Source organism: Lagenorhynchus albirostris, chromosome 19 (assembly GCF_949774975.1).
Source record: "Lagenorhynchus albirostris chromosome 19, mLagAlb1.1, whole genome shotgun sequence".
Lineage (NCBI taxonomy): Eukaryota > Metazoa > Chordata > Mammalia > Artiodactyla > Delphinidae > Lagenorhynchus > Lagenorhynchus albirostris.
In genome coordinates, this window is record NC_083113.1 from 56,268,533 (window position 1) to 56,385,879 (window position 117,347).

Genomic DNA, 117,347 nt, shown 5'->3' on the forward strand with positions numbered 1-117,347 from the left:
CTCAAAACATGTGCTGTTGGGGCACATGAAAAGATGCTCAACATCACTAATTATCAGAGAAATGCCAATCAGCACTACAACGAGGTACCACCTCACACCGGTCAGAATGGCCATCATCAAAAAGTCTACAAATAAATGCTGGAGAGGGTGTGGAGAAAAGGGAACCCTCCCGCACTGTTGGTGGGAATTTAACTTGGTGCAGTCACTATGGAGAACAGTAGGGAGGTTCCTCAAAAAACAAAGTAGAATTACTATATGATCCAGCAATCCCACTCCTGGGCATATACCCAGACAAAACTATAATTCAAAAAGAGTCATGCACCCCTATGTTCATAGCAGCACTGTTCACGATAGCCAAGACACGGAAACAACTTAAATGTCTATCCACAGGTAAATAAATAAAGATATGGTACATATATACAGTGGAATATTACTCAGCCATAAAAAAGAAAATAATGCCATTTGTGGCAACATGGATGGACCTAGAGATTATCATACTGTCAGTCAGAAAGACAAGTATCATATGATATCACTTATATGTGGAATCTAAAATGACACCAATGAACTTATCTACGAAACAGAAACAGACTCACAGACATTCAGAACAGACTTGTGGTTGCCAAGAGGGAGAAGGATCAGGGAGGGATGATTGGGAGTTTGGCGTTAGCAGATGCAAACTATTATATAGACAATGGATAAACAACAAGGTCCCACTGTATAGCACAGGGAACTGTATTCAATACCCTGTGAGAAACCATAATGGAAAAGAAGATGAAAAAGAATGTATCAATATATATATGTATAACTGAGTCACTTTGCTGTACAGCAGAAATTAACACAACATTGTAAACCAACTATACTTCAATTAAAAAAAAAAAAAAACTCACGCTGTTGGGCAGCAGCCAGGCTGTCTGTTCTGGGCGGGGCCTCTGTGAGAACACTCACCGCTGTTCCCTTTGCTTCCCCGGCCTCCTCCAGGCCTCCTCCATCCGTTCTAGTTCAAACAAAGTCACCCGTCTAGGTGAGCCCTCTGTCATTCCTCCCTGCCGTTGCTGGGTACGCTACACAAATTCTTTTGTTTTTAAAAATTCTTGAAACTTCCATAACCCAAACAGACAGGAAAACAGAAAATCATCTGACAAATTCCCACTTGCCCATGACACAGATGCTTCCATTTTATAGATTTCCTTCAGCTCTGTTACAAATAAATGAACCAAGCAGACACAGCTGGAGTCTCACTCTGACCCTCCCTTTGCCTCCTGCTCTCCCTCCCCACGACTCACCCCTCAGGGCATTTGATGTATTTTTGCTCGTGCGTGTATACGCACCACCAATAGGTCATGTTATTTTGTCTGAAAATTTAGCTCTGGTGTTACCATCCTCTACCCTCATCGTTTTGCAAGTTGCCCTTTACAACTTTTTTATACCCACCTTTATGCTTTGGGACTTATCAGAAGAACTAGTTTGTCTTGCCCATCCATGGCTCTGCATGTCCTCCTTGCTAGTGACATCAGACACAGCCCTGCTGGGGATGTGGCCAGGGCACGTTGATGTCTGCGCTACTTCTCTTGGCTTTACCAGAAATAATACCACGGGCTTTACCCGTGGCAGTCTGTTGGCCCTTAGTTCAAAGGGGCTTCTTTTCTCCCTTATTCCCCAGCTGCAGGGCAGCTCCCCCAAACCAGGGATGGTGATGGGCTCCCCGCTCCAGATCCCAGGCACAGGCAGACAGAACAGGGTGGATCCCGAGGGGACCTGCAAGTCTCCACAGGCCGAGTCCTCCCCAGAGCCCCAGACTCAATGGCGTGGCTCGTGGCCTCGGGGCCAATCTGCCCCCTCCTGCCCCACCCAGAGGAAACCAAGGTACCCCAGCCACCCCAGCCCTGGGGCACACTCCAGCCTCTGCAGCAACCTCCCTAAAGGTATCTTAAGGATCTTCCAGAGACAATGATAAGGGAGAAGCGATCAGGATAATGGCTTTGAGCTCCCAGAGGTGGAGAAGCTGGACAGGTGCATGAGACAAGTGGACAGGTAGACAGGTACGTGAGGTACGTACCGGCCCCCGGGCAGAGCCAGCTCCCGGGGGAAGGAAGCCGGGAAGCCCCTGGAGCCTCAGCCTGGTTGAGCACCGACCAAGTCTGACCCCGATCTAGGCAGGTTTGGGTTCTGTGTGGAGCTCGGAGAGGGGTGCAGAGCCCCACGTGCTCCCAGTTCAGGCCACACCTGCTCCAGGGGAGCCCCACTCATGGACTGTTTACTGAGCACCTACTACGCGTAAGGCCCTGGAGACATGGTCCCTGCCCTTGAGAGGTTCACAGTTAGTAAATAAAAGAGGGAAGTTTCCTGACTCTCCTGTAACGAAGGACCACAACTGAGGGCTTAAAACAGTAGAAATTTATCCTCTCACCGTTCTGGAGGCCGGAAGTCTGAAATCAAGGTGTTGGTAGACCCAGGCTCCCTCCAGATGTTAGAAGCTCTGCGGGGTCAGGGGGTCCCTCCTGCCTCTTCCGGCTCCTGGGGGCTCCGGGCGCCCCTGGCTTGTGGCCGCCTTGCTCCAGTCTCTGCCTCTGTCTTCAAACAGCCTCCTCCCCTATGTCTGTCTCAAGCTTCCCTCTGCTTTCTCTTATAAGGGACACCTGTCATTGGATTCAAGGCCCGCCCTAAATCCAGGATGGTCTCACCTGAAGATCCTTAACTAATTACATCTACAACGACCCTAGTTCCAAATAAGGTCCAGGCACAGGTTCCGGGGCACAGGTGTATCTTTGTGGGACCACCATCCAACCGACCACACAGGGCGTGGGGAACCTTCTTGAAGAAGCAGGTCAGAGCAGAAACCAGTCTCTCTCTAGAGGGAGGGAACGTAGCCTTCAGGAAAGTGAAGGAAGGAAGGATGCCGGATCGGGGGTCCAAGGAGGAAGTGGACGGAGTCCTGAGCAGAGAGACAAACAGGGCCCCTGCCCGGCGCCATCCCATTGGGAAGTTTAAACTTGATCACAGGGCAGTGAGGTGCTCCTGGGGGTGGGGGGCGGTTAGCCTAGGGCCGGGATGGAGCTGCAGGTGGGGAGCAAAATTCTCTGCTAATTTCAGGAAGAGCTTTTCTGACGGGCAAGAAAAGCCATTAGGAGAAGGAAACTGAGGTGCGGCCCACCTGGCCGGCCACCTCCGACCTGACTCGACCTGAGTGCAGAGCTGCCTCCTGTCTCTTAACGAGTCACCTCCTCACAGCCGACCTTTTTAGGTTCTCGTTTTCACCTCTCTTCTGTGAGTCACTAAGATGCGGGGAACAGGAAGCAGCAGGGAGATGAGGACAACCCACCCTCACCAGGACAGCAGCTGGGGCTGAGCCCCCCTTCCCAGCCTCAGATGGCCCCCCGGAGAGTAAACGTCCATGGGGAGGCGGGGCCTCCCCCGGGGGAATCAATCAGCCCTTCCACCCCAGCCCCGCCCCTGCAGTTATTGGCTGGTTTCCATGTAGATCTCCTCTGCCCCACACGGACCCCTGGGCAAGTCCCCTGAGCCTGGGTCACCCCATGCCCCAAACAGCGCCTGGTCACAGGTGTGGTACTTGATTTTATATATATATATTTCTTTATTGTTACTATTTTTGGCCGCAGGGCATGCGGGATCTTAGTTCCCTGACTAGGGATCCATCCCAGGCCCCCTGCAGTGGAAGCGCAGAATCTTAACCACTGGACCACCAGGAAAGTCCCCAGGCGTGGTGCTTTAAAAAGGTCACAGGTCTTGGCACTCCTCCTACTGAGAGGCGGGGTCAGTGTCCCCTCCCCTTGAATGTGGAGGGGCTCATGACTGCTTCCCCCAGGAGAGTCCAGGGGAAATGCTGCCATGTAACTCTGGAGAGTTGGTCAGAAAAGGCCATGCAGTCTCGTCCTGGTCTTCTGGGATGCTCATTCTGGGGGAGGCCGGCCACCGTGGAAGCCCACAGCCCTTAAAGAAGATGTGGTCCATATGTACAATGGAATACTTCTCAGCCATAAAAAGCATGAAATAATGCCATTTGCAGCAACGTGGATGGATCTAGAGATTATCATACTAAGTGAAGTAAGTCAGACAAAGAAAGACGAATACCATATGATATCACTTATATGTGGAATCTAATATATGACACAAATGAACTTATCTATGAAACAGAAACAGTCGCACACGGACAGAACAGACCGGTGGTTGTCAAGGGGGAGGGGGAGGGGGTGGGGGGTAGAGATGGAGTGGGAGTTTGGGTTTAGCAGATGCAAACTATTATATAGAGAATGGACACACAACAAGGTCCTATTGTAGAGCACAGGGAACTATATTCAATATCCTGTGATAAACCATAATGGGAAAGAATATGAAAAAGAATGTATGTATACGTATGACCGAATCACTTTGCTGTACAGTAGAAATTAACACAACATTGTAAATCTACTATACGTCAATCAAATACATTAAAAAAAAAAAAAGGCCACAGGCTGATAGCACAGTGGCAGGACAAGCTGAGCGCTCTGATTCACAGCCCAGCATCAGCGGCCGGCCACGTTCAGTCTGGGCATCCAGCCCAGGCAATCTGACCGCAGCCAAAGGAGAGACCCTGCTAGTAAGAATCGCCCAGCTGAGCCCTTCCTAAATTCTGGTCCCACAAAATCAAGGGCAAAACATGGTGGTTGTTTTACACCCTTCAGTTTGGGATAACCTGGAACGGCTGCTGAATGCCCAGTGCGTCAAGTAATTCAGAGCATCTGTGAGCAAGGAGGTTTGAGTACCCAGTACCCAGTATCAATCAGCCCCTCCACCCCAACCCCTGCCAGGCCCTGATGGAGGTCAATCCGGGGTGTCCAGGCCCTGGGCAGTGTCGGGAGCAGGTGGAGGCAGCTCCAGGCAACGTGACCAGACACCTGCTGGATGCTACTTACAGGGGATAATGAGCTAAAGGCAAAGTCTCTCTGCCCCTGAAGACCTCGAGATCCCATCAGGCACCCTCTGAAATCCCAGCTGAAGGCCTGAACTTCAGCTTTCAATTAAAACCAAGCTCCTTGACACACAAACCCAGCTCCACCCTCTTTGCTCTTCCCCTGGGCAAACATCCCCACGGAGCTTTTGCCTGCTTCCCTCCTCTCCTTTAGTCCTCGGGTGTCACCTCCTCAGGGAAGCCCTCCCTGGCCCCCAACCAGGCCCAGTCCCTTTGTGATTTACTCTCACAGAACCTGGCTTTTCTTCCCAAAGGGGTTTATCTACATGTGTAATTATCCCAAGTTCTCTGACCAGAGCTAAAAGCCCGTAGGCCAGGAAGCCAGAGACCTACTTTGACTCTCTCTGCTCTAGGTTTAGGGAAAAACTGGGGCACCCCGAGCTATCAAGACCTAGCGGCAGGCCGGATGGGATGAGGACTGAGCCCTGCTGGATACCCTCAAAATCCTCGCTGTTCCTTAAGGATTTCGCGGATGAGAGAACTGAGGCCCAGGGAGGTTAGCCAACTTGCCCAAAGCCACACAGCCGTGAGCAGAGGGGCATGGCTGGGGATGGGCCTTGGGCGACCTCCAATCTTGCCCACATCTTGCAGGATTCCTTCCTGCTCTGATTTCGGTTTCTGCCCTCTCCCCGCACCCTCCCCTCCCCACTGTCAGCTCCTCCAAAGCCGGTTGTGCATCTGAAACTCCTCTGGCCTCATTCTACACTCCCACTGGGGCTAGCATGCTGGAAATCCCGTGCTGAAGCTCTAGGACAACCTCATAAAGGAAGTCACAGCCCAGCTGAGGAGGACGCTTTCTCCCAGCTTTTCCTGAACACACAGAGAGGGGGCTTCTGACCACACAAGACACATCACAATCCTGCCATCTCCTCTCTATCTCCAATCCAGGGCCTCTCCACTCCCCTCACGAGCTACAGCACCAGGGCCACTGGGAAACCCAGGTTCGAATCCCAGCTCTGCCACCTTCCAGCTGGATGTCCTCAGGTGAATCACTGAGACTCTCTGAGCCTCAGTTTCCATAAAATGGGGATGAGTCAGCACCTATTTCTATCTTTTTTTCTTTCTTTCTTTTTTTCTTTTTTTTTTTTTTGCCACACTGTGAGGCTTGTGGGATCTTAGTTCCCCGACCAGCGATCGAACCTTGCCCCCTGCATTGGGAGCTCGGAGTCTTAACCACTGGACTGCCAGGGAAGTCCCAAACAGCACCTGTTTCTGACGGTTATTGCTAAAGCTTAAACAAGCTACGGAATGAGAATACGCCAGCCCCTGATAGCTCCGTGAATGCCGATTCCATCTGAATACGACAACCGCCTTTGTTTTTCCAGTAAAGTGAGAAGCTTTATAAGACCAATCAGACAGCCTTGTTTTTTGAAAAACAAAAAACCCATTTATTTCTGTAAACCGTTTTGAGTGCAGATGCTCTTCGCGACCCCAACACAGCACAGACTTCCCCCAACGAAATGAACAAGGAAAAGAGAAAAAGAATGCTACCAAACGTGCTCACGAAGAACCAAGCCAATCTCATCTTTCTCTGAAAAAAAGAAAACCCTTTTGCCGGTGTGGTGCTACCAAGGATTAAAACCACCTACTTTCTGGTCCCGAGAGGCCGGGGCTCCTGCTGTACATGCTCTGTCCCCCGCTGTCCTTGCCGTCGGGCAGAGGACCGACTGGACTTCAATTCCCATCCTGCACCCCGGGCCTCTCTCCCTAATGCCCTCACCACTTGGGGAGCCTGGGAAGTGAACCCTGAAGGGCTCCTCCTGTTGAATCTGGACTTAGACCTTTGTCCCCACTCCACACCATCGTGAGATTTTGATCAAGAGGGTGGGAAAGGGGCCACTTCAGACCGGTGGCAAAGCCAGGCAACTTTTAAGGCAAAATTTCTCTCTTCTCTTTCGGTCTGAGTCAGCCCTGCACATCTCTGATGGAGCCTGGAGCTTAGGCAACTTGGGATGGGGGGGTGGGGACTCTGGAGCGACTCTCGGGGCGTGTGAGCCTGGCCAGCGGGACACGTGTGTGCTTGTGGAGGCCGCCGTCGAGGGCACAGCTGCCTCCTCAGCGGGAAGCAGGCAGGCGCCGAGGAAAACCAGGATAGCAGCCATGGCCCGGGCGCCACAAGCAACACGAGGTTGGTGGGTGAGGCCGGGCAGGCTACTTGTGCCGTCAGTGAAATACCAGGAGAGGGTCACCAGGGGAGGCACCTCCGATCTGATGATGTGTGTGCCCTCGGCATCAACATGATTTTTCTTTAGAACAAGAAAGGGGGGAAAGAAAGAAAAAAAGAGAAAAGAAAGATGTTCCATGAGCTTCGTGGGCTAGGACGCGGCAGGTGCACAAGGGAAGCGGGGAGGGGAGCTGGGTTTCGGACGGGGTGCTGGGCGCTGCCTCTCATGGCGTCTCCTCTCCCTGGCGGGCTGGTGGCTGAGGCCGTGGGCCCCTCGCCCGGGGAGCAGGCAGATGACTTTGGCAAGGGGCGGGGCGCGGGGGCTACTCCGTCTGGGCATCGTAGTTGGCTCCGCCCGCCTTCTTGAGCTCGTTCCTGATGAAATCGTCCTCCAGCTCCCTCCGGTCGCTGATCACAAACTCTTTGGCGAAATTCTGCCGGAACAAAATAGAACACAGAGTTCCCGTTAAAAAGGAGGGGACGGGAAAAAAATAAATAAATAAAAATAAAAATATATAAAAAAAAGAGGGGACGGGATCTGAGCATGGCTCAGGCAACACACCAGGAAGTCTTGGCACCTAAAACGCTAAGAAGTGACCAAAATGAAAATCTGGTGGCAGAATGGTTTGGCAGGGGGAGAAACAACAAACCCAAAAATAACGTGACCAGAGATCAGGAAATGGGTAAAGTCGAGATACTGTGCAGCTCCAGGACCAAGGGGATGGGCCAAGGTCAGGTCTGGGTTCGGATTCTGGCTCTGTCGTTCTCCGGCTGTGTGGCCTTGGGCAAGTTCTTTCAACTCTCTGTGCCTCAGTTTCCTCATCTGTGAAAACCCATCTTCTCAACAGAAGAGGAGATTGGAAAGGTAGGCAGGTCAGCTGGTAAATGTTTAATACCAGGCCCTCTCAAAAGAGAGGTGGTGGCGGGGTGATTTGTAGCTTTTACGCGTTTCCAGGGTGTATATATTCACGTGATATCTGATTACAAGCTATCAACAGGGGACCAGTACGTGGGGCTGGGAAGAGATACATGACTGGATGTCCCCAGCTGGTACAAGGTAGCTTCAAGCTCCCCTGTCACAGTGATGCAGGGCCTCTGGTCCCAGGCCTGAGTGATCAGCCCGGACACTGAAGGCACTAAAGGATGTACTGGGCTCTTCGGCCACACTCAGCTACTGGAAGGCAGGGAGTCTGTCTCCATACATTCAAGAAAAACCATGCCGTGCGATGGGGCTACAATGATGAGCAAATGGAGGCAGTCACTGTGCCCTCTTAGGGTACACATTTCAACCATAAAACCCCACAGGCCTGGCACACGTGAGGCTCTTATAAAGGCCCGTGGCATGAATGAGTGACACAGGTGATCTGGCTTAGCAGGTACCCCTGAAGCATGAAGAATCTAGAGTTATTTTAATACACGCATCATAAGACTTCCATAAACAAGGAACATTTCAGGATGGTGACAGGTAAAAATACAGAGAAATTTACCAAAATATGAATAACAAGCCTGAAGGTCAGAAATCATCCCCATTCAAAGAGTCCACAAGGAAATAATGTAAACAATTACCACTATTTACAAAGCACCTGTGGGTACCGGACACTGCCACACATTAGCAAACTTAATTCTTAAAACCTTTAGTACGGGATTCCTAGATAGGTACCCAAGAGAAATGAAAGCATATGTCCATACAAACACTTGTAAACACAAACATTCATGGCACCATTATTCATAACAACCAAAAAGTAGAAGCAACCCAAATGCCCATCGAGACATGAATGGGTAAACAAAACATGGTCTATCCATACAATGGAATATTATTCAGTCATAAAAAGGAATGAGGTACTGACACAGGTTACAACAGGGATGAACCTCAAAACCATTATGCTCAGTGAGAGAAACCGGACACGAAAGACCACATATTGTATGATTCCATTTATATGAAGTGTCCAGAAAAGGCAAATCCAGAGAGACAGAAAGTAGATTCATGGTTTCTAGGAGCTAGAGATTGCGACAGAAAATAATGGAAATGCGCTGAAAGTGGATTGCGGTGATAGCTGCACAACTCTGTAAATTCACTTTAAAAAAATCACTGAATTGTAGACTTAGGATGAGTTAATTTTGTGATATGTAAATTATACCTCAATAAAGCTGTTTTTTTAAAAATCCTATAAAACGATCAATATTATTTCCATTGTGAAGATGAGAAAACAAAGGCCGGAGATTATGACCCCTGCCCAAAGTCACACAGCTAGTAGGTACAGCCGACTCTAAAGCTGGACTTCTTAAAAGTGTCACCATCCCCTTTAGGAGTGATGAAAATATTTTGGAGTTAGATAAAGGTGGTGTCTGCACAACATTTGTGAGGTACTAAATGCCACTGAGTTGTGTATTTTTAAATGGTGGTGAATTTTATGTTATGTGAATTTCACCTCAATTTTTTTTTCACCTCAATTTTTTAAAAAACAAGAGAAAGGAAAAAAAGGAGAATGACTAAACCAGGAGCACTCCCAAGATCAAGTTTTACAATATTAAGACGAAACGTTCGCCATGCCAAACCACTAAGAATACTAACAGGAAGGAGGAAATGGGAGGTTAATATTTATCAGGTACCTATTATGTACCAGGTGCGGGCTCACACATTTTCTCACTTAATCCTCCCTCAGTATATTAGCTTTTTTTTTAAAGATAAGATCCTAAGGCCGGGCTTGGAGAGATTGTGTAACTAGCCCAGATGACCAAACATCCTTTCAACCCTTTCTACTCCCAGCCTGCCATGCTGTGCTGCTAAGCATCTGTATAAGTCATCAGCACACCACTGAACACAGCAGAATGGCAGAGCCAGAAAGGGGAACCCAGAAGTAATGTGTTTCTCAAGCTGAGCCCCAGCGGCAGGGGGAGGGGCGAAGAGCAGACCAGAAGGAGGAAGCCCACAGCTCAAGACGCCTATAGAAGGAAGTCCAAAGTTCCTCTGCCCTGTGGTAGCTATATATGGCAATCTAGAGAAACAAGAACACTCGCGCTTGTGTCTGTTAGCCATTAGACAACTTAGATTAAAAGAAGTTTGATAAGATCTCAGAAATCCACAATGAAAGTGCACATAGAGCACAATTCACCTGCAACCCACAGGTATATGGGAAATCGAATCATAGCCAGCAGGCGCAAACCGGGATAGCAGAACCCAGTGAAACATAACAATAAATGTAAATGAACAAAATTACCTTAAAAAAATAGCTATGTCTCAAAGTGCAAAAAAAAGCAGCCCCAAACCCTATATACCTGAGAATCTGAGACGTTTAAAATCAAAAGATTTGCCAAAAAATGATTCTTTCAAACAAAAGTACAGAGAAGAGCAACGTCACCCATCCCCACTATAGGAACCAGCCCCTGCCCTCCAGAGGGCAGGCAGGAGGGGGCCGGCCACGTGGATGTGGTCCCAGCAGGCCTGGTGGGCCTCCTCCACCACCGGATGCTGGGGGGTCAGAGGCTTCAAAGGGGAGCCGATGCTTCCCCTCAGGGTGTGGACTCTGCAAAAAGTCCCGCAAAGGTCTGAGTCAGCCTCAACCCAACTCAAAATGACTGTACACTCCTCCACCTCTGTTCCTGCCAGGGTTCTCACAGAGCAGGCCTTCGACGTGGCAAGGGAGATGCCACCACCTCTGTGGAGTGGGCTTAAGTGTGAGTTTTCCAAAAGAGGCAGAAACAGAGCGAAAACAGCTCTGTGCACAGCCAGACTTTGATGTGGGAGCAACACCTGGGACCTGAGGGGCCTGCGTGGACTTGCCCGCGCTGAAAACCACAAAGAACACATCTGCACGAAGCAGGGCCACCTCCCCGCCACGCTCACACCTCTGCTCTCAGCCACTGTCCCTGGCATCCTCCAGGCAACACCTCCTGGGGCAGAGGCAGGCCACGCGAGGGCTGCAAGATGAGGGGGGGCAAGTCCTTTCTCCAGAAAGGAGACCGGCAGGGCCCAGAGCTATGCTAATACGTAGGGAATTTTAAATTTTCTAGTAGCCACACTGAAAAAACGTAACAGGTGACATTCATTGTAATAGTATTTGATCTAACTCTATACCCAAAATATTGCCATCGTAAGAGGTAATCAATATATGAAACCATCAGTGAAATGTCTACAGTTTGCGCTCTGTAGTAAACCTTGGAAAGCCAGTGTGTACTTTGCTCATAGGCACGGCACACAGCAGTATGACAAGCCAGACTTCACGTGCTCTGCAGCCACACGTGGCTGGTGGCAGCCCAGGTCTAGATAGAACAGGAAAGAACCTGAGAGAACAATGTGCTCAGTCAGGGAGAATCATTAACCATAAAATATTGGAGCCGATCTGAGTGGGGGAGGGGGAGCCTTTGGGGACGGCACAGGGAGAGTGTGAAATGTTCCGACTTGATCTGGGTAGTAGTTTCATGGGTACGTACAAAAATTCAAAATTTTTAAATTCAAAAATTTATCAAGCTGGGGGCTTCCCTGGTGGCGCAGTGGTTGAGAGTCCGCCTGCCGATGCAGGGGACGCGGGTTCGTGCCCTGGTCCGGGAAGATCCCGCATGCCGCGGAGCGGCTGGGCCCGTGAGCCATGGCCGCTGAGCCTGCGCGTCCCGAGCCTGGGCTCCACAACGGGAGAGGCCACAACAGTGAGAGGCCCGCGTACCGCAAAAAAAAAAAAAAAAAAAATTATCAAGCTGTACATCTAAGATTCGTGCATTTTCCCCTATGTACATTATACCTTGGTTAACAAAAACAGGTGGGGGGGGCAGGGGACATTGAGCTGAAAGAGCCTTTGAAACCCTGACATTCACCCCCTTATTTGATAGAGAAGAAGTAGGAGACCCAGAGAGGGGAAACAATTCATCCCAGGGCGCACAGCAGCCTCCCCTCGGGGCCCTGGGGGCAGGTCCTCACTCCTCCGCATGCTCCCTGCTCCAGCCTGTCTGTCCCACCCACGTAAGCATCCGTCATACCCTCAAGGCTACCAAAGCCACATGCCAGAGACTTCAAAGCATAATATGCCAGTCTGGGGGCACTGTCACCTGTGGTTCTAGAAAGATCTTCATGTCTGGGAACTCGGGGTCCCTGGCTGAGAGCCTCCAGACAGGGTCTCTCCCTTTTCTGCCAGTGCAGGACTTTTCAAAGGAAGAGGCCTCATCCAGCTAAAAAGGACCCCAAGATGGTTTGGAAACACACCAGTCAAGTTCAGGATACATTCTGTCCCTGTGACTTTTCTCAAGTGCATTTAAGTTCATGCTTCAAAGATATAAGATGGACATTGGTCTGCTTCCAAGGAGGGCAATTCTAGGCAAGGACTGGGGTTAGGAATTGGGGCTCTGTACATAGTCAACAATCTATTTGCAAGGCTGGTTTTAAAAGTGTATAGGTATTTTCCTATCCTTGGTTTTAAATCACTTCATTTTTAAATGGCTCCCAATTGCCTGGGTTTCAAGCCCAGCTTCAGTCCTGAAACGTGCTAGGAGTAGTTTGTGCCAAATACAAATAGGGACAGCTGTCCATACGCATCTCCGGCAGCCTGACCCTCCCCAGAAACTTACCTGGCCCGAGCTTCAGTCTCCTCATCTGCAAGCAGGGACAATAAGAGGACCTACATCCCAGGGCTGGCTGTGATGCTCGGATGACTGTGAAGTAGAAGTGCTCCAGAATGATTAGGTAATATTTTAAATGACCCTGAGTTACCTTTGTTCTCAAGATTGTTAGAGGAGTCTGAGCTATAAAGAAGTTTTCTGAAACACTCAGAGCACAGGGAGTGGCTAGTTCCTCTTCTCTCACCCACACTGATTTCTCCATTCCCCACTATTTACTTTTTAATGAAGGGAAGTCTGGAGAATTCCTCGGAATAAGCAAGGTAGTGACACTGGCTCTCCCGGCCCTTGCAGAGAGAAGACGGCAAACCCAGCTGCTCGTCCAAAAGCTGTGCGTGGGATCAGCCACAGGAGGACAGAGAAGAAGCCTGTTGGGGTAGGAGTGTGTCTGGTCTTCTACCTAGAACATTAGGACCATGGTGGGTTGCTACCCTATGCAGAGAATATGGGTGCTGGGAAGGTCTGGGAAGAAAAAATGAGTGGGAGTCTTTGACAGTTAAGTTTGTGATGCCAGCAATGCACATTTCTACAAGGCAGGGCCGGGGAGGAAAGGTGGCCTTCGTTGCATCCAAAGACAATGAGAGCTAATGCAATTCGTTCTTCCAATAAACACGTGTTTACTGAACACCTATTATATGCCAGACACTCCCCTAGGCCATGGGAAGTCAAAATCTGGTACTTACAGGTCCCTCTGAGAGTCTAAGAGCAGAGAAAGAGAACCAGGGGGCTCTAAAATGTCCCGAAGGAAGCCACCAATGGCTCTGGGCCCTGGTTTCCACCTCTGTGAAAGAAGAGGGCTTTCTTCTTTCATAGGTTCTAGAAGGCAGGTTCGGCCAGCCCTTTCGCCACCAGCCATCTGTGGATTTGCACCGGAGCCTCCAGAGCATGTGGGACGAAGTTCCACCTTGGACACAAGAATCAAGGAGCAACGGGGGGACACTGGGACAGAACTGCCAACTTGGGGATTAGAGCGTGGCTTTCGAAAAGGAGGCCTCGTGCTAGTAAACTCTTGCCAAAAAACGGGGGATGGAACCTCCCCTCCCACATGTGTGAAATGGGACAGGGGGTGGACGAGACGCATGCTGGCCACAATATTGTATCTTCTCCCCCAAGTAGGCAAAGATTAATTATAAACCAAAGACCTTGGTCTGCTGAAGAAAAGCAGTTGGTCCCCAGCAGCCTGCATCTTGCTAGGAGAAAAGGCACCCTCCAAGGAACACGGGCCTGATGAAAATGCACAGTATCAAACCTGCCAACCCCTCCTGGGTCCCCTACACCTTCCCTCCTACAACTATTCTACAGCGCCTCAGAGATCAAGGTTTTAAAAATCCTTCCAGCAAGGTGTAATTCACTCAAAAAGAACAGGTTCTCGTAACTGGCGTGAGTCACCACAGACAAGGGAAAAACAAATAGATCAAAATGGTATGGTCCAGTGTTTGACAGATTCGGGAACACAGGCACCTGCGTCACCACCACGGGGCAGAAACGACACGACCCTATTTCACTAAGGAGAGGACAAAGGACAAGAGAGAGAAATGTGGTGGCATTTCGAGTGGACACAAGGTAATTGCCCAACACAAGCATGATGTCTTATAGCAAGCTGGGGTAGGTTTGGGTCCAAACGGAAAAGGAGCAGACATCCATATGCCTTGAATCCTGACCCCCGCAGGGCCACCCACCTCTTTAGCATGGGTTCTGACACCCCCTGCTTTCCTGACCACGGACATTTCCAGAAGCCCTGACTCCATTCCGCCTGATTTCTGACTACGGCTCCATCTAGACCAGGGACGGTAAGAATGCGGGAAACAAACTCGGCTCTCTTCTCCAGTATCCGTGGCAGACATCACAAATCAATCCTGGCGCTTTCCCCACTGAGTCCAGACTTAACCTCAAAATCCTTAACCCAGACCTCCAAACAGCCCCTGCCATGGATCACTCGACAAACGATATTAAATCCATGTTTAGGGCTTCAATTTCTGCCTGGCTGAAATTGTGCTTAGCATTTCTTGTTCCTCAGTGACACCCACTTTGGGGACTTTTTCCCAAAGAAATAATTCAACAGAATTTTTTAAAAATTACAACACACATACTCACAGATGTTCATTGTCAGTAAATACCAGACTGCTTCCACTTTTCAACAGAAGTTGGGTAAATAAGTAGTATTTACACTGAACACTTCATACATAGCAGACACTTATAATACACAGTATTTTACTTAATTTTTACAATTCCATGAGTTTAGATATTATCACCCCCAATTTTCAGAGGATGCTGAAACTCAAGGAAGTAAAGTAGCCGGCAAAATGTCGCACACACGGTGAGTGGTGGGGCTGGGACCGAAACCCGTGTTTAACTGCACGCTGAGGTCTTTACCAGGAGAGTGAACACACACACACACACACACACACACACACACACACACGTACATGTAATCGCATATTCACTAACAGAATAGTATTCAGCCATTAAAATTATGAAAACTGAAAACATTTATGAAATGTTACATGAAAGGACACACTGTACCACGGCTATGATTAATCCCGTTTGTAATAACATGTACCACGTGGCCAGGGCTCCAGGGGAATTAGCAGAAATCGCTGAGTGCCTGATCATCATTTAGGTCCTTAATTTTGTCCGAACCATTTTTCAAAACCACACCACCCTGGGAGAAACCACCAAGGGGGAGAAAACAGAGAGCCTGGAGCTTGTTCTGGGAAGGTCTTTCAAAAGGCAGGATGTCGAGGGACAAACTATGACAAGGACGAACGTGGGGTTGGTCCATGCAAGGGAAGAGAACGAGGGAGGGAAAATCTGAAAGACAAACGTAGAGAGTGTAGGCAGCCTTCAGCCCCGAGAAGCTCCATGGGGTGTGCATGCCACACACGGAGACCTGTCTGGACTCAGCGTTTGGGCTCCTTCAGTAAAGACCTGCACACACTCTTATCTGGCATCCCCAGAGCATGGAAACTGTCTGCTGTTGACAGTGTTGGGAATCACTGTGTGGACATCAGGAGGCCAGCTGGCGGGGGGCAACCAGGCAGGCACCACGCCAAGGCCAGCTGGCCGAGGTCTGGGACCCGTCTGGGGTTCAGTGATGGGCACCCGGCCACAGCCCCCTGGCAGAGTAGGCTTGTGAAAGCGGCTTCCATTTACGTGCTGGGCTCAGGGCTTGGGCGTCTTCCTCTCCCAAGGGCTTTTAACCTCCTGGTAGCAGGAGCATAGAACCAGGTTCCCCACTACCCTTCCCACTACTAAAGCGGTCTCTGAGCCCCACCAGCTGGCTTCTGTCTTGACACTCACCTTGGCTTGAGGACTCACCCCTCCCAGCCTCAGTTTCCTCATCTGTATATTGGGTGTATAATGGCACCTGCCCCTCCACACATGATCCCTGGCTCCACCATTCACAGGCCGCTTGGGAGCTTTGTATTTGTGTTAAATAAAGGACACAAGCATGGGAAAGCCCCCTTGCCTGAGCCCAGGCCCAGGTGAAACGCATCAGCACAAGAGGCCCTTTCTGGTTCTGAGAAGAATAAAGGGCCTTTCCACAAACCAAGGGCTTGAAGAAGCATAAAACTCCCTGTAAAAACAAACAGCTGAAACCCTTTAAAGATGGATGAAGCCCAAAGCTGGTCACCCGAGGGCCAGGCAGCAACTAATGCTTTGCAAGGGGGAGCAGCAGCCCCGTAAATCTCATGACACAGAAGCGTGTGGGCTCTCCCGGCTGACCCAACCAGCTCTCACCTCTGCTTTTCACTGACACAAAGCAGAGCCTTTGGAAATTCCAATCCACCCCCAAAGCCCTCTCTGAGTGTAAATGGCTTCCACGATTTAATTCAGCCCAAAGAGCAGTTACTGAACATTTACTAGCTTCTGTCCTAGGAATACACCAAGAATAAGACACAGACTACAGCCTAGGTGAACAGATCTGTTTCTTCACTTTTTAGCACCTGTTTAGTACTTTTCTAGGTTTGAGAAACACAAATTAAGCAGCCATGGTCCCTGCCCTTGAGATTAGTTTCTAGGGTCACTTAATTATAATTCATGGAATTTGGGTCATAGTATCATACAAACAGATAAAGGAGCAATTAATTCTGATTGAGGCTGGTAGGAGAATGGGGTAAAGAAGAAGGGTTTTGAAGGATGAATAGGAGTTCATCGGTCACTAAAAGGGGAAACCTTTCACATCCTTTACTTTCCTTTAATCTTTCCAACAGCTCTATGAAATTTTACAGTCTCTTTTTCCTAAGTGAGAACAGAGTCTAGAGATAAAGTTACTTGCCCGAGGTCCTAGGATGAAAAGTTGCTAGAGCTGGAATATCAACTTGGGTCTCACTCCCCTTAAGCCCATGATCTCTACCATTTGACACAGCATTTTTTAAAAAAAGAAACACTGTGCAATGATGTTCAGTTTCCAGTTTAAAAAAAAAAAAAAAGGTTCTACCATCAAGGAGCTTGAGAACCAGATCAGTAAATTTAAAAAATAAATGTAAGAGGTTTGTTTCCTGCAGAACTTCTCAGAGCCTTCTCAGAGTGCTAGAGGACTTTGGGAAACATTCAGTGGGGTGAAGTGACAGAATCAGGGCCCCAGGGGCCAGTCTACAAGCACAGGGGACATTGGGCAACTTCCCCGGGCCCCAGTCTCCTCATCTATAAAGTGAGGATAATGACAGAACTGTCCTTGTTGGGAAGAAGAAATCATTTTAATGTGTGGAAAGTCCTTGAAAGTGCCAGGCACATGGTAGCAGCACAGTAAAACTCTTGTTATTAATATTACTACCATATTGGTACACAAATACGACCCCCCTGGAGGAGAGTTACGACATCTGGTCCTGGCTCTGGGGGTGGAGGGGCTCCGGAATGTAAGCGAGCCCTGATCCCGGGGTTTAGAGGCCATCAGGATCCACTACACTGATGATTCCATGCAGTCACTGACATGCCCATCCTTCCCGCCTCTACTTCTCCTTGGAGGACACACTCCCCGCCGTTCTTTTCCCAGTGCTGAAAGCTGAGATCTACCTCTGGTTACTTGGCTCCGTGAGCATTCGTATGATGTTAAAAAATACAAAACAGATAAAAGGACCGCGTGAACAAAGTGATTCCGCAAGGCCAGCACAATGCTTCATCGACCGAGTCTGCTCTAAAGCAAGACAGCCTGGCCCAGCGCGGGCAGGTCTCTAACGGGGGGTGACTGCATCGCCCCGGTCATCCCACAGAGGCGCCGGAACAATGGGACGGGTGTTGTGTTGATGACGGCTGTGACGACGCAGCCGCGCACCCTGTCCACTCAGCACATTCCCAGGGCTCGAGTCCAGCTGTCACCATGGCCCAGCCCAGCACCCGTCACTGCCCGTGGCCTTGCTGGTCTTGTCTTGTTTTCCACCAGCCACAGATGCAGCTCAGCATCTCAGCCCGGCTCTGAACACAGACTAAAGAGACCCAGAATCAAACCTCCTGATTTTTCACTCCTCTGGGCTCCAGCCCCAGGCCTGCTGCTTGGTAGCCGTGGGTTCGGGGCAAATCCTATCACTGCTCTGGGTTAGGGTTAGGGTTAAGGTTAGGATGAAGGTTAGGGCTCCCCTTGCTGATGCACCTATGTGCAGGCCCCAGGCTGGAACCTGAAGGAGTCTGGATTGTTTGAAGTCAGCAAGGGTGGGTGAGGGTCAGGACCTTCCTGTGTTGCTGATGGATGTGACTTTGATCCAAGCCATCTGCAAGACAGTCAGGCAGGATGGCTCAACAGTAAGATTCATGCCTTGTGTCCCGGGCTCAGCACGCGGACCTATCGGCTCCCAGGGAAACACTCCACAACCTAGAAAGCTGTGCATCGTGGTGCTGTCTAAACAGGACAGCTGGGAGTCATAAGAGCCGCACTTCCAGGCCTCTACCAGAGATAGTTCTAAGCGCTTTCCGTATAGCTGCTCATTTAATCCTCACAACAACCGCAAGAGGCAGACACTATACCAGCCCAGTTTTAGCCATCAGGGGAGTGAAGCCCAGAGGAGAGCAACTTGCCCAAGGCCATACAGTAAATGGCCGGGCTGAAATCTGAACTCACCCCATCTGGCTCAAACGGCTATACCCCAGACCACTGCACTACAAACTCTCTTTGTCCGACAAAGCGAAGTATGGTTCATTTAAATGTAATATGCTGTCGTAAACGAACTACCCCATAAAAAATGAAACAATTTCAGAATAAATCAAAACAGGATACGACACAGCAGGTCAAGTCATCCAACTCATTTTTAAATGGGGAAACTGAGGCCCAGGAAGGGAGAGAGACTTGCCCACAGGCAGGCAGGTGGCGTAAAGACCCACTCCTCTGGATTTCAATGTCTCTACATTAATTTACATGGTCTACATCTCATACAAAGCCTAAGGATGTGGGTACATTAGTTTTATTATTACAAAAACCAAGGATTATGAGTAATCTTACACTAAAACTCAATCCATTTATTCTTCACATGGAAACGGTGGTAAAAGGCATCTAGGGATGTGATCCTGTCCCCAAGACACGGAATCCAGAAAGGTCCATCTGGAGACCCTTAGAGAACATCTGTTCTGAGTCTCCATTAAGCAGAGAGGACAACTGACACACCAGATCAGCATGATTTCGGTGACTGTCAGAAAATACCATTATGCCAGTAATATCGACCCCTTTGTAACATTAATGGCTGTATTGGCAACTGTAGTATAAATGTGAGGTCTTGTAATAGCTTCGGGTAATAAACCTTTTTAAATGCAGAGGTGAAAAATGCGAAAGGTAATGGTCAAAATATCACATTGCACCTGCAGTTCAAGATACAGTCGTCATCGTCGTTGTCGTCTGTTCCCCCCCACCCCCACCGCCACCGGAGGGGACGTTTGTGCTTTTCATCTACCAGCATCCCTTTCTTTTAACAATCGGAGCTGCCAATCATGGGACCCCACCTGCCTGGTCCACGGGATGTGCCAACTGGATCATTTTAAGGGAATGATTGACACTGAGGGAGGGGGGCTCTCTCTTCCCCTGGGATCAAGACCGGGAAGAACCACCATGCCTGGACCATTTCTCCCGCTGCACAGAGGCCACCTGAGGACAAATCCAGGGGAAAGAGAAAAGAGAAACGAAAGGAAGATACTGCTTCAGCCCTGGATCCAGCCACCACTAAAGCTGGCAACCCCTGCGCTTCCCAGTTCAGAGAGCCAAGCAATTCCCCTTTTTGCTGCAATGTATTTGAGTCTGCAAACAAATGAATTATAACCAATACTCCCAATTGAGGTTACCAAAGAATCGTATTTCCCCAAATCACCCTCTTAACCCACTGAGCCAAATTGAGAAGAGTTCTAGATATATAAAGAACTCTGCAGACTGCTAATAGGTTCAGGGTTTCCTTTGGGGGGTGAGAAAAAAAAGTTCTGGAACTTTCGGACGATGGTGATGATCGCCCAACACTGCAAATGTACTTCACGCCACTGAAGCGTACACCAAAAGGGCTAACACTTCATGTTACTGTATTTCACCACAATCTTAAAAATGGAAAGAAAACAGGAGCATTGCAAGATTCAGAAGACTGACCCCACTGGACGCATGTCAGCAACCATCTTCTCCCTGTGTGCCCTGTTCCCCTGGCTGGCCAACAAGAGGGCTAAGTGTGGAGGGCGGAGTCCAGCAGGAGACCTTCGGACTTGGACATGCATTCTTTTGCATTTTCCATTCTGTTGCCATAAAGGAGACCCTTGAAAGCTGGTTAAGCATTAAAACCCCCAACTGGGCTTCCCTGGTGGCGCAGTGGTTGAGAGTCCGCCTGCCGATGCAGGGGACACGGGTCCGTGCCCCGGTCCGGGAGGATCCCACGTGCCGCGGAGTGGCTGGGCGCGTGAGCCGTGGCCACTGAGCCTGTGCGTCCGCAGCCTGTGCTCCGCAACGGGAGAGGCCACGACAGTGAGAGGCCCGCGTACCGCAAAAAAAAAAAAAACAACAAAAGTGGAAGCAACTCAAGAGGTCAACAGCAGGGGGATTTTCAGTACCTCACGGTGGAAATGGGACGCTCAGCCGCCAGAAAAACCTTCATTACAAAGACTCTGAGGCCACATAATTTATGTAATTATGTTATGTTAGGAAAAAAAAAAGAAGAAGCAGCAGCTGATTAGGGCGTGATTCACAGGCTGTGACCAAGCAATGCCAAGAGGTAGGTGAGCTTCCCCGCAGAACTCGTAGCGAAGATGGAAAAATAAACCGTAAAAATGGAATGATAGGAAAATTTTTTCCTATTATTATTTTTTAAATAAAAGTTTTATTTGGGGATAGTTGAGGATTTACAGAAAAGTGGCAAGAGACAATACCAAGAGTTCCCATGTACCCCACCGGTCATTTTGACAATTGTTAACATCTTATGTTACGGTGCCACATCTCTCACAGCTAAGAAGCCAACCCTGGTACGTGGCTACTAAACTGAACCCCAGGCTTCATTCCGATGTCACCAGTTTTTCTGTTCCGGGATCCAATCCAGGATACCACATTGCACACAGCCGATTTCTGTGTGTGTGTGTTTTGGTTTTGGTTTTTTTACAATGCAACGGCTTCCTTTTGTATATTCACAGATATGTGTAACCATCACCACAGATTTTAGAATATTTTCATCACGTCAAAAAGAAGCCCCATACCCGCGGTGGGCGGTAGCTATACCACCTCCCCTTCATGGGTTTTAGGAAATTGTTTTGCAAACTGGAGAATCCTTTGGTAAGGAGAAAACTATCTCCCCTTCACCTCTCTTCCCCAGTTTATCTTTCTGGAATTTGGATTTTATTTTTCTCAGCATGACCCAGTGTCCCAGGCCCAGATGAATCACTGAGTGTCAATTTTTGTTATGTCCAGAATGGAAAAAAAAAACTTTAAAATGGGGAGCTCTACAGGTAGAACTGTTTAGAAGCTCAGAGACAAAACCAAGGGTACACCTACCTTTTCCTCCTCCTCTCCGCCTCATAGGGACACAGGAGTAAGTCAGTCATGACCAACGCCCAGTGCCCAGACTAGGCATCTCTGCCACTGTTGATATAGCCTTTGTCATCCTATGGCCATCAAAGTCATCATAAAACCCCTGCTGGTGCCCATAAGGTTGACATTTATTCATTCACCAAGTGCTATTGAGCACCTACTGTGTGCTAGACACCATTTAGAGAGCACTCGTGAATTCTCCCATTGGGTCCTCATGGCCACGGTTGGAAGTCATCCATCACCCAATCAGGAAGCGGTGCCACTTGGTCATCCCTCCAACCCCTTCTCCATGAGCCACCTGCCCCGCCCCCCGCAGAGGCAGACACCAGCCACCCCTTCTCCGTGAGCCACCTGCCCCCCCCCCCCCCCCGCAGAGGTAGACACCAGCGACCACGTTTCTAGTATTTGATGGTCAGGATCACAAATGCGGCTACCACCCCAGAAAGCAATTTGGAGTACATCTCACCAGTGGCGCTAGTGGTCCAGAAATGTAGCACGACACGTTCAAAGTCACAGACCAAGGAGCCCAGCCCAGCCCCTCGTGTCCCTGCTGGATGGTGACCCTTTGTGAGATGTGACCAGCACCCTTCCCCGCCCAGAGACCCTATAAGAACACAAGGACAGTTACCTGCACCACCTCCTTCACCAGGGTCTTGTCTGTGCCGGTCTTGGCGCGCTGCAGCCCGCTGACATTCTCACCGATCCATGTGATGAGGGCGAACTTGGATCTCTTGCTCATCGCGTCCCCGGTGGTGAAGCGCACGAAGGCAAACAATCGGACATCATCTGCACCAACGGCAAAGGGAGGGCACGGTGCTCGGTTAAAACACCCCAAATCCACATCCCCAGCAGGGGCTCTGAGCCACAAGGGTGCCCAGAGCCACATGGCAAGAGCCAACATTCCCTCACTCAATCTCGACAACAGCGCCACAGGCTGGGATGCCCATTTCACAGATGGAAAGCGGAGGCACAGAAGGGCCATGTGACACTCCCGAGGCTGCACAGGCAGATGGAGGCCAAGCCTCTCTGGCTGCCATGCCTGCGACCCTCCCCTCCCCCATACAGTCAAGGCTCAAATTCTGAACCTGATTTAGGGAACAGAAGTTCGTCGACTCTTTTTAATCCCAAATCTTTGAGGCCCTATTTGGAATAGCAAAGCCACACAGTGGAGAGATGGGAACTGGGCTGGGGTGGGGAGGAGAGGAGGAAACAAAGTCGGTGGCCCTTGTTCTGGTCTGGGATATAGCTCTGGGCCCACTGGGCATGGCTAGCTTATGGCCAGACAATTAGGCCAATAAAGAATTCTGGGGCTTCCCTGGTGGCGCAGTGGTTAAGAATCTGCCTGCCAATGCAGGGAACACGGGTTCGATCCCTGGTTCGGGAAGATCCCACATGCTGTGGAACAACTAAGCCCGTGCGCCACAACTACTGAGCCTACGCTCTAGAGACCACAAGCCACAACTACTGAGCCCGCATGCCACAACTACTGAAGCCTGTGCGCTTAGAGCTCGTGCTCCAAAATGAAGAGTAGCCCCCGCTCGCCGCAATTAGAAAAAACCCGCGGGCAGCAATGAAGACCCAATGCAGCCAAAAATAAATTAATTTTAAAAAAAAGAATTCTGAGTATTTTTCCACTGGGTATGTGATGCTTGTTATATGGTATATGTTTGTTTTTATTAAAATGACTCTGGGGGCTATCCTGGCTGATGGATCCACATTTAAGTCTGTGTCATTGCCACACCAGTAATCTCATCACCATCACTTCAGAATCTCTTTCATAGGACATTGTGCTAAGTTCCCCCATCCTCCGCTGCTCTGCATCCCCCAGATATCAGCTGGTATTCTTGAGTTCTTAAAGTGACGTGTGTGTGTGTGTGTGTGTGTGTGTGTCCACCTAGGTACTCTAGTCATTAGGGGCTGTGTCATTCTTCGTGCTGAGCGGCATCCTGGCCTTCACACACACACACACACCCGCCACCCTGCCAACTAGGACAATCAACAACGCCTCCAGCCATTGCCCAACGTCCCCAGGGGCGCAGAACCGCCCGCAGGTGAGAACAAATTCTAGACATACTTTGTGTCCCCATTTAATCAGGACCCCTTTGTGTTTTCCACCCAAATCCTGCACGTTTTGTTGAGGGCATCACATATCCTTACTCAGATTAATGCCTAAATAGTTCACATGTCAATTAAAGTTATCGGTGAAATCTCATTCCACCCTCCCCCAACCCCGCCCCCGCCCCCCCCCCCCCCCCGTGATTTGGGGACATGCATCTTGTACCTGCCGCTTCATTCAGCTCATATTCTCAAATGGCTTTTCGTCGCTGGCTTTAGGATTTCTCAGCGACCCAATGACCCATCGAGCTGTGTTTCCCAAGCATTGTCTGAATCACTGGGATCTCGCTAAAATGCAGATTCTGATTCGGCAGGTTGGGGATAGGACCCCAGGGTCTGCATTCCTAACTAGCTCCCGGGTGATACTGATGCTGCTGGTCAAAGGTTCACACTTTGAGGTTTTGTGGCTTTTTTTTTTTAAATCAAGGAGTCTTTCTTCCTAGCATCATTCCCGGTGTCTCCCTGCTGAATCCCACACAAAGTAAAGGTTCTCACCAAGATCCAAGGCCACCAGCCCTCTCAGTGTAACTGAGACACAGTCTACACTGGCTGGTTAGTACCTCAAAGCATGAGCTCATCCTGACAACAAGCTATGCTGTCTAAGGGGGAACCATCTGACCGGGGAGCTGAGACACAGCCCTGGCAGGCCACGGACTCCTGATCAAACGCCACATGTGGGCATTTCTTAAAGGAAACAGATCATAATCGCCATTCACGCTGGCATAGCACCTTTCGGTTTACAGGTCAGTATTCACTGGGTCTTTATAAGATTCTGGGAGGTGGGCCGTGGGGTCGGGGGGCATCGTCGTCACCCTCATCAACATCCAAACAACCGTTTGGTAGATGAGGCTGGGAGGTTGTGTGATGTGCCCCAGGACAGAGCCAGCCTGAAGCCAAGGGCTAGGACATCTCGGGTGTGTCTGCCCAGCCGCCCTGCTTTAGGGGACCACCCCACCCAGCCACGGGAGCCTGGTGGGTGCCCATCCTGGGACCTGACCACGGGGGTCAGGCAGTGAGGACAGACCGGTGTAAGGGACACTTCACAGGCCAAACTGACATGGCTTGGTGACCAACTGGCCGTGGGAAATGAGAAAAGTCCAAGGGCAGGAGGCCATGTGAGCTCTGTCTCTTAGTCCCGGAGGAATCTGACTTAATCCCCAAACATCGGAGCCTCGCTGCCTCACCTGTAAAATGGGGTGATTGTTTTGGTCCTCCCTGTTTTTTTTCTTTATTGAGGTAAAAATCACACCACAAAAGTCACCATTTTGGGCTTCCCTGGTGGCGCAGTGGTTGAGAGTCCGCCTGCCGATGCAGGGGACACGGGTTTGTGCCCCGGTCTGGGAAGATCCCACATGCCGCGGAGCGGCTGGGCCCGTAAGCCATGGCCGCTGAGCCTGTGCGTCCGGAGCCTGTGCTCCGCAACGGGAAAGGCCACAACAGTGAGAGGCCCGCGTACCGCCAAAAAAAAAAAAAAAAAAATTCACCATTTTAACTATTTTAAAGCAGAGAAGTCAGCGGCATTTAGTACATGAAAACTGCTGTGCAATCATGACCACTACCTTATTCCAGAACATCTGCGTCATCCCCACAAGAACCCCCTGCCCACCAGCCATCAGTCCTCACCCCCCTTCCCCCAGCCCTAAGCAACCACTAATCTGCCTTCTGTCTCTGGATTTGCCCGTTCTGGACATTTCTCACAGATGAAACCTACACTATGCGGTCTTTTGTGTCTGGCTTCTCTCACTCAGCATGTTGGCAAGATTCATCCGCGTGGTAGCATGATCTTCACTCCTTTTATGGCTGAATAATATTCCATTGTACGGATGGACCGCATTGTGTTCTGTTCCTCCATGCATGCACTGATGGACACTCGGGATGTTTCCAGATCGGGGTCATTTTATACCTCCCTCCTTCCGTGGCCATGAGGATTCAATAGGATGCTGGCCCGACATGGTAGAACCTTCTCCCCGGAGCCTGAGCTACCAGGCAGAGCTGCGGGTGGAGAGTGAGAACAGGAAATGAGGCTGTCCGGGTTGAGGAACTGAAATTCACACAGCCACGCACGGCTGGTGCAGGACTTTCGTTCCCGAGCTTTTCCGAGCATCGAGGCCGCTTTTGGGAAGCCAGCACACTGTTCCTAGTGTTATTGGAGGAACAGGAGAACCAGCTCCAAAGTGTTTAATTAAATTGCAGTCTTGACTTGAGGGGGAGGCGGGCCACACCTCAGATGCCTCGCGCCTTGTTAAGGCTAAGACAACACCAGCAAAAAGAACTCGCAGTCTGTTTCCATGGCAACCACTCTATTTCCCTTTTCCTCATTGGTCAGCCTGGACGTTTGGGATCCCATGACCACACTTGGATCCCAACAGCCCCATCACTGGCCAAACTCAGTGGGAAAGTTTCAAACCATGTGTCCCAAGTACAGCCCAGGACCTGGCACAAGACAGATATCCGATAAGTCAGTCTCACGCCCACCTCCAAAGACACAGGGAACCTGGCTTTTAAGCCCTTCCAGAACTGCAGGCCAATGTCATTTAAATTATCAAGGCCAGAGAGACTGCTTTCCTGGGTGCCTGTTTGGTGCTTATCTGACAATGCTCTGGCCAAGAAGACTGCTGACGTTTCTGAAAATCCGAGAGTCACGTTTTGCTTACAAATGTCTGCCACTCGGGATTTGGCATGACACTGAAAAGTCAGCTGAAAGTCTGAGATGAAAAACCTGTTGGTCTGAGTGACATTTTCACAGCTGCCCACACAGACCTCTGTCCCCCACGCAGCCTGAAGAAGGTCCTAAGCCCATGTGACCTCCAACTAGTCAATGCAGGAGGAAGTGCTCATTTAGTTGCTAACTTCCTTCCTCTGAACAAACAGGGCAGGCCAAACACGGATGTGCACACGGGCACATCACCTGGAAGGCAGAGCTTGACCCCATCACATATGCATATATGAGTGTGTGTGTGTGTGTGTGTGTGTGCCTGTGTGCATGTGTGTGCATGTTCGTGCGTGTGTGTGTGTGTGTGTGTGTGTGTGTGAATGCATGTGTGGGCACATACACACTAGGATGGCAAAATTGGCCGGAAGAAGTTTGGTACTTGGGGTCACTGTCACCCCTGGGGTGGCGCTTGGTCCCCAGTGGGCCAATGGCACACCTTTCCAGTCTGAGGTTGAAAAGTTGAGGTGCAGCCCTGGACAACCTTGGTGGGGGGCACCCGGGCCCAGGACTCATACCAGGGGACACACACTCTGAGCTCCCTCTGTGAGAGGTCCCAGCACAGCCGTCTACACCTGCTGCTCCCTTGACCATTCAGCCTCAACCTTCTGGTCTACAGTATCCAGGTTGAGTCCAAGTTCCGGAATCCATTAGAAACTCATCCCCTCTTCATACCAGCTCTGTGATGAGACCAGATTCCTGAATGCCTCTAAGCCTCAGTTTCCTCATCTGCAAAATGGGTCCAATACCTACCTCACAAGTTCGTTGTGAGGATTCAGTGAAAAAGCAAGAGATGTGAAAGGCTTGCCTGATGGGGATGGTGACTATTTTTCTATCCCTATCTGTCTGGTGAAAATGCCCTCCGAGGTCCACAGTGGCTTCCTAACTGCCAAACCCAACGGGACAGCCTCGAGGACTTCCGTGGAGTTCCAGCGGTTAAGACTCCATGCTCCAAATGCAGGGGGCCCAGATTCGATCCCTGGTCAGGGAACTAAGATCCCGCAAGCTGTGCGGTGCGGTCAAAAAAAAAAAAAAAGTCCCTCCAACAGGACAGGCTCCTTGCCTTCCAGCCTCTGTGCTGGCTTTCTGTATCTGCCAAACTTACGCACACTCTGCTCGGTTTCAAAGTAGGGCCCTCCTAGGCACACACAGTCATGTGGCCACTCGTCCCATGAGTATTTCTTGAGGACCTACTGTGTGTCAAGCACAGTGTCAAGCACTAGGGGCCACAGATAAGACCAACAAGGGTCCTGAAGATGACAGAGGCTGTTTACTAAGCATTTACTACGTGCTAGGCGCCGTCCTAAGCACTTACACGTAGCTGCACGTTTTTCTATCCCAACCTCTCTGTCCGGTCAGCACTGCTTCCGACCCCATTTCACAGATGGAGAAATTAAGGCTCAGAGAGGTGAAGTGATAAGAAGCCAGACACTCCTTTTCTCTGCTTACATCTAGAGCAGCAGTTCTCAAAGTGTGGTGCTCAGACCAGCAGCAACAGCATCGCCCAGGTACTCATTAGACTGTGAATTCAGAAACTCTGGGAATAGGGTTTGGGAAGTGAGTTTGAACGAGCCCCTGGGGGATTCTGGTGCCTCCAAAGCCCGAGAACCACTGACCTAGAGGAAGAGGTGAGAAGAGAAGATGGGGTTTTCAGCTCGGAGGACCCACTATCCCGTGGCCGGGAAAGGGAGTGAGAAAAAACGTCTCATGGGCAGAAAAGTTGAAGTGCCCAGAGTTCAGCCTCACCCACTTCCTCCCCACCAGCACCTTTTATTTTAAGGAATTGATCGTGTAAAGGAGCTTCCCGTATGGTGTGTCTTCTCAACACTAGAATTTACAGAATTTGAGGCATCTAGGCGTGGTTCCCTGAGCATCTCCCCATCAAAGACCAGCGGGACTGTCCCCGCAGAGTCTCCCCCTTCCCCCGAATCCCACAGCCCAAGACAGAAGAGCAGTGTTTAGAGAAAAAGCTGCTGAGCTATGGTACCGGTAATAGGGAGTTTTTCTGTGACCTCTATAGGTCTGCTGACATAAGCCATCATTAACAACGATTTCCAAATGCATCACAAAACCACACAGAGCCCCACCTCAGGGGAGCCGTCAACCGATGACAAAGCAAGGTTGGGAGCCCCGACCCCAAGGACCATCGACACCACCGCACGCCGCCTTCTGACCTTCGCTGAGGTGGCCCCAATTCGGGACTGTGGCCACCCTCCCCTCCCTCGCTCAGTGAGAGTCTTGTTCATGAAGAGACGGTCCTCAGAGGGCGTTCATAAAACTCCACTCGCAAAGAACTTGACCCTTTGGTTGGTCTGTGAAGCCTCATCACGGGCCAAGGATGGGTTATCAGTGTGAAACAGCTCCTGAACCAGTCAGTCCCACAGCCCTAAGGACCCCTCGGGACCTAGAGACCCCAGGCAGGGCCCACTTGGTTCAAAGTCTGGTTCCTCTTTTCAAAGCTCCTTGCCTTCACTGACTACGTGTAAGTTAATTTGCAGCATAAAGTCATTGTCTGAAAAGTTCTTGGGATACTGGCTGGCAGAACTCTGCTCAGAAACACCGGCAGTGGACTTCCCTGGTGGCGCAGTGGTTAAGAATCCACCTGCCAATTCAGGAGACACGGGTTTGAGCCCTGGTCTGGGAAGATCCCACATGCCGCGGAGCAACTAAGCCCGTGCGCCACAACTACTGAGCCCGCGAGCCACAACTACTGGGTCTGAGCTCTGGAGCCCGTGAGCCACAACTACTGAGCCCACGTGCCTAGAGCCTGTGTTCCACAACAAGAGAAGCCACCGCAATAAGAAGCCCACACACCACAACGAAGAGTAGCCCCCCCTCGCCACAACTAGAGAAAGCCCATGTGCAGCAATGAAGACCCAACGCAGCCAAAAAGAAAAAAAAAGAAACGCCGGCAGTGGTCGCTAGGCATTCTCTCCTTTGTAGCCCCTTCCTCCCCCGGCCCTCCTCTATCCTCCTCTCAACCCTGCATTTCCCTCTCTCTCTCCTATCAGCTGCCTTTACCACCCCCTACCTTTCTCCCATCTCTTCCCTCCTCCAGCTCCAGTCTAGGGCTAGAAAGGAGGGAGGGACTTAGGAAAAGAGAGTAGAGGTAAGGCAGGAGGCGGAGGGATATGAAGGAAATAGGATGACGCAAAGAGGCAGAGATGACCACAGAGGGCATGAGAAGAGGGGTGAAGAAAAGAGGGGGGTCAGATTTAACTGGAATCACCAAGGCCACCAGGATGAGCTGCTCTAATAAATTTCCCAAAAACTATAAACGGCACATAATCCCCACCAAGCTCTTAACGACTCCCTGCCCTCTCCCACCCCTCCCACCCGCACTTGAAATCTCCTAAGGCTCAGAATCACTGAGGGACGGATTCTGACTGGTCACACCCAGTATGCTCACCACGGTGACCCGGACACAGATCCACATTGATCCAGGGGCCCCGCCTTCTCCCAAAAAAGACCCTTGTCTTCCCCTCTGCCTTTTCCCAAAGCCGGCACTGGCTGGAGGATGAAACCCAGAGGAGACAGAGGATCTGCCACGAGTCAAGCACTGTGAGGTTTCCTCACACGTTTGCAAATGCTCTGGACAATTTTTTTCATTACACACAAAAACACATACTAGGGGTAGAATAATTAGGAGCACAAACAAGCGAGAGAAAAAAAATAGCCTCACCACCTAAATAACCCTAGTAAACTCCCTAAGTGGCACCCAAGTAAACCTTTGGGTGCATGTCCTCTGATCTCTTTAGCTGCTTTCATATCTGTCCAATGCCTGTCATATCCCCAGCACAAACCACGGCACCAGCCACATAGTAGGCGCTCAATAAATATCTACTGGTCAACAGAAAGAAAAAAAGAGAGAGAGAGAAGTAATCATTTCATAATTTCCATCCAACACCGAACTTCAGAGCAAGACAAAAGAAAGGGGGAAGGAGACAGCAGGAAATTGCCCCAGAGCTGGGCTGAAGCTGCCCTTACCTTATATAGACTCCCTAAGAAGTTATGCAAACAAGGTTCAGTAAGGGAAAAAACAACCCACACTCCAAAAAGCTGAGCTGTCAGCTTCCACCAAGCAAGCTCCCTAGAGCGGGCATGAAAGGAAACAGGAAAGAATTCAAACATCCTGCCGCCTGCGGCAGAGGGACAGCTGGCCGGTTGCCACAGCTGCATCATTTCCAGCAAGTTGCTGATGTGGGAGCCCAGGCAGCGACAGACAAAGACCTGGAAGTGCTAAATGTCCTCCCTCTCTTGGACACGGAGAACAAGGGCTCCATGGATGTGTATACAGTCCTTGCATGTGAGATCACACTGTCTGTACACATTGATTCTTTGTCCCACCCCTTCCTCAAAGCAGTAGACTTCTCAAATGATTCCTTCCTCGTTGCATTTTCGTGAAGCGAATGATCCAGCTTTCCTAGTTTGCCAGAGAATACAAGAAAATGGAGTACGGAATATAGCCAGGGGAAAAGAAAGATGATGACTTTGGTAGAACCCTCAGGGAACGGGCTGATCTGGAGACCCAAATTATCAGGACAGCTAAAGGTTTTCCCTCGGTGACAGAGCACCGTAACTTTTTTTTTAATGACTACTTTTACTTCCTTAAATGGCAGTCAGTGTGTTACATCTGGCTTCACCTTCTGACTTACAGAACAGTGGCTGTAACCAGTTCCTGGAGGCTCTGAGTACATAATTGCAGCGTTGACAATGAGACACTCCGAAGACACTGAAGGATTCGGTGTCTGATTGCCTGAGCACTACGTGCCCCGGTGTGCACGGCTCTGCATTCTCGTATCCACTTTTTATAGTTTTGCTGTTTCTTCCATTGCTGTTAGTCATTTGACAAACACTTGTTGACAATTTTTGGTTCAAAGACTTTGCTGAATAAGACACAATATGAACCCTCAAAAAATACACAATCTAGCGGGGCAAGTAAGAAAAACTAAGTGTGTGAACACAATGAAGTTAGCACCATAGCCACGAGGCATCACAGGGCATATGGGAACATCAAAGAAAGAAAGAAATTAACTCTTCCTGTGGGGTGGTGATCAGGGCAGCCTTCACAGAGGAGGTGATGTTCGAACTGGGTCTTGAAGGATGACCTAGAGTTCACCCAGCTAAGGGGGTAATGAGGAAGAAGGGGGCCCATGTTAACAACTTGAGGGATAGATTCTGACAGAACTCCACAGACAAAAGCACCAGCTCCTGCGGGCAAGTTCAAAATGCCTTCCTCTACCAGTCCCTCTCTCTATCTCTGACTTGCCACAGGCTAGAGGGGCATATAATTAGCTTATTATTACTGTGTGTAAAACAAGAGTTTAAAGGCTCAGAGTGACATCCCTGAGGGCTCCTGCAGCCTGCTCATCCCTACACCAGGAGGACAGGAATCCTGTTCCCTGTGACATCTGCAGTGCCCACAACGGTGCCTGACACACCGTCCATGCTCAATAAACATTTCTCGAGTAAATGAGGAGCCTCTGCCCATCTTCTTCAGCAGCTCAGAAGCACATTGGTCCCCAATCCTCAGCTGTGTCACTTCACTGGGAGATGCTATCTTATAAGAATAAAACCAATCCCCTCCCTGGATTTTAAAGGCGTAGATTCTAATGAAGAGACTAGCAGAAATAATCAGATGTGGACAGACAGGTAGCAATTGCCTGGTCTGGACAAATGTGCTGGACAGACAGGTAGCAATTGCCTGGTCTGGACATGGGAAGGACAGCCCAAGAACATGGTGATGGTAGGATTAGCAATGCCTGCATAACGTGGGGGTTCTTCTCTCCCTTCCCTGCTCACATCACCAAGCATGGGGCCTCAGAGGTGCAAAGCAAATGCCAACCCTCAGCAGCTCAAGAGATCCAGGAAACCCAGGTTCAAGTCCCCACTCTGCCTCTCTCTGCTGTGTAACCAGGGCTCACTGGCATCCCCTCTCTGATCCCCAATGTTCTGAGCTAGGTGGGGGGGTGGGGGGTTTCTCTGTCCCTGCCTCAGAGCCCCCGAGTGGTGGGGACAGACACACAAGTGGTTTTCATCCCCGTAGCTGTTGACACTCGCAGCCCTGGAGTCTGCCCACACATTTACAGCTGTGTCAACTCACTCTTTTATTGATTCTCTTAGCTACTAACGCACATGAACATCCAAGACAGACCTTCCGCTTTCCCTTAAGTACCCATGTCCGATGCAACAGTTGCAGGCAATGAAACAACTTCTGGGCACCAGTTTGGTGCCAGGCGCTGAACTGGAAGATGAAAACCCAGTCGTGGGTCCGGTGCTGTGTCTGGCTGTCAATCCTCATCAGAATTATGGAAGGGCTCAGAACTGAACCTGGCACAGAGGCAGCGACACTAAAAACGCCAGACAGTGGTGATGATAAGAATGTGGCTAACTATTTCAGAGCACACGGAGGCAGTGGGAAATGAGAGCCGGGAGACGATCAAGTTCACGTGAGCACGAGGGGCGGGGCTGAGCGTGTCCTGGGCGCGTGGGTTTGGAAAGGGGCCGTGGGGAAAAGCAGGTCTGACATGGAGGGAAAAGTGGCAGGCAGAACCACAAATGTGGACGTGGGAAGGAACGACAGGAAGACCCAAGGCGAAATTCTGCAAAGTCGTAGGACAAAAGACATGGGAATAAAATGCACACTGTTCAGGCAAAATCAGTCCTCTGACCCCACCTCCCTGCACACGCAAGGCCACCACCCTGCTGGCTTTCTGTCATCCCCCTCACCCCGTTTCTTGTTTTCTTTTTTCCCCCCCAAAAATTATTTATTTATTTATTCTGCGCCGGGTCTTAGTTGCGGCACGTGGGATCTTTCATTGCGGCATGTGGACTCTTAGTTGCGGCAAGCATGCGGGCTCTAGTTCCCCGATCAGGGATGGAACACGGGCCCCCTGCATCGGGAGTGCAGAGTCTGACCCACTGGACCACCAGGGAAGCCCCACCTCCTTTCTTCTTTACGTTTTAAAAACTGAGATAGTTACATACCATAAAATTCACCCCTTCCAAGTGTACAATTAATTGGTTTTTGGTACATCCACAGGTTGTGCAACCATCACCACTATTTTAGAACATTTTCATCACCTCAAAAGGCGACCCCGTGCCCATGAATAGTCACTCGTCGTCCCCCGTCGCCACGCCTGGCAACCAATAATCTGCTTTCTATCTCCATGGATTTGCTTCTTCTGGAAACTTGAAATAAACGGAATCACACAACATGTGGCCTTTCAAGTCTGACTTCTCAGCAATAATGTGTCACTCAGCGTCATGTTTTCAAGGTTCACCCATGTGATAGCATGAATTAGTACTTCGTTTGTTTTTATGACCGAGTAATATTCCACTGATGGATGGACCACTTTTTGTCTATCCGTTCATCAGCTGATGGACATTTGGGTGGTTTCCACTTTGGGGACTGTGAATAATCCTGCTGTGAACATTCATGTACAAATTTTTGTGTGTTTTCATCTCTCTCGGGTAGATACTAAGGCATGAAATAGCCAGGCTTAACCTTTCAGGAACTGCTAAACTGTTTCCCATGGGGGCTGCAGCCGTTTCCCTTCCCACCAGCAGTGCATGGGGGTTCTGAGTCGCAACGTCCTCTCAACACCTTTTATTATAGTCTCCTTGTGCGTGTGAAGTGATGCTTCCCTGTGGGTTGATTTGCATTTCCCTAATGACAATGATGCCGAGCACCTTTTCATGTATTTACTGGCCGTGTGTGTGTCTCCTTTGGAGAAATGTCGATTCAAATCCCTTGCCTAGGGCTTCCCTGGTGGCAGAGTGGTTAAGAATCCACCTGCCAATGCAGGGGACACGGGTTCAAGCCCTGGTCCGGAAAGATCCCACATGCCGTGGAGCAACTAAGCCCGTGCACCACAACTACTGGCACTGCGCTCTAGAGCCCGCAAGCCACAACTACTGAAGCCCACGCATCTATAGCTGGTGCTCTGCAACAAGAGAAACCACCGCAATGAGAAGCTCGCGCACCACAATGAAGAGCAGCCCCAGCTCGCCACAACCAGAGAAAGCCCGCGCACAGCAACAAAGACCCAATGCAGCCAAAAATAAATAAATTAAAAAAAATTTTTTTTACATCCCTTGCCCATTTTTTACTTGGGTTATTGGTCTTGGTATTGTTGAGTTGTAAGAGTTCTTTATATATTCTGGAAGCTAGACCATTATTGGACGTATGGTTTGAGGGCCTCCCCTTTTGCTGGGCTCATTCCTCACCCAGATACCCGCATGCCCGGCTCCCATTCATTCAGGTCTTGCCTTAGCGTCACCTCCTCTTTAGGCCTCCCCTGACCACCCTGGCTAACAGTGGCCTCCCCACAATCCGTCTCTGGCCCATTGCTTCGTTTCATTTTCTTAGCACTCATCTCGTTCTGAAAAGATCAGATTTGCTAGCTTATCTATTAGCTACCCCTGCATTCCCATTGAATGTAAGCTCTGTGATCCGGATCCCCCAATTCCCCAGTACCAAGAGTGCCTGGCACATAGTAGGTCCGCAGTGTACGTTTGTTGGATAATGAGTAGTTACAAAGCGGCAAAGAAGAGAGTAAGTTACTTTCCCCAAATCGAACACACGGCAGTAGGTTTTGGCAAATCAAGAACAGAGCAAGTGGGACTTCCCTGGTGGCACAGTGGTTAAGAATCCGCCTGCCAATGCACGGGACGCGGGTTCGAGCCCCGGTCCGGGAAGATCCCACATGCCGCGGAGCAACTAAGCCCGTGCGCCACAACTACCAAGCCTGCGCTCTAGAGCCCGCAAGCCACAACTACTGAGCCCTCATGCCACAACTACTGAAGCCTGCGCACCTAGAGCCCATGCTCCGCAACAAGGGGAGCCGCTGCAATAAGCCCGCGCACCGCAACAAAGAGTAGCCCCCGCTCGCCGCAACTAGAGAAAGCCCGCGCTCAGCAACAAAGACCCAACGCAGCCAAAAAAACAAAAAAGAACAGAGCAAGTCATGTAAATCAACTATACTTCAATAAAATTAAAACCAAAACAAAACAAACACAAACACAAAAAAACAGGGCAAAAGGTATCCCAGCTCAGGGCTGCAAGAGTTCGCTGGAGTGAACACAGGATCCCTCCTTGGTTGGGCAGGGAGCTCACACAGGGGCTGCACAGAGCCTGGCTCTTCTCACTCCTCCTCAGAAGCCCCAGCTTCTGACCCAGCGGGGGCCTGCGGCCTGCCCAAGACAGCAGCTTCCTTTATTTGCAAACCATGAACAGTGTATACTCCATTCTAGAGCCAAAAAAGAGGAAGAACACTACTTCCAGGTCACATCAGATGACCTCCAAGGGCCATCCCTTCGGTCAAAAGTAGCAGAGGGCTTCCCTGGTGGCGCAGTGGTTGAGAGTTCGCCTGCCGATGCAGGGGACACGGGTTCGTGCCCCGGTCCGGGAGGATCCCACATGCCGCGGAGCGGCTGGGCCCGTGAGCCATGGCCGCTGAGCCTGCGCGTCTGGAGCCTGTGCTCTGCAACGGGAGAGGCCACAGCGGTGAGAGGCCCGTGTACCGGAAAAAAAAAAAAAAAAAACACAAAATGCTGAGGTTAACAGCCCTGCCTTCACATACAGGCCTCTGGGGACCTGCCCCTGCAGAGGCCACTGAGTGGAATCTGAAAAGCCGAAAGCATCAAATTAAGTCGGTGAGGAATGCAGCCACGCACGGGCTCCGGGACAGGGAGCTGGGCCAGAGGCCAGTGCGGGTGAGGGTTTCAGAGCCTCGGCACCTGCAGGCATTCCATACAGGCCACTGGGCTGTTATATTGGCAGAGGGAACAGCGGGCCGTCCAGGGCTGAGCTCAGCTCTCAAACATCTCAGGGGACTATGTTCATTCATCTATTCAACACCCACCTGGGGAGAATGCCAGGTGCTGATGGTACAGCAGAGAACCAAGCAGAGCAGGCTTCTGCCCCCCAGGAGCTCAGATTCTAGCAGGAGAGTCAGACAGCAAACAGATACATGAACAGTCATGTGGATATAGCTTGGGGGGTTAGGAAGTGCTACAGCCCGCGACTTGGGTCCACACAAGGGAGTGACACACCCACTGGTGAAAAAGAGATTGGGATATCATCTCACACCAGTCAGAATGGCCATCATCAAAAAATCTACAAACAATAAATGCTGGAGAGGGTGTGGAGAAAAGGGAACCCTCTTGCACTGTTGGTGGGAATGTAAATTGATACAGCCACTATGGAGAACAGTATGGAGGTTCCTTAAAAAACTGAAAATAGAACTACCATATGACCCAGCGATCCCACTACTGGCCATATACCCTAAGAAAACCATAATTCAGAAAAAGTCATGTACCACAATGTTCATTGCAGCTCTATTTGTAATAGTCAGGACACGGAAGCAACGTAAGTGTCCATTGACTGATGAATGCATAAAGAGGATGTGGCACATATATACAATGGAATATTACTCAGCCATAAAAAGAAACGAAATTGAGTTATTTGTAGTGAGGTGGATGGACCTAGAGTCTGTCATACAGAGTGAAGTAAGTCAGAAAAAGAAAAACAAATACCATATGCTAACACATATATATGAAATCTAAAAAAAAAAAAAAAAAAATGGTCATGAAGAACCTAGGGTCAAGACTGGAATAAAGACACAGACCTACTAGAGAATGCACTTGAGGACACAGGGAAGGGGAAGGGGAAGCTGGGACAAAGTGAAAGAGTGGTATGGACATATATACACTACCAAATGTAAAACAGATAGCTAGTGGGAAGAAGCCGCATAGCACAGGGAGAGATCAGCTCAGTGCTTTGTGACCACCTAGAGGGGTGGGATAGGGAGCATGGGAGGGAGGGAGACGCAAGAGGGAAGAGACATGGGGATATATGTATATGTATAACTGATTCACTTTGTTATAAAGCAGAAACTAATACACCCTTGTAAAGTAATCATACTCCAATAAAGATGTTTAAAAAAATAAATAAATAAATAAAAAGAGAGATTGGAACCAGGTAACCATGAGGGGTGGAGATGCTCCACTGAGGATACCACCGCCACAGAGACAAAGTCTCCCTTTCCAGGATCTCGCCATGGAATTGAAGAAACAGATGCACATGTAAACACCGCAGAATGTGATGAGCATCACAAAGGCAATGAGGGCATCTGAGTGGAGGGGATATTTACACTGGGCCTTGACGGATGTATAGAAGTCCTCCAGGAAAGCAAAACGGACGAGGACAGGGCCGGAAGAGGGAAGACTGTGCACAAGTCCCAAGGAAAGGGGAGGCAGGACAGCACAGTGCAGGGGAAAGGCTGGGAGCCTTGGACACAGATCTGGGTTCAAAGTCCAAATTTTCTACCTACTGTGCCATCTCAAGCAAGCAAGTGACTTTTTAAAAAAATTTTTGTTTATGGGATGAAACATTCTTTAAGTTCCATAGTGCTTTACAATTTTCAAAAGTTTCGCACACATGATTTCCTATAATCCCATAATAACCCTTTTTCCCCCCTACCCCTAACTTGCCCCTCCCCCCCCACTGGTAACCACTAGTTTGTTCTCTGTATCTGTGAGTCTACCAAGCAAGTGACTTTTGACTCTCCAAGGAAACCATCAGATTCCTTATCAGTAAAATGGGGCTGACTCCTACTCTGGTCCATTGTACATATTACATACACACCCCTCATGGATAAGAAAAATTATAATAGATGAGCCAACACATGCAAAGCGCCACACAGTGCGGGGCATTTGGCCTCCATGGGGACAGAATCATGTGTTGGGAGTGTGCATATGCGTGGGGTGAGCTGGCGAGCATCCCATCCTAAAGGACATTCCATGTCATCTCTAAGCATTTGAACCTTACGGGCAAAAACTACAAAAGGTTGTTAAAGGGAGAGAGAAGTCCGCCTCCCATCCCCACCCCCGCCTGGACTGCAAGCTCGCCAGGGTCAGGAAAGGGTCAACTCAGCACTCAGCAAAGGGCTTCCCTAGAGCAGGCACTCAATAAATATCCCGGAGAAGGAAAAGCCAGCGCCAAGGGTGGACCCCAGGAAACACCCACACTTATGGGGCACGAAAGGGAAGGAGAACCAGCAGAAGGAAGTGAGAGCAAGAGATGAGAAACAGAAAAGGAGAACTAGGCAAGCTTTGCAGTGCAGACGCAGAAGCATGGGAAAATTATCTTTTCAGTGAGTAGTGGTCGCTGACAAAGGCTGGAAGGAGGGAAAGTGGAATAAAGACAAAGAAACGGGGTTTCCCTGGTGGTGGTGCAGTGGTTAAGAATCCGCCTGCCAACGCAGGGCACACGGGTTCGAGCCCTGGTCCAGGAAGACCCCACATGCCGCGGAGCAACTATGCCCGTGCGCCACAGCTACTGAGCCCACGTGCCACAACTACTGAAGCCCGCACACCTAGAGCCTGTGCTCCGCAACAAGAGAAGCCACTGCAATGAGAAGCCCGTGCACCGCAACGAAGAGTTAGCCCCCGCTCGCCACAACTAGAGAAAGCCCACGTGCAGCAACGAAGACCCAACGCAGCCAAAAATAAATAAATAAATAAATAAAATTTATTTTAAAAAAGACAAAGAAACGGCCACTACATTTGCCACCAGAAGGTGACAGAGGACCTGTGCACAGGGTGCCAAGCTCTGGTTATGGGGGGGATGCCAGGATGTAACGAGGTGAAAAAACGATGGGAGATGAGGACGTAGATATAACATCTATATGATCCACAAGCAATACTTTCAAAAAGTTTGCATTAACGTCTAAAGATTTTCAAGGAGCAGAAACTCAATTCATTTCAACTAATTGAACACTTTTGCTGAACCATAGACACCCTACTTACCAGGAAAAGGGACATCTAGCAAACTTCTCCATGGGAGATGGGCCCACAAACTCCAAAGGAAGCACAAATATCACCCAGAAGAGCTGTCACAAAGCCCACGCATCTCATGACACAAAGAAGACACAATGCAGCTCAGGACCTCCCAGCAACGGATGTGTGGGCCAAGAAGGCAGTGGGAGAGTGAATTTTGCAGAAAACTGTGAGGTAATGTCTCAGTAGCCCTTCAGGTGCCACTTAAGACTCAGCACCCAACATTGTTTCTGGAGCAACAGAAGCGATGTTTCAATCGATGTTTGTTGAATACTGAGGAACAGACTATCTAGCACTTTACAATGTCCAAAGCACTGTCACAGATTTACAGCTTCCTTTTGACCTCATATTGCCTTAGACTCACTAGACAATTTCTCTTCATCCCTTCTCACACCAATTTCTAAATTTGAGCGAAGCTAGGGGGAAAAGATCCACATGTAGAAGAGCAAAATACATAGACCGCCACTTGTACGTGTGTTGTACAGCTGCACAGGCAGAGGCCGTGGACAGCAAGTGTATTTGTCTCTTTCCCGTTCCATCCCTCTTGCAGTAACGGCAAAGACTCTCTCCTTGACTAAACTGTAACCAGGCTCTTCCGAGCTCTTTTTCAACTAGGTCTCAACTTCTGGACTTCTGTGTTCATCCCTGCCTTATCCGACTTTAGCAAGGATCCTGCCAAGTCAGTTGAGCTAGAATCCCCCATCCTCCATGTTCGATCACCCTCGATATCTAAATTGGGTTCCTCATCCCCGCCCTCCCCCGGTGATGTCTGATCACTGGCCTGCCTTCAGCAAGTATCCCGTTAGGTCAGTTCAGCAAGAATCCCCCCTCACCCCTGACCCTTCCTCTTGGTAACTTTCTATCCACGGATCCCCACCTTGCTCCTTCACTACAAATTCCCACTTTTCCTTGTTGTATTCAGAGTTGGACCTGATCTCTCTCCCCTGGAGTGGTCCCTATACCTACCCCAACAGTCCCCTGAACAAAGTCTGCCTTACTGCTCTTTAACAAGAGTTAGAATGAATGGTTTTTTTCTTTAACAATAAAGACACCCCCGTTTCCTTAGGAACCATCCCACTGCCACACTCAGTCCCTGGTGGGGCTGATCCCATCCCAGAGCGGCATTACCTATACCTCAGCTAATGCATTTTGCCACTCTTCTTGGGAGCAGAGCAGACTAGAGAAGGGGGCTGTGAGAGAGAAAGAGAATGCATGGTCAAGAAGGGCCTCTTTCTTAAATATCTATGCCAAGGGGTCAGGCAGCCTCTCCTAACATATCTCCCATGATGGGGGTCTTACTACCACCAGTGACAGCCCATTCTAACTTGAGGCCAGTTCTTCCTCAGGCAAACCCAAAATCTGTCCCTGAAATTTCTACTGTTTGGTGCTCTACCACATGGGGTTGGGGTGAAGGTAGGAACACTGAAGAAGTCCACACCTTCCACGAGACAGCTCCTCAAACATCTGAAGACAACACTCCTGTCCCCCTGCGGTGTCTCTCCAAGTGAAATATGCCCCATTTACTCAGTCAGTTCTCACATGAGAGGTTTTGAATTCCTTGCCCAACCTGGATTCTCCTCTCTTAGCCCGTCCCAGCCAGCTACTCTGGGTGCTATGACCAGGACTCTTTTAGAGGGAAATGAGAAACAACCCTCTCAAGCTGCCTTAAGGAAAAAAAAAAAAATTAATTGGCTCATGAAAGCAAACAGCCAGGAGAGAGCTTCAGGCATGGCTGGATCCAGGAGTTTAAGCCATGTCATCTGTCCTCCATCCTCCATCTTTGGCTCTATACCTGAGTTTTCAGGTTCCCTCTCCAAATGGTTGATGGGTGCTGCAAGCCCCAAGCCTTCAATGTGCTTACAGGTCTTACTCCCAGAGAAAGATAAAGGGACCCAAAGTCTAAGGGATGGAGCTGATTGGTTTGACTTGAGTCACCTGGGCCCAACCCTGAACCAATCAGTTAACAGACTTGTTAACAGTTAATGGCTTACTCTGATTGGCCAGATCTGGGTCATGTGCCCTCTCAGTGGGGAGAGGCAGAGTCAACCTCACTGGAACTACACTGGCTGAGCAGGATTATTATAAAATGACAGGGAGAAGTTCCTCCAAAGGATAGCATGCTGGACAGACAAAAACATGCAACCCCACGTCTCTCTATGAGTGATGTTGGAGCTGAACACTCCAGACTCACCAGAGCATCATGGGAATATCATCTGCACCCAGACAGACCACCTTCCGAAGTGCTACATCAACAGTAACCACATTTATTGAGCAGCCACCCTATACCAGGCATTGCCCTACAAGCTTGATGTGTATCATGTCAATTTACCCTCACAACAACCCTGTACACCACGTGCAATTACTACCCCCATGTTACAGAAGAGGAAACAGAGAATCTGGGAGACTTGACCAAGGTCACACAGCGCAGCAAGGCTACAACTCAAGGCGAGACACCTTGGCTCCAACATCGATGCTCGTAACTGTAACTGATCGGCTCTAAAATCTGCACCGACAGAAAACTGGATTCATTCCCAGGCGGCTGGATTCTTTCTAAAATAGAACTGCTTGCAACAGAGTATTTTGGGGTCCATCAATAATAGATGTATTAAACAATGCTACGTTTATATGAGAGAACAATCTGGAGCTGCTTTATAAATTTATTGTTGGCTGTGTTGGGTCTTTGCTGCTGTGCGCGGGCTTTCTCTAGTTGTGGCAAGCACGGACTACTCTTTCTTGCGGTGCACGGGCTTCTCCTTGCGGTAGCTTCTCTTGTTGCGGAGCATGGGCTCTAGGCACACGGGCTTCAGTAGTTGTGGCATGTGGGCTCAGTAGTTGTGGCTCGCGGGCTCTAGAATGCAGGCTCAGTAGCTGTGCACGGGCTTAGTTGCTCCACGGCATGGGGGATCTTCCCGGACAAGGGCTCGAACCCGTGTCCCTTGCATTGGCAGGCAGATTCTTAACCACTGCGCCACCAGGGAAGCCCAAAACTCCATTGCTTTTTTTTTTTTTTGCGGTATGTAGGCCTCTCACCGCTGTGGCCCCTCCCGTTGCGGAGCACAGGCTCTGGACGTGCAGGCCCAGCGGCCATGGCTCACGGGCCCAGCCGCTCTGCGGCACGTGGGATCCTCCCGGACCGGGGCACGAACCCGTGTCCCCTGCATCGGCAGGCGGACTCCCAACCACTGCGCCGCCAGAGAAGCCCCTGGAGTTACTTTAAAGGCTGGGCAATGACAATAGAACATCAGCTCCATGAGGACAGGGGCTTTCTCTGCGTCTATATTTATCCTCAGTGCCTAGAACAGTACCCTACAGAGTAGCCGCTCGTATACACTGGAGGAAGGAAAGAGGGAACGAACGAACGAATGAACAAATTTCTCAGCGTTAAACTATATCTGAACTATATCTGGTTTTTCTTCTCTTCTTTCTGCTTAGTCTTGCTTTCCGAGTATCCTGCAAAGGACGTGTATTACTTGTAAGGTACAGAAAGGAGACATGATTTCATAGACAACTCGAGCCATTGCCCCAACACACACACATGATCTGTAAGCCCTTATGCTGAGATCAGAGAGATCACGTGACCAGTCAATCTGTGAAACAGCTCCTTTCTCCTTTGCCAGCTGAGCCCTGGCTCCTCCTCACTGCCCGGGGCTCTGTTGGAGCAACCAAAGACCCTCCAGCACAGCTCGGTACCCATTCCCTCCCCATCATCTCTTCCCCTCCCATCTCTCTGGTGCTCTCAGACCACATACGTTACTTCCACCACAATTGAATCCACCAATGAGGTGACAATCACAGTGATTACCATTTAGGGAGCACTTACTGCATCTTTGGCACCATGGACCTGCTTCCTTAATCCTGCTACTGAGCACATTATAGCAAAAGAAAGAGCAGATGAACTCACCTGCTCCAGATCCCACGACTGGCAAGTATTTGAACCCAGGCCTGTTTGAAGCAGCCCAGCCCTTTAACCACTGTGCTAACCACCTGTTACCATGTACTGAGCACCTACTGCATGCAGGCCCAGGCTAAAGGTCTCATGCACGCCCACATGGGGCCTACTGCGTGCCTGCCTGGGGTTGAGCGCCTCTCATGGGCAAACCCAGAGTTGAGTGCCTACTGTGTGCTGAGCTGGGGCATGCACTGATAGCTTCAGAGCAGAAAGCACACTGTCATCCTAAGTACTAGGAGAATAAAAATAACACCATAAAAAGTAACAGTAACACCAAGGAGGTGCTGGACTCTCCTTTTAGACATACTATTTCAGTTAACCCTCTCAGTCACCATCAGAGGCAGGCACCATCAGGACCTGCATTTTACCGAGCAGAAGACTGTGGCACAGAGAAAGGGATGTCCTTGCCCAAGGCCACACAGCAAGGGGCAGAGCTGGGATGTGAATCTAGAGCTTTTCTGATTCCCAAGCGTTCTGGCTGTTGAAATACAGAAAGGATTGCACTAGACTGGTTTGCTGGCTCAATCCCAGATGGACAGATACAGGGGAGAGGAATTCTGCCCGGAGGGAACCTCCAAAATCACTGGCCTGCAGGCTGGGAGTATTACACAGGGTCAGGCCACAGGTGCACAAAGAAGGGTGTGGGGAGCTATTGGGCAGGAGAGGTGGGTGGGGACCAACGGACTGGAATGGCAAGCAGGCAGCCTGTAAATGCAATAGGCAGATGGGAGCTATAGATGGCTAATGAGCAGAGGAGAAACTTGATTAGAGCTCTTCTTTAGGAAGAGTTACTCCCACTGGGGGGTTGGGGTGGGGTAGAACGGTTGTAGGACAAGAAAGAACAAGGGCTGAGGGACTGTTGCAGTAAGCGCAGGCCATGGACCTGTTTTGGGTTTGCCCCTCTTCTGGAAGCAATATGCCCTCCCGTCCACTTTTCCCTTAGGAAACCACCCTCCCCCACCCTGGCTCCTGGTTTGGGTGGGCCTGCCCCTCCCCCTTTCCAGGGGTGGGCACCGATCCAGCTCTAGCCAGCCAGAATGGCGGTGATTGGTTCACAGTGGGCACATGAACCCAGCCAGGCCAAACAGTGTCTGTCAGTCTGGAGACTTCCATTGAAATCGGTGGCAAAGAGTCTGTCTGTCCCCATCAGGATGGCTTTGCCCGCAGCCCGGAAGCTGGGATGGTTAGCGGGCATCTGTATCACCGCTCAGGGAGAACCTGCCCTCCTGCCCCCAAGAAGGGCAATAAAGGAGGAAGACAGAGCTGGCAGCAGCAGGAGGGGAGGTTGAGTTTGGGCAGCCTTACCTGCAGCTGCTACTTGGCCTGGACTTGCCAACCGTGGAAGCTACACTGATTTATTATTTTTTTTTGCTTAAGCTAACTGCACTGGGCTTCTCTCACCGCCCCTGACAGATCTCCCACCATTCCACACAGACTGAAGTTTGGGGCAAGAAGCAAGCGCAGAGGCGGTGATGGAGCACTTAGTGCAGCAGGAAGGGGGTCAGGTGAGTCCAGCGCCAGACGAGCCAGTGCGGGGCGCGGAGGACTCCAAATCCTGCCGGCAGAAAGAAACAGGAGGACGAGGGCCCAGCGACTTTCCAGATCCACGACCTTCGGGAAGCACCTCCTGCAGACAAGGACAGGCCAGCCTGGGGGCTGAGGAGAGGTGACAGGGAGAGGCTGCACGGGCACATTCCATTCTGGAAAACCTGGGGGAAGGACAGGAGAAGGAAGACAGTAGCCAGAGAGCACAGGAGAGGTGAAGGAGGGTGTTGCAGACAGACGATGCCCAAGGAGGGGCTGTCAGGGAGGAGAGAGAGCCCGGGGACCCTCCACCCCCTCTCATCCCCACAGTGCAGACGGAGGGGAGACCAGGTGCTGTTTTCAGGTTCCCAGGTCCGCTGTGACCTTGTGAGAGGTTTGGAAATAGGAAGGCTGGACCAGAGCGGGAGCCTGTCTGCAGAGCACGGGAGCCTCAGGCCTGTCAGGACACCTGGCTGGGGATGAGGGCCACCAAGAAGCCTCCCTGCATCACGCGAATAGGCAAATGTGTCTTTTGTGACCTGCAAACAACCCCACAAGCCCTGACCAGAACCTGCTGTGTCACTGAAGAATCCTCATGGCTTAGAAATGAGAGCCTAAACCACTTCCTCAGCAACAAGGGGCCAAGAACACAGACCTCGGAGCCAGCCTGTCCGGGTTCAAGTCCCAGCTCTGCCACGATCTTGCTGTGTGATCTCTGGCAAGTCACTTAACCTCTCTGGGTCTTGGTTTCCTCATCTATGGAAGTAACAGAGACAAGGCACGTCCAGCGTAGTGACTTGCATATAGAAAGTTACTACTCAGCGTTCTGAATCCTTGGTCACTGGGTTATGAGGACACGGCAGTGGGATGGAACCAGCTTTTCTAACACAAACAAGAGCAGACACGGCAACCATAACGCGCCTATACATTTGTCCAACAGATGGCTGGGGAAGGAAGGCGGTCTTCCAGCCAAAGCAGACGGAGCCTTCAGATCCCACAGCCCATTCATAAGATCAACAAGCAGCAGGGAGAGCATTTTTAGTTCTCCCACCAGGCCCTCCCCACTCCCATTCCTGTCATTGGGGGAAGGGTCTGACTAGCAAACCGCAAAGCTCCAGGGAGGGAGGAAGTGTTCTCTGACCACAGCCTCGCCCCATGGCCAGGAGCATCTGTTCGGAACCTACTCACAGGATGCCCTTTCTTCCTGGGGTCACCTTCTCCTACTCCATGGAGAGAACAATAGCTTCAGAGGCAGGGGGCGGGGGGGCAGGGGAAGACCCCATTCTGATGGGGGGTGGGGTGATGGATGGCCGGCAGGAGGAAACTGCTACCTTACTGTCAAGGGAGGAAAGAAGCCGGCCTGTGACAAAGCCTCAGAGACAGCAAGGCAAAAAATACTGCTGAAACTCCCAGTTATATGCCAGATGGGGTGAAAGCCAGGAGTCTGCACTTACTCCACTTGTAAAAGCAGTCATCGTGGTGGCAGAAGGATAGAGGTGGTTCAGAGACTGGGCTCCTCCGCCAGGATTGGAACCCAGCCCCCACCCCCACCCCGCTCTCCACAAGAGGCCCCTGCACCTCATTAGATGTGAGTTGTGAAAGTACTTCACACATCTGATATTTTAAACAATCCTTTCCAAAAGCAGTGAGTGAACGTCTAGAGGCAGCACTTAGGAAGACGTTCTAGTAGAAAGAAGATTTAAAAAATAAACAAAGCTCAGTACCACCCAGCCCATAGCAGACACTTTATAAACATTCTTTTAATTAGAGTAAATGCAAAATACCATTTGAATAAAGGAAAGGGGCCGTCGCATGATCCTGGGCACGATGAGTACTTTTTATTTATTTCACAAATGACCATGTCGTTTGCACAGGCACTGACTCACCAATTCTCACAACAGCCCTCTAAGATTACAGGAGAGGAAACCAAGGCCCCCAGAGTTAAAGTAACTTGCCCCAAACCACACAGCTAGAGGGTGGCCACGCGGGGATTCCAACCCACCTTGCTGACTGAGTCCCCACCCTAACCTCCAGGCTGCACTGCCTGTGTCTGAATCTATGTGTTTCCAAGCTAGAGACCAGAGCCTGGAAAAGAGCCCATTCTCCAATCTCAGCTTTGAAAGGCCCTCTTACCAACGATGCTGGGCCTTTTGCTTCTATGGGGTGGGGATGGGGGGTTGTGGTTCTACCTGCGTGCGTTCTTTCCTCCTAATGGTTCAACACACCGCAGGGAAGGGCAGAAAGTTTACAAACCCTAAGGATTCTGCTTGAAAGATTTCTTACATATGTAGAAACCTGTTTAACCGCCTCACAGATCAAAATACATTTTCAACCCCACCCGACCCCACACCACCTTCCGGGTGCCCCTCCCACCCCCCACCAGTGCCTATCTACCCGCAAATATGCCCATTCTTCTGACTTTTCACACCACAGATTGGCTTTGCCTTTTCTATCATTTCATATACATGGGATCCTACGGTGGGTACACTTTCATATCTGGTTCTATAGTCTACAAATAAAAACATTTCACCAGCACACGGACAATGATTGTGGGAGAAGGGGGGTGGGTGAAGCTGACCGTTTCTAGCTCCTGCAATAAACGCTAGGATTGTTTTTATTGGGGCTCACTGACCGGTGGAAGGGGAAAGCGGGGAGGGCTGGAGCCAGGAGTTTGGAACAGCGGCAGTTGACGGTGGAAAACTAGCGACCCGCAGGAGGCAAAGGAGCTGCCGTGCCTGAAAAGGTTACCTTGGGAGAGAGGAAGCCAGGCGGTCGCCTCTGATCGCTCTGGATGCCCAGAGGGGAGAAGCCTTTGTGAGGCTTTAGAACGCTCAAAGCTGGTTCCTACAGTGCCAGAGGCGCCCAGGGTGGCCACAGGCTCCGCCCAGTTTGGCCTCTGCCGCCCCTCCCCGGCACTGACAATATCCCAGAAGACGGGGAACTCCCCCAGATGGCGCGTCTCCCTACCTGTGCACTGTTGGATGAAGTCCTGATACTCCGCTCCCTGCTCGCCGGGGACGATGGTGGAGCCGTCATATTTAAAAGTCACCCTTTGGATTGGGAGAAGAGAAAAACACACACATATCAGCGTTGGTAGCTGCACAGTGCCGAGCTTCCAGCAGGACAATCTAAAAGATGCTCTGGCTAGGGAGAAGCCAGCGCTGGCTTTCCACGCCGTCCTGGGTTAAGGCTGCGGGAAGACAGCACGGGATGACCCTTCATCCGTCCGGTCTGGAAGACGGCTCAGTGCACCAGGCCCCTTGCGAGCTCGGGAGCGGGGCTTGGAGAGCAAAGGAAAGTTCCTCACCAGATGACGGCCGAGCCGTCGTCGCGCACCAGGTTGTACGCCGTCCGGCAAGCCTCTTTGTCGATCTTGGTGGCCATCGCCGCGATGCCGCAACGTGGACACTGTGCTCGCAGCGACAGATAAGCGCGCTCCGGGACGGCTGCAGGGACCAGAGCAGAGCGGGGCGGGGACGCTCCAAGGGCGGGCGGGCGGGCAGCGGTGGCGACAGCGGCTACGGAACGCGAGCTCTGAGCTCCGAGAGCTGCTCTGGCTCCGAGGGCGCCGTGAGCGCGCGCCAGACCTAGGCCGCGCCGCCCCGCCCCCTCCAGCCATTGGCCTCCCAGGACGCGTCCCGCCCCGCCTCCTCTCGCTATTGGTCGTAGGGCGTCGAGGGCGGGGCGTCTTTACATGACAGCGACCAATCCCAGCCCGAGTGAGTTGCGCAACTCTGCGGCGGGGGCTGGAGGAGGGGACTTCTTTCCCCCCGCCTCCTCCTTCCTCCTCCTCCTCTTCTCCCTACCCCCTCTTCTCCTCTATCCCCCAGCCCTTTCCTCCTTCTCCCACTCCCCCAGCTCCTCCCCCCATTTCCTCCTCTCCAAGCCCTGTTTCTCCTTTCCCTCTCTCTTCTCTTGTCCTTCTCCGTCCTCACTCCTTGAGCCTGTCTCCTCATTTTCTCCCTCGCCTCCCCTCCTCCTCCTTGCTCCTCCCACTTCCGTAACCCCCCTCCCTCCTACCTATACTCACCTCCCCTCTATCCCCTCCCCCCTTGTCCCCCCCACCAGACTGCTGGGCTCCACAGGGGATCTCCAAGTGGGTGACTTAATGCATCAAACCCAAGGAGACTGCCCCTGCCCCAGTGTATGGCTCCCTGGTTTCTAGGTAGGGAGGAATTGGAAAGAATTAAGCATTTTTAAATAGGAGGGACTAGAAAGTGGACTGCTTCCAAAATGCTGGTGGGATCACTGTTTACTTTGTGTTCCGGTTATTTGCATTCACAGCTTATCTCCCCCTTTGGGTTCCTCCGAGGGCAGGAGCTGACTCATTCTGTCTTCTTTCTGCCCTCACTGACTCACTCATTCATTCCCTCCTGCAATCATTCCACAAAGATGAGTTACAGGGTCAAGGCAAGTAAAAAGCCCAGACCCCAGAGACCTGGCTCTTGCATTGCATCTAGCCCTGCCTCTTTTTAACTGTGGGCCCTTGGACAAGCCTGAAAAACTCTCTGATTACTTTCCTCCAATGGAATAATAATAGTACTGACACCATAGGTTTGCTTTATGATTAACGGAACCGATACTTATAAACAGATATATTAGACCTTCAACAAAAGGTCATCGTTGTTGGTTATTAACTAAAATAAATCCTAAATAGAAACCCCAAAGGTCAGAACAATGTCCGATTAGTAATAAAATTCTCAATGGCAAACAAACAAAAATCAATCGATCAAGCATCGAACAGGTAAATGGGGGGAGGGGGTGGATGGGACCACATTTACAGGAAAGTGGGAGCTGATGTTGCTATAAATACAAAGACAAAAACAAAGAAATTCCAGTTTGATGCAGCTCCTACCTTACTTCTTGATAAAGGTAATGGGACAATCGGCCATTGGAAAGAAGAACAAAGATGGATCCATTCCTCACACCACAGATCAGGGTAAATGCCAAAAGGATCAAAGATTTGCCTGTAAATTAAGGAAACCACAAAGTGCCAGAAGAAAACGTGGGAAGCTTCCTTTATAAGACTGGAATGAGAAAGGTCTTTCTAACGATGACTCAAAACACAGAAGCGGGGCTTCCCTGGTGGCGCAGTGGTTGAGAGTCCGCCTGCCGATGCAGGGGACACGGGTTCGTGCCCCGGCTCGGGGATCCCACATGCCGCGGAGTGGCTGGGCCCGTGGTACGGAAAAAACAAAACAAAACAAAAAACCACAGAAGCCATAACAAAAGATGGATACATTCAAATATGTAAAAAGTCTTCTTCAATGGGAAAAAACAAAACAAAACAAAAGGCAAGGCAGTAGTAAAGCAAGGCAGTATTTGCAACTCAAATCACAAAGAATTTGTCTTGCTGACGTGTAGAGAAACCAACCTAAAAAAGAGAAAAGAGGGAATTCCCTGGCGGTCCAGTGGTTAGGACTCTCTGTTTCCACTGCGTGGGGCCTGGGGTTCAATCCCTGGTCAGGGAACTAAGATCCTGCAAGGCATGTGGCACGGCCAAAAAAAAAAAAGAGAGAAAAGAAAAGTGGGCACAGGATATGACCAGACAGATCAGAAGGCTCTTAAACACACGAGAAGATGTTCAATCTCAAGCCCTAATAAGAAAAATGCAAATTCAAGCGAAACTGTGATATCTTAAAAAAAAAAAAAAAAAAAAACTAGCAGGTTAGCAAAAAGCAAAGTTTGACAAGCATGTTTTGTTCGTGAGGCTGTGAACACCCAGGCCCTCTCATACAAGCCAGTGAGAGGGCAAGTTGGTAGAACCATCCATGGAAGCCATTTGTCAATATCTAGCAAATTTAGAAGTCTATGTGCTCTCAACCAGTTTCCTCTAGATGTCAACAGCACACAGGGCTCCCTGTGTGCCCTGGTCCCGTGCTCGGGGATTCTGATGTAGTTGATCTGAGGTATGGCTCGGGGGTGGGATTTTTAAAAGCAAAGCCCCCTTCGTCATTCTCATGTGCAGCTGGAGCTAACGGCCACTGCTATAGACATGCTCAAGTGTGTGCAAAATATATTCAAGGTTATTCACTGAGCTTTATTTGTGGCAGCAGAAGCCCCCCCATTGAATAGATGATGATGAAGGTGTGCCGTGGAGAAGTCTGCAGCTGGAAAGACAGACAGAGGAGGGGGGCCTTCTCTCTGTGTACTGCTATGCATAGTTCCACAATCTACTTCATGATCGAACAGAACAAGGTATAGAACAGTATGCTCAAAACACCCTTTTGTGTTGCTACCTTTGGGTAAAGTGGGGGGAGGGTTTACAGAGATATTTGTACCTGTTTACAAGTGCATAAACACCTCTGGAAGAGCATACACGAGAAAAACAACAATCGTACCTGAGATGGAGGTGAGGTAGGAAGCCAGACACGAGGGGAAAAGGGGAGGGGAGGAGACTTCATCATATACCATTTTCTTCTCTTCTCTTCTCTTCTATTTTTAAACACATGAATACATTACCGATTAAGAATATTAAATAACAACAACAAGGTGACTTCCATCCTGGATTTGATTCTATGGTTCAGGGATCCTGGGGGGGGGGGGATGCCTTAACGGCGTCTCTCCTATTCCTAGTTGCTATTGCCCTCTACTGGACTGAAAGTGTACAGGGTTGGTTTTGAGGCGAACCCTAATTTTGAGCACCCTGAGGTCCACGTGCCCACCTAAGGCACACAAATACACTGTACACCAGAAATAAATGCGGTGTGTGAATATTTCTTTAAATCAGGATGCGTACAATAAAAAAAAGCAATCTAATTCAACTCACGTTTCTTTAGAAGAGAAATCAAATCAAAATATTGGGCACTCAGCAATCCCACTACTGGGCATATACCCTGAGAAAACCATAATTCAAAAAGAGTCATGTACCAAAATGTTCATTGCAGCTCTATTTACAATAGCCCAGAGATGGAAACAACCTAAGTGTCCATCATCGGATGAATGGATAAAGAAGATGTGGCACATATATACAATGGAATATTACTCAGCCATAAAAAGAGACGAAATTGAGCTATTTGTAATGAGGTGGATAGACCTAGAGTCTGTCATACAGAGTGAAGTAAGTCAGAAAGAGAGAGACAAATACCGTATGCTAACACATATATATGGAATTTAAGAAAAAAAAATGTCATGAAAAACCTAGGGGTGAAACAGGAATAAAGACACAGACTTACTAGAGAATGGACTTGAGGCTATGGGGAGGGGGAAGGGTAAACGGTGACAAAGCGATAAAGAGGCATGGACATATATACACTACCAAACGTAAGGTAGATAGCTAGTGGGAAGCAGCCGCATAGCACAGGGAGATTAGCTCGGTGCTTTGTGACCGCCTGGAGGGGTGGGATAGGGAGGGTGGGAGGGAGGGAGACGCAAGCGGGAAGAGATATGGGAACATATGTATATATATAACTGATTCATTTTGTTGTGAAGCTGAAACTAACATACCATTGTAAAGCAATTATACTCCAATAAAGATGTTTAAAAAAAAAAAAAATATTGGGCACTTATTATATGCTAGCTACTATGTCAAGAACGGGGGGAGTGTATAAATTCATTCATTCATTTACTCATTCATTCATTCATTCATTCCCGACAGTGGACCTATTATGTGTCCAAAGGGGGGTCACAAACCCACTTGCCTGTAGGGGGAAGGCACATAACATAAATGAGCCAAGCACACAGCCTGTAAAAAATTTCTTCTGCAGGTCATCGTCTTCTGGGTGTCAGTTTCTTCTTCTGAACTGCCATCTAAAGGGGGCCACTGGTTCTCAGACCCACCCCAGTTGCCAGGTAAGAATCCTAGCATGACCATACCAAGCCTTCCAATTGTCTAAGAAAAGCAAAAAAATCAGAATCTTTTTGTGAATTCTCTCGATTCTTAAACTTGGATAATAACAATGTTACATGTAAGAGCTGCCTGGATGCAAATTTGAACTAGACAAATACACTCCCTGCCCTTATGGGGATTACGGTCTAGGAGGGCTAGGGGATTACAGTTCAAATAGGCCTACACAGTGGAGAGAAAGCAATGACTCCATGATGGGAAGGCCCAAACTTAGTGGAATTCACGCATCAGGCATGTTTTCATCAGGGCTTGGCCTCTATCTTTCTTCATGTTTCTACTTTGCCCTCCTTTTTCTCCTTTTAATAAATCTATTTATTTATTTTTGTCTGCGTTGGGTCTTTGTTGCTGCGTGCAAGCTTTCTCCAGTTGCGGCGAGCGGGGGCTACTCTTCGTTGTGGTGCGCGGGCTTCTCATTGCGGTGGCTTGTGTTTGTTGCGGAGCACAGGCTCTAGGCGTGCAGGCTTCAGTAGTTGTGGCTTGTGGGCTCTAGAGCGCAGGCTCAGTAGTTGTGGCACTCGGGCTTAGCTGCTCCACGGCATGTGGGATCTTCTGCGACCAGGGCTCAAACCGGTGTCCCCTGCATTGGCAGGCAGATTCTTAACCACTGCGCTACCAGGGAAGTCCTTGCTGTCCTTTTTGTATCAGTTTCATCTCCAGGCAAATTCTGCCCCTCTGGAGGCACAACCTACCCCAAATTCTGCATGGCTGACTTCTCATTCAGACCTCACAGGTTGCCCCTCAGAGAGGATTCCCCAGCATCCCAGTATAAAGCAGCCCCCTCTGGGACCTCCCCTGGCCACTCTCTACCACATAGCCTTTTGTTTTCCTTAGCAGCCATAGCTATCTGAAATCACCTTTCTCCTGCATCTCTTTATAACTATGTTGTCTATCCACTCCCAGAAGAATGTCAGGTCCGTGAGGCCAGGGATGGTGTCCATCTCACTCACCATCGTATGCTCAGGTCCAAGCACGGCACTGGTCCCAGGTGGGCAGGTAATTTACAGTTGTTGAATGGGTGCATGTGGGGTGAGGGCGAGAGAAGAGTCAAGGAAGGTGATACTTGCAGAAGAGTGGACATGTAGACCAATGGAACACTTCTGAGAGTCCAGAGGTAAGTTCATACATTTATGGCCAACTGATTTTTGCAAAGGGTGCCAAGATAATTTCATGGGGAAAGAGTAGTCCTTTATCAAATGGTGCTGGAACCACTGAATAGCACATACAAAAGAATGAAGTTGGGGGCTTCCCTGGTGGTGCAGTGGTGAAGAATCCGCCTGCCAATGCAGGGGACACAGGTTCAAGCCCTGGCCTGGGAAGATGCCACATGCCGCGGAGCAACTAAGCCCATGCGCCACAACTACTAAGCCTGTGCTCTAGAGCCCACGAGCCACAACTACTGAGCCTGCATGCCACAACTACTGAAGCCCACGTGCCTAGGGCCCATGCTCCGCAACAAGAGAAGTCACCACAGTGAGAAGCCCGTGCACGGCAACAAAGAGTAGCCCCCGCTCGCCACAACTAGAGGAGGCCCACATGAAGTAACAAAGACCCAACGAGGCAAAAATAAAAATAAAATAAAATAATTTTTTAAAAAGACAATAACGAGTATCAGTGAGGAGGTGGAGAAATTGGAACCCTCATATACTGTTGACGGGAATGTAAAATGGTGTATGTGCTTTGGAGGACAGTTTGGCAGGTCCTCAAAATGTTGAACATGTAATTATATATGACCCAGAAATTCCATGTATAGGAATATACCCAACAAAAATGGAAACATATGTCTACATAAAAACTTGTATGTGAATGTTCATAGCAGTATTATTCACAGTAGCCCAAAAGTGAAAACCTAAGTGTCCTTCAACTGATGATTGGACAAACAAAAACATGGTCTATCCATACAGTGGAATGAAGTACTGATTCATTCTTATAACATAGACAGACCTTGAAAACATTATGCTGGAATATTACTCAGCCATAAAAAAGAATGAAATAATGCCATTTGCAGCAACATGGATGGACCTAGAAATTACTAAGGGAAGTAAGTCAGACAGAGAAAGACAAATATCGATACCATATGATATCACTTATATGTGGAATCTAAAAAAAATGATACAAATGAACTTATTTACAAAACAGAAACAGACTCACAGACATAGCAAACAAACTTATGGTTACCAAAAGGGAAGGGGGAAGGGAAGGATAAATTGGGAGTTTGGAATTAAAATATACACACTACTATAGATAAAACACATATAGTAGGATGTATATTGACCAACTAGGACCTACTGTATAGCACAGGGACCTCTACTCAAAATCTTGTAATAACTACAACAGAAGAGAATGGAAAAAAAGATGTATGTATAACTGAATCACTTTGCTCTACACCTGAAACTAACACAACATTGTAAATCAACTATATTTCAATAAAAATTTTTAAAAATAATTAAAAACCTTCATTAAAAATGAAAAAAAAACCCCATTATGCTGAGTGAAAGAAGCCAGTCACAAAAGATCATAAAATATACGATTCCATTGATATGAAAAGTGCAGAATAGTCCATTTATGGAGACAGAAAGTAGATTAGTGGCTGTCAGGGGCTGGAGGGAGGGGGAGAATGGGGGGTGACTGCTAACGAGTATGGGGTCTCTTTGGGAGGCTGAAGAAAATGTTCTGGAATTAGTGATAACGGTCACACAACTTTGTGAATATGAAAAATCACTGAACTGCACACTTTAAAGATGTTTAATGATATGAATCACTATGTTGTACACCTGAAACTTACACAATATTGTACAGCAACTATACCTCAATGTTAAAATGTTTAATGAAATTTAAAAATTTTATTTGTTTATTTTTGGCTGTGTTGGGTCTTCTTTGCTGCACACGGGCTTTCTCTAGTTGCGGCGAGCGGGGGCTACTCTTCGTTGCGGTGCACAGGCTTCTCATTGCAGTGTCTTCTTTTGTTGGGGAGCATGGGCTCTAGGCTCGCGGGCTCAGTAGTTGTGGCTCGCGGGCTCAGTAGTTGTGGCTCGCGGGCTCAGTAGTTGTGGCTCGCGGGCTCAGTAGTTGTGGCTCACGGGCTCTAGAGCGCAGGCTCAGTTGTTCTGGCGCACGGGCTTCGTTGCTCCGCGGTATGGGGGATCTTCCCGGACCAGGGCTCGAACCCGTGTCCCCTGCATTGGCAGGTGGATTCTTAACCACTGCGCCACCAGGGAAGTCCTAATGGAATTTTTTAAAAGAGTGAAGGAAGCCACCTGGGTTTGGGGCCTGAGCATCTGGGTGGGTGGAGGAGATGAGTCCAGTTTGGGACAGGTGGCGTTTGAACTGCTCATGGGACATCAAAGTAGAGACGGCCGGCAGAGTTGCAAGACAGAGACTCAGGACAGAGCCTGGGTGGGGCTACAGATCTGGAAACCATGGGTCTACAGGCGGTGCTCAGGCCAGGGGTGTTTGAGAAGGTCCAGGGAGGATGCTTAGGTAGAAGGTCTATGGTGGAGCCCCAAGTGTCATCAGCATGGACAGGAAAGGAAGCCCAGGAAGTAGACTGAGAAGAACTTTCCAGAAAGGGAAGAGGAAGCCCAGAAGAGGTGGTTTTCAGGAAAGGGGGAGCGACCAGCATGGGACAAGCTAGAACCCATCCCTGTGATATTAGGCAGGGGAGCAGAAGGGGGCAGCAAGTGGGGAGGGGGCATGAGACAGTGCCCAGTAAATTTTTTAATCTGTCATTGGCCCATAAAATGGATTATGGTTAGAGACAAGTGTGGGTGGGATCCCCAGCCATGCATAGGTATTGCCTCTTTTGAGCCCCACTGCTATGCCAGATGGGCAAGTTATATAACCTATATTGATATATTATTAATAATAGTAATTATAGATCCTATACATGATACAGTAACTATAGTATGCAGTATGATCAATAGTAATGTCTTCCTGTGGGTTGTGTTCTCTGTACCAAGCACCATGTTAAGTGCTTTACTGACTGTTTTCTCAGGTAATTCTCATATAAGCCCAAGGAGACCGTGTCCCTAACCCCCCAACATAAGAGAGAGAACTGAGGCACCGAGAGGTGGCGCCATCTCCCCATGGTCACAGGGCAAGAGCATTGCAAATACTGTTTGAACCCAGGCAGTGTGACCTCAGGGATCTGAGCCTCCCCAGCAAGAAAGTTTGGAGACTCTCACATTGACCCGGGGTATCTCAGCTATGTGTGCTCTGAGACTAGAAACTTCTGTGCTGATCTTTTCTTTTTAATAAATTTATTTATTTTATTTATTTAGTTTTGGCTGCATTGGGTTTTTGTTGCTATGCACGGGCTTTCTCTAGTTGCGGCGAGCGGGGGCTACTCTTTGTTGCGGTGTGCGTGCTTCTCATTGTGGTGGCTTCTCTTGCTGCACAGCACGGACTGTAGGTGCCTGGGCTTCATTTGTTGTGGCTTGTGGGCTCTAGAGCACAGGCTCAGTAGCTGTGGTACACGGGCTTAGCTGTTCCACGACATGTGGGATCTTCCCAGACCAGGGCTTGAACCCGTGTTCCCTGCATTAGCAAATGGATTCTTAATCACTGTGCCACCAGGGAAGTCCTGTGCTGACTTTTTAAGACCATAATTTTTGCATGAGCTTTATTTCTTTCATTGCAAAAAAACCTTACAGAATTGTTGAGGTCAGTGTCCTGGTTTCCACACTTTCCTTGGGGCTACAGAAAGAAAGAAATCCCACCTCAGCTGTAATTAGAGATGGGAATAAAACATAACCCTGAAACTTGCTGTTCTCAGCAAGGTGGTCATCATTCTGAAACAGATGCCTTACATGGAATGGATATTTATAGAAAATGATATTTATAAAATCAGCACTGAGCTCACTCACTGTCAAATCTCTGAAAAGAGGCCCCCAGGAACTTTTGGGAAATGAAGATGCTGAGCAACTGACTGAGGGAACGTAATCCCTATGTCCTGAATGGTCTTTCTCAGGAACCATGAGTCACTGAGAGAACTCCGCTTGGGTTCCAGAAATCCAGCAAGAAGACACAGGAAGGGGCAACATGACCTGGGATTTTATCTACCGTGAGTAAGGGCAGGGTGGGTCCAAGTCTCTGAATGGGGCAGTGTGGTCTAATGGCTAAGGGTTCAGGCAACTGCTCACCCAAAGCCTGGCTCTGCCTACCCTTCCTGAGCCTCAGTCTCCTCTTCCATTAAGTGGGTACCTCCCACAGAGGAGTTATTTGAGGATCACATGTGGAAAATGCATATCAAATGATATAAAAGCAGCTAATACTTTGAGTGCCAGCCCCCTGCCCCTTCCAAGTGGTATGTAACCTTAAACTGCCTTACTAGAAGTAACACACAGCACTAGAGTCCACTGGAAAACAGAAACTGTATATATATAAATAATCAAGCAAATGAGAGAGGGAAGTATGTAAGCAGGAAGAATTGAAGGCAGGGTATTGGCTGCAGCAGGTACAGGAGAGCTGAGAAGCTGAGCAGGTTGGTGACACACCCCCAGAAATCAGCCACAGGCTAGAGACTGGTGACCAGCTCTGGGTCAGAGAGACAGAGAGGGGAGGAGGGGACACTAGCGTAGGGGCTGGGGTCACCCAGGGTTTGCTGCAGCTCAGAGGAGGTATGGCTGCTGCAGATTTGCTCCAGAGAGGGACAGAAATACCCTTGCCTTTTCTTCCCTCCTGCCCTCCACTCTCTCACGAGCGTCTCCCACTGCCAGACTCAGCAGGAAGCCTTTGACCAGGGAGCTGGGAAATCCAGCCTGCAGTGGGGACACCCTTCCCCCACGCCACCACCATCCACCCAACCATTCAGAGCCAAGGAGGGCAGGTGGGAGGAGCAGCTCTAATGCTCGGAACCAGGGAAGGAGAACATGTTGTTTCATTGGTCTGACCACACCCTGAGACTTGTGTTCCGATGTGGAAATCATGCTTAAAGGAGGACCCCAGCTGACACAGGGTGGGGATGAGAAGCCACAGATGCAATTTATCCTGCAGGAGAGCAGTTTCATGGAGGGCAGGGGAACTGCCCCTCCATTTGGGAGGGGGTCTCTCTTGCAGCAGATGGTAGTCTTCTTATACAACCCTCCCAGGAGCAAGTCAACACCAGTTACAGGAAGAAAGAGTTGGAGTCAATATAAAGAAGTTGTCTTTCCGTTTCATAGCAATTAACACAACATTGTAAATCAATTATACTTCAATTTTTAAAAATATATTGATTGGGGGCGGAGTCAAGATGACGTACTAGGAGGACGCAGAATTAGCGTCTCCTCAGAACTAGGGCACCTACCAGGCACTGGTGGGGGACCATGGACACCTAAGTGGATGGCAGGAACCCCCAGCAACCAGTTCTTTCAATTATAGCTTTATTTTTCCTAATATATTTTTTATCTTTCTAATTTTATTTTGTTTTTTATTCTTTGATATTGTAATACTCCTTTTTTTCTTTCCTTCTTCCTTTTTAAATTTATTATTTATTATTATTATTTTTTTACCACAGAAGAAGCTTGTGGGATCTTGGTTCCCAGGCTGAAGGTCGGGCCCGAGCTCCTGTGGTGGGAGCTCCAAGTCCAAACTGCTGCACTAACAGAGAACCTCAGACCCCAGGGAATATGAATCAGAGGGAGGCCTCCCAGAGGTCCTCATCTCAGCACTAAGACCCAGCTCTATCCAACTGCCTGCAAACTCCAGTGCTGGCTGGACGTCTCAGGCCAAACAACCAGTAAGACAAGAATACAGCACCACCCATCAAAAAAAAAAAAAAATGTTACAGACGAAGGAGCAAGGTAAACACCTACAAGACCAGATAAATGAAGACGAAATAGGCAACGTACCTGAAAAAGAATTCAGAGGAATAGCAGTAAAGATGATCCAAAATCTCGGAAACAGAATGGAGAACATACAAGAAACATTTAACAAGGACCTTGAAGAACTAAAGAGCAAACCAACAGTGATGAACAACACAATTACTGAAATTAAAAATACTCTAGAAGGAATCAATAAAAGAATAACTGAGGCAGAAGAACGGATAAGTGAGCTGGAAGATAAAACGGTGGAAATAACAGCCAGGGAGTAGAATAAAGAAAAAAGAATGGGGCTTCCCTGGTGGCGCAGTGGTTAAGAATCCGCCTGCCAATGCAGGGGACACAAGTTCGAGCCCTGATCTGGGAAGATCCTACGTGCCGTGGAGCAACTAAGCCCATGCGCCACAACTGCTGAGCCTGTGCTCTAGAGCCCATGAGCCACAACTACTGAGCTGTGTGCCACAACTACTGAAGCCCATGTGTTCTAGGGCACATGCTCTGCAACAGAGAGAAGCCACTGCAATGAGAAGCCCACACACCGCAACAAAGAGTAGCCCCCACTCGCCATCACTAGAGAAAGCCCGCGCACAGCAACAAAGACCCAACGCAGCCAAAAATAAATAAATTAATTATTTTTTTTAAAAAAAGGAAAAAAGAATGAAAAGAATTGAGGACAGTCTCAGAGACCTCTGGGACAACATTAAATGCACCAACATTTGAATTATAGGGGTCCCAAAAAAAGAAGAAAAAAAGAAAGGGTCTGAGAAAATATTTGAAGAGATTATAGTCAAAAACTTCCCTGACATGGGAAAGGAAATAGTCACCCAAGTCTAGGAAGCACAGAGAGTCCCATACAGGATAAACCCTATGAAAAGCACAACAAGACACATATTAATCAAACTAACAAAAAATTAAATTCAAAGAAAAAATATTAAGGGCTTCCCTGGTGGCGCAGTGGTTGAGAGTTTGCCTGCCGATGCAGGGGATACGGGTTCGTGCCCCAGTTCGGGAAGATCCCACATGCCGCGGAGCGGCTGGACCTGTGAGCCATGGCCACTGAGCCTGTGTGTCCAGAGCCTGGGCTCCACAACGGGAGAGGCCACTACAGTGAGAGGCCCGCGTACCACAAAAAAAAAAAAAAAATTAAAAGCAGCAAGGGAAAAGCAACAAATAACATACAAGGGAATCACTATAAGGTTAACAGATGACTTTTCAGCAGAAACTCTGCATGCCAGAAGGGAGTGGCTGGACATATTTAAAGTGATGAAAGGGAAAAACCTACAACCAAGATTACTCTACCCAACAAGGATCTGATTCAGATTCGATGGAGAAATTAAACTTTTACAGATAAGCAAAAGTTAAGAGTATTCAGCACTGGGCTTCCCTGGTGGTGCAGGGGTTAAGAATCCACCTGCTAAGGCAGGGGACACATGTTCAAGCCCTGGTCTGGGAAGATCCCACATGCCACGGAGCAGTTAAGCCCGTCCACCACAGCTACCAAGCCTCAGCTCTAGAGCCCACGAGCCACATCAGCTGAGCCCACATACCACAACTACTGAAGCCTGTGTGCCTAGAGCCCGTGCTCGCAACAAGAGAAGCCACTGCAGTGAGAAGCCCGCGTACCACAACGAAGAGTAACCCCGCTCGCTGCAACTAAAGAAAGCCCACACACAGCAACAATAGACACAACGTAGCCAAAAATAAATTAATTAATTAATTTAAGAAAAACCACATCCCTGGTCAGAAAAGTACAATTAAAAATAAATAAATAAACATTTAAAAAAAAAACAGAGAGAATTCAGCACCACCAAACCAGCTTTACAACAAATGCTAAAGGAACTTCTCTAGGTAGGAAACACAAGAGATGGAAAAGGCCTACAAAAACAAACCCAAAACAATTAGTAAAATGGTAATAGGAACATACATATCGATAATTACCTTACATGTAAATGGATTAAATGCTCCAACTAAAAGACATAGCCTGGCTGAATGGATATAAAAACAAGACCCATACATATGCTGTCTATAAGAGACCCACTTCAGACCTAGGGACACATACAGACTGGAAGTGCAGGGATGGAAAAAGATATTCCATGCAAATGGAAATCAAAAGAAAGCTGGAGGGACTTCCCTGGTGGCACAGTGGTTAAGAATCTACCTGCCAATGCAGGAGATACGGGTTCGAGCCCTGGTCCAGGAAGATTCCACGTGCCACAGAGCAGCTAAGCCCGTGCACCACAACTACTGAGCCTGCATTCTAGGGCCCACGACCCACAACTACTAAAGCCTGCACACCACAACTACTGAGCCTGCGCGACACAACTACTGAAGACTGCACAGCTAGAGCCCGTGCTCTGCAACAGAGAAGCCACCGTAATGAGAAGCCTGTGCACTGCAATGAAGAGTAGCCCCCACTCACTGCAACTAGAGAAAGCCTGCGCCCAGCAATGAAGACCCAATGCAGCCAAAAATAAATGAATAAATAATAAAAAAAGAAGGCTGGAGTAGCAATTCTCATATCAGACAAAATAGACTTTAAAATAAAGATTATTACAAGAGACAAAGAAGGATACTGCATAATGATCAAGGGATCAACCCAAGAAGAAGATGTAACAATTACAAATATTTATGCACCCAACATAGGAGCACCTCAATACATAAGGCAAATGCTAACAGCCATAAAAGGGGAAATCGACAGTAACACAATAATACTAGGGGACTTTAACACCTCACTTAACACCAATGGACAGATCATCCAAAATGAAAATAAATAAGGAAACACAAGCTTTAAATGACACATTAAACAAGATGGATTTAATTGATATTTATAGGACATTCCATCCAAAAACAACAGAATACACTTTCTTCTCAAGTGCTCATGGAACATTCTCCAGGATAGATCATATCTTGGGTCACAAATCAAGCCTTGGTAAATTTAAGAAAATTGAAATCGTGTCAAGTATCTTTTCCGACCACAATGCTATGAGACTAGATATCAATTACAGGAAAAAAACTGTAAGAAAATACAAATACATGGAGGCTAAACAATACGCTACTAAATAACCAAGATATCACTGAATAAATCAAAGAGGAAATCAGAAAATACCTAGAAACAAATGACAATGAAAACACAACTACCCAAAACCTATGGGATGCAGCAAAAAAAAATTCTAAGAGGGAAGTTTATAGCAATACAATCCTACCTCAAGAAACAAGAAACATCTCAAATAAAGAAACTAACCTTACACCTAAAGCAATTAGAGAAAGAAGAACAAAAAAACCCCCCAAAGTTAGCAGAAGGAAAGAAATCATAAAGATCAGATCAGAAATAAATGAAAATAAATGAAGGAAACAATAACAAAGATCAATAAAACTAAAAGCTGGTGCTTTGAGAAGATAAAATTGATAAACCATTAGCCAGACTCACCAAGAAAAAAAGAGAGAGGACTCAAATCAACAGAATTAGAAATGAAAAAGGAGAAGTAACAACTGACACTGCAGAAATACAAAGGATCATGAGAGATTACTACAAGCAACTATATGCCAATAAAATGGACAACCTGGAAGAAATGGACAAATTCTTAGAAAAGCACCAGCTTCCAAGACTGAACCAGGAAGAAATAGAAGATATAAACAGACAATTCACAAGCACTGAGATTGAAACTGTGATTAAAAATCTTCCAACAGGGCTTCCCTGGTGGCGCAGTGGTTGAGAGTCTGCCTGCCGATGCAGGGGACACAGGTTCGTGCTCCGGTCCGGGAAGATCCCACATGCTGTGGAGCGGCTGGGCCTATGAGCCATGGCCTTTGAGCCTGCGTGTCTGGAGCCTGTGCTCCCCAACGGGAGATGCCACAACATACCAGTGAGAGGCCCACATACCACAAAAAAAAAAAAAAAAAAAAAAATCTTCCAACAAAAAAAGCCCAGGACCAGATGGCTTCACAGGCAAATTCTATCAAACATTTAGAGAAGAACTAACACCTATCCTTCTCAAACTCTTCCAAATATAGCAGAGGGAGGAACACTCCCAAACTCATTCTATGAGGCCACCATCACCCTGATACAAAAACCAGACAAAGATGTCACAAAAAAAAAAAAAAAAAAACTACAGGCCAATATCTCTGATGAACATAGATGCAAAAATCCTCAACAAAATACTAACAAACAGAATCCAACAGCACATTAAAAGGATCATACACCATGGTCAAGTGGGGTTTATCCCAGGAATGCAAGGATTCTTCAATATATGCAAAGTAATCAATGTGATACACCATATTAACAAACTGAAGGATAGAAACCATATGATAATCTCAATAGATGCAGTAAAAGCTTTTGACAAAATTCAACTCCCATTTACGATAAAAACCCTCCAGAAAGTAGGCATAGAGGGAACCTACCTCAACACAATAAAGACCATATATGACAAACCCACAGCCAACATGTGATGATGAAACCATTTGATGATGATGAAAAACTGAAACCATTGATGAAAAGCTGAAACCATTTCCTCTAAGATCGGGAACAAGACAAGGATGTCCACTCTCACCATTATTACTCAACATAGTTTTGGAAGTTTTAGCCACAGCAATCAGAGAAGAAAAATAAATAAAAGGAATCCAAATTGGAAAAGAAGAAGTAAAACTGTCACTGTTTGCAGATGACATGACACTATACATAGAAAATCCTAAAGATGCCACCAGAAAACTACTAGAGCTAATCAATGAATTTGGTAAAGTTATAGGACACAAAATTAATGCACAGGAATCTCTTGCATTCCTATACACTAATGATGAAAAATCTGAAAGTGAAATTAAGGAAACACTCCCATTTACCATTGCAACAAAAAGAATAAAATACCTAGGAATAAACCTACCTAAGCAGAAAAAAGACCTGTATACAGAAGACTATAAGACACTGATGAAAGAAATTAAAGATGATACAAACAGATGGAGAGATATACTATGTTCTTGGATTGGAAGAATCAACATTGTGAAAATGACTATACTACCCAAAGCAATCTACAGATTCAGTGCAACCCCTATCAAGCTACCACTGGCATTTTTCACAGAACTAGAACAAAAAATTGCACAACTTGTACGGAAACACAAAAGACCCCGAATAGCCAAAACAATCCTGAGAAAGAAAAATGCAGCTGGAGGAATCAGGCTTCTGGACTTCAGACTATACTACAAAGCTACAGTAATCCAGACAGTATGATACTGGCACAAAAACAGAAATATAGATCAATGGAACAGGATAGAAAGCCCAGAGATAAACCCACGCACATATGGTCACCTTATCTTTGATAAAGGAGGCAAGAATATACAGTGGAGAAAAGACAGCCTCTTCAAGAACTGGTGCTGGGAAAACTGGACAGCTACATGTAAAGGAATGAAATTAGAACACTCCCTAACACCATACACAAAAATAAACTCAAAATAGATTAAAGACCTAAATGAAGGCCAGACGCTATAAAACTCTTAGAGGAAAACATAGGCAGAACTGTCTATGACATCAATCACAGCAAGATCCTTTTTGACCCACCCCCTAGAGTAATGGAAATAAAAACAAAAATAAACAAATGGGACCCAATGAAACTTAAAAGCTTTTGCACAGCAAAGGAAACCACAAACAAGATGAAAAGACAACCCTCTGAATGGGAGAAAATATTTGCAAACAAAGCAACTGACAAAGGATTAAGCTCCAAAATATACAAGCAACTCATGCAGCTCAATATCAAAAAACAAACAACCCAATCCAAAAATGGGCAGAAGACGTAAATAGGTATTTCTTCAAAGAAGATATACAGATTGCCAACAAACACATGAGAAGATGCTCAACATCACTAATCATTAGAGAAACACAAATCAAAACTACAATGAGGCATCACCTCACACTGGTCAGAATAGCCATCATCAAAAAATCGATAAACAATAAATGCTAGAGAGAGTGTGGAGAAAAAGGAACCCTCCTACACTGTTGGTGGGAATGTACATTGGTACAGCCACTGTGGAGAACAGTATGGAGGTTCCTTAAAAAACTAAAAATAGAACTACCATATGATCCAGCAATCCCACTATTGGGCATATACCCTGAGAAAACCATAATTCAGAAAGAGTCATGTACCACAATGTTCATTGCAGCTCTATTTAATATAGCCAGGACATGAAAGCAACCTAAGTGTACATCCACACATGAATGGATACAGAAGATGTGGCATGGGCTTTCTGGTGGTGCACTCGTTAAGAATCCGCCTGCCAATGCAGGGGACACGGGTTGAAGCCCTGGTCCGGGAAGATTCCACATGCCGCGGAGCAACTAAGCCCGTGCAACACAATTACTGAGCCTGCGCTCTAGACCCCGCGAGCCACAACTACTGAGCCCACGTGCCAGAACTGAAGCCCGTGCACCTAGAACCTGTGCTCCGCAACAAGAGAAGCCACCGCAATGAGAAGCCCGCACACCACAATGGAGAGTAACCCCTGCTCGCCACAACTAGAGAAAAGCCCGTGCATAGCAACAAAGAACCAATGCAGCCCAAAATAAATTAATTAATTTAAGAAAAAAGAAGATGTGGCACATATATACAATGGAATATTACTCAGCCATAAAAAGAAATGCAATTGAGTTATTTGTAGTGAGGTGGATGGACCTAGAGACTGTCATACAGAGTGAAGTAAGTCAGAAAGAGAAAAACAAATACCATATGTTAACACATATATGTGGAATCTTAAAAAAAAAATGGTTCTGATGAACCTAGGGGCAGGACACAAATAAAGACTCAGGCATAGAGAATGGACTTGAGGACAACGGGAGGGGGAAGGGTAAGCTGGGACGAAGTGAGAGAGTAGCCCTGACATATATACACTACCAAATGTAAAATAGCTAGTGGGAAGCAGCTGCATAGCACAGAGAGATCAGCTCGGTGCTCTGTGACCACCTAGAGGGGTGGGATAGGGAGGGTGGGAGACGCAAGAGGGAGGAGATATGGGGATATATGTATATGTATAGTGATTCACTTTGTTATACAGCAGAAACTAACACAACATTGTAAAGCAACTATACTCCAATAAAGACGTTAAAAATATATATGTATATACACATATATAAAAAATATATATATGTGTATATATATATAGATTAAAGGAAAAAGAAGAAGCTCCTTCCAGTGGAGCCCTCTGAGAGGTAGTGAGTTCCCCGTCACAGCAAAAGATCCGTGAGCATTAATTCTTGATCTAGTGACTGTTGCTTTTCTGAACTAGATTCTACTTTTTTTTTTTTTTGGTTCAGCAGCCATGGTTCACGGGCCTTGCCGCTCTGCAGCATGTGAGATCTTCCCGGACCGGGGCACGAACTGGTGTCCCTGCATCGGCAGGCGGACTCTCAACCACTGCACCACCAGGGAAGCCCAGATTCTACTTTTAACATGACAAAGAAGTTTCAGTAACACAGAAGATCTTGCATCATCAGTTAAACTTTTTTTTTTTTTTTTTAACTGTGAAACCCAGATTGGGACTTGAATCCACGGTCTTTTTTTTTTTCCTTTTAATGAATTTATTTATTTATTTATTTATTTAGTATTTATTTTGGGCTGCGTTGGATCTCTGTTGCTGCACGCGGGCTTTCTCTAGTTTCAGTGAGCGGGGGCTACTCTTTGTTGCAGTGCACGGGCTTCTCATTGTGGTGGCTTCTCTTGTTGCGGAGCTCAGGCTCTAGGCACGCAGGCTTCAGTAGTTGTGTCATGCGGGCTCAGTAGTTGTGGTTCGTGGGCTCTAAAGTGCAGGCTCAGTAGTTGTGGCGCATGGTCGTAGTTGTAGCATATGGTCTTAGTTGCTCGGCGGCATGTGGGATCTTCCCGTACCAGGGCTCGAACCCACGTCCCCTGCATTAGCGGGTGGATTCTTAACCACTGTGCCACCAGGGAAGTCCCATCAGTTAAACTTTTAAACTTGCTTTGTAAAAACCCTCTGTTTTGTTTCTCCTTAACAGGCTATAAATTCCTCTCAGACAGGAACATGTTTATAGTTCTGCCTGATTTTAAGCAAATGTAATATATGAAAACCTTGGTTCTTGGTTCCACTAAAACAAACCAAAAAACAAACCAAAACAAAACAAAATTCACCACTGAATTCCTTTCAACAATAATTTTCCCTAGAGCGTTTAAAATATACTATCAGGGTCCAATAAGGTTTTTTTCTGAAGTGTTTATTTCATGCTGGCAAAGGGAAACGATTATACAGAGGAAGCCTACAGAGAGGAAGAAATTAATGTGAACAATATGCAAATAAAAAGCCACAGTTGTCTGCAGTATGTGTTAAAGTAAGCATCCCTTTGGCTTTTAGCAGCCCATAACGGCAGCCTGCAGTAGGTAAAGAAATATTGTTTATTAACAGAGAATACGCCATTGAATTCAATAGATATAATAAATTTAAAATTAATTTTAAAATTAAATAAATTTAAAAACCAGTTTCATACTTGGACATTTAGTAGCGAAAAAGGAAGGAAAAATAGCAGAGAAAACAGAAAAGGAGAAATTGGAAGAAAAGGAAAAAAAGCAGAGAACTTCAGAAAGACAAGGGAGCTTTCTTATGCTATAAAATCAGGATTTTGGTCAATCAGCTAATAGTGAATCTAAGAAGTCAGTTGTCTCAGGGAATCACCTTAAATTCATCCACACCGTGAGTATTTAATTGGACCTAACACATGCGTATACATTCTTCTTTGAGCATGGGCTGGCTGAAACAGGCCTGTGTATTTCTTTCTTTCTTTTTTTTTTTTTAATTGAAGTATAGCTGATTTACAATGTTGTGTTAGTTTCCGGTATACAGTAAAGTGATCCAGTTACATTTATATTAATTCTTTTTCAGATTATTTTCCATTATAGGTTATTATAAGGTATTGAATATAGTTCCCTGTGCGAGATAGTAGGTCCGTGTTGCTTACCTATTTTAAATATAGTAGTGTATATCTGTTAATCCCAAATCCCTGATTTATCCCTCCTCTCCCTTTCCTCTTTGGGAATCATAAGTTTGTTATGTCTGTGGGTCTATTTCTGTTTTGTAAATAAGTTCATTTGTTTCATTTTTTTACATTGCACATATAAGTGATATCATATGGTATTTGTCTTTCTCTGTCTGACTTAATTTAGTATGATAATCTCCAGGCCCATCCGTGTTGCTGCAAATGGCATTATTTCATTCTTTTTTATAAGCCTGGGTCTTTCTTCTCACATGGACCACATCTATAACTCTTCTGCTACAATTTCCCATTTCCTGTTCTTTATGGCAGCTGGAGAACCTAAAGATGCTTTCAAATCCATCCATGTGTACAACGATGCCCCCCACCTGCGGCTCACAATTTCCTTCCATTTTCTTTGTCCCAGTTTCTACAGCTCATTTGATGTCAATTTCCTCAGTCACTCGCTTCAAGTTTTCCCAAGTTTCTTATCAGTTTTCATAGAGACAATATTCTTTCTTTTTACCCTCACGTTTCCACAATTTCTGTAACACTTAATTGAATCAATTAGTGACAATAATAAACACAACTGCTATACACAAATTTGGGAGCAAACACAACTGACTCTACCTAAGCACAGAGGCCAAAGGTAGGGGGAGAAGTACATAGGTGGAGGGTTCAATGTGCTTGTGTGTTTCACAGAAGAAATGGGACAGGTACATTAATCTAGTGAGTCAATAAAGTGGAAGTTGGTTAAGAGAGCATCTTAAACAAATAAGTGTATAAAAATTAAAATTCGCTTAGACATTAGAAGCTAGAGGTGCCTTTTTTTTTTTTTTTTTGGCCGTGTTGTGTGGCATGCAGGATCCTAATTCCCCGACCAGGGATCAAACCCATGCCCCCCTGTAGTGGAAGTGCAGAGTCCCAGCCTCCCAACCACTGAACCACCAAGGAAGTCCCCAGAGGTGCCTGTTTTGCATTAGGTCATTTTAATTGATCATCCACTCATTCTTCCATTCAATAAATATTCCTTCCGTGACCTCACAATACTAGACATATTGCTGGCTACAGGCTGATTGGCAGGGTCACTTTATTGTGCCCATTTTATTTTATTCTTTTTAATTTATTTATTTATTTATTTTTGGCTGCGTTGGGTCTTCATTGCTGTGCACGGGCTTTCTCTAGCTGTGGCGAGCGGGGGCTACTCTTTGTTGCAGTGCACAGGCTTCCCATTGTGGTGGCTTCTCTTGTTGCGGAGCGCGGGCTCTAGCTGCATGGGCTTCAGTAGTTGTGGCACGTGGGCTCAGTAGTTGCGGCACACGGGCTTAGTTGCTCCGCGGCATGTGGGATCTTCCTGGACCAGGGCTCAAACCTGTGTCCCCTGCATTGCCGGGCAGATTCTTAACCACTGCGCCACCAGGGAAGCCCCTGACCATTTTATTGATGGGATGACTGAGGCTCAGCCATCTGTCCCTTGCCACACACATGTAAGTACAAGTGCTGGGTCTCCTGGTTGTACATCCTCATGTGCTCCCTACCATGTAATGCTGTGGGTTCATATTTCCCTTCCCCTTAGGCCAGAAATTCAGGTTCTTATGACAGTATGAGGGAGAAAGCAGACAACTCTACTAGCCATTTTGGAAAATGACAGATAAATAGATTGAAAGCCAAATTGTCCCAGTGTTTGGAGTCAGAGGGCTGACAGCAAACAGAAGGCACATCAGATGGGATTCTGAAGAGAATTTAAATAAAGGACCATAGGGAGTTCCCTGGCAGTCCAATGGTTAGGACTCGGTGCTTTCACTCCCATGGCATGAGTTCAATCCCTGGTCAGGGAACTGAGATCCCGCAAGCCACATGGCACAAACAAAAATTAAAATTAAAATTAAATTAAAAAATAAATAAGGGACCATTTAGAGAATCGAGTTAGAAGAACCTACTGAAGTACCCAGGGCCAGCAAGAATGGCGCTGTCACCACCCTGGGCCTGAAGACACAAATGCAGGAAAGAGCATTACTAGGGCCTGGGAGGCTAGAGCCTGGAAGAGGGATTGAAAAGATGTCTCCTTGGCCAAACTTTAGTCATGCTCTTCTGATCCCTCTTCTCAGCAAGGCCCTGACCACGGCCCCATCCTGTCTTTGGCTTGACTAGCCCAGTTTTAGCAAAGTATCCTGATAAGTCAGTTTAGGGAGAATCCCCTCACCCTTGATATCTGATCAAATTCCTCATCCCCCACCTTTGATATCTAAGCCCTTGGCCTGCCTTTAACAAGAATCCTATTAAGTCAGTTTAGCAAGCATCTCCCAACCCTTGCTAGCTCCCCTTAGTAATGTTCCATCCACTGACCCTTGACTCTGCTATAAACCCTTAGCTGTCTGTGTTATATTCAGAGGTGAGCTTGGATTCTCTCCCCTGTTGCAGTAGTCCTGAATAAAGTCTATCTTGCGTCTTTAGCTAGTGTCAGAATAGTTTCTCGTTAACAGGATTGCCCGGCAGGAGCTGTGGTCACTGAAGCCACTGACAGAGCCTCAGCCCAAAGCAGGGGGTGGGCAGGGAAAGAAATGCCCCCACCTCTCTCCTCCTGCACTCCAGTCTCCAGCTGGTACCTCCCACTGGCTGACCCCAACAGGAAGTCATAGGCGCGGGAGCCTAGGTGATGCCCTTCATTAAGGTCAGACTTCCAGGATAGAGAGAAAGTATGAATGAAAGAAAGAATGAATGAGTCTGGGGAGCAAGCAAATAGAGAATAACCAGCCCACCTCGTTTGCCAATGGGTGGCATAACTGACATTGTCAGAATTATTTCTCCCATTACAATGTTAAGAACTCTCCAAGACTGGCCCAAGAGGAAGGGGCAGGGGAGGACATGCCAGCCAGAGCAGTATTGGTGCCAGCCCGCCAAGGGGGTCAGAGGGAGTGGGTAGGGGCAGGGAACCAATATGCACACCCAGGCCTGCCAAATCTCTGGATGCTCAGACGGTGACACTTAGACCAGAAAGGGGACTTTGCAAGAGACTGAAGGTCAACAGGCAGACAAGGTTGTGGCAGAGACAACTATGCAGTCCCCATCCTGATTTAAGAGAGTAAGGGGTAAGTGTGGACTGTGGTCTTCAATCTGCTAGATGAGAAATTGTCACTGGTGAAGCGCTCACTCTTCAGATCCTCTCTCCCCACCTCTAACTCATCTCACTACAGCCAGCAGTTCTGCCCAAGCCTTGCCGATTTTGTGCAAAAGCAAGATGATGGGGACCCCCCCACACCGACACACACAGGACCAAGTTACGTCTTCAATTCCCAGACTTCAGAGACACCATGGCATGAAATACCACAAAGCCCTCTAGGGACTCACACTGCACGACCCAGAAGTTGGCGGTGGGGTTAACTCCCATGGGCTACCCTTGACAGTGGCGGTGCAGGAACCAATAAACAAATGGGTGCCCTTCCATCACCTGGGTGGACGATTCTGAAATGCATTTCCCCAAGAAGTCCCATGGGATTGACTACACAGTCACCCCAGCATTGGGCAAATTGAGGGTACATCCTTGGACCAACAACCTCTGATCCCCTGTTCCAAACCCCCATCCTGAATTCCTGCTTCCTGGATTCACATGTATTACATAACTTGGAAAAGAAAAATATGAAACTTTCCAGTTGAGCTCAGCCTTCCCGGAACTAACAGCACGGGAATGGCCTGGCCTCGAGGACAGAGACGCATAATCCAAGATTCTCAGTCAACAGATATGTCTTCATCCCTGAAATGCTGCCACTTTTGAGACTGAGGGATTAAAGCATGAAGACTCTGCATTAGTAAGGACTCAGATGTTGTGAGTGAGAAAAACAGAAACCACACCAGCTTAAGCCAATAGTTTTGGGGGAAAAAAGATGGGGAATTTACTGGAACAAGTAACCATCTAGAAGTACAATGGGACCAGGAATTCAACGTCATCATCTTCATCCTCTCTCTCACTCTCTCTCTCCCATCTCTCAGTTCTGTTCCCCTGCGTGTCGGCCACATTCGCTTCTATTGCAAATGAGCTACTTCCATGCGGACTTTGAGTTTACAACCCCCACCCCCACCCCCAGTTAGTGACAGAAAGTAGAACTTCTCTCACCCAGCAACTGTATAAAAATCCCAGAGAAAGATTCTGATTGGCCCTGCTTGGATGACCTGTCCACTCCTTGAGCCAATCACTGTAGCCGAGGAATCGGCTACCATGATTGGCTAGACATGGATCACGTGCCCACACTAGTGGGTGGGGCTGTGTGGGGTTCTCAGATCGGCATCTTCAACAGAAGCTTTTGGAAAGAACTTTGGGGAGGAATAGTTCCGTAAAGGAAGGTACGGCAGATGCTGCTGGCGTTCCATCCATATTCCTCAGGCCTTACTTCCCCATTGGTATACCAGTATTTGCAGCTCTGGGTCTGAGGGCTTTGCCCCCGATTCATAGAAAATGTTCTGCCCACTGGCCCAGCAGGTTGGGAACGCAGGCTGATTAACGCCCACAAAGAGCTGTCAGCCAATATGTTGTCAGCCAATATGCAGCAGGAATGATGTGCAAATACCCCATCTGCCCCACCTCTTGTGTAGAAAAGCTCTAAGGTGTGTGTTTTCTGTTATTTCCAAGAGTTACCTCTAAAGTTCCAGCTTGACCTGCACTGTTAGGACCTCTTCCCTTCCCTGTCTCCCTACCCCCGCCCCCATGACTGTTTCTTGCACTTTCCAGATTAGCTACTTGAACCTGCATTCTAGCCTCAGGGTCTGCTTTTGGGGGAACCCAGACAAAGGAGAAAAGGATTGGGAGGGGACAAGGGCTATTGTTTCAGGAGGAGGAGAAGAAAAAAAGGGCAGCTGTCACCAATAGCCCTGCCCCTTCTTGCACTTGTTCATCTGTGGCACCTTAGGTCAGGTTTCTAAGATGCAGAACCTGTGACCTGGATTCTCATGCACTGGTTTATTGAGTGAGAGTTTGCCGGAGAAGCAGCTAAGGAAGCAGCACAGCGCAGCGAGAAAGCCCGACGAAGGGGGGGTCTCGGGGGGGAAACTAGCCTTAGCGATCCCAGAGGAGCTCTGGAGCATGAACAGAACCACAAGACTGTCCTCTCTACCTTGAGGCAAGAGCCAGACCTTGACACCTTGCTATTATTGATCAGCCACTGGCTGCAGGCTGCCCTTGGGCGGGGGCGGGGCGGGGGGGGGGCGCTGCAAATTTCCAGGCTGTCCAGGGCAGGTGAGATCTGCGCAAGGCTTCAGCAGCCTCCTCTGCTTGTGGATTATTACGGGTTATAGGGAAAAGGAGCCTCAAGGCTGCTGAAACTTTTGACACAGACAATATATGCTGAGCGTAACAAAGAATTAGGATACAAGAGCTTCGCCTTCCTGAAGTTCATGGTGTGCTGGTGGAATTTAAAATAACACTACTTCCAGATGCAAACTATTATATATAGAATGGATAAACAACAAGGTCCTACTGTAGAGCACAGGGAACTATATTCAATATCCTGTGACAAACCGTAATGGAAAAGAATATAAAAAAGAATGTATACATACATATAACTGAATCACTTTGCTGTATAGCAGAAATTAACACAACATTGTAAATCAACTGTACTTCAAAAATAAATTAAAATAAAGCTACTTCATCCACCCTTGCCAGGCACCCAGCTCATTGCCGAAGGGTATCTGTCCTCGTGGTGTCCAGTCTCCTCCTGTCGACCCCATTTCCTGCTGTTTCCCTGCAAGCACCCCATGTTCCAGCCAGCCCGGGTTCTTCCTCGACTGTCCACTGCTTCACGCCTCTGGGCCTTTGCACATGCCATTCCCTCTGCCTGGGATGCCCTCTCCTTTCTCATCTGCTTGAGAGGTCCAACTTACCCTTCCAAACATAGCTCAAATGTCATTCCCCACAGTTATATGTCATGAGCAGAAAAGCTTTATCCCAGAGGTGCCAGGAAAGTTTAGCATTTGAAAAAATTTTTCATTCCTGGAATGAACCAGGCCAACAGAGTAAAAGAGAAAAATCTCTAGGGACCTGGAGATGTGCATGTGGATGACAGCAGCAGTGAGCCAGTATCGCACCGCAGGCATCATGCTAAGCCATGGAGCGGGAGGTGGAAAGGCTCTGCTGGAAACTTCATTTCACAGAGGAGGAAAGCAGAGCACAGAGAGGCTGGGTAATTTGCCCAAGGTCACACAGCTGGTAAGTGGTAGAAGCAAGAGTTGAACTGAGACATCTTCACACCACATGTCATACTGAATGATTGAGTGAAGGCAACCAGCAGAACCAAAATGATGGGCGATCCAGAGAGAAGACAGCGCTGCTGAGTCAGGTCGGGCTGTTCAGGTCACTCCTTGCAGTGGGGGAGAGCGGGAGCTAGGACAGGCAGTTCAAAGGATGGAGAAGGATGCAACCCTTCCCGTGGAGCAGACTCCCAGGGACCCAGTGTTCTTCCTGGGTCCCCACGGCCAAGGGCCAACCTCCACCCTACCCCTTATCTCACTATATTACAATTGCAAGTTCACGTGTCTCTCTCCCACTTTGGATATGGGGCCGGGTTTCACGCAGCCCTTTTTGGCCAGGACCATTTGTCCGGCCTGGAGACAATCCATTTTTCTTGAATAAAGGAGAGGAACGGTACTCAAGAATCCAGGAGCCCTAGTGAGAACACGGCCAGACCCCACTCCAAGAGACAGCAAAGCAAGAAGCCAGTTACTGCCAAGTGGTCAAAGCAGGACCAGCTGCTTGGCTGACAAGGTACCGGCCAGGCACTTGCTCTTTCCCTTACGAAGGGTCAGGCCTGTGCCTGGAGTCTGAGCTTGAACTCTACAGACAGAACCTAAGGATTGTGGGGGCCATGCAGCTCATAGGAGAACTTGGAGGTGATGTTGGAGAGGATGTGCCTGAGAGTGTTGCTCCATGCTGTTCCTAGAATCCCATTGGTACCTCTGGGCTCAGGGGGAAAGTGCTGTAATGGATTAGCGATGTCTGCCATGGGTACTGGATGGGAAGTGGAGGCGTACTTGTTATGTGTTTACCACCCAGGTAGTAGCAGGGCTGTGGGAGAAGGGAGCTGGGCAGATGACTAGTAATAATCGTGACCAGCATTTCTTAAGCACTTAGAATGTGCCAGGCACCATGTTACATGCTTTTCCTGCTCTATTTCATTTAATCTTCAAACCAACTCTTGGAGAAGAGTACTCTGGTCCCTCCTCTATGTCAGCTCCATGACAGTCATGATTTTATTTATCTGTGTTTAGCACTATATCCCCAGCACCTAAAAGAGTACCTGACCCATGGCCAGCACTCAATAAGTATTTGCTGTTGAGTAGATGAATTCCCATTTTGCAGATAAAGAAACCGAGGCCCAGAGATAACTTGCTCAAAGTCATGCAGTTAGCAAGAACTGCTCTAGGGCAGTGTCTCTGGAATATTGTGAGACAATGGAATTGTTCTATAGTCTGTGCTGTCTCATATGGGCGCCACTAGCTGCAGGTGGCTGGTGAGGATGTGACTTGGGGCTCAGGCAACTGAGAAAGCGAATTTTAAATTCTATGCAATTTTAACTAACTGAAATGGAAATGGCCACATGCAGCTGATGGTGACCATTTTGCCTAGCACAGCTCTAGAGCTTGAAGGCTTGACCACCCTAGACACCCGGCCCAGGTTCTCCAAGTCAAACAGGATAACACTGAGACTTTTCCAATTGTAATTCCATCGGGGAGGGCGAGGGGTGTAATCAGTGAAGGAATCTCCAAGGAATTGCATTTGTGCTCCTCTGGCCACACAATTCTGGGAAGGCTTTTATCCATGTGCCTAGTTTTACACATGAGAGGTTTGAAGATTCCAGAGGAGACATGGCTCGGTCAGGGTTACCTGCTGACCTTGGACCTCAGCCAGGTTTGCAACCCTGAAATGCCAAGCGCTTCATTTTCACAGTTGGCAAACAGGGAAGCACGTGCCTGGTCTGGTGAACCATGGCAGAGTCAGGCTGTGGGCAATGTCAGCTTAGTTAGGGACCTCAGCGATAAGTGACAAGCAGTTCTGACCAGACGGGCCCCAAGACGGAGCCAGCTCCCAGAGAAGCCGTGACATACAGGGAGCTTCCTGTACATTCTGTGCCTGGTACCTGCCTCCCGTCCTGCCTTCTCTCTTCCTTTCTTTCTTTCTTTTTTTTTTTTCGTGGTACGCGGGCCTCTCACCGTTGTGGCCTCTCCCGCTGCAAAACAGAAGCTCCCGGGCCCAGCCGCTCCACAGCATGTGGGATCCTCCCAGACTGGGGCACGAACCCGTGTCCCCTGCATCGGCAGGCGGACTCTCAACCACTGCGCCACCAGGGAAGCCCTCTCTTCCTTTCTTGAAGGCTGGTATCTTCCTTTCCCTCTGGTCACAACGCAATAACGTGATCTTGAGAACGAAGCTGATGAATGAATGCTAAGGTGTCAATGGCTAATAGGAAAGAGCCCATTCTGGGGACTTCCCTGGCGGTCCAGTGGTTAAGACTCTACCCTTCCAATCCAGGGGGTGACCCCTGGTCGGGGAACTAAGATCCCACATGCTGTGCAGAGTGGCCATTAAAAAAGAAAAAAACGAGTCAATTTTCAAATGATTTCTATGTTAACAGGAAACAAAGGCTTCAGCCAGAGAAGAGTCCTCTAATTGGTAGACAGTCAGGCATCGTCAGCAAAGGCTCAAATTTATGCGGCTTTACGCATGGGGTACTGTTGGAAGTGGTCAGCGTGTAGTAATTCGTTTATTATTATTCATTCATTCATTCACTCACTCATCCATCATGTATTATTTCGTCAACACCATGACAGGGACAAAGACTTCCCCATTTGGAGATGGGGAACTGAGGCATGGTGTAGCTGGTCCAGTTCACACAGCCGGGGAGTAGCCAGGCCGGGGCTCAAATCCAGGGAGAGCTGGGGAGAAAAGCCTTGGGGAGACGGAAGGAGGAAACAGCAAGTACCAACTCATGGGAGGTCTTTTCTCTTTTAATCTGAGATTTTAGGGACGACCGAGGCCTGGGCCCACATTCCCACTGTGGCTCTACCCATTCGCTGGTCTGTTGCTTCTTAGCCTCCAGTCTAAACAGTTACAAACTTACCAGAGTGATTGAGCCAAGAATTCCGCTTGCCAGCGTGATCCCGGGTGGCCCCTAGGCTGACTCGTTTATGCTGGGCTGCGATTTTTCTACATTACTCAGGCTTTGGGAGGGAAGCTGGGCCACGGACAAACCTCTGGTGAGAAGAACAGTTTTCAGAGAGCTGGCCCCGCCTCCTCCTTCTCCCCTCCCCCTCCCCTCCCTGGAGGGCGAGGGCTGCAGCTGCAAGCAGCAGTGCTCACGGGGCCTCCCCCCCAGCCTCCCCCCTCCAGCCCCCCCCAACCAGGCCCAGCTGTTCCGGGGACCCAGCTGACAGCTCGCTGACACTTCTCCCTGCCTCCCCTTAGGACCAGCTACAACCTCCTGAGCAACAGGAAGGTCAGAGCCAAGAAGGTAATTTGAAAGAAAAGCAGCTTGCAGCCCTTCCAGGCTGGGTAACAGGGTAACTGGGCGCTGGTATACAATGGCCTGGGTTCCTCATCCCGGTTCCTGCACTTACCAGCTGTGTGATACTAGCGCCAGCCGATCGTTCAGAGCCTCTGTTTCCTCACCTGTAAAGTGGGAATAACAGTAGCATGGACCCGCAAGGTACCAAGAAGATTCCACGGGTGGTGGAGAGAGTGCTTAGCATGGGGCCTGTGCGTTACCCACAATCAGCCTCGGCCCCCTCCCCCTCCCTCCTTTTGTTATTCTGTGTGTCCATGTGATGCATGTCTGTACTAGCGTGTTCCGCTGAGGCTTGGAGAATGAACATAACATTAGCCTCAAGGGTTCTTTGGTGACAGTCCCAACTGTTCCATCTAGGGCCAGCAGACACACAGGGCCCCGCACTCAGAAAGGCCCCGCACTGGAGGTTTAATGCTCTACGATTGTTGTCTGGAAATTCTTAATAATTTTATCTTTTGATGTTGTATTTTGTAAGCAAAGCCAAATGGGATAACGGAGAATGTTCTGGGGGACTTGGAACCTCGTTCACAGGCTCCATCTCCCCTCACTCTGCCCCCCAGGACCATTTGTGTTTTTTTTATTTTATTTTATTTTTTCTTTTTTTAATATAATTTTGTTTACTTATTTTTGGCTGTGTTGGGTCTTTGTTGCTGCACACGGGCTTTCTCTAGTTGCGGGGAGCGGGGGCTACTCTTCATTGCGGTGCGCGGGCTTCTCATTGCGGTGGCTTCTCTTGTTGCAGAACACGGGCTCTAGGCATGCAGGCTTCAGTAGTTGTGGCACGCGGGCTCAGTAGTTGTGGTCCTTGTTGGTTATCTGTTTCATACATAGTCCAGGACAGTTCTTCACCAGGCATCTTTGCCCCTGCCCGGCAATCACTGTCACCCATCAGGGGCCTGGGTACCGCAAGAAGGCTTGGGGCAGCCTCTGCCCTGCCCACCAGCTCACATGGCCCTAGGTGCCTGTGAGGGTCTGTCTGCACAAGTCCCACAAGTACCCCTGTGTCCAAAGGAGAAAGGGGTGAAACAGCAAATAAAAAGCTGCACAACGGGTCGCGGGAGAGACTGCAGAAGAAAGGAAAAAGCTGTTTTATTGCTTTATGAACAACCAGGGAACCACCTGGCCCCAGTTCCACTTGATGGGGCTGAATCTCAGAAATGATGGGGTGCTGAGCCACTGACTAGGGGTACTTCCCAAGACAGCCTTTGCGGGGAGGTCAGAGCCTTACAAACAGGCGCTCCTCTGACCCAGCAACTTCATTTTACCATCAGGCGTGGGTGCAAGAATGTTCACCTGTGTTATTACAATATTGAAGCCAGCTGGGTGCCCCAAAATGAGGGAGGGTCAAGTCCACAATCCAATAGAAGAGAACTTATTGACATGTGAAAAGCTCGTGATATTTGCAAAAGTGTGTGGGGGGCAGTTTCCAAAGAGCCTGCGCCACATGGAGTCACATGCATGGATGCGTGGGGAACACTGGGCCGATCTACACTTAAGTACTGACAGCTGTTCTCCTCGGGTGGGTAATGTTTTCCCATTTGTGCTTGTCTGTGTATTCCAAGTTCTCTGCATGGAGCGTGCCTCACTTTTATCGTCGCACAAAGGCAGGATGGTGCAGAAGACAAGGTTAGGCCTGCAGACTGCAGTGCTCGGTTCTGACCAAATTCAGAACCCAAACAAGTCTGATTGAAATTTGAATATTGGGAAAAACTCATCTTTTCTAAGCCAGGTTGCCTCTGGCATGGGAACAAATACACACAGGACTGCCGAGGTTCCAAGCCCAGCTCTGCTCCTTACGAGTTCTGTGACCTTGGGCACAGAGTTAACTTTTCCAGGCCTCAGTTTCCCCTTCTGTAAACAGAGAAAGTAAACAGTACCTCCCTCAAAGAGTCCAAGAGATGAGATGAGTGAATATGTACAGGGAGCTCAGAGCAACGTGTAGCACATGTGAGCTGTACAGGGGTTGTGGTGGTAGTGGTGATATTATTGTGAAAAACCACATAAGGGGAAAATACGGAAGACAACAGTTTTAATAATTATTTTTGGACAGTGCAGGAGTGAGTGGTTTAGTTTTCCTTTCAGACTTTTCCGTATTTTCCAAATTAACTTAAACATGCGTGGCTTTTCTAATTTGAGAGAAAATGAGACGTAAAGGAAAAAAAAGTGAAAGGATGGTTCACCAGGTGGTGATAAGGAAAACAGCACAAAGTCAGCTTAGCCAAGCCTGCACGTGTTTCAGGTCAGTGTCACGTGGGGATTCCTGAGCCTGTCCCAGGCCCTTACTACAGGCAGTCCCTTCAGTTTGTACATCTTCTCATTCATATAGAACCCATCACCAGGAAGACAGACATCCATGCCAAGTTATAGGCTGCTAAAATATCTAGGGACTTCCCTGGCGGTCTAGTGGTTAGGACTCCGTGCTTCCACTGCAGGGAGCATGGGTTCTGAGATCCCTGGTCAGGGAACTAAGATCCCGCATGCCGTGTGGCACGGCCAAAATAAATAAATACATACAATAAAAAATCTATAGCTAAATCTCTCCAGATAGATAGATAGATCCATGTATGCGTAGAGAGATCCATATATACCTTTATACCTACCTGTCCTTATCCATATCTTTCTATATAGAATCTTTAAGTATAGCTATAAAAAAGAATACATCCCATCCATAGCACTCTGAATATATCCCTAACACAGGACTGACCCGGATACAGTAATTGCTCATTTATTTGTTTGTCTCCCTCCCTAAAATCCTTGAAACTATCTTCTTTCTAACCCTGGCAACTACCACAGTGCCTGGCACATAGTAGGAATTCCCTAAAAGTCTGCTGAATGAATTAATGAATGAAGAAGTACATGAATTCATGTAATAGTGGAGATTTGCACATCAAGATACAGACATAGAACAAGATGTGAGATTAGCTTCGTTGGGGTGTGAGATTAGCTTTGTTGCTCAAGGAGGGGTCAAAGATGGGCAAGTAAGGCTTTAAAGAGTTACCTGAGGGCTTCCGTGGTGGCACAGTGGTTAAGAATCCGCCTTCCAATGCAGGGGACACGGGTTCGAACCCTGGTCTGGGCAGATCCCACATGCCACGGAGCAACTAAGCCCGTGCGCCGCAATTACTGAGCCTGAGCTCTGGAGCCCGCGAGCCACAACTACTGAACCCATGTGCCCCAGCTACTGAAGCCTGTGCGCCTAGAGCCCGTGCTCAGCAACAAGAGAAGCCACCAGAGTGAGAAGCCCGCGCCCCGCAACGAAGAGTAGTCCCCGCTTGCCGCAACTGAAGAAAGCCCACGCGCAGCAACAAAGATCCAATGCAGCCACAAATAAATAAATTTTTTTTTAAAGAAAAAGGTACCTCCCTGTACCACGAAGAGAGCATTCTTTATTAAAAAAAAAAAAGACGCTCTCAATCCTTCCCAGAGAAGGCAGGGAATAGAAAAGCGAGGACAGAGAGAAGTTTTTTTGTTTGGTTTTGCTTTTGTAACAGCTTTATTTATTTTTTTAACATCTTTATTGGAGTATAATTGCTCTACAACGGTGTGTTAGTTTCTGCTTTATAACAAAGTGAATCAACCATACAAAAATATGGAACGCTTCACGAATTTGTGTGTCATCCTCGTGCAGGGGCCATGCTAATATTTTCTGTATCGTTCCAATTTTAGTATATGTGCTGCCAAAGCGAGCACTACAGCTTTACTGAGATACAGCTCATACCATATATTTTTTCTGGTTCTGGCGGCGCCGCGCGGCTTGTAGGATCTTAGTTCCTTGACCAGGGATTGAACCCAGGCCACAGCAGTGAAAACGCCACGTCCTAACCACTGGACTGCCAGGGAAATCCCAAATTCACCCTTTTGAATTGTACATTTCAATGGTATTTTCTGTATATTCAGAGTTGCACAATCATCAATACCACCTAATTTCAGAACATTTTTATCACCCACCCCCCTACAAATCTCTTAACAGCCACCCACTCCACTTACCCCCAACTGGTTAGCCCTGGGTAACCACTAAGCTTTCTGTCTCTATGGACTTGCCAGTTCTGGACACTTCATATAAATGGACTCATACAATATGTGTCCTTCTGGGTCTGACTTATTTCACTTAGCATAATGTTTTCATGGTTTATCCAAGCTGTAGCATCAGTTTGACAAGGATAGATCCGTGATGGTTAAACTCATTCATTCCTCGAAAATTTATTGAGCGGCTACTAGGTGCCAGCCCTGGGGGCCCAGCCAGGAATAAAACCGACAGTAAACCCTGCCCTGGAGGGTTTCTAGTGGGGGAGAGAGACAATAAGTCAAATGAACAAGGAAATGATTCAGAAGATTAGACGGTGGTAAAAGCTAAGTGAAGCGGAAAGCTGGAAACGGGGTTAGGAGAGAGGGATGGTGACTTTAATCACGGGGTCAGCGAAGGACTCACCGTAGGGTGAACGCAGAGGCCGACCGAGCTAAGGCTGGAAGGAGGTGAGGGTGCGAAGGTGCCACCGCGATGGCCCCTCCCAGCACTCCGGTCCCCCAGGCCCGGGACCATGCCTGTCCCTCCACGCCGTGTCCCCGCGCCTAAGACGGCGGGCGACACCCAGTAGGCATTTCACGGTGCGTGACTGTGAGTGGCCCCCCTGGGCCACAAGCGAGTCCTGCGGCCGGGTGGACAGCTGGGCGAGGCTGGGCGAGGACGCCGCGCCCCCCGCGCCCCCCGCGCAGGCCCCGCCCGCCTGGGGCAGGCCCCGCCCCCGCGCCGCCAGAGCCCACCCCCTCCCGGCCGCCGCCATTGGCCGCGCGCGCCTCCGCCCTCGGCCTCGCACTTCCTGGCGGAGCCATGGCCGCGCACCCGGCCGGCCCACGGGCTCCGACGCCCGGGCCCCGCCGCCCCGCCCGCCCGGCCCCGCCGCTCGGAATCCCCGCGCCGCGCCCGTAGCGCGCCCTCCCAGGTGGGCCTCCGCGCGCACCCCGCTCCTGCCCGGGCCGAGAGCCGCGCGCCGTCCGGGGGCTGGGGCCGGGGCGGGGGGCGGGCCTGCCTCGGGAGGGTCCCCGGCCCCGCGAGCTGCGACCCGGTTCCGCCCCCGGGATCTCTTTGTGCTCGGGGGGTGGATCGCGGGGCCGGGGGCGAGCGGAGGGGCCGCCGCGGGGCCGGGGTGGGGGGTGGAGAGGGGGCCGCCGCCCCCTCAGGTGAGACAGGTGCGGCCTGTGCGGCCGGCCCGCGCGGCCCAGGTGAGTGACTGTCCTCGCGTCCCGCCGCGGGCGCCAGCCCCGGGCGCAACCCAGCTCCGCCTCCTCGCAGCCGGCTCGAGCCCGCCCGGGCGGCCGTTGTGCCGGCGGTTCCGCCAGGGGGTGCTGGGTCCGAGCGAGCGAGAGAGGCGTCCCCGGAGACCCTGCGGGCGAGACCCGGGGTGGGTGGGTGCCGGCGGGCGTCCGCGTCCACCTCCACGACGCTGTTTCCCGGAGCGATGCGGTCGGGCACGTTCAGGGTCGAAACCCGGGGAAGGAGCCGAGAGAGGAGGCTCCGTGGGGACCCTCCCGTCCGGACGCGGCCTCGGTTCCCGTGTTTACTAAAAGACCTTTTACGCCTCACTGGGGATCGCCACCGTCCCTGCGTGTGGCCTTGACCCCTCACCTGCTTGCAGAAAGCGCAGGAGGCAACTAATATCCACACTCCTGTAGCAGTGAGCCCCAGACCACTTTCCCGCAGACGAAAGGGAGCCTCCACAAGGGGATACTCTCTTTAGAAATCTTGGCCTAGAAAAGAAAGCTCTTAGCACTAAAGGCAGACCTGAGCCCTGGCTGGCTGCCTGCGGTGGTGCAGACTGTCTGCTGTGTGACCTTGGGCGGGGCCGCACGGCCACCTGAGCCTGGGTGTCAGAAACGATAGTGGCACCTGTCTCAGAGGGTGAAGGTGAAACAAGGAAGTCAGGGGTGAGCAGTAGGTTGGGTGCTGGTGTTCTTCTCTTCCCTCTCTGAGCCGCCCAGCATCCTAGGAGCAGACAGAAAGGACAGGGGTGGGGACAGCTGGTCTTTGTCACAAAGTTGCTAGTTTGTCGAGAGAAATCTCGTTGTCCCTTCCTTCCCCCCAGGGAGCTGGCAGGGTGCACTGTGCCTGGATTTGTCCCCCCATCCTCCGTGGGAGCTCTGGAGCCCCCTCTGTGTGTCCCTGATTATCTTGACACAGAGCTGACTCCTTGTCACGTTGTTCCTTTTTAGCAAAGGCTGTGTGTTCAGTAGGTAACAGATTGACTCTTTTCAACTCCCCTAGCAGCGGGAAGAATTCCTCCTTAAACCCTCAGTCCCAGTATGCGACTTGTGCCCATATTGCTAGCTTAATCCTTCCTCTGTGTGCCCCCCATCCTCCAAGGTCCCCCAAAGCCCGGCTCTGTGCTGTTAGTGGGTTGCCTGACTTTTCAAAACTGGAAGAAACCTTAACATCCCCTGATGCACCAGCCCAGTCTGTAGATTCAACCATGAAGTCTACAGAGGTTAAGTTGCTTGGTCAAGTTTATCCTGCATGTTCCAGCCGGGGCATGGGCTCCCCCTGCAGAGGTTTCCTGCCTGTGGGCATTTTTTTAATGGTCAAGTGAAATAGCCCAGGGATTGAGAGCAGGAAAGCCTCCTTAGGTCTGCTTCTTCCTGTGTGTGACGCTGGGCAAGTTACTTCCCCTCACTGCCATCAGCTTCTTCCTTTATAAACTGAGGATAATAATAGTGCTGTCCTGGTGGGCTTGTTGTGGGGATTAAATCAGTGAGACACAGAAAACACTTAAGACAGTGCCTGTGTCTAGAATGTATTTTATACTTGGTAGTCATCACTGCATCATAGCCTTAACTTCATGAAATTTTAAAAGTATGAGATTCTTAAAGATTAGGCCACATTCAACCAGGCATCCCAGTGAAGGGCCCATGTCTGTCCAGTTTTGAAGCCAGACAGACTCAGGTTTGATTCCCAGCCATTCACTAGCTTTGTGACCTTGAGCTCAATATCCTCATCGATCAAATGGGTTAAGTGACATCAGCCCAGCCAGATAGTTGTGGGAGTTTAATGAGATAGCACATGTCAGCTTGGTTCCAGGGTCATAGTCTGGGTTCTGAAATAATAACTGTTGTCATTATAATCTTGATCTCTCGAAAAGGCCTAATTCAGCTCAAGCATCCAAAGGTAGGTACTTGTAGGAGGTGGGCTAAAAGACGTGATGAGGTGAAAAAGGAACACTTATTAAATGTTCTATCTGATTCTAACCCTCTGATTTTTCCAGCTCTCGGAGTAAGGGAGTTCTTTGTAGTACAGTTTTTTCTCCCTCTTTCCTCCATGTGACTGTTTCGCTCTTGCTGTCACTGATACCTGCCAGCAGAGCCTGCGATTCATGAATGACCTCGAGTTATTACTACACGCTCAGAAGTCCTGTTCTTGTCGCAGGGCTGCGATCTTGTTTATGATGGAGGGAAGCCGGCAGACGCGAGTGTCTCGGCCGTCCAAGATCAGCGAATCCTCAAAGGTCTGTGAATGGGTCGCTCACCGCCTGTGCACATTGCCAAGGAAGCATGAGATTTTTCTGATGAGCTCATTCTTATTGCGCAGACTGATTTTCTGTTCTTGGTGTTGGTGTTAATCTCCTTAACAATGACTAGAGGTGGCACAGGCAAGGAGTGGAAAAATCATAAAATCAGAGAGAGCAGGGGTTGGGGGGTGCGAGGGATGTTAGAAACACAACTTGACTCGTTTATCCAACACCTGGCATCTACAGGACAGGGTGGACGCCGTGGGATTTGTGTTTCCACTTGGGGCTCAAAAAATCCAAGACTGTGTCCGTGGAGAAGCCAGTCCACAACCTTATAGTGGGAGCAACACTTTGTGTACCTGGATGTTAAGGGCCCAGAGTCTTCCCCGGTCGTGACCTTCTGAGACCCTAGGAGCCAGTGAGGGTGGGTTCTCCACGGCGAGGCTACCTACCTGTGGCACACGGACTACATCAGACTCACCCTGGGAGACGGGGAGGGGGCAGGTGTCTCATGAGAAGCGCATATGCTCGGCCCCACCCCAGACGTGCTAAATTAAAATCTCAGAGCAGGACCTGCAAATCTGTACCTTCAGCAAACTCTTCAGGTGACTTGGAGCGGTCCCTTTCCCCACAGCTGCTGTAGATAAGGTTTGGGGGACCAGTTGGTGAGACAGTCCCAATTTACACCTGTCTCTTTATGAATATTAAAACACCATTTTCTTTATTTATTTTTTAATTATTTTTTCGGCCGCACCGCAGCTTGTGGGATCTTAGTTCCCCGACCACACATTGAACCCTGGCCCTCAGCAGTGAAAGTGCAGAGTCCTAACCGCGGGACGGCCAGGGAATTTTTTTAAAGTGTCCTTTTTTGAAGATTAAATGTCATGTTTACCGTAGATCATGCATTCTGCATGGGGCTGACATTGCTTACAAGGAGATGAAATGGGTTCTTGGGGGTCTGGAAAGAATTTTACTCTTTTAAAGTATAAAGCTATACATATAATACACACACAGATATATAGATTATATATTATGTGTTTAAATGACATGGCAAGCTATATAGAAAAAAAATATCTTAAAAGCAGACTGAAAAAAAGATGAAGAAATACCATTTTAGATAAAGGGAGTTGGGAGCAGCCTATAGATAAGAGGAGAAGAAGGGGGAACGAGGTTCGACAGGTGTGTAAAAAAGAAAAACAGGGTGTAATTTTCAGGAGAGGTTGGTCCTCCTGAGAAATGCTCTCGTGTTTCCATTTGAGTTGACTGAGAAGACTCTTGCCAAAGCCCGGCTTTATCTACTGCGAAACCCCAGAAGGGTCTTGCTGCTGACTCAAAGGGGCTTTGTCTGGGAGCTTGGCTGCAGAGACAGCGTAGCTTTCTAAGCTCGGCAGCACTAGAAATCTTTGTGCCTCCAAGCCAGATTCTGAGCTTGTCTCTCTCTGAATTGAAGCTTTTAGGAATAGGCTTCTCTGTTCCTTGGTTCATTGTATTTATGTTCCTAACTCTTTATATTTAAAAAGTGCCCAAATCATAATGTACCCTTGATTTTCTAGACATTGAACACACCCAGTTAAAGAACATTATCAAACCCTTCCAGCCCCTACAATCAAGACAGCCACTCGCCCAGCTTCCAGCCCTGCAGTTTTGCCTGCCCTTGAACTTATATACGTGGAGTCGGGGTGGGTCCCCTGGGTGCCTGGCTCGTTACTCTTGTCACCCTGCCTCTGAGGTTCAGCCTGGTTGCTGCACGTGCGGGTAGATCGTGCCCTTCTCGGAGCTGTGGAGTCTTCCATTGTGTGGCGGCCGCTGTTCATTTATCTGCTCTAAAATGTGTTGATCCACTTTGATGCTGAATTCTTTTTTATTTTTAATTATTTTATTTATTTATTTATTTGGCCATGCCGCGCAGCTTGCAGGATCTTAGTTCCCCGACCGGGGATCGAACCCGTGCCCCCTGTAGTGGAATCACGGAGTCCTAACCACTGGACCGCCAGGGAAGTCCCTGAGTTCTTTTCTAATATAAGATACCCCATACCTGCTTTCCACCCAGTGTTAGATCCTGAGTTTCTTCACCTGATTAAGGTGCTAAAGTAAGAAACAAAGGAATGAACAGGGTTAATACCACTGGAGAATGTTGCAGGTTGGAGTTTCTAAATTATATGAAATGTTGCAACTCAGTTACTGATGCCAGTTTAACGTTGGGAAGTCACGTTTGTCTGTTTTTAGTTCTGGTCTCTGCTGCTGTACTAAATAACCAGAAATGGGCTGTAGTCAAGACCCAGGTAAAGAATTAAACTTGCCCGTTTAGCCTGGAGACCCAGCTGTAGAAACAGTGGCTGCCGTCCCCCCTGCCCTGGCTCGCTGCAGCAGGTGGCTCCCCTGGTAGCTGTCATCTGGGGCTCTCCCCAGTCCCCGCCCCTCCCCAGGGCTGTTTCCCTTTTCACGCGGTAGCCTGGGGGCGTGTGTGCCCCTTTTTAAGCGGGGTAATTCCAGCACCCTCACCAGCTTGGAAACAACCAGGAGCCCATGGTGGGCTGACAGCCCACCTGATGCCCCTCACTTGCTTCTCTAGGACACTAGCCTTCACTGTTACTCGGTAGCTTGCCGCTGTAGTGCCTTTTTCATTGCCTGCCTTCAGTCCGCACCCAAGAGGGGCCCCAAGCCAATATGTGTTGAAGCCCAGACCAGGCCAGCCTGGCTCTCTCTGAATAACCAGGATAGAGGGAGATACCTGTGTATATGGACCTTCAGGAAACCATCCTGTAATGTAAGGTAGGAGAGCTTGGCTCTGTAAACTGGGAAGGGAAGGAAGCTTTAGGGAACGTCTGTTTGGTACCCTCAGAATGTGAGGACATTGCCCGAGACTGTTGCACAGACAGAGCGATTGATGTGGGAATTGGCTGGACAGGGAAGAACCACGGGAAATAAAGTGCCCCAATTACTAATGCATCGGAGGCGGTAAGGAGCAGATTTGGAAGGGAAGAAAAAACCACCCCCCTGCCGTAGGACACATGTTGAGAAGTAACCCAGAAGGACCTGTGCACCAGTCACCCAGCTGCTCACACCTGCTGAGCCCTCACCCACCTGTCTTCCTTTCCACCACCACTTCCCCTCGGGCTTAACGCCTGCCCCGCCCCTTTCCCCAGTCCTCCCTGAATCGCCCTGCTACCTAGTTGGTATTTCTGAATGGTCTGTTTTTCCATATGTTGAATTTTTTTGTTGTTTTTATAGGGAATAAATAAAGCAGTGTGAAATATCCTAATTAGTTCTTCCAGGGCATAGAAACCGTTGTCTGGGTCTGATTTTTCTTTGCATCTTCAAAAGCCCAGGGCAGGCAGATAACAGTCAAGCAATGTCCACCAACCTGAATTTATTGAATTAATTCCTATTAACTATTCATATTAATAGATTCGTTAATTCCCGTGTAGCGTGGTGATTAAAGGTTTGGGCTCTGGGATCAGACGTAGGTTCAAATCCCAGCCCCGCCCCTCAGTCCCTGTGGGACTTTGGGCAAGTTCCTTAGTCTCTCTGAAGCTCACTTTTCCTCCTCTGGAATAAGGGGGTTACAACTGACGTTCCGTTGGAGGGTTCCTGGGATGCTCAAATGAGAGTGTGCAGGCGAGTGCACAGTGCGGTCTGCGGCACATACAGCTCCCGGGAAAAGACAGCGTTCCTGCAATTTACATACATTTTCTGGCAATGACTGTTGAAGCCGTGTCTCTGAAAGTAAGATTCCCCAGAGCACGTTAGTCTGGATATATTGCAGAGTCTCTGGGACCCTCTAGCTCCCTGGACTGGTCTCTGTAGCATAGCTGTCGGCACCGCGACTCCGTGGGAACTGACGGTCACAGCTGCTGACTTTGCTCCCGCTGTCCCCGGGCCAGCTCTGCGCTATGTTCTGGCTCATGACCCCTCCCCCGCACCAAACCTGGGGAGACCAGGAGCCGAGGCTCAGAGGCTGCTCGGGACTCCCCCAGGTCACACAGCTGCAGAGCAGTGGCGCTGGGGTTCCACCGGCTCCTGTCCGACTTGAGAGGCCACGCCCCAGGCAACTTCACCTCCCGATAGGACAGCGTTTCCGAACCTATGTGCCGTGACCCACACACACTAAGGAGGAAAGAGACAGGGAAGGAAGGGAACTTTGGGGAACCCTGTTTACAAAGAAGGAGGAGAGAGGGAAAACGAAACAAAGGGAAAAAGAAAGATTGAGTTAAAATTTTTATTTGTAAAGAAGGGAGGAAATATACAAACATATGCACACGTACAGGGAAACACCCTGACTTTCTGCGAGGTGCTCTGACACCTTGTTGCCTGTTCTCTCATTCCACTGTATGTCAGTGCTGGTCGCGTAGCGCTAGCTGGGCCGCTGCGGTGTGGGGGCGGGTTGGCGGCCCCCTCCCCTCCTGACGCGCGCTCTCCACCGCCACCGCAGGCGTACCGCTGGGCCGACCACTCAAGCACGGTGCTGCAGCGGCTGAACGAGCAGCGCCTGCGCGGCCTCTTCTGCGACGTGGTCCTGGTGGCCGACGAGCAGCGCGTGCCAGCCCACCGCAACCTGCTGGCAGTGTGCAGCGACTACTTCAACTCCATGTTCACCCTCGGCATGCGCGAGGCCTTCCAGAAGGAGGTGGAGCTGATCGGCGCCTCCTACGTCGGGCTCAAGGCCGTGGTGGACTTCCTGTACGGCGGGGAGCTGGTGCTGGACGGTGGCAACATCGACTACGTCCTGGAGACAGCCCACCTGCTGCAGATCTGGACGGTGGTGGACTTCTGCTGCGAGTACCTGGAGCAGGAGGTGAGCGAGGACAATTACCTGTACCTGCAGAAGCTGGCCTCCATCTACAGCCTCAGGCGGCTGGACGCCTTCCTTGACGGCTTCATCCTCAGCCGCTTCGGCACGCTGTCCTTCACACCCGACTTCCTGCAGAACGTCTCCGTGCAGAAGCTGTGCGCCTACCTGGGCAGCAGCCAGGTGCAGCGGGAGTGCGAGCACGACCTGCTGCAGGCGGCCCTGCAGTGGCTGACGCAGCGGCCCGAGCGCGAGGCCCACGCCTACCAGGTGCTGGAGAACATCCACTTCCCGCTCATCCCCAAGAACGACCTGCTGCACCGCGTCAAGCCGGCCGTGTGCTCACTGCTGCCCCGCGAGGCCAACTGCGAGGGCTTCATCGAGGAGGCCGTGCGCTACCACAACAGCCTGGCGGCCCAGCCGGTCATGCAGACCAAGCGCACGGCCCTCCGCACCACCCAGGAGTGCCTGCTGTTTGTGGGCGGCGAGGTCTCCGAGCGGTGTCTGGAGCTCAGCGACGACACCTGCTACCTGGACGCCCAGAGCGAGCAGTGGGTCAAGGAGACGCCCCTGCCGGCCCGGCGGAGCCACCACTGCGTCGCCGTGCTGGGGGGGTTCATCTTCATCGCTGGCGGCAGCTTCTCGCGGGACAACGGAGGGGATGCGGCATCCAATCTTCTTTATAGGTATGACCCCCGCTGTAAACAGTGGATCAAGGTGAGATTAAAGCCAGATTATTTCTTTACTCTTGAGGACTTTTGATCTCCTTAACCTTAGCCTTGACTGCCCCCACCCCCTTCTCTCGGGCCTTGACCACCACCCTGCTTCTGAACGAGGTGTGACGATAAAGTGACAAGCCACATCATTCCCCCCACCCCCCGGTTGGGGGCGGTGAGGGCTGACCGGCCACCTTCTGCAGGGACGGTCGGTGTCCAGAGCATCGCCGTGCAGTAGAACTTTCTTCACCGACAGAACCGTTCTTCATCTGCGCCATCCGATACGGTAGCCACCAGCCACGTGTGGCAGTTGAGCGCTTGAAACGTGGCCCGTGGGACTGAAGAACTGCGTTTTCCATTGTATTTCATTATCACTAATTTACATCTGAGTGTAAATGGCCACAGGAGGCTAGTGGCTACCATATTGGATGACCGCGGCCTGGAAGATTGACCCAGAGTTCTGACAACCTCCCCGTGTCTCAGAGTCTCCGCTGAGTTCCTCTTTGGGGCAGGTTTGGAGCTGGTCAAGGGGGCCACGGAGGCTCACACCTGCTGGGAGCCGTGGCCCTTCGGCAGGCATGCCAGCTGATGCCGGGACCGGCCTGGGCCTTGATGTCAGGCCCAGCTTCACGCCCCGACTTGGCTAAATCGTAGCTGGGCGTTTTAGACCGGTTCCTTGCCCACTCCAAATTTCAGCTTCTGCCTCTGGAGACGGGAGGGGGGATGCTGACCTTCCAGGGTCGGTGGTTGTAGCTCACGTTGATTGGCACATGTGCTCCTTTCCTCCCAAGAACCAGATGGCCACCCATGAAAGTCTGTCTCAATCTTTATACTCACACCTCAGTCTTCTTACTTAACTCGGTGCTTTTCTGAGCTCAAGGCTCCGAAGGGACTTGGGTGACCTTTTGATTTTATTCTCAAAACTCTAAAACCAAGGTGTAAGTCTTGCACTTGCAGTTGAAGGAGGCTTGCAGCTTTGAAGCCCGTCCTCCAAACCTTCATCACGGTCGCAGCCTGACATGGGCTCCTGCAGGACCATGTTCATTCGTGTGTTCTGCTTGGATGATTAAGAAAAGAAAGAGAAAGACTTGGGTCTTCCATTGCTAATTTTCTGTGGAGCACCACCTTATGCCCATCAACACGGATGAGAATCAGCATTAAGTTTTAAAATATCTGATTGTGGGGGGGTGAGGGGAAAGATGAACTTTTATTTCAGGAAACCACTACATCAGCAGTTCTGACCTGTGTGTGCTGCAGAATTCCAGTCCACAAGGTCGGCCACGTGGCCAGACAGGTTTGGGGAAGTGAATTCTCCGTCCCTCTCTTGGGGATTCACGAGGTCTCGAGGGTCCTGGGGGCCCTGAGAAATCCCGCCTACAGAGCCCCCCTTTCTTCAGGTTTGGCTCCCTTCCCCAGGCTCACGTGGCCACCACCTCGCCTTCCGGGGCTGTGCCTTTCGTGGAGCATGTTTGGGGGTGCGGTGCTGGATGTTGACGCTGACCCGAGTTTGGGGAAGGGAAGGTACAGGTGTCTCGCCTCCGCAGGTGGCCTCCATGAACCAGCGCCGCGTGGATTTCTACTTGGCCTCCATCGAAGACATGCTGGTGGCCGTCGGCGGCCGGAATGAGAATGGAGCTCTCTCGTCGGTAGAAACCTACAGTCCCAAGACCGACTCCTGGTCCTATGTGGCCGGCTTGCCAAGGTGATTGGGGTTTTGTGGCAGACCCTACAGACGTGGAGGCTTTGGGGTTACAGTTGAGCCCACCTCCCTTTCTGGATACTTCGGCCTTCCAATTCCAGGAAGAATCTCCTGGCTTGTAAAAACAGCGTGGGGAGCAGAGGGCATGGTTGTCAGGGTGCCTGTTCTGGGCCGTCGGAGTGCAAGTGTCAGCTCTGCCACTGAGACAAACATCCCTCTGTTTCTGAATCTCTTCACTTCCTGAGTTTCGGGGAAATGAGTGCTGAGTTCAGAGAGTGAGAGATTTACTGCAAATCCCTCTGACTTTGGGCAGGAGGAGTACAGAGGGTGAGGGTTCTCTACCGTCCATCTGACTCCAGCAAGTGTCTTCACCCCACACTCTCTCTTTTTCCTCATCTGTAAAGGGGATGTGATGTCAGTACCACCCTGTCAGGGTGTCCACTCACTGCCTTTGTTACTGTCACGGGCTTAGCAGAGGTGCTGCCATTTATTTGAGCAGCTCCCTACAGTAGAAGCTGCACGGCTCCTCCAGTCCCCGCCCCTCCCCCCCACCCCACAGTAACTACCACCTTCAGGTAAAGGTTCCGAGAAGCCGATGAAGTAACACCTGGACACCTGTGGATAAGGTGATTGGACAATCATGATAGTAGCTGTTGATCACCACGTGCCAGCCTGGGCCATGTGCTTGATGTGATGAGTCCCTTGATATCCACAGTGATCCAGTGGGGTGGGTAATAACCCATGTCATGGATTACCCAAACCCGAATGCCCGTGAACGGAGAGCTCAACCGTATAACTCCTGACCCTGTCCTAGGCAAACCAAGACCTGTGTTCTCCCAGGTTCAGGTCTTGTGTACCACCCCACTTTACAGATGGAGAAGGGAGACTTAATTACATAAGAGTATCTGCCTCTGTCACTTTCTCTAGGCCAGCCGGGGTTGTTTGTGTACCTTAAGTACGACAACAACCCTAATCGTTATTTTTTCTAAGTGGACCATCGATGTCCAGAGTTGGAATAAACATAATCCATGATGCTGCTGTCATTAGGGCATGCATGCCCCACATTTGTTCCGTGTGTTTACTCATACCTTTTTTCATTCATTGACTTACTTGTATAATGAGACCTCCACAAACCCACAGCCCAACCCAAGAGTCGAAGACGTTGAACGGTAGCCCACCTGCCTGGGACCCATTTGCCCCGTGTGCTCTTCTCCCATCCGCTTGCTTCCCGCCTCCGGCTAAGGAATCACCGTCCTGAATGTCGTGACGCCATTCCCTTTCTGTTCCACCTTTGTGTGCACTTTGTTTTGCTGTTGGTAATTTCTTCTTTGCCTTTATATAGATCTCATTTTTTAGAGCGATTTTAGGTGTAGAGAAAATTGAGCAGAAAGTACAGAGGTTGCCAAGCGCACCCAGCTTCCCCCGTTGCAGTGACTGGTACATTGTTTCCAGCTAATGCAGCAAAGTTGATACATTAGCTAAGCTCTCTAGTTTACATCAGGCTCCCTCTCTGCGTTGTGCGTTCCGCGGGTTTTGACACGTGTATGATGATGTGTATCCGTGATTACAGTGTCGTACGGCATAGTCCCAGTGCCCGGAGAATCCCTCGAGCTCCATCTTTTCATCCCTCCCTGCTTCCCCTGAGCCGCTGGCAGCCACTGATACTTACTGTCCCTGTAGGGCTGACTTTTCCAGACGGTCGTGTAATTGGAGCTGCACTTTGTCGCAGGCCCTGCTTGATGTGTGATGGGACAAGGGCCACACGTGTGCCTCAGTGGCGTAGCGTTTCTAGCCCTAATGAGACAGGTGCGGTCTTGTGATGATGCCCACTTCTCAGATGGGCAGAGAGAGGACAGAGCTGCCCGTGTGTCACCTGCCCTGCTCCATCTGTCACCCCCTCCCATCCTCACCACCCCCTCAGCGGGCAGCTTGTCCCCACTTTGCCGAGGAGAAGACCGGGTCCCCGGCTCACAGAGGCCCAGCCTGTGCAGCACTGAGCTCCCGCTCTGTCTCTGTCGGTCCGTCCATCCATCTGTCTCTCCACAGGTTCACGTACGGCCACGCGGGCACCATCTACAAAGACTTTGTGTACATCTCAGGGGGCCACGACTACCAGATCGGCCCCTACCGCAAGAACCTGCTGTGCTACGACCACCGGACAGACGTGTGGGAAGAACGGCGGCCCATGACCACGGCGCGTGGCTGGCACAGCATGTGCAGCCTGGGGGACAGCATCTACTCCATCGGCGGCAGCGACGACAGCCTCGAGTCCATGGAGCGCTTCGACGTGCTGGGCGTGGAGGCCTACAGCCCGCAGTGCAACCAGTGGACCCGCGTGGCACCACTGCTGCACGCCAATAGCGAGTCGGGGGTGGCCGTGTGGGAGGGCCGCATCTACATCCTGGGCGGCTACAGCTGGGAGAACACGGCCTTCTCCAAGACGGTGCAGGTCTACGACCGCGAGAAGGACAAGTGGAGCAAGGGCACCGACCTGCCCAAGGCCATCGCCGGCGTGTCCGCCTGCGTGTGCGCCCTGAAGCCACGGCTGGAGGACAAGAAGAAGAAGGGCAAGGGCAAGAGGCCGCAGGACCGCGGCCAGTGACGCCGCCGCCGCCGCCTACGGCGCGTCTGGAGACCAGCAGCCACTTGGTAGAATCCCGGAACCATTATCAACGACTTAGCAGCTTTTTTTACTTTTATGATTCCTGGTATTTCTATGATATCACAGTAACCGATTAAATATTCTGTATGACTTGACATATTATCTTGCTTGAATAATTAAAGCGGGGCCCAGGCAGGAGCGACCCCTGTGTCTGTGCAGGGCTGCTTCCCACGTTGCGAACCCCCATGGGTGACCCCCCCGACGGTCCCCCAGAGAGCAGCCAGGGCAGGGGTGACGCAGAAATTTTCCTATCGAAACGAAGGGCTGCGGTGGGACATTACAGATTCCCTAGTCCACGCCTCCCCAAACCTGGCTGAGCTTTGAAGAAAACAGGTTCCTGAGCCCCGCCTCAGAATTATCGAGTCTGAAACTACCAGGAGTGGTGTAGGGGAGCCTAGAAACTCCTTTAGCCGGTCCCTGGGACTACTGAGCGTCGGCCATGTTCGGAAATCATTGGCAAGGGCGACGTGCCAGGTGGAGCACAGAGACCCATAGAGGGGGCCTGCGTGACCGAGAGCCACCAGCTCGCCGGCGGTCAGGCGAGCCGTGGGACTTCTCACCAGGGAGGCCTCCCCACTGGGATTCCTTGCTCAGATGACTGCTGCTTCTAAATAATCCTGTTTCTCCTGGTTGGTGGTCTTCCCGAATTCTAAAAGGGGGTCGGTAATCAAGGAAGAACGGTAAAAAGGGCACCTTATTCTGTGATTTGTGCTCTCGTCTCTTTACCGTTTCTTTTTTCTGGAACCCGCCGTTTCTCAGATTACGATGTACTGAGCCCCACAGATCTCCATTTATCACTCAGGAAAGAAAAAGGGAGCCCGCAGAATGTGCCACTGTTTTCTGTGACTCCAGCTCTGAGAAGCCACGGGAAGCTCCACGCGAGTGAGCGAGGGCCCGTGGATCCCCAACAAGGGAAGGTTGTCCGAGCATCTCCCTCGACGCCGGCGCCGGATCCTGGTCGCGGCCGTCTGCTGCCGCGTAGTTGTGTGCTGGGCGCCAACTTCTTTAACAAGTCATGAGCTGTTTCCCCCTTCATTAAGTAACAGATGAGACAATGGGCAGGTCTCCTCCCAGGGGTTCAGCTCTCTCAGTCTATATAAGCTGTGAAAGTGGATTCCGCACCTCCTCGTGAGATGCGTGACCGGCCCGGCCCGGTTCCTGCAGTTACCGGAACTCACAACAGTAGCGTGTGCCGTTTAAGGAGAGTTTGAGACTCGTGCCCAAGCCGCTGTGTCACACCAGGACGACGGGCATGGGGTGGGTTTTAATCACGAGACAAGGGAGGCCTTAGTGATCTATACTGAGGCGCAGATCTGACTGCAGAGACGAGAGCACTTCCAGATGTATCGTTAACACTGCTGTTAGAATGAGAATCTCAGTTAACTTCTTTTTCCCTTTTTTGTCTCCACTACACTTCCTTTCCTTTCTCTCAAAGGTTTACTGTGATTTTGATCGGCCTCTCTCTCTAGCAACCGGGAGAGCTGAGAGCCACTTGGGAGTTGAAAGCTTCGGTACCCGAACGATTGCCCCCTCTCGTGAGACGGGCGACCTGTCTGCATATTTAGCTGGTTCCCTGCCTATGGAAGTCGCTAAAGGCTTCCAGACTCTTGAGAGGTTCTGCAAGGCATACAAACAGTCAAACCAAAAAACTGTCCATCTTCCTGGAGCTCTTTAAAACAACATTTAGGTGTATTAAAGGCTCTGAGGAGTCCTGCATTAACTGCTAACCCTCCATCAACCCAGCATTTCCAAACTTCATTGAGCCCGAAACCCTTCTTTTACCTCAAACCTAGTCCAGCCCTCCTCGAAACATGTTTTGCAGAACTACTGCCAATTTTGGGATAAGCTTACCCCCTTCCTGTTCCAGGAAAGGTTTCATTATTTGAAGACCCTTTAGAAGGCACAGAACCTGTGGTCTGTTCTCCCCACTTCAGCCCAGGTCATGAGCAGAGAGGTGGTCGTTCAGTCAGAATCCAGGGGCAGGTCGGGCTGGGCACATGGAAAGGCCGTGCGTGCTTTGGGGAGCGGGGAAGGCCTTGACCTTAGGAAGCAGACAGGCACGAATTTTTAGCCTAAGCCAGCCGTTGTGTTTTTGACTTCCAGGACGTGTCCCAGGATAAGGGTGCAGTGCTGGCCTCTACTCTGACTTTCTTGTGCCTTGCAGGTTAACATACCATGTCCTGCACCGACTATTCTGTGATGTCTCCCTTGCCACTGTGAAGGATGTTTGTGATTTACATGCCTTGGAATCTAATACGATTGAGGCGGTGAGTGTTCCTTGAAAGGTAGGGTTGACGAGGAAGTTTCCTTTTGGAGACCAACTTCAGATCATTGGCAGTGGCTCCACTGCGCTAACAAAGGCTTTCGAGCTCACTGACGTCCGTGGAGCGGAGGGTCCTGACCCGTGAGCTGCGCCTGCCTGGATGAGGGAGAGCACAGTGGTGGGACTGTGGCAGGTCTCTGCTGTCTGTGGTTTAAAGATGGACATCACCGTGCCGTGCGGTGCAGCTAAGATCGGAAGAAAATGGTTTATAACCCAGGTGGGCAGAGCTTGGGGTACTTATGCAGGTGGGCATTAGAACGGCAAAATCACGATAGTGTGATTTCAAACCATGGTGATGCAGGCTTGGGTTCTCCTGGCTGCCACGTTGAGACAGAAACTGCAACTTTTGCCATGATTTTGTCAGACTCAGCGCTCCGAGCTGTTCTGCTAGAACTTTGACGATGCTTGGATAATCTTACTTTGATCTTTCAGAATGAGCCTGGTGGGCTTTTATTGAGGTTCTGATTTTTTTCTTTTAAAGAACTAGAGTTTTAACTTCATATTAGTGGTAGCTTTTGAGTTTGATCCTCACCCAAATTGGAACCCTGTTTGCTTAAGCAGAGTAGAAAAGCTGAAGAATCCTCGTTCCTTACAGTGGTCTCTCTGCTGTTTAAAATACACAGAGATTAGCTCAGCACCTGCTTGCGTGTACGGCTCAATTCGTATTTTCAACATCCTGCTGCTTTAGAAATCTAGAGTACCAGGTAGGACTCCTTCTAGATCTTGACCTAAGCAGAAAACCTCATGTGTGTATTTATATTCTGAACGCCCCTCCCCTTGACCCTGAATGATATAAGTTGACCTGAATGATAGGAACCCCAGAAGCCAACCGTAAAGGATGTTCGATTTGGGATGGGAACCCAAATGCCAAAGGGAAGTGGAGTCCCTCCCAGGTCCCACTCTGGGTTCAGGTGAGTTCACCTGTGGCTCAAAGTGCCTGGCCCCTAAGCCAGGAGTGGCCTTTGGGTGATTTGCAGCCATGGGGGAAGGGAAAGGACGGCACCCTGCCACCCCAACGCCCTTGTAGACGTAGCAGCCTCCGCCTCTTACCCTGGTCCTCCGTGGCACGTGGCTCTGCCAGCCACTTAGCTTTTGGCCCTCGGAACTTTTGGCTAGAATCTCAGACCACTGGTCCCAGACCTGGAGGGGCAGTTCCGTGTGGCGTGGACATCCTTGCTGTCTCTCTGGAGATTCTGAGCATCTTCAGCGGGAAAGGGGGCGGAGGCCCCGTCTCCAGGATAAACCTCTGAAATGTAGGGCAGCCCTCCGGGTGCTTAGAGAGCCTGCCCTGTGTGTCCGCCAAGCCTGGCAGTTTTTAAAGTTTTTTGAAATGTTTTGATACTTTTTGATACCATTTGCTAATAACCTTTTGTAGTTGCCTGCCGGGGTTCTCCACCTCCCCCCACCCCTCGAGCTTGCGCTAGACAGCAGGCGTCCCCAGGTCAGTGCCAAGGTCTCGCCCACCTCCTGTGGCTGTGACTCTCCTCCGTGGCTGCGATCTGGTACAAACTCTTGAATTGTGTAAGGGCACACGTGGCCCGGGAGTGTGACTGTCTTGGGCCCCCCAGCTGAGCAGAAGGGCAGTGCTTTATGATGGGGACACTCTTAACGCCCTGAGATGTGCATTTCTTCCAAAGGTCCTACCTCAGCAGTGTGCAGAGCTGAAAAGATACCTGAGGGCTGATCCATATATCACCTGTCCAGTACAGGTCGTTCCTCAACCCAGGGCATGGCTGGGTCTTGATTCACTCCCGTGCACGCCTCCTTTTAAAGAGACATTTTAACATGAAATCCACAAAAGCTGTTAACAGTGAACCATCCTGCACTTTGCAGAGTGACTGCCCTTAGTTTTGGAGGTCGTTCATTTCTTTTTTTTTTCCCCCTTTTTACATGGGTAGAATTTGTGGCTTCGCAGGGTGTTTGGGGGTCTCAAGAAATTGTCTTTTGGTTGCCTTAGTTAAAAGAGTTGAATGAATGTACAAATTTTGGTGGTAGAGGGGGACGGAGGAGAAGAACCCTCCCGTGTCAGTTTTCTTTGAGAAAAGGAACTCCACTTTTCAGAGTTACTTGAGCCGTCCTTACAGGTTTGCTTGCGACGGAAGGAAAGGTCCTTTGGACCAACTGAAATCCATCATCACTACCGGCCCCCTTGCAAAATGAGTAAGATCTTTGATGATTAAGTATTGATAATTCACTGGGTATGTTCTGGTTACTCAAGTTACCGAAATCTGTAATTACGTGTGTGCTCTTTTTTTAAATTTGTTGCTTTTGTATTTGTAGTTGTATGACACCCAAAGCTTTTCTGTGTCTTACCTCTTCTTTAATTAATTTTCTGCACGTTGATTTCCCCCCCCCTCTGTTTTTAATTCCATAAAGAATATTCGATTCTCAGAACACATTAAACATGATTTGCCTGCTAGGGTCTGGCTTATTTTATAATTATATCCCTTGGTCTTGTGTGGTTATTGTAATAATCTTCAGTCCTATTTTCTCTGCCTAAATGAAAAAGAACCCCTTGCATGTTGAGCCCAAATATAATTTGGAAATTAACCAGACTGCCTTTCAGTGTGGCAGCAGGCTGGGACGTTTCCATTCTGCTCTCACTGTGCTTCTAATGACTGTATTTTACCAGGAATTTCATTCAGATCCTTGACTGCAGCCCCAAGTCCTGTGACCGGAACTGAAACTATTTGCTTCAATTTGTGTCAGTTGGGGTAATTTGATAGGAAAAGAAAAACAGACAAGGAATGGGTTATGTTTATCAGAAAGATACAATAACATTTCTATAAGAACAGAGTCCCTTGACTGCCCTTGGGGCCCAGGAAGGGGAAGACGGCTCCCCTGCACCGCCACCGGCAAGCAGACAAGCCCAGTCACGGCCTCGGGCGTTTCTTCCCGCAGCGTTTGGCAATTCAGCTTTGGGAGGATGGTGGGAAGTACCTGCCATGCACATCGCACCTGGAAACTGGATTCGAATTCGCCTGTGAGCTGCCCCAAATGGGACACCGGCTACCAGATGCTAAATTCGCCTGGATTCTCTCATTTCCAGAAGAAACTTAGGTTAGAAACGATGCTCCTCCCCTTTTCCGGATGAAGCACCCAGAGCTCGAGCTAATTATCTTACCCAAGTGCAATTGCCTTACCTCCCCAGCGGGTCCGCACTCGTCTTGGTTTGGGTCTTCTTGGACAGAGAGCCTTAGGTGAGGGCTTGGTCCTCATGTTCCCAGGAAGCCCAGCGAGACCAGGAAGGAGGAAAGGCTGCTCATCAGGTGCTTTACCTACGGCTGAGTAGGAGCCCCCCACCCCCACCCCGCCGCCACGCCGTGGCTTAAAGCCATAGCATCAGTTATTTTTGCTGACAAATCTGAGGGCTGCCTGGGCTCAGGTAAGCAGCGCTCACCTGGGTCTCACACCGTCCCGGCCAGGTGGCGGCTCCTGGAGTCTCACTGCCCCTCCCCCTCCTTCCTTTCCCTCTGCTCTGCTCCCCCTGCCCCTGCCCCATCCCACGGGTCTCTCTCTCTCTGGTCCCTCCAGGTGCTGGCCCTACCACATTTCTTACCTGGCAGCCAGAGTCTCCCAGAAAGTGTGTGCCAAGTGCGACTGGCAGCGGCCAAGTGGCTGCCATCCTGCTGCCTGAGGGCATCACAAGGCCCCACAGGTTGGAGGTGGCGGGGGCGACAGAGATGGCATCTCTCGGCGGGAAGGGGGGGCGGGTGGGTATCAATGAATTGGAAAATCCCACAGGAGCCCGTGTGTTGCCACACATCCTCTGCCTGAGGAAGGGGGGCGGAAGCTCCCAGAGGCCCTAACCACCTCCACTCTGGGGCTGCTCTGCTCACCGAGCTCGCTCTTCAGTGTCTGGGAGGACTTGGGGCAGAAAGAAGCACCGTGTGTGACGGAGGGGGATGCTGTCAGCTTGAGGCCAGCGGGGCCCACCCTGTAATGGAATCAGAGGACGGCAGAGGGTCTGTGTCGGATCCCAGAGGCGCCTGCTACATCTGCAGCTGGATTTTAACCCGAGTCTGCCAGCTCAGACCCAGCTCTTTCAACTACCTGAAAATGATCACCATGTAAGTTTCCTGCTTGGGATATTATGTCCCCAGAAGGCCGTGCTGGGATGCAAATATGTGAGCTGAGGGGCTAACGAGGGAAACCGTTAGCTTTCACTCAACCACGGGCACAGATGCTGTCCCTAACGCAGAATTAGCAGAGAGGCAGTGGGTGCAGGACAGGCAAGTCTGCAGGGGGCTGGAGGAGGGGAGACTGAGGACCCAAGCCCATCTCTTTAGATCCACCTACAGAAGAGGTCCACACCACAGGTCGGCTGAGGCCAAGGCCATTGTCCCAAGGACCCACCTACGTCCTCCATGGAGCTTGACAGCCCTGACTGTTCTCACAAAGCTGCCACATGGTCACTAGGTGTCCGCTTTGTGCCAGGCAGGCACCGAGGGGGGTGAGGGGGGGATACGGTGGTGAACAGACAGCAAGACGTCCTCCCCAAGGACTTACATCCCAGTGGGAGAAACAGACCAACAAACCCAGGTCAGGTAGGGATAGCCGCAGAACGCACTGAAACCCATCGAACCGTACCCTTAGATGGGCAGATGTTATGTGTGTGAGTTATATCTCAGCAAAGCTTTTTTTTTTCAAACTCTGCACGGGGAATTCACATGGCAGGTCAGGGGAACAAAAGGCGCTGAACAAGGGCTTCCCTGGTGGCGCAGTGGTTGAGAGTCCGCCTGCCGATGCAGGGGACGCGGGTTCGTGCCCCGGTCCGGGAAGATACCACATGCCGCGGAGCAGCTGGGCCTGTGAGCCATGGCCGCTGAGCCTGCGCATCTGGAGCCTGTGCTCTGCAACGGGAGAGGCCACAGCAGTGAGAGGCCCGCGTACGGCAAAAAAAAAAAGGCGCTGAACGAGAGAGAGCTGGGGGCAAATCGCAGAGCATCTGAGCAGCGGAAACCCATCAGGAGGCCTCTGCCATCACCGCCATCCGCTCCAGTGATGGGGACCGAGAGCAGAGACTCCCCGATAAACCCCCGTGGGAACACACCCCAGCTGTCCCAGCTCCCTATTGCTGGTGCTCAAAACAACTTAATTATATTTTACAATATTGTCGGCCGGGAATTGGTGTGGGGCTCAACTAGGAGATACTACTGTTCCACATGGCTCTAGCCGGGGTCCCTCGGTATTACAACCTCACTCGTGTGGTTGCTTTGGAGGGGAAGGCTGGCTTCACCTGGCACCTATAACTGCACCCCTGGCCTTTCCCACAGAGTGGTCTCAGAGAAGGCTGAGGAGTTCCCGCCTGCTGGCTCAAGGCAGCCCTCTTCTAAGAGATAAGAGGTAGAAGCCGCCTATGTCCTTTTCTAAAAATAACCTGCAGTAAAATGTACTCTGTGTGTGTGTAGAGTTCTATGAATTTAAACAAATAACCAATCAACTATTCACTGCAAAAATTAAAGCCTGACAATGGGTGAATGGATAAACAAAATGTGGTCTAGCAAGATGATGGAATATTACTTGGCCCTGAACAGGAACGAAGCGCTGACGTGATGATGTGGATGAACCTTGAAAACATTATGTTAAGCTGAAGAAGCCAGGCACAAAGGACAGCGTATTGTAGAATTCTGTTTATATGCAGTGGCCAGACAGGCAAATTTAGAAACAGAAAGTAGATTAGTAGTTGCTTAGGGCTGGGGCAGGGATGAGACAGGATAGGGGTACAGGAGCTAAAGGGTATGGGTTTCTTTCCGTGGTGATGAAAATGCCCTAAGATTGACAATGGTTGTAGTTGCACACATCTGTGACTATATGAAAAGTCTTTGCATTGTATGATATGTGAATTACATCTCATTAAATGTGTTTAAAATACGAGAGTGGTAATTCACCCCGTTCTCTGAGTTTCCTGTGTTAGTCTCCCAGATAGCTACAGGTTGAGCGCCCGCACAGAAACCTCCCTAATTGGGTTCTAAAATTGGGGATAAAATGGTAAGCATAGAGGTAGTGTTGATTTCAGGCCCACCAGGGAGCAATTCTGTGTGTGCAGACCTCGTGGCATCCTTCAGAAGGCGCCCTAGAGCAGGGGTCCTCCAACAACGGTCCCTGGAACAGCAGCACCTGCATCCCAGGGAGTTTGGGAATGCATATTCTCAGGCCCCGCCCCAGATCAGCTGACTCAGCCCCTCCTGGGGTGGGCCCCAGCGACGTGTGTTTTTCACAAGCCCGCCTGGAGAGTCTCATGCATGCTCGGTTGAGAATCGCTGCTCTCTAGAGGGTTGTGTCCTTTCTGCACCCAAAGGCTTTCCCGAGCTGTGAGTCGGACAGATCTCCGACAGCTGTGCCTGGTTTGCACTGGCCAAACCTGAACCATGGGGCTTCTCTCTGGTTAAATCCAACCCAGCCCAGGGGTAGCTGAAGCTTTGAGCTTGAGAAGGCTGGCTCGGTCTTGGAGCAAACCCCTGCAGGGGCCACACACCTGCTGCATCCCAGGGAAAGTGAACCTCATCTATGGACTTCCTGTTGATGGGGGGGAGGGGAGGAGGCAGGAAGCCCCGGGGTGTGGCCCAACCCTTTGAATGGTCTCCAGCATCCGCTGGCTCTGGGACTTCATGCTTGGCCCAATGGAATCATATCACCGGGCATGCCACAGCAGTGATGATTCATCTTCTCAGGGGTCACCTAAAGGCGCTAAAAATATATCACTCCTGTACGCAGTTCTGAACTTCTAAGTGCCCCAATGCTGTGGGCTTTCTTTTTTTGTTCCAGGCTGAAATTCAAGAGACCAGGATTCCAGTCTGATCTTTGTAACTAATTAGCCTCGAAGAAGGCTGTGCTTGGTGTCTCCTTTCAGAATGGGGACTAGATCCCACCTCTGTGACATGGATGGAGCACGGGGCTGTGCATCACGAAGGTGGGGTATTTTGTGGGGTTGTTTTTTTTTTTTTAAGATTTTGGCCACACCCACAGCATGTGGGATCTTAGTTCCCTGACCAGGGATCGAACCCATGCCGCCTGCATTGGAAGGCAGAGCCTTAACCACTGGACCAGCGGGGAAGTGCCAGGAATGTGGGTTTTAACTTTGACTCTGTCACGTGCCACCTGGACAAGACGTTTTATCTCTTAAATCTCAGCTCCTTACACTGTGGGATGAGATGTCCCTCAGTGTGTGACCTGCATCACCCTTGTCCCCTAAACAGCTGCCTGAAGGAGCTCTGGTCAGGAAATACGTGGGGGACTGTGGAAGTGAGGTCCCGCTCTTGGAGGTTCACATCAGGCTGCACATTTGTATATTACAGCCTCTGACAATCCCATTAAAGACATCTACCTTGGGAATTCCCTGGCGATCCAGTGGTTTGGACTCCACACTTTCACTGCTGAGGGCATGGGTTCGATCCATGGTTGGGGTACTAAGATCCCACAAGCCGCGCAGCCGGAAAAAAAAAAAAAAGGTACTTACCTGACTATAGTTAACCCAGGATTTCCCGAGCTTGTTTGCCCCCGGCCCCTTCCCTGCTTTTTCCTCTGTTAATAGCTTTAGAGACTTTATGTCATCATAACACCTCTTGGGGAATAGGAAGCTAAAAGATTTCTGTGTCCCATCAATTGTGACAGTCAAAGATTCAGCGATTGTCCCATCACCCGCTTGGAAAGATGCCACAAAGATGTCAGAGAAGATGGTCAGCTGATTTTTCAGGATTCCCCACGGAGGACATTGGCTTGATGCGGTTACTGTGTTTTAAGGTCTGGCTTTTAATTTTGCGTATGTAGAATCTTGATCTGGTTAATGCATCTGTGATGGTTAATATTATGTGTCAACTTGGCTGGGCCCCAGTGCCCAGATATTTAGTCAAACATGACTCTCAGTGTTCCTGTGAAGGTGTTTTTTGGGTGAGATTAACGTTTAAATCAGTGGACTTTGAGTAGAGCAGAATGCCCTCTGTTACGTGGGTGGGCCTCATCCAACCAGGTGAAGGCCTTAATAGCACAGAGACCAACCTCCCCAGAGCAAAAGCGGGAATTCTGCCAGCAGACGGCCTTCAGACTTGAACTACAGCCCTGGCTCTTCCCAGGGTCTCCAGCCTGCTGGCTAACCCTGCAGATTTTGGACTTGCCAGCCTCCGTAATTGTGTGAGCCAACTCCTTAAAATAAATGTCTCTCTCTATATATACATACACATCCCATTCTTTCTGTTTCTCTGGAGAACCCTGACTAGCACGGCACCCGTGAAAGAACAGACTCAAGGAACTCACTACATGAGCCAGACTCTGAAAGAATTCAGCAAGGGGAACTCCTTCCAAGAGCAGACTTTTGCCCACGCAGCTGGTCACCCACTTTACGGGGAAAGAGAAGTAACCTGAGATAAGAATGTATATAGATTCACGGCCAGTGATAAATAGCTTCACTGGTTGGTCAGAGACCTGGAAGAAAAAGAGGACTAAAACCAAGCGTGTAGGTTTTTGTATCACATGCAATGTTCACTAGAGAACATTCACCATGGAAGAGGCCACCCCGGTGCTGACACAACAGGCATATGACCAGAGTAGCCATGGCAACAGGGTTGAAGGCTGTGCATGGGCTCCATTTACCAAGGCTCATCTAGCTGTTACCACTGCCACTAACGTAGACCAGTGTCAAGCCCCACATATGGTACCATCCCTCAAGGAGACCCACCTACCGCTTGGCGACCAGTTGGTTACATCGGACCCCTTCTACCCTGGAAGGCTCAGCAATTCATCTAGACCGGAATTAATGGTAATCCAGGTATTTTTTTCTGTCCAAAGGATCTCTGCTAGCGTCACTACCTGATGGCATACAGAATGCTTGATCTGCTGACATGGAATCCAACATAACATCCCCTTGAACCAGAAGACGCATTTTACAGGAAAGGAGGTAAGGAGGGGAGCGTAGAGCCATGGGATTCCTGGTTCTATCACCTATACCAGAAGCTTCCAGCATGATAACATGACAGAAAGATCTTTTGAAAGCACAGTCAAGGCGCCAGCTTAGAGATGATTCCCTGAGAGTTTGGCATACTATCTCCCCAAATGCAATCTACTCCCCAACTTAACTACCAATAGAGTATGATGTGTCCCCAAAAGGGAGAATACATTGGTCCTGGAAGCAAGGGACAGAGAAGAAGATTTGGTCCTGGTCAGTACCACTCCCAGCGACCCTGTAAGAGGTGTGCTTCTCATCCCTCCAACTTTTGGCTCTGTGGGTCTAGAGGTCCAAGTTCTCAGAGGAGTTAATGTTTCCACCTAGGGACACGGAACGGTCCCCATTAGACTTTAAGCTCTGACTTCTACCTGGTGGAAAACTTTAAATGTGTGGATTTTATGGTATGTCAAGTATATCTCAATAAAGCTGTTATAAAATAAATGAGTAGGGCTTCCCTTGTGGCGCAGAGATTAAGAATCCTCCTGCCAATGCAGGGGACACAGGTTCGAGCCTTGGTCCAGGAAGATCCCACATGCCGCGGAGCAACTAAGCCTGTGTGCCGCAACTACTGAGCCTGCGCTCTAGAGCCCATGCTCCCCCACAAGAGAAGCCACCGCAATGAGAAGCCCGTGCACCGCAATGAAGAGTAGCCCCCACTCGCCGCAACTAGAGAAAGCCCGTGCACAGCAAGGAAGACCCAACACAGCCAAAAATAAATAAATTTATTAAAAAAAAAAAGAAAGTGATACCTCAAGAAGCCAACAGTGTTTGTCTTTGAAGAGAAATGAGTTTTTCTTCTTTCTACTTTTCTTTACTCTCTTTAACACTTTGAGCTTGTATTGCCTTCATAATTGGAAAGAATTAAAACAAACTGGCATCTCACAAGTAGGATGGAGCCTCAATCTCCTGCCTCTGACCCTTCATCCCATTTGTTTGAGGTCATGGTCCCAGTGGGGGTAATGATGACAGGTGCTTGGGTGCCCCTCCCCCTCTCCCGGGAGGCTACCCTCCCCAGAATCTGCTCATGAAGTTCAATTCAAAATCATTGTATAACTAATGTATCCATACTGCTAACAACAGCAACACTATCTTATATGCAAAACACTTTTATTTAATCATAGAGCAAGCGCAGCATAGTAATTACCTATCAAATGGTAATTATGGTTTTATTATTTTTTTAACTTCCATGAAAAGAAAGCATCTTAAATTGGAAAGAAACAATCCATGTCACAAGCCAGTTAGTCAAAAAATGTTTGTCTGTTTGGAGAGCCCAGAATGATCATGGTAACATCTACCCTTTATGAAATGCTTATCATGGACCAGGCATCATGCAGAACCCTTGGGATTTGATGTCTCTTCACTTCCATGATGCAGGTGCATCTTGTAAATCACGAGATTAAAGATGAAGAAGCAGAGACAGAAAAATTAAATCTCTTGTTGAGGGGGCAGAGCTGGAATTTAAGCCTTGGAGCGCGTAACTCAGAAGTGAGGCAAAGTTAGCCAGCATGCTGCATCGTCAGTACAGGTGTGCTCTTAACCTCTGTTCACAAAGGTGTGTTGATGCAAACGAAGAAAAAAATAAGGCACTATGCCTCTAGAGGAGAACTGTCATTCCCCTGGCTTGTGTTTCTGTCTCCCATCAGAATGAGAGCAACCAGAGAGGTTTTGTTACCGAATGCAAGTTTGTGTGCCCGACACCCAGTGACGCCAAACAAACTGAAATGCCCGAGTTTGGAGCAGAGAAAGGTTTATTGCAGGGCTAAGCAAGGAGAATGGCTAGCTCGTGCTCAGAAAAACCCAAACTCACCAATGGTTTTCGGTGAGATGTTCACATAGGCAAATTTTGGGGGAAGGGCTGCAGGGCTTGTGACTTTCATCTGATTGGTTGGCGGTGAGGTAACAGGGCGGTGCTTCAGGAATCCTGTGCTCGGCCTGAAGTTACCATCCTCCACCTGGGTGGGGGCCTTAGTTCCACAGAAGAACTCAAAGACGTCGTTATGGGGAATTCCCTGGCGATCCGGTGGTTAGGTCTTAGCACTTTCACTGTCATGGCAAGGCCAAAAAAAAAAAAAAAAGAAAGAAATTGTTTATGTATATCCCTTGAGGAGGAACCAGGACCCTGCCCCATGGCTGCACTATTGTTTCTTGAACGCTCCTCCTTTGTTTCTGCATCCCCTCCCTTCCCTGATTAGCAACCATTTGGATTTGCCCTCTGGAACTCAGGGAAGGTCAAGGAGGCTGAATGACGCCTATTTCCTACAAGCAAGAAACAAGGACACAGAAAGGGCTTATACCCGGGACGGCCCCACAGGTTCCTGCTCCATTTCCTAGACTGTCCCATCTACCCAGCCCAGCAAAACAGAAATCCGTATGCCGTTCGGATAACATTGCCTCTCTCTCACCTTCCACAACAGTTGGTGAGTTCCGTTACATCAATATCTTTCAATTCTTTCCCCTGTGAACCAGCTTCTCTGCAGCATTCTGTTCAGGATGGCTTAATTGGGAAGTCTATGAATTTTCTCTAGCTTCAGGTATGGCTGTATCCAGGAGTTCACAAAGTGTCTCCAGCCTGGGATTCAGCTGCAGACTCCTAACTAGCACCGAGTCCTCCTATCTATTTGTGCTCCTCCAACTTCACCACCTTCCCAGCCCAACCCCATCCGTTTATCTGCCAATCCCTGAGATGTCTTTCTAAAATGAAAACGTGATCACCAGAAGCTTTCACTGGCAGGATATCTTAACTCCTCCCTTGGCACGACCTGTCATATGTCGAGCTCCCCAATCTCACCTCCCACTCTTTTTCCCCATGTGCCATATAAAGAAACATTATCCCCAGTTTGGAACCCTGGACGCCCTCAGGATGTTATAGCAGACTACCACAGCTTTGTTCTCAAGTCTGCCCAAGGGTCATCTGACTCTCAAGGCATCAGGAGCCCCCTGAGGGAGTCACAACCCAGTTTGTGGGCCTGCCTGCTCCTGGAATTTCTGATTTGGTGGGCCTGAATTTGGGTGGAACCTGAGCATTACATTTCTAACAATTCCCTGGGACTGATGCAACTGGTCCAGGGACCACACTTTAAGAACCTCAGCTCTAGGGCAAATTTTTCCTGGAAAGAGCCAGGTAGTAAAGATTTTCTGGGCCAGATGATCTGTGTTGCAACTATTCAACTCTGCTCTTGCGGCAGGAAAGCAGCCAGAGGGGATATGTAAATGCACGGGCTTGAACGTGTTCTGATAAAACTTTATTTACATAAACAAGCAGTGGGCCTTATCTGACCGGTGTTTGCCTCTCCAAGGAATGGTCATTTTGTTTGACTTATTATTTATCATTAGGACCTACACTCTGTCAATTTAGATGTTAACTTGTAGGAGTATTAGTAAGTTACAAATGACTTTTGTCCCACAGACATGAAACTGATTTACTTCTGCAAGAAAAGATAGCCCCAAATGCTACCATTTTATCGCCTTGCAGGGCATTAACCTTTCTGCGTTGGACTTTATCATTTCATTCCAGCATTCTTTCTCTCATTAACTATACAGACTCAGTGTCTTGTGTTCTCCCTTGAACCCACCCCCGACCCTGCTGCTTTTCCTGAGCTAAGCGAACCTCTGACGTGGGCTCACTATTATATTTGCATGTCATGTTTTAACTTTTGGAAAATGACACTTGCACACCGACAACAATAATGTATTTATGGCACTCATTTGGTGGTACGTGACTAAGTTCCAGTCCAAAGTAGCAAAAGTTTGAGGGGGGTGGGGGTCTCAGTTCATGTGGAAATCTGAGTTGTCTCCACTTTCCAGCTGCTGTACCCAAGGGCTCAAGAAATAGTGTCAGCTCTCTCTCACCTGTGTCTCTGTCTCTGCCTTTCTCTCCCTCTCCCCATCTTGTCTCTGCTGAAATCTGCTTGGCTTCTTTTTTCTTTTTTTTAATTTAAGTATAGTTGGTTTACAATATTGTGTTAGTTTCAGGTGTACAGCAAAGTGATTCAGTTATACATATATACATATTCTTTTCCATTATGGTTTATTACAGGTTTATTGCATACAATTCCTGCTTCGCTTCTAAAGAGGGGATTCTCACATGACCACAAGTTGCCCACCCACTAGAAGCCTGGCATTCAGCGTGTGGCCCCATTACAGTGCTTGTCTTTGTCTCACGGGCTCTGATATATCCTGGGAGCAGTTCGATGGACCCAGCTTGGGTCAGGTGCCCTCTAGGAGCCAAACACTGAGCTCAGTTGATGAGAATCATCCTCTGATTAGCTGGGTCCAGATCAGGGCCTGACCCTGGGGTAGGGGAGCGTGGGAGCCACCCGCCCCCCAGAAGGAACAAGATGATTCTGGAGTAGGAGTGGGGTGCTGGGAAGACCAGCATAATTCTTCTGTTACCACAGACGACTACTGTAGTCTGCTACTACTACTGCTTTTTCTACTGTGCCTACAACAACAATGACAACAACAACAACAAATAATAATACCTTTTATTTATTATTGAGTCCCTGCTAAGGAGCCAGCACTGTGCCAAATGCTTGACCTTCCTAATCTGCTCCCCATCACAAGCAGCTCCACATTCTTCCTACCGGCATTAGCTCCATTTCCCAGAAGAAGACGCTGAGGCTTGGAAAAGCTGAGTACGTCACCCAAGTTTACACAGCTAATAAGTGACAGAGATGGTGACCCAAGTCCATCCAAATCCGAAGCTTGTGTGGTTTCCAATCGCGCTTGTGCTGGGGCTTGCAAGATGAATAAACTAGGAGTCTGCCAGGTTAGACTGGAGGGATTAGGGAAAGGTGTTTTAGACAGAGGGAAGGGCACTGCTAAGCTATGGAGCAGTGGGAGACCACGTTGCGACTGGGAAGGCAACCCAGTATGGCCATAGCCAGGCCAGAGAGCCTCACGGTAGTTCTCTGTCCAGGCTGCGTGTTAAAACACCTGGGGGGAGGGGGACTTCCCTGGTGGCCCAGTGGTTAAGAATCCGCTTGCCAGTGCAGGGGACACAGGTTTGAGCCCTGGTCCGGGAAGATCCCACATGCCATGGAGCAACTAAGCCCGTGCGCCACAACTACTGAGCCTGTGCTCTATAGCCCGTGAGCCACAACTACGGAGCCTGTGCGCCACAACCACTGAAGCCCAGGCACCTAGAGCCCGTGCTCCGCAACAAGAGAAGCCACCGCATGAGACGCCCGTGCACTGCAATGAAGAGTAGCCCCTGCTCGCCGCAACTAGAGAAAGCCCACGCGCAGCAACGACGACACGATAAGGCCAAAAAAAAAAACAAAAAACACCTGGGGGGATGGGGTGTTCATTAAACACACCCAGAGATTTTGATTGAATTGGTCTGTGATTGGGTCCCAGTGTCAGTAGTTTAAAACTATAAATAGAAGCAAAAGCAAAAACTCCTCAAGAAGTTCTAACATAACAGCACAAACATGGTAGCAAAGTCCAGATTTTGGAGACAGACTCTTTTTTTTTTTTTTTTTTTTGCGGTAGGCGGGCCTCTCACTGTTGTGGCCTCTCCCGTTGCGGAGCACAGGCTCCGGATGCGCAGGCTCAGCGGCCACGGCTCACGGGCCCAGCCGCTCCGCGGCATGTGGGATCTTCCCGGACCGGGGCACGAACCCGCGTCCCCTGCATCGAGCAGGCGGACTCCCAACCACTGCGCCACCAGGGAAGCCCTATACGATCTCATTTAATCCTGACGACCACACTTCAAAAAAGGCATCAAAGGAGGAAACCGAGGCTTCCTGCAGTGGACGTGCCCACAGCTCACCCCCTGCTGACTGGCAAGAGCTGGAAACTGAACTTGGACCTCTGGGACACCAAAGCCCGTGTTGTAGATTCCAATCACATCCATGCTAATAACAAGCTCATGGGGGAAAAAAAAATCAAACAATCACAGGGCTTGTGCTAGAGTGCTGGAGTCATGGATTATTTTTTTTCTTTCATATCTCTTGATTTTGTTACAGTAATCAATCTTCACTTGAGAGTAGAAAAGATACTTATTTTCATAGGCTAAAGGAGCTTGAAAGAATGCTACACTATTTCTTCCCACCCCCAGCTGTCTGTCTGGCAAGAAAATAAAAAATGTTAGGTGAAAATCAATGAAAAATAAGGAATTCTTTGATGAATGGGAAAGGGAAGGGTTTGTAGGAGTGACTGAATCAAGAAACATGAAAGGGGGCTTCCCTGGTGGCGCAGTGGTTGAGAGTCCGCCTGCCGATACAGGGGACACGGGATCGTGCCCGGGTCTGGGAAGATCCCACTTGCCGCGGAGCGGCTGGGCCCGTGAGCCATGGCTGCTGAGCCTGCGCGTCCGGAGCCTGTGCTCCGCAACGGGAGGGGCCACAGCAGTGAGAGGCCCGCGTACCGCAAAAAAAAAAAAAAAAGAAAAGAAACATGAAAGGGTATTAAATAGTGACGTCGCCACTTTAACTAATTAGTAATATGAATGTGTTGCAGTTAATGGATTAATCTACATGGTACAAGCTGCCTTCCGTCGTCCCAGTTGATCTCAGTATCTAACCCAAGAGGCAGGCAGGACACACTGGCCTTTCCTGCTTACATAGGAACTAAGTTACAGAAAATCAATGATTCCTTTGAGTGCTCAAAGTGACTTGAGGCCGGAATTAATGCAACCCAGATCAATGGTGCATCTTACCTTGTCTTATTCCTTTTCTTGAGCACTTTTCCCCCGGCCAAGGTCCTTTGTGATAGTGGCACCTGTTCTGTTATCTGGGGACAGTGCCCCACCCTGGGGAGGGCAGAGACAAGGACATAAGTCCAGCAGAGAAAGGAGGAACCGCACTGGCAGTGAGTAGGTATTTTACTCAAGAAGAGGCATCAGCTATACGAGTTCTGCCACCAAGAATAAAAGAGCAAAGGAAGGTGAAGAAATAAATGGGTGAACACACCACTCAGGGAGCTGAGAGGAGAGGCAGCAACCCGTGTTCCCTCCTCCATCTGCTTCCTTCCCTCCTCGGGCAGGTTGCTGGGCTGAATTTGATGTTGATGTTTAAAGATTTAACATATTTGAGATAACATGAGCTGAAGAACAAGCCGTGATTAGGGGCTCAGGGGGACAACCTGAGGATCCTTTCCTTTCTACTCTGGATGAAAAACCCTCAGAGTTGGTTTTTTTTTTTTTTTTTTTTTTTTTTGCTGTACGCGGGGTTCTCACTGTTGCGCGGCCCCTCCCGTTGGGGAGCACAGGCTCTGGACACGCAGGCTCAGAGGCCATGGCTCACGGGCCCAGCCGCTCCGCAGCACGTGGGATCTTCCCGGACCGGGGCACGAACCCGCGTCCCCTGCAACGACAGGAGGACTCTCAACCGCTGCGCCACCAGGGAAGCCCCAGAGTTGGTTTTATTAAGTGACACAGAGGGAAGAAGACCGTGTGACAATGGAAGCAGAGATTGGAGCGCTGACGCTCTAAGCCGAGGATCCCCAGCAGCACCAGAAGGTGGAGAGAGGCCTGAAATAGATGCTTCCTCAGAGCATCTATTTGTTACAGCAGCCCTAGGAAACTCATACAGGCAGCAAGAGCAGTATGACCTACTAGGCAGGTCCTTTCCCGAGGGAATGGGATTGCTCTGATGGGCAAATTTGGCTCAAGGACTTTTACCCAGCCCTTCCCCATCTCCACTCCTGCCCAGGGGACAGCCAGGCACCAGTGCAGGTCTCTCCCCGCCGCCCCCAGCACACTCCCATTTTCCCCTCTTGCTTCTCAGAGCACCTGACCAGACACCCTCATATCTCAATGGTTCTCAAGCTTTCACCTTTTTTGCTTCATCTATTCCTTTTTCCTTTCTGTTCTTTTCTCACGTCTTTTGAAGCAAATCCCATCCACCCTGTAATTTCACCTGTACATATTTCAGCATATATCCCTTAAAACAGGAAGTAGTGTTTTCTAGCGTAATCTCAAAGCCACTAGCACACCCAACACATTTGTTGGTGAATAATTCTCTAGTCTCCTCTAGGCCTTATGTACACTACTAGGTTGTCTCAGAAATGTCTTTTTGAATGAAATAATGCCATTTGCAGCAACATGGATGGACCTAGAGGTTCTCATACTGAGTGAAGTAAGTTAGAAAGAGAAACAAATATCATATTATATCACTGATATGTGGAATCTGAAATATGACACAAATGAGCTTATCTATAGAATAGAAACAAACCCACAGACATAGAGAACAGACTGTGGTTGCCAAGAGGGAGGGGGCTAGGGGAAGGATGGGTTGGGATTTGGGGTTAGCAGATGCAAACTATTATATTATATATAGGATGGATAAACAACATCCTACTGTATAGCATAGGGAATATCAATATATTCAATATCCTGTGACAAACCATAAAGGAAAGAAATGTAAAAAACAATGTATATATATGTATAAGTGATCACTTTGCTGTACAGCAGAAATTAACACAACTTTTAAAATCAACTATACTTCAGTAAAATAATCTTTTTGTGTGTGTGTGTGTGGCTGCCTTGGGTCTTTGTTGCTGCTCATGGGCTTTCTCTAGTTGCAGCAAGCAGGAGCTACTATTCATTGCGGTGCGCGGGCTTCTCATTGCCGTGGCTTCTCTTGTTGCGGAGTGCGGTCTTCAGTAGTTGTGGCTCGCAAGCTCAGTAGTCGTGGCGCACAGGCTTCGTTGCTCTGCGGCATGTGGGATCTTCCCAGACCAGGGCTTGAACCCGTGTCCCGTGCATCGGCAGGGGGACTCTCAACCACTGTGCCACCAGGGAAGCCCTATTTTGTATTTTTTTAAAGCTTTTTCATGTCAGCTGCATTCTCATGCCTGCTTGTGACTTCAGTTGGTTGTGATATATTGCTTTGATTGAAGTGTGAAGAAAATGCAGCCTCACACAGGGCATGCAGTTGGGAAAGGGAGAGAGGACTATTTTCCTGAAAAGTATAGTCCTCATAAGGAATGGCCTTTTTTAAGAAAAAAAGAAAAAAAAGGGAATGACCTTTTTTGGTAATTATGGACATTTTTCTCTGTTGCTCTGTGAAAAGCAGACAAATTTCTTAAAGGAAAATTGGAAAGTGGAATGTGAAATCATCTCTGAATTTTTCGTACACTGTTAGATTAAAGTCCATTGGTCTACCTTGTACTTTGAATGGATCTTCTATTCATGCATGATTTTATAACATCCTACATGGGTCATTTGGAAAATATTGATTCAGTGAGTTATACACATCTTCCAGATGTTGAAATGTTCCATTAGTCAATATTTTTTTTTTAAAAATCTCATTTGTTACTATCACCGCCAATCTCATCAGAAAAGTCCTTCAGTGTTGGGAAGCTGCCCAGCTCACAATGGTGGATACATTTCCTCAAATTCTAATTTTTGTTTGAAAGCTTGAATTTTATCATTGGTGATAAATCGTGTCAAATGCACTGAGCCTGTGCAAACATCACCTTCCTTTCCAAAAAGTCTGGGAATCCTAATGATAATTTCCATCATTTATCGAGCCCTTGTTCTATGCTGAACGTCTTATTAAGCAATTTACATACCTGTTCTTGTCATTATATTCATTTCTACTACATTCCTGAAAGGTATTATTCCTCCTATTTTACAGATGAGGAAACTGAGGTCCAGAGAGGTAGGTACTTGCCCAAGGTCACACAGCTAGTGGTACTCCTCTATACTCTCAGAGTTTCAGAAAATAATTTTCCAGGTAGGACAGGTCTAACTGAAATACTCTGACCCCTTGGGCCCAAGAGTTAACTCCTGCTTGTCAGAACATGTATCCATTGGTTCAGATGGGGAAATATGGGTGCCCCCTCTAGATATAGCCATCAAGGCTTAGCTCAAATGTTACCTCCTTGGAGAAAACTTACAGCCTCCCTGGGATACAATAAAAAATCTCTTAGGGCTTCCCTGGTGGCGCAGTGGTTGAGAGTCTGCCTGCCGATGCAGGGGACACGGGTTCATGCCCCGGTCCAGGAAGATCCCACATGCCGCGGAGCGGCTGGACCCGTGAGCCATGGCCGCTGAGCCTGCGCATCCGGAGCCTGTGCTCCGCAACGGGAGAGGCCACAACAGCGAGAGGCCCGCCTACCGCAAAAAAAAGTCCCTTATCACTTATTGATTGGTAGCATACTCCATGTGCTAGATCCGTTACTTTGTTTCCTCCTGGCAACAGGCTTGCAGAGGAGGTGGTATTATCCCCTATGTTAATTTCCTGTTGTAACAAATGACCACAAATTGACTGGTTTACAAATTATTATTTTATAGTTCTGTAGGTCAGAAGACTCACTGGGCTAAAATCAAGGTGTAGGCAAGGCTTTGTTCCTCCTGGAGGCTTTAGGAGTGAGTCTGTCTCTTTTCTAACTTCTAGAACCTCCTGCATTCCCTGGCTCATAACCCTACCTTCATGTTCAAAGCCAGCTGCTTAGCATCTTGAAATCCACCCCCCCACCCCACACCCCCCCCCCCCCCCCCCCGCCCCTGCTTGTTACTTCTCTGATTGTCTGACCTTCTGGCTTCCTCGCTCCTTTTTTTTTAAGGATCTTTGTGTTTATATGGGTCCCACCCACATAATCCAGAATGATCTCTTCATCTCAAAATCCTCAATTTAATCCCATCTGCAAAGTTCCTTTTACCACGAAAAATTCAGAGATGATTTCACATTCCACTTTCCAGTTTTCCTTTAAGAAATTTGTCTGCTTTTCACAGAGCAACAGAGAAAAATGTCCATAATTACCAAAAAAGGTCAT

The 117,347-nt window shown here is 49.2% G+C and overlaps 2 protein-coding genes, 1 long non-coding RNA gene and 1 other non-coding gene across 10 annotated transcripts; 1 reads left to right on the plus strand and 3 right to left on the minus strand.

Annotated features, from left to right (window-relative positions):
• Positions 1-6,327: 6,327 nt before the first annotated feature.
• COTL1 (coactosin like F-actin binding protein 1) lies at positions 6,328-48,363 on the minus strand. Its single transcript, XM_060131564.1, has 4 exons — positions 48,157-48,363; positions 47,817-47,899; positions 22,337-22,494; positions 6,328-7,564 (listed from the first exon to the last, which is right to left on the minus strand). The coding sequence occupies exons 1-4, from the start codon at positions 48,231-48,233 to the stop codon at positions 7,454-7,456; spliced, it is 429 nt and encodes a 142-aa protein (XP_059987547.1). The 5' UTR covers positions 48,234-48,363; the 3' UTR covers positions 6,328-7,453.
• A 2,555-nt stretch (positions 48,364-50,918) lies between these two features.
• LOC132509949 (uncharacterized) lies at positions 50,919-82,639 on the minus strand. Its single transcript, XR_009537183.1, has 4 exons — positions 82,426-82,639; positions 78,049-78,100; positions 77,553-77,685; positions 50,919-51,284 (listed from the first exon to the last, which is right to left on the minus strand). It is a non-coding gene; the product is annotated as an uncharacterized LOC132509949 (long non-coding RNA).
• On the minus strand, positions 81,580-81,686 carry LOC132510550 (U6 spliceosomal RNA). Its single transcript, XR_009537353.1, has one exon. It is a non-coding gene; the product is annotated as a U6 spliceosomal RNA (small nuclear RNA).
• A 227-nt stretch (positions 82,640-82,866) lies between the features above and the next one.
• KLHL36 (kelch like family member 36) lies at positions 82,867-95,453 on the plus strand. 7 transcript variants are annotated; one of them, XM_060130038.1, is made up of 5 exons: positions 82,867-82,936; positions 85,411-85,489; positions 89,925-90,998; positions 92,542-92,699; positions 94,743-95,453. In XM_060130038.1, the coding sequence occupies exons 2-5, from the start codon at positions 85,427-85,429 to the stop codon at positions 95,296-95,298; spliced, it is 1,851 nt and encodes a 616-aa protein (XP_059986021.1). In that variant the 5' UTR covers positions 82,867-82,936; positions 85,411-85,426; the 3' UTR covers positions 95,299-95,453. The 7 variants fall into 7 exon arrangements, with proteins under 7 accessions (XP_059986021.1, XP_059986019.1, XP_059986020.1 ...); XM_060130036.1 differs by having other exon boundaries at positions 82,873-82,936; positions 85,346-85,489; XM_060130043.1 differs by lacking the exon at positions 82,867-82,936 and adding an exon at positions 87,046-88,450 and having other exon boundaries at positions 85,350-85,489.
• The last annotated feature ends 21,894 nt before the right edge of the window (positions 95,454-117,347 follow it).

What these genes read in the sequence shown, in the direction of transcription:
- COTL1 (XM_060131564.1), bottom strand. Translation starts at nt 48,233, where the DNA reads ATGGCCACCAAGATCGACAAAGAGGCTTGCCGGACGGCGTACAACCTG. An exon ending in GACGGCTCGGCCGTCATCTG is followed by an intron (nt 47,900 to 48,156) that starts GTGAGGAACTTT and finishes CCCAATCCAAAG; the next exon opens with GGTGACTTTTAAATATGACG. An exon ending in TGGTGAAGGAGGTGGTGCAG is followed by an intron (nt 7,565 to 22,336) that starts GTAACTGTCCTT and finishes TTGTTCCGGCAG; the next exon opens with AATTTCGCCAAAGAGTTTGT.
- KLHL36 (XM_060130036.1), top strand. Translation starts at nt 85,358, where the DNA reads ATGAATGACCTCGAGTTATTACTACACGCTCAGAAGTCCTGTTCTTGT. An exon ending in AGATCAGCGAATCCTCAAAG is followed by an intron (nt 85,490 to 89,924) that starts GTCTGTGAATGG and finishes CCGCCACCGCAG; the next exon opens with GCGTACCGCTGGGCCGACCA. An exon ending in GCTGTAAACAGTGGATCAAG is followed by an intron (nt 90,999 to 92,541) that starts GTGAGATTAAAG and finishes TCGCCTCCGCAG; the next exon opens with GTGGCCTCCATGAACCAGCG.